Source organism: Pongo pygmaeus, chromosome 9 (assembly GCF_028885625.2).
Source record: "Pongo pygmaeus isolate AG05252 chromosome 9, NHGRI_mPonPyg2-v2.0_pri, whole genome shotgun sequence".
Taxonomy (NCBI): domain Eukaryota; kingdom Metazoa; phylum Chordata; class Mammalia; order Primates; family Hominidae; genus Pongo; species Pongo pygmaeus.
Window position 1 is genome coordinate 28835299 of NC_072382.2, and position 144179 is coordinate 28979477.

Here is a 144179-nt window from a genome sequence, read left to right on the forward strand (position 1 = left end):
AAAACAAAAACAAAAAAACTAAAAAACAAATGCAAAGCCAAGGCTGGCAAACATTTTGAGCTCAGAATTTCACTGCTAATGTAAGAGACACAAATATCTTGCTTTTCTAAGTTTGAGTATGAAGGTAATACCATTTACTATGTTAGTTCTTAAAAAACTAGAGAACAGCTTAAATTATTTTTAAGACAATCATGAGTGTACTTTAACAAACTTTTGACATGTTAAAATATTACCAAGATGTGGTAAGGTCCATCAACTTTGAAGCCCTTAATATGCATAATTTTGACATTTAATACACTATAGTAAGAACTTCACATTTTATTTTATTTTTACTTTATTTTATTTTATTTTTTTCTTTTTATTATTATTATTATCATTATTATTATTATTATTATTATTATACTTTAGGCTCTATGGTACATGTGCGCAACGTGCAGGTAAGTTACATATGTATACATGTGCCATGCTGGTGTGCTGCACCCACCAACTCGTCATCTAGCATTAGGTATATCTCCCAATGCTATCCCTCCCCCCTCCCCCCACCCCACAACAGTCCCCGAAGTGTGATGTTCCCCTTCCTGTGTCCATGTGTTCTCATTATTCAATTCCCACCTATGAGTGAGAATATGCGGTGTTTGGTTTTTTGTTCTTGCGATAGTTTACTGAGAATGATGATTTCCAATTTCATCCATGTCCCTACAAAGGACATGAACTCATCATTTTTTATGGCTGCATAGTATTCCATGGTGTATATGTGCCACATTTTCTTAATCCAGTCTATCATTGTTGGACATTTGGGTTGGTTCCCAGTCTTTGCTATTGTGAATAATGCTGCAATAAACATACGTGTGCATGTGTCTTTATAGCAGCATGATTTATAGTCCTTTGGGTATATACCCAGTAATGGGATGGCTGGGTCGAATGGAATTTCTAGTTCTAGATCCCTGAGGAATCGCCACACTGACTTCCACAAGGGTTGAACTAGTTTACAGTCCCACCAACAGTGTAAAAGTGTTCCTATTTCTCCACATCCTCTCCAGCACCTGTTGTTTCCTGACTTTTTAATGATTGCCATTCTAACTGGTGTGAGATGGTATCTCATTGTGGTTTTGACTTGCATTTCTCTGATGGCCAGTGATGGTGAGCATTTTTTCATGTGTTTTTTGGCTGCATAAATGTCTTCTTTTGAGAAGTGTCTGTTCATGTCCTTCACCCACTTTTTGATGGGGTTGTTTGTTTTTTTCTTGTAAATTTGTTGGAGTTCATTGTAGATTCTGGATATTAGCCCTTTGTCAGATGAGTAGGTTGCGAAAATTTTCTCCCATTTTGTAGGCTGCCTGTTCACTCTGATGGTAGTTTCCTTTGCTGTGCAGAAGCTCTTTAGTTTAATTAGATCCCATTTGTCAATTTTGGCTTTTGTTGCCATTGCTTTTGGTGTTTTAGACATGAAGTCCTTGCCCATGCCTATGTCCTGAATGGTATTGCCTAGGTTTTCTTCTAGGGTTTTTATGGTTTTAGGTCTAACATTTAAGTCTTTAATCCATCTTGAATTGATTTTTGTATAAGGTGTAAGGAAGGGATCCAGTTTCAGCTTTCTGCATATGGCTAGCCAGTTTTCCCAGCACCATTTATTAAATAGGGAATCCTTTCCCCATTTCTTGTTTTTGTTAGGTTTGTCAAAGATCAGATAGTTGTAGATATGTGGCATTATTTCTGACGGCTCTGTTCTGTTCCCTTGATCTATATCTCTGTTTTGGTACCAGTACCATGCTGTTGTGGTTACTGTAGCCTTGTAGTATAGTTTGAAGTCAGGTAGTGTGATGCCTCCAGCTTTGTTCTTCTGGCTTAGGATTGACTTGGCGATGCGGGCTCTTTTTTGGTTCCATATGAACTTTAAAGTAGTTTTTTCCAATTCTGTGAAGAAAGTCATTGGTAACTTGATGGGGATGGCATTGAATCTGTAAATTACCTTGGGAAGGATGGCCATTTTCATGATATTGATTCTTCCTACCCATGAGCATGGAATGTTCTTCCATTTGTTTGTATCCTCTTTTATTTCCTTGAGCAGTGGTTTGTAGTTCTCCTTGAAGAGGTCCTTCACATCCCTTGTAAGTTGGATTCCTAGGTATTTTATTCTCTTTGAAGCAATTGTGAATGGGAGTTCACTCATGATTTGGCTCTCTGTTTGTCTGTTATTGATGTATAAGAATGCTTATGATTTTTGTACATTGATTTTGTATCCTGAGACTTTGCTGAAGTTGCTTATCAGCTTAAGGAGATTTTGAGCTGAGACAATGGGGTTTTCTAGATATACTATCATGTCATCTGCAAACAGGGACAATTTGACTTCCTCTTTTCCTAATTGAATACCCTTGATTTCCTTCTCTTGCCTAATTGCCCTGGCCAGAACTTCCAACACTATGTTGAATAGAAGTGGTGAGAGAGGGCATCCCTGTCTTGTGCCAGTTTTCAAAGGGAATGCTTCCAGGTTTTTCCCATTCAGTATGATATTGGCTGTGGGTTTGTCATAAATAGCTCTTATTATTTTGAGATACGACCCATCAATACCTAATTTATTGAGAGTTTTTAGCATGAAGGGTTGTTGAATTTTGTCAAAGGCCTTTTCTGCATCTATTGAGATAATCATGTGGATTTTGTCTTTGGTTCTGTTTATATGCTGGATTACATTTATTGATTTGTGTATATTGAACCAGCCTTGCATCCCAGGGATGAAGCCCACTTGATCATGGTGGATAAGCTTTTTGATGTGCTGCTGGATTCTGTTTGCCAGTATTTTATTGAGGATTTTTGCATCAATGTTCATCAAGGATATTGGTCTAAAATTCTCTTTTTTTGTTGTGTCTCTGCCAGGCTTTGGTATCAGGATGATGCTGGCCTCATAAAATGAGTTAGGGAGGATTCCCTCTTTTTCTATTGATTGGAATAGTTTCAGAAGGAATGGTACCAGCTCCTCCTTTTACCTCTGGTAGAATTTGGCTGTGAACCCATCTGGTCCTGGACTTTTTTTGGTTGGTAAGCTATTGATTATTGCCACAATTTCAGCTCCTGTTATTGGTCTATTCAGAGATTCAACTTCTTCCTGGTTTAGTCTTGGGAGGGTGTATGTGTTGAGGAATTTATCCATTTCTTCTAGATTTTCTAGTTTATTTGCATAGAGGTGTTTGTAATATTCTCTGATGGTAGTTTGTATTTCTGTGGGATTGGTGGTGATATCCCCTTTATCATTTTTTATTGCATCTATTTGATTCTTCTCTCTTTTTTTCTTTATTAATCTTGCTAGCGGTCTATCAATTTTGTTGATCCTTTCAAAAAACCAGCTCCTGGATTCATTTATTTTTTGAAGGGTTTTTTGTGTCTCTATTTCCTTCAGTTCTGCTCTGATTTTAGTTATTTCTTGCCTTCTGCTAGCTTTTGAATGTGTTTGCTCTTCCTTTTCTAGTTCTTTTAATTGTGATGTTAGGGTGTCAATTTTGGATCTTTCCTGCTTTCTCTTGTGGGCATTTAGTGCTATAAATTTCCCTCTACACACTGCTTTGAATGCATCCCAGAGATTCTGGTATGTTGTGTCTTGGTTCTCGTTGGTTTCAAAGAACATCTTTATTTCTGCCTTCATTTCGTTATGTACCCAGTAGTCATTCAGGAGCAGGTTGTTCAGTTTCCACATAGTTGAGCAGTTTTGAGTGAGATTCTTAATCGTGAGTTCTAGCTTGATTGCACTGTGATCTGAGAGATAGTTTGTTATAATTTCTGTTCTTTTACATTTATTGAGGAGAGCTTTACTTCCAAGTATATGGTCAATTTTGGAATAGGTGTGGTGTGGTGCTGAAAAAAATGTATATTCTATTGATTTGGGGTGGAGAGTTCTGCAGATGTCTATTAGGTCCGCTTGGTGCAGAGCTGAGTTCAATTCCTGGGTATCCTTGTTGACTTTCTGTCTCGTTGATCTGTCTAATGTTGACAGCAGGGTGTTAAAGTCTCCCATTATTAATGTGTGGGAGTCTAAGTCTCTTTGTAGGTCACTCAGGACTTGCTTTATGAATCTGGGTGCTCCTGTATTGGGTGCATATATATTTAGGATAGTTACTCTTCTTGTTGAATTAATCCCTTTACCATTATGTAATGGCATTCTTTGTCTCTTTTGATCTTTGTTGGTTTAAAGTCTGTTTTATCAGAGACTGGGATTGCAACCTCTGCCTTTTTTTGTTTTCCATTTGCTTGGTAGATCTTCCTCCATCCTTTTATTTTGAGCCTATGTGTGTCTCTGCACGTGAGATGGGTTTCCTGAATACAGCACACTGATGGGTCTTGAGTCTTTATCCAATTTGCCCGTCTGTATCTTTTAATTGGAGCATTTAGTCCATTTACATTTAAAGTTAATATTGTTATGTGTGAATCTGATCCTGTCATTATGATGTTAGCTGGTTATTTTGCTCGTTAGTTGATGCAGTCTCTTCCTAGTCTCGATGGTCTTTACATTTCAGTATGATTTTGCAGTGGCTGGTACCGGTTGTGCCTTTCCATGTTTAGCGCTTCCTTCAGGAGCTCTTTTAGGGCAGGCCTGGTGGTGACAAAATCTCTCAGCATTTGCTTGTCTGTAAAGTATTTTATTTCTCCTTCACTTATGAAGCTTAGTTTGGCTGGATATGAAATTCTGGGTTGAAAATTCTTTTCTTTAAGAATGTTGAATATTGGCCCCCACTCTCTTCTGCCTTGTAGGGTTTCTGCCAAGAGATCTGCTGTTAGTGTGATGGGCTTCCCTTTGATGGTAACCCGACCTTTGTCTCTGGCTGCCCTTAACATTTTTTCCTTCATTTCAACTTTGGTGAATCTGACAATTATGTGTCTTGGAGTTGCTCTTCTCGAGGAGTATCTTTGTGGCGTTCTCTGTATTTCCTGAATCTGAATGTTGGCCTGCCTGCCTTGCTAGATTGGGGAAGTTCTCCTGGATAATATCCTGCAGAGTGTTTTCCAACTTGTTTCCATTCTCCCCGTCACTTTCAGGTACACCAGTCAGACGTAGATTTGGTCTTTTCACATAGTCCCACATTTCTTGGAGGCTTTGCTCGTTTCTTTTTATTCTTTTTTCTCTAAACTTCCCTTCTCGCTTCATTTCATTCATTTCATCTTCCAGGGCTGATACCCTTTCTTCCATTTGATCGCATCGGCTCCTGAGGCTTCTGCATTCTTCACGTAGTTCTCGAGCCTTGGTTTTCAGCTCCATCAGCTCCTTTAAGCACTTCTCTGTATTGGTTATTCTAGTTATACATTCTTCTAAATTTTTTTCAAAGTTTTCAACTTCTTTGCCTTTGGTTTGAATATCCTCCCGTAGCTCGGAGTAATTTGATCGTCTGAAGCCTTCTTCTCTCAGCTCGTCAAAGTCATTCTCCATCCAGCTTTGTTCCGTTGCTGGTGAGGAACTGCGTTCCTTTGGAGGAGGAGAGGTACTCTGCTTTTTAGAGTTTCCAGTTTTTCTGCTCTGTTTTTTCCCCATCTTTGTGGTTTTATCTACTTTTGGTCTTTGATGATGGTGATGTACAGATGGGTTTTTGGTGTGGATGTCCTTTCTGTTAGTTTTCCTTCTAACAGACAGGACCCTCAGCTGCAGGTCTGTTGGAGTACCTGGCCGGCCATGTGAGGTGTCAGTCTGCCCCCTGCTGGGGGGTGCCTCCCAGTTAGGCTGCTCGGGGGTCAGGGGTCAGGGACCCACTTGAGGAGGCAGTCAGCCCGTTCTCAGATCTCCAGTTGTATGCTGGGAGAACCACTGCTCTCCTCAAAGCTGTCAGACAGGGACATTTAAGTCTGCAGAGGTTACTGCTGTCTTTTTGTTTGTCTGTGCCCTGCCCCCAGAGGTGGAGCCTACAGAGGCAGGCAGGCCTCCTTGAGCTGTGGTGGGCTCCACCCAGTTCAAGCTTCCAGGCTGCTTTGTTTACCTAAGCGAGCCTGGGCAACGGCGGGCGCCCCTCCCCCAGCCTCGCTGCGGACTTGCTGTTTGATCTCAGACTGCTGGGCTAGCAATCAGCGAGACTCCGTGGGCGTAGGACCCTCTGAGCCAGGTGCGGGCTATACTCTCCTGGGGCACCGTTTCCTAAGCCCCTCGGAAAAGCACAGTATTCGGGTGGGAGTGGCACCCCTGGAAAGGGAACTCCCTGACCCCTTGCGCTTCCCGAGTGAGGCAATGCCTCGCCCCTGCTTCGGCTGGCGCACGGTGCACTCACCCACTGACCTGCGCCCACTGACTGGCACTCCCTAGTGAGATGAACATGGTACCTCAGATGGAAATGCAGAAATCACCCGTCTTCTGCGTCGCTCGCGCTGGGAGCTGTAGACTGGAGCTGTTCCTATTCGGCCATCTTGGCTCCTCCTGAGAACTTCACATTTTAAAAAACGCATTGAACACAAAGGTATTTGCAGGTTTGCAGCTTCTTGACATTATTCGTGTGCTTGTTGCATTGTTAGAAATATGACTTATTGGCAATGTTTAAATATAATAAGTTCAAAATATTTCGTCTCTAGAGGGTATCTATTGGTAATAATTACTAGGACCAGATATAGAATGGCTTCTAAGCTTACCACTCCTCCCACAAAATAAATTATTTGTTAAATAAGCAAACTTTTCTATGAAGAGAATAAGAAAATTTAACACTAAAACATAGGTTTCTGATTTTTTTGTGCTAAGCATCAGAGATATTTTGATCAAAATTAAGAAAAAATAGATTTCTTTCCTTATTAATCTAATTTTTTCCCTTTCCACCAAAATGGTTTGCTGAAGATAGGACTTTTTCCATATTAAGCCAAAAATTGAGCTTGTAGTCTTTTATTTCTTTCAGCCTTTAATAGGTGAACAAAGTAAAATTAAAATTGAGGTCTGCAGTCAAAATTTGCAGAATGACCTATATTACCCTTCATGAACTATTAAAATAAACAGATCAGTAGGCTAAATACAGGTAACCGTCTATCTCTGTTTAATTAAAATGAATGAATTATTTATGTATTTATTAAAATAAATCTCCATTCATCACATACCATATAACAACTCATTCCAGAAAATTATGAACAAAGCTGAATTTCTATAAAGTAATATACTACTTTAAAATGTGTAATGTAGTATACACTAAAGTAATATAGTTTAAATATTATGTATTTTAATACTTAGAGCTTGCAGAGTGAAATAATGTGAGATAGAAGCATATAAATCTTAACATATATATATGACCCAGGAAACATGGTTTATTAAAGACAGAATTAAATTTGGGACAGAAAACCTATATTCCAGCTGTGTGATCTTGAACACAGATACATTCAGGTATATTCTGGGACAAAGCACATTAAATCAGAGATTTTAAAGGTAGAAGCTAAAGGAGGCAAAGACCAGTCTTATGATCTGAAATTTAATATTGATGACCAGGAACTAGAGTAGCCCTTTGTTTGTAGATTTTTTTAATAGAGTGAGGAACAAATAAAAATATATGAAAGTGCCTGATTGCTTTTTCCCCTCCGCATTTTTCCACCTCCCTTCCTTTTTCCTCACCCCTCACATAAGTGTTGGCCTCATTTTGATGGACATCCAGTGCAATCTCTGGTGAAGGTGGTAATTTGACATGTCAGCCTCACCTGCTTTAACAAGCTGGTATCTTCACAGCTGCGATACCATGGAGCCCAGTTATTTTTGTCTTGATAAAAGACAATTGTCAAGCTTTAGCTACAACGAATTTAGGAACTTCTCAGAGCTTGCTATTTCTGAATGTTCAGGTGTTGGGTGTTATTTATTTATTTTCTCTTAATGGAACTCCTTTCTTGCCTTCTGGAAATTTATTCAGCACTCAAAAAAATATTTGCAGCTCTGCCTGAAAATAGCCACATGCAAAATTTTAAACATTCAAACTATTATCCCGACTTTGTTATTATCAAATGTTGATGTCATTATTTATGCTTAGATGGATTTATATTGTCTCTAATTCCTATGCATTTGGTAGATAATCCTAGAGATGAGATCACTATAAGGGCATGTTAAATTAATTAAATTATTTTATCCAAATATTAATAATCAAATATTTATGTGCTTATTTTCTTAGACACTATTTTAATTTGAGTATAGAGCCCTGAAAAAAAAAAAGATTTACATATTCTTACACTGAGGTGACTCAATTATGTCTTTTTCATTCATTCATTCACTCAACATATAATTATTTGTTTCTTACTGTCTGTGAGGTATCAGAAAAGAAGAGATAAAACACACAGTCACTGTATTAGGGCTCTCCAGAACAAAAGAACTAGTAGGATAGATGTATATATGAAAGGAGTTTATTAAGGAAATTGACTCACATGATCACAAGGTGAAGTCCCACGATAGGCCATCTGCAAGCTGAAGAGCAAGGAAGCCAGTAGTGGCTCACTGCAAGTTCAAAACCCTCAAACGTAGAGATGCTGAAAGTGCAGCCTTCAGTCTATGACCAAAGGCCCAAGAGCCCCTGGCAAACCACTGGTGTAAGTCCAAAAGTACAAAGACTCCTGGAATCTTGAGTCTGATGCTGAAGGGCAGGAAGCAACCAGCATGGGAGAAAAATGAAAGCTGAAGACTCACCAAGCCAGCTTATATCATCTTATTCTGACTGCTTTTTGTAGCCATGCTGGAAGCCCATTGGATGGTGCCCACCCACACTGAGTGGTCCTCTCCCAGTCCACTGACTCAAATGTTAATCTCCTCTGGCAACATCCTCACAGACACACCCAGAAACAAAACTTCAATCCAATTAAGTTGACACTTAATATTAACCATTAATTTACCATTAACCATTAACAGTCACTGACTTCAATAACTTTTCAGTTTATTTTAAAAACATATTACAGGAACCAGAAATTAAAATCAAGCACAGTAAATTATCTACTAGAATTAAGCACAAAATGCTAAAGGAAGTTAAAGGAGCATGACCTAGATCCTTGTCCTAGTAGATGTCATTACTGAGACCAGCTATCTGGATGATAGTAATTAGATTTTAAAAAAAGGATTAAAAAACTGAGTTGTGTAATTTAAATGGGTGCTTTGTATGTTATATGAATTATATCTCAATAGCACTGTTTAGAAATAAAGAAAAAGAAATTAGATCTGAAAGAAAGGTAATAGCATTAAGAATGAAGAGGAGAGGGGTGAGAAAGTTGACGGATGGGATATAAAGGACTTTTGGGCCAAGTGGATTACTTGGATGTGGGAGAGTGACAGTAAGGAAGAAGGAAAAGACCAGGAAAATATGCTGCTTATTGTTTATATAGATACTGAGTGATGGTAATTTCAATTATTGAAAAAGAATCTATAGGAATAATATTTATGTTTGGGAGTAACATGATAATATATGATTAGTTCTGTGATTTTCATGCCAAGTTTAAGCTGCTTATGTGATATGTATGGGTCACCAGTAGGTATTTTAATAGAAATATATAACTTAGGAGAGCCATTTAGGCTATAAATGTAGATTGGAGAGCCGCCAATGAGCAGGTAGATGGTAAAATCATAGGGTAAGTAGGCAGGCTTTTCCAGAAAGAATATTTTGATGAAGAAAAGTAAAGAGAATAAATCTCTGGAAACCATCATGACAGAGAGAGGAACTTGCAAACATTATTTTAAAGTTAATGGGCCCAAATTCAAAAGAATTTTGAGTTAAATGACATTACAGATTGTCTAGTATAGTAGTTTCAAATATGGGAGTAGATGGCATAGATCCCTTGATTCTCTTGAAACCATAAGAGAAATCAAGCATATAAAATAGGTAAAATAATAGTGACTCTCTTAAAAGCAGAGCATGCATGCTTTTGGCTATTTATTCTCACCTAAGAGTGGGAGTCACTGAGTTGCTCATTGCAATCTTCTTAAACCACATAGACTATAGTATGAAAATATCTGCTTTAATTACTACTTTTATTTTACTTAGAGAGAAACTATGTCTCAAATAGAGGTCAATCTGAAAAGCAGAATTACATTGAGTATTATACAGTTAGGGACTTAAATAAGTGAGACCTACCCAGCTGGGGGAAAATATAGGGAAGTGAAGATCCCCAAGTGAGAGTTGGAATATCAGAGAAAAGTCAACAACCACCAGCTCTCTTGAAGTTGTCAAGTAGGTGACAAGTCAGAGCTTTCAAGGAATTGAGGGAAATCAAACACAACTAGCTTGCAAAGTGAGACCAGGAAGGAGAGCTGGAGAAGTCTGTAGAAGCTGCTGCAATCAGAAAGGAGAGCTGAACGCACGGAGGGACAGTGAGGACATGCTAAAATTCACTGGCATCTCTGTCTTTCAGGACCACCTAGATAGTAAACTGCTATTCCACTTCCACCTTCTTGATTAATCCCATGCAAATTTCTCTTTTGGACACCTTCCATTCAGTAAAGTGATTCCTAGAAAATACAGCTCTAGCTTAAAGTTGACACAAGATAAAAATGCCTTACAGACACTGACAAAACTTTAAGCCAGTCTCTCACTGAATTACCAAGTAACCCAAATGCTGGTTATTTTAAACACAAAGATTTTTTCTTTTTTAATCCAAAACACCTTTAGCCATTTGACTTCTTTAAAAGCAGATTTGTTTTTAACGTCTGAAGTACCATTCTTGAATCTGAAGTTAATAATTCAAATTTTATTTATTTATTTAGAAAATAACCCTGTCTTACTCTCTTGCCCAGGCTGGAGTGCAGTTGTACAATCTCAGTTCACTGCAGCCTCAATCTCCAGGGCTCAAGTGATCCTTTCACCTCAGCCTCTCCAGTAGCTAGGACTACAGGCATGCACCGCCATGCCTGGCTAATTGTTTGTACTTTTTGTAGAAATGGGTTTTGCCATGTTGCCCAGGCTGGTCTCAAATTCCTGAGCTCAAGTGATGTGCCCACCTCAGCCTCCCAAAGTGCCAGGATTACAGGCATAAGCCACCAAGTCGAGGCTAGAATTTTATTAAATCATATCTTTGTTTTTTTAAATTACCTCTTTGTTCATCATTCTGTTATTATTTTACCTGCTTCTTTTTTATACTTTGTTTTTCATTCTATATTAATTCATTTTGTTCAAGTTATTTTTTTCTTCAATTTTAAGATGAGCTTTCATTAGGTGTTCCTATTTATAACACATGAACTCGACTGTCAGTATGAGGAGCTGGCACAGCTTTCTCTTGCAATTACACGAGGCTACTTCTCTAACAAATGTGACCCTTAGTGGGAATACTAGTTATTACTTTGAGTAAGTCGGGAGAGCTCCTATGAGAGCTTCTAAGGAACTCTCCACAAAAGGAAAAATAAGAGAAGCCTTTGTGTTAGAATAGATGGACAATAGTACCTCAGGCTTTATTCTGATATCCTCTCCTTTTCCAGCACCTTATCTGGGATCCATACCTAAATACATCTCTCCCTCCCGCTTTATAGAGACCAGTTCTAAGGCTTTGCTTAAAAACAAAATCCCTTCCTGTAACCTATTCTGGTCCCTAAGAAATAACTTTGTCCACTTTTATAATTACCATTTATAAAATAAGTTATCTTGGTAATTGTTCTCTGATTTTGTCAAGTTCTTTGCAGGCCACAGTTAACCCACATTTTCCCTATGAAAATCTATGCTCTTATTATACATGTTCTTTACTGGATTTCACATGCTTGCTTCCTTCCACGTAGTCTCAAGATTTGCAGGCCATAGGTGGCATCTGTGACATTTATCCAACACTGTAAGAATTCAACATGCTTCTTTAACAACATTATTTTTAAAAATTATTGTCAAACACCTGAAGTTAGTATACATTGATGTTTGTGTAACCATGTTTAAATTGAAGAGCACTGTTGGACATGATTGCAATATTGCCCTTATCACTGGGCAACTGGGGTCCCTGATCCAAGCCCTACACCATGGGGCAACTAACGCTTCAGGATACTTTACTGGTATTTTTCTAGGGCCCCTCTAGTCCCTGGGGCTAGCCAGACTGGAGCTTGTTAAGACAATTTTCCTGAAGCCAGGACAAGAATTTCATAGGCTTAAGTTGATTTTATATCCATCTGTAAGCTTTCCAACTCTTCACCCCAGCTACCACAAGTGGAATCAACCTAAGACACTAAGGAGCTCCAGGCACCTTGCAGTCTACCACGTTCTAGGGAAGCATCATGGTGAGCAGTTCACTCCCATTGCGTTGCCTGTTTCTTTTGTGAGGCAACTCAAAGTCCAGAGAGAAAAGAAAGAAAAAAAAAAGAAAAGAAAAGAAAGAAAGAAGGAAAGAAAGAAAGAGAGAGAGGGAAGGAGGGAGGGAAGAAGAAAGAAAGAGAACGAAACAGAGAGAGAAAGAGAGAAAGAAAGAAGGAAAGAAAGAAAAGTTCTCTCTCTCTCTCTGTTCCTCAATATATATCTTTTGTAAAACTGAAATCTTATTTGATTGCTTAAGGAAGTAACACTGCTAATAACCAATTTTGAAAAGTGTATTTCGTTATTTTCTGCAACCATGAAATTATGATTTTTATATGTAACTACAGCTATATCATTGAGCAGGCAAAGGCAGAAATTAGCAATTAGACATTCAAATAGAATCTCTTTGAAAGATAGATAGAAAATTTTTTACATAGTATACCAAACTATGAGATGACTTTAATAATGTGCAATCCTAGTTTTTAAAAAAAATGGTAAGAAATTATTTACCTGCGTTTTCAGTAATTTCTGGATCTATGTAAAGTGTCAAGGAAAATATCACCTCTAAATAAGGAAGATTTCCTCATATTTTAATGAAAGATCAACAATTTATTTTTGATGCAATTATAATTTCTTTAAAAGTAATGTTTATATAAAATTACTGTATAATGCAATGAAAATTTTAAAATAGAGAAATTCTTGCTGGGTTTTACACAGTACTAGATCCTCATGTAGATATTGTTGACAAGCCCCTTTTATAGAGTAAATTTGCTGTTTTGCTTGAGCCGAGGACAGCATTTGTAATGTCCATATGTATATAAATTTGGAAGGTACAAATTGACAAGATTCTTGATGACATGTCAAGAAATATTTGCAAATATTTCTGGTATCAGCACAATTCAGATTCAAATAAGAACTTGTCAGACATAAGACCATTTATATGTAAACTAGTAAATAGGATGGAAGGAAACGAAAGAAATGAGATGAGCTTTGTCACCCACTGCTAGATTTCAAAGTGCTAAATCAGTAAATGCCCTGTTCAAAATAATCACGTGTCATATAAGAAACAAATACAGAATATTTTAGCTATCTGTCCAGGCCCAAAGAGGCAAAGCTATCATGCAATTAAACATTTATAAATCATCCTTTAGACTATATTATCCAGAATGTTCTTTGTAATGAGGTCCATACTAGTGAGTTCATTATGTGTGATCCCAGTGCTCATTTGAGGTATAGGAGTATCATTTACTCCAATTTGATTAAATTCACTCCAACCAGTCCTTGGCACTAAAAGAAATCCTTTGGCTTTTCTTCTTTGTTTCTTCATTTAATTAATTGGAATGACACTTGACATTTAACAATAGATATCTTGAGGAAAGAAAAAGAATGTCTACATTTTTCTTTAATGAAAGACATTGAGTAGTTCCACTCAAACATATATAAATAAAATTTTAAATAAATACTTTGTACACATTTATACATAATAAATCTTTTAGTAGACATAATACCTTTATATTATCTTTTAACAAATGCTTTTATTTACTAGATGTTGCCCAAAATTAATTCATCAATTATTTATTAAATATATTCTATGTGTCAAAGCATTGTTATCTGTTTTGGGAGTATAGTAAACAACATAGTTGGAATGCTGATCTATGATCTTAAACTACACAGGAGAAAGAAAGGAAGAATCAATATCATGAAAATGGCCATACCGCACAAAGTAGTTTATAGAATCAATGCTATTCCCATCAAGCTACCATTGACTTTCTTCACAGAATTAGAAAACCATACTTTAAATTTCATATGGAACCAAGAAAGAGCCTGTATAGTCAACACAATCCTAAGTAAAAATAACAAAGCTAGAGGCATCACGCTACCTGACTTCAAACTATACTACAGTGACCAAAACAGGATGGTACTGGTAGCACAACAGATATATAGACCAATGGAACAGAACAGAAGCCTCAGAAATAACACTACACATCTACAACCATCTGCTCTTTGACAAACCTGACAAAAACAAACAATGGGGAAAGGATTCCCTATTTAATAAAAGATGTTGGAAAAACCGACTAGCCATATGCAGAAAATTGAAACTGGAACCTTTCCTTACACCTTATACAAAAAGTAGCTCAAGATGGATTAAAAACTTAAATGTAAGACCTAAAACCATAAAAACCCTAGAAGGAAACCTGGGCAATACCATTCAGGATATAGGCATGAGCAAAGGCTTCATGACTAAAACACCAAAAGCAATTGCAACAAAAGCCAAAATTGACAAATGGGATCTAATTAAACTATAGAGCTTCTACACAGCAAAAGAAACTATCGTCAGAGTGAACAGGCAACCTACAGGATGGGAGAAAATTTTTGCAATCTGTCCATCTGACAAAAGACTCCTATCTAGACTCTACAAGAAACTTAAACCAATTTACAAAAAAACACAACCCCATCAAAAAGTGGATGAAGGATATGAACAGCCAATTCTCAAAAGACAACATATATGTGGCCAACAAACATATGAAAAAAGCTCATAATCACTGGTCATTAGAGAAATGCAAATCAAAACCACAATGAGATACCATCTCATGCCAGTTAGCATGGTGACCATTAAAAAGTCAGGAAACACAGATGCTGGAGAGGATGTAGAGAAATAGGAATGCTTTTACATTGTTGGTAGGAATGTAAATTAGTTGAACCATTGTGGAAAACAATGTGGTGATTACTCAAGGATCTAGAACCAGAAATACCATTTGACCCAACAATGCCATTACTGGGATTTATTTCATTTCATATTCATTACCCAAAGGATTATAAATCATTCTGTTATAAAGACTCATGCGCATGTATATTTACTGCAGCACTACTCACAATAGCAAAGACTTGGAACCAACCCAAATGCCCATCAATGATAGACTGGATAAAGAAAATGTGGCACATACACACCATGGGATACTATGCAGCCGTAAAAAAAGAATGAGTTCATATCCTTTGCAGGGACATGGATGAAGCTGGAAACTGTAATTCTCAGCAAACTAACACAGGAACAGAAAACCAAACAGTGCATGTTCTCACTCATAAGTAGGAGTTGAGCAATGAGCATATGGGCACAGGGAGGCGAGCATTACACACTGGGGCCTGTCGGGGGGTTAGGAGTAAGGGGAGGGATAGCATTAGGAGAAATACCTAATGTAGATGATGGGTTGATGGGTGCAGCAAACCACCATGGCGTATGTATAACTATGCAGCAAACCTGCAAGTTCTGCATATGTGTTGCAGAACTTAAATTATAATAAAAAAAAGTAACGTGAAAATGTCAAAATTTAATGAATTTATTAAATGATTTCAGAAAGTGATATATGATATGAGAGAAATTAAACTGTGATAGGAAACAAAGTGACTGCAAAAAAGCACTTTTTTGCCGGGCACGGTGGCCCACGCCTGTAATCCCAGCACTTTGGGAGGTGGGGGAGGGTGGATCACGAGGTCAGAGATTGAGACCAGCCTGGCTAACATGGTGAAACCCCATCTCTACTACAAAAAAAAAAAAAAAAAAAATCAGCGGGGCGTGGTGGCGGGAGCCTGTAGTCCCAGCTACTTGGGAGGCTGAGGCACGAGAATGGCGTGAACCCAGGAGGCGGAGCTTGCAGTGAGCCCAGATCGCGCCACTGCACTCCAGCCTGGGCAACAGAGCGAGACTCCGTCTCAAACAAACAAACAAAAAAACTAAAAAAAGCACATTTTGAGATTGGATAATCATGTAAGTCTTCTTAGAGAAGTGCTATATAAGATGATAATTTGATGAAAAAGAACAGTCATTTAGGTGAAAATGTTACTGGGAAGTGTGGGCGTTCCTTGGTTTTTGTCTTCTTGAAGGAAATAATTCTGTTAATAGACCAATCAGTAAAGCAAAAAAAAAAAAGAAAATAATACAAGGTTTATTAAGGACATAAGAGTTTCCCAGAGAGGAGTAGGCTGCCACAGCTGGGAAGAGCTCCAAGTATTCTCTGTTGCAGTTTGTATTACATTGGACATTTTTTTTTAAGTTCCCACTTCTGTCTCAAGTGTCTGCCTTTGTTTTTGTCTAGTTTCCTGCTTCTGTCTTAAGCCTCTGCATTCGTTCCCACGTAGTTCCCATCCAGGTTTGTGGGATTCTCCCTACTGTCTGTTGATGCGCATGCCTGGGTCTGGTGATCAATACGAATCCTACCTCTTGGCAGCATTGTTTATTACTGCCACTCCAGAAAGATGGTATAGTGGTCAAATCTGTACTTATTGCACCTGTATATCTCTTAGAAATTTATCATTTGCCCTTTTCTCCTCTTACCAGCATGTAGCTAGCTAAGTTCTGACAGCTTAATCGTAGAATGAGTGATTGATGGGCATCTTAAGGGGCATTTCATGGTGTTACTTCCTGTGCAGGTATTTGCCCCCCTCCTCCACTCATATTTAACATGCATGTGTTGGATGTTCTCTGAGGCATGAGATATTCAAGAGCTTCTTCCCCCAGGAGCTTCCCCTCCTGCTAATGTCTAACTATCTGCCTACTCTAACATTCCCCCCTCAAGAGATTGAGACTTTTAAAATCATCAGGTTTAGGGGATCCTTGGGCTTCTGTAACTGGTTTCTGCTGTTATGGGATGAATAACTCAGGGTCTCATTCTCTTGCTCTCTGTTAGGAATGCAACCCCTTCACTACTTTCTGGAACCTTTGCCTCCTGGCATTTAGAGGCAAGGTGTGTGTGTATAGATGATGGGGTCTCCAGGGGTGATTGGTTCATACATGTATATTATAGAAGCTTGGCCTGAAATTGTTGTATCCCTGAGGAGACAAATTTAACAAGTAAGTTTAAAAAGCTGGGGTTAAAAAAAGAGGGGTAGAAGTATGGAGGTGGCTGGTCCCAGTAAGAGGAGAAACCATGTGAGTTGGGAAAACAGATTTTACAGAGTTCCAGATGGAATGTGCTGAGAGACTTTCTTTTCAAAGTTTATGAAGCTATTTAGCATGGTTGTAGATTTTCGTTATAGTTTCCTTTATTTGCCTACTGTTGTTGACATAAGTATACTAGAATTTATTAATTACAGGGTAGATTCTGCCTTGTTTTGTAAGGAGGTAATCTAAAGTTAGTCTGTTGTCTATGACTTCATTAGCAAGAGAAGTTAGTGAGGTGTTGAGATTAGAGATTGTGTCGCAGGTTGTTTGAGGACAGTAAGAAGTAAGTGAGATTTGGAATGGGTTAGACTTAAGGTGGTCCATAGGGCTCCTTTAGGCTAGTGTTAGGTTTAAAGTAAAACTGTCAACTGGGATGCATTGCAAAGACAAAGATTTGGTAGTGTGGTTATGTCAAATCCAACGGTTGGAAAGGTTATTTCTTGAGGCAATTATTTTGGAGAAATTGACAAGGAAATCATTGCCTCATTGGGCCCATATGGCAAAGGGATAAGTGAGAAAGGAGAGTGGAAAGATGTATTTTTTTGTTATAGCCTAATCCCTTTAGGCTTTATTGAAATAAGAATTATTATAAAATTAGGAAAGACTCAATTAGTTTATGGTGAATAGTTAGTGACAAAGCAAGCTGTTATTGGAATTCTTGGTGGTATATAAGTTAGGGTTAAAATAAGAAGAATAAGGAGTGCTCCCACAAATAAGATTCCCAATATTGGGACTACCCTACTTTGAGGTAAAAGGAGGGGGAGCATTACTTATCTTTTCATTTGAATAGGAACTTTTAGTCCTCCCGTGGCTCACAAGTGTAGTTGCATGTTGGTTTTATTCTTGTTTCCTCAGAATCTTCCCAGGATTCTATTTGGAAATGATGGATCCAACTAGAAATTCCAGAAACTTTAATGGCTGTTGAGGTGGAAGGCAAAGCAGTAAAAGGGCCTTTCCACAAGAGGAATTAGTAGATATCTAGGAGATAAATGTTTTCAGGTTTTAATAAGGACCTGAGTTTTTGGTAAGTACAAGGGTGGGTTGTTAGAAGGGTCTCCAGCCATCAATACTCCCTGTGTATATATTTGGTTAGTTCTAGGTATAAAATTCTCTATCTTGGCTTTGGATACTTAGAACCCCCTTTTGCTAGGAAGTTTAAGGTTTGTATTGCACATTTTGCAAGCTTTGTTGGGGCAGGGAGCAGAGGAGTGGATTATCTATATATTGTGGAAGTTATCTCCCCTCAAGAGATGGCTTGGTTAGATTTCTTGCTATGGCTTATCTAAATAAGTGTGAGCTGTCTTTAAAACGCTAATGTAGGACTGTCCAGGTTGATATCGTTGGTTAAAGGTTTAGTAGGCTTTTCTAGGAGAAATAAGGCCATTAGAGGAAAAGATAAATTTGGAGACTGGGTAAATATTAAATAGTCAAACATCTTGAAAAGTACATTCTTACTCAAAAGGGGTGTGGGGCATTTAGACACTGCCAGGGACTGGTGGGAGAATTGTAATTGGTCCCATATGTAATACAAAGGCATCTTTTGAGGGAGCAGGAGTGCTTTTCTCCCCTATCATTTAACAAGATTTGGAGAAAAGTTGCCTGGAGAAAGAGGTTAGCACAAAATAGTTAGCTTTTGAATGCAAAAGAAACTGTATAGTCCTACTTTCCACTTCCAAAGTTGCCCTCTTTTATTGACAATGTCTGATCTGGCAGCCAGCTGGAGCATGGGGCCCCTTCAGCTCAAAGCCATCATTGGATGGGGGCCCAACTGGGCACCTTCTGGCTCATGGGGCAGTCCCTCTTCCAGTGACTGAGCTTCTGGCAGAGGGAGAGGCAGGCCACATGGAGCTTTCCCCTTTTGGCTCATTTGGGCAGTGGTCTAGTCTTTGCCACCAATTGCAGTTACTTGAATGAATATCCTTAGGGCAACCTGGAGGTGGCTGGAGGACTTATAAAACAACCAATAGCTGGGCCTACCTCTTGTCCCTGCATTTCTCCTTTTCCTTAGCCCTGTCTTCCTCATCCTGATCTTGGTGACAAAAGACTAAGAAGTCTAATTTGAGGATTTCTGGCATAGGATCACTGGGTCCTAAGGCTGACTTTTATAATTTTCTCCCAATGCCTGGGGTGGTTTGGGTAAAGAGATGATCTTTACGACTAGTTGTCCCTCTGGGGATTCCAAGTTTAAGTTGATATGCTTAATAAGGGTTTCCTGTATTCTTTTGAGAAAGGCTATAGAATTTTCATTTGGACCCTAGTTTATGGTGGCTAACTATAGCTCGGATGGCAGGGTCTGCCTTCTAAGCTTTACCAAGTTTAAGGTCTTCCCTCAAGGCCATGAAGGTTTGTAAATAGGCGACCTCTGACTATATGCCCTGATGGCAGCCAAAAAGTTCCAGCTGAAGGATCATATTAAAATTTGTACTTCTGTTCTCTGGCCAGATTTCCTCTGGTTTTGTAAAGGAAAATTAGTTTTTTGCTTTAAAGTTTGAGGGTCAAATTTATCCCAGTTTTTTTAGAGGATGTGTCTGAGACGGGGGAAATCTTGGGGTATGGTTACCCAGCTAAAAGAAAAGACAGGAGAATTGTAAGATGAAGGAGGTGTCCACTGTCCATTTCTACAATGATGTATGAAAATGAGGCATCCCTCACCCAACTTGGGAAGGCAAGACAGCACTTGCCTTGCCCATAAGGAGCTCCAGATTTAGTTGATCCTTTTCATGGGCTTGATTCTTTTGGTCTCTTCTTTCTCTCTTTGCCTCAGAAATGTCTCCCCAGTCACCCTTTGGTTAGCGGCTGGAAGAGTATTTGGCACAGGGGTAATTTTGCTGCCTTTTATATTCTCAGTGACTCTGGCCCTTTAAGAAGCCCAATATTTGTACCCCCACCAAAGCTTGCGGATAAGGGACTTCTGCAAAGGGTTCTTTGAGTGCATAATGTCATTTAGATAAAAGATGTAGATGGTTAGAGGTGTGTGCAAAGGTTTGAAACCTTCCCCTGTTTTGAAGAGATTCCTTAGGGATTCTGCAGAAAAGATGCTTGAAAAGCCATGGTAATTCTCTAGAGCCCTGGCTAAGTGAACTGATCTGCTAGATTAATAGTTCATAGGAACCTGCTTCCATCCTGGGGTTGTTTGTGTCCAGAAGAGGAGAAGAGGGGAGAAATTCAATGAAAGGCAAGTATAACAGCAGACTTATTGGAAGATAATCATTTTGGGTTCAGAAATAAAAAGATCCCTAGTCTTTGTGCAGTCTGAGCTTAAGTCCGGCCACCTTCATAAACCTCCTGTCAGGGAGGGTGACAGTGACTTAGATCTACCCAGTGTGGACTTTGAAGTCTTCCCATCTCCGTTTGTCACCCATCAGCAGGAAGTGAGAAATCATCTGGAGGGAGTAGAGTCAGTCACTGAAGGGAATTGTTCTGGAGATTTGTAGGCTAATGATAGAGCAAGTGAAAACACTCACCTTAAAGTAGCAAGAACAGCATTGGGAGTAGGAGATTTTCCTCTAAACTGTAGTACAGCAGCACAGAAAGAAGCAGAAGTAGTAGACCAGGTAGTCTGGGACCACTGTGGCATTTACCACAAACAAAAGTTCATGGATGAGGCTATCTGAGTCACGGCTCCACAACATGTTACTGGAACACATGGGAGTCTTCCATTCTTGTCTTTTTGGAGGAAATATTTCAGCCAAGAGACCAATTAATAAAGCAAGAAAAAAGGTTTATTAAGGACATACGAGTACACTCCAAGAGAAGAGTGGGTTGACCCAGATGGAAACAGCCCTGAATATTCTGTATTGCAGTTTTTATTATGTCAGACATTTCCTGCCACTGTCTCAAGTCTCTGCCTCTATCTTTGTCTAGTTTCCTGCTTCTGTCTTAGGAATACACCTTTGTTTCCACCTGTTTCCCACTCAGGTTTGTAGGATTCTCCCTTACTGTGAGTTAATGTGCACCCATGGGGCCCAGTGATCAATACAAATTCTACCTAATGGCAGCATTGCTCATTACTGCCACTCCAGTGTATAGTGGTCAAATCTATACTTATTGTGCCTACATATCTCTCAGGAATTTCCCCTTTGGCCTTCTTCCCTTCTTATCAGCTTGCTGCATTTTGACAGTTTACTGCAGAGATAGTGATTACTGGGCCTCTTAATAGGCATTTTGAGGTGTTTCTTCCTGCATGGGTATTTTCCCTCTCCTCTGCTCATATTTAGCATGCATGTTTCAGGTGGTCTCTGAGGTGTGAGATTTTCCAGAGCTTCCTCCTCCAGGGGCTCCCTTTACTGCTCATGTCTAACTATCTGCCTAGACTAACAAAAAGTTAGTATCAGAGATCCCAGGAAGAAAAAAGCAAGTAAAACATCTCCAAAATGGAACTGGCTTGGAATGTTTAAAGAAGACCACTAGAATTGGTAAGTAATAAGCAAATGGGAGGGTGAAACAAGGTTTGACAAGGCAAGTATCTAGGGGCCAAATTATGTTAATTCTTATAAGTCAATATACAGAATTTGAATTTTAAGTGAGGTTCAGTAGCTGAGACTTCAACTTCTATGGTGAAATAAGGTCAAATTGAATTGATGCTCTTGAAGATAGGCTATGGGGGAAAGGGGTAACTACCTGACTAGTGCATTGTGAACAAATGCAAGAAGATTCTGGAAGGATGTTAAGACTTAGAATACTTTATGGTTACAGGGTGGGTTTTCCATTTTACAGCTTCTGACCTGAGGGCAAGACACATTCAGCACATATAAAGAAGCTAAAACTTCAGTTGAAACCTCACCATCTCCCTGGCCTTAGAAAATCAGAAGATAGAGTTTGAAGCAACCATAGTAATTGAAATCTAAGGAGGCACTCCATTCAGAAAGTAGAGAGTCAAGAAGAAAGGAAAGAAAGTAATCACAAATTTTGTGGAAAAACTAAGCCTAAATATCTGACTGACCCCTAAACTACACATGCACGATTCAGAGGCCAAACATCCCAATGAAGTATAAAATAACTGAGCTGAAATTTCAGCTGATATCCAAGAGACAGACAACAATTTAAGTCCAATAAAGCTTGAATATACAGAAACAAAAAACAATGTTCTTTAGAGGAATAAAAAAGAATCCAGACACTTGGAATAAAATATATAAAATACCTGGGATACAATTTAAAATTACTTGACAAATGAAAAACTAGGAAATATGATCTATTCTCAAGAAAAAAGGAACTAAATATAGAGTAACTATAATTTGACCCAAATGTTCAATTAAGCAGAAAAGAACATTAAACATCTATTATAATATACTCATAAAAATATGCTAATAATAAATTTATATATGTATATATACATATATAGATATGTATATAATACACATTATATGTAGATGTATATATAGATATGTATATAATCTCAGCAGAGAAATAAGATCTATTAAGACAGCAAACAAAAATTTAGAACTGTCAACTTCAATATTTGACATTTAAAATTTGCTATACTTAACTACCAAATGGAGATAGCAAAGAAAGTTTCAGTAAATTTGAAAATAAAAAGAAATAATCTATTCTGAAAAGGAGAGGGAAAGAAGAAAATCAACAGAATATTAGAGAAATTTGGGACAATATCAAGAGGTCCAATATCTTCTATATGGAAAGGAGAAAGATATTGAGCCGACAAAATATATAAATAAGAAAAAAATCAAAAACTTATCCAATTTTTTTTAAAACGATGTACATTTTCACACTCAAAATCATTAGTTAACTTCATGCGGAATAAATAAGAAAAGCACATGTGGAAACATCATGTTGAAACAGCTGAGAAGTCACGACAAATGGAAAATCCTGAAAGCTGTGAGGATGAAATGAGAAATCACGCAATGGAAGTGTATTGCACTAATTCAAATGATTGCAAACTTTCCAGTAGAAACTATGGGGTCCAAAAGATAACAGACCACTATCTTTAAAATATTGAAAGAAAAAATAATCAACAGCGGGGCGTGGTGGCTCATGCCTATAATCCCAGCACTCTAGGAAGCTGAGGAGGGTAGATCACCTGAGGTCAGCAGTTCGAGACCAGCCTGACCAACATGGAGAAACCCCGTCTCTACTGAAAATACAAAACTAGCCAGGCCTGGTGGCACATGCCTGTAACCCCAGCTACTCGGGAGACTGAGGCAGGAGAATCGCTTGAACCCGGGAGGCGGAGGTTGCGTTGAGCTGAGATCACACCATTGCATTCCAGCCTTGGCAACAAGAGCAAAACTCTGTCTTAAAAAAAAAAAAAAAAAAAAAAAAAATGGCCGGGCGCGGTGGCTCATGCCTGTAATCCCAGCACTTTGGGAGGCCGAGGCGGGCGGATCACGAGATCAGGAGATTGAGACCATCCTGGCTAACACACTGAAACCCCGTCTCTACTAAAAAAAAATGCAAAAGAAATTAGCCAGGCATGCTGGCGGGCGCCTGTAGTCCCACCTACTCAGGAGGCTGAGGCAGGAGAATGGCGTGAACCCGGGAGGCGGAGGTTGCAGTGAGCGGAGATTGTGCCACTACACTCCAGCCTGGGCAACAAAGCGAGACTCTGTCTCAAAAAATAAAGCAAGAAAAAGAAAAAAATAATCAACACAAAATTTTATATTTGTCAAAACATCCTTTAAGAATGAGTGTGAAACAAATATATTATTTTAGATAAAACAAAGCTGAGAGAATTTGTCACAGAAATTCTGCACTAAATGAAATGCTAAAGCAAATTTATTCAGCTTGAAGAAAAATTATACCAGTTGGAAATCAGATCTTTAGGAAAGAATTAAGAGCATTGAGAAATGGCTGTGAGGAAAGGTAAGGGAACTGAAGGGTTTTAAGCAGAATGACACAGCAGGATTAATATTTTTAAAAATATCTTATGTCAGAAGAATGGACTACATGGGGATAAGAACAATAGTGGAATGCTAGTCAGAAGTCAATTCAGAAATTTCAGAATAATCTTGGTGCTACAATTAATGCTGGTTTTTATGTCCATATCAACTTGGTCTCTGAGTTTGATAGTCCTTAAAATATTTATTTTTACCAGTGCACAGTTACCTGAGTAAATGGCAATATGTCGGTCTGGTGTAGAAATGTGTAGATGATAGTTTTATATGCTCACTGAGATATTATAGCATCCCGCCTTCAGTGGACCCACCTATTATTCTTTTATGAATTTCCAGGTCTAAAACCTATCTCTCTTCAAAAAATTGGGTATAGTAATATTTCTTTTTTTCTTTCTTGAGGTAAATGTCATCAAACTCCTGATTGTCCATCCTTGATTTTTTTTGATGGTATAAATTTAGTAGTATCCATGGTTGCTCACATCTTTGGCTCATAGGGTTTTCTATTAAGCTTCTACATATTGTCTATGAGTTGGGTTTCTAAGGCCCCCCTTCAGAAAGTTAATAAGAAAAATAAATATTCATTCATTCAATAAACATTTATCTAGAATCTATTATAAGGAAAGATGAGTCAGAGTAGGCTAGAATATTATAACAAAATAATACAAAATAGCAGCTTAAATGACAAAAGTACATTTCTCAGTTATGCTGGAAGATATCTTTACAGTGCTCTTCCTCTGACGTCAGGCTAATGGAGTATCCATCATCTGAAACATTGTAAGTCATCACGGTTAGGCAAAAGAGAGAACAAAAGGACCTTCCACTGGTAATTAAACATTGTACCCTGAGAAAAATTATGTGAATGAGCTCAGGGTAATCTAACAGATGATAAGAATCTATATGGAACAAAGGTAATTCAGTCCAATTTTCCCAGGCAAAACACCAGACACGTGAGGGAACCAAGCAAATAACAGCAAAGCCAACGTGAGGCTGAGCACAGAGATATAAATCAGAGATCAAAAGGACTAGCCATCTGAGTCCAGCCTAAAATGTTAATTTATATAATCATGAAATAAACAAATTGTATTAAGCCATTAATTTGGAGACAGTTGGTTTCATAGCAATAACAAAATGATACATGGTTAAACTCAGCTAGAAATGAGCCAGTATATGAATAACACATTGTGCCTAGAAGATGAAGAGCAAGAGAGCTTTGGCAAATTAGTAACTACCACAGAAAGGCAGTGCTTAGCATTTTGTGGTTATAACAAAGTTTAAAACAGAGTTTTTATGCTTCAGACGCTACACACTGTTAGGTGAGACACGATAATGAAAATGAAATATGACACTGCACAGAATATATTAGTGATACATGGAATCATCCAAATTGAACAGGAAGGTGGATGTACTTCTTAGAAAAACTTCCTTTAGCCATTCTTTCAGGTTGCTAGTAAAAAAATTCTCTTAGTTTTCTTTTATATAAGAATGTCTTGATTTCCCCTTGCATTTCTGATGGATATTTTTGCCAGATATGGAGTATGCAGTTGTCAGTATTTTTCTTTCAGCTCTTGAATAATATTTTGCCGCTTTCTTCTGGATTCCATGGTTTTACATGAGGAATTTACTGTCATGTTAATTGTATGTTTCTGTAGATAAATATTACTTTTCTCTGGCTGCTTTCTAGACTTTCTGTTTGTCTTTAGTTTTTAAAAGTTTATAAGATCATTTGGAATGGATTTTTTGGGACTTACTCTCTTTGTAGTTCACATAAGTTTTTAAATCTGTGGAGCCTCAGCTGTCACCTTGGTCTTGCTGAAGCCCGGAGTGGGGAAAATATGAGTGCTTACTAGACCCAGGTTGCTATGCCTTCTTCAATCTCATTGCTGCTGGATGGGTCAGGTGGAGGCATATCTCACTATGGCACACAGCTGATACTACCTTGGTCAGAGAATCAAAGCACTCCAGCTTCCATCAGGTAGGGAATGGAAGGTTAACTTCACTTCCTGCTCTGTAGTCCCATGAACCTGGAAACATGCACTATCCTGGAGGGAAATCAGACTGCAATCTGAATATACCAGGCGGGAGATGATAGAAGGTAAGATCCCCACTTAGCTTGTTGATATTACCTGGCAGGAGAATTGGAGCACAATGCCTGTGTCCATAAGATGGAAAGAGGGAGAGGATTTGGTAAAAGATCTACTTCTCTTATGGCCTAATAAAATTGTGTGAGTAAATATGGCTGTTTATTTAGGGTTTGGTTGGAGTAGAAAATATAGTGCCAAAGACATTTTGTTGTTTTTATGTTTTAGGTTGTTTTTTCCTGATCTTTTAGCTAGAGGGATTAGGATTTTCCTGAAGCTATTTGTGTGTGTGTGCATGTTTGTTGCTTGCTCCATGTTGTAGGTTTCTACAGCCTTGTAAGGATGAGTAGGAAGAGCAAACTCTGAAAAGAACCAATTCTTTGATGGGGGTAGATTTTCTAAAAGTGTCCTGTATGGAAAGGCATTCTAAACGCTAATGAAGGCTGCAAGGCTTGAAAACACAGAATCAGAGAATGGTAATAGTCTGTAAAAAGCTATAGCAAGTACTGCAAAAGCCCAGACATATCCCTTCATGCACTTCTACATAGTGAAGGATATTTACTGTGACACTAGAGTAATGGAACTACTGGAGATTTAATGCTGGCAGCAATCATCAGCTAATGATGTAGTGGGAACCCTAGCTTCCTCAACCATAGATGAGATAACTTTGATAAAAATTGTATGTTTTCTCCAATGGTTTTAGAGAGAGATCTCCAAAGGTGCTGAATTTCAGCTACCCACAGTGATAACTATTTTGAAAGTTCAAAATTTACTAGCTTCCTTTTCTTTAATGTGTTACTACCTCATTCTTCTATATATGTAATATGGTTTGGATATGTGTCCCCTCCAAATCTCATGTTGAATTGTGATTCCCAGTGTTGGAGGTGGAGCCTGGTAAGAGGTGATTGGATCCTGGGGTTGTACCCTTCATGAATGGTGTAACATCACCCCTTGGTGATGAGTGAGTTCTTAGTTCACTTGAGGTTTAATTGTATAAAAGATCGTGGGATTTCCTCCTTCTCTCTTGCTCCTGCTCTCTCCATGTGACACACCAGTTTCTCCTTCACCTTCTGCCATGACTGTAAGCCTCCTGAGTCCCTCACTAGAAGCAGATGCCAGTACCACACTTCCTGTATAGCCTGCAAGACCATGAGATGGCTAAACGTATTTTCTTTATATATTACCCAGTCTTAGGTATTTCTTTATGGCAAGGCAAAAACAGTGAACACAACATGTGTTGTGTGAACACCCAAATAATTTAATTGTGTTTGATTCTTTATTTCAAGATCCACTTTTGAGGGAAATCAAAACAAGATAAATATGAATCTCTAGCTCACTGGAATTAAAGAGGTGTTGTGAGGAATACCCTGATTTACAAGAGGCTATAATTTCACACTACCTTTTTTTCATCTTTATCTATGATAATGGGGCACTATTATGTCTTGAAGATGTGATTTCAAATTACCTCAGTAGATACAGACAAACATTTGACAAAATCCAAATCCTTTCATGACTAAAAACCACTTGACAAGCTAGGTCTAAAAAGAATGCACCTAAACATAATAAATGCAGGTCAGTAACAAGACACTGCCCATTGTTACCACCTCTGTTCCACATCATACTGAAAATTCTAGCCAGAGCAACTAAGCAAGCAAAATAAATAAAAGTAATTCAAATTCTAAAGGGAGAAGTAAAGTTATCTCTTATCTCTCATATAGATCACATTATTCCATATGTAAAAACCCTAAAGACTCCTCGCAAAAACTGTTAAAACTAATTAAACAAATTCAGTAAAGTTGCACAGTACAAAATCAACATATAAAAATTAGTTTCATTTCCATACATTAATAATATACCCTTCAAACAGCTATTTAATTTATAATTTCATCAAAAATAAAAATAAAATAAAATTATGAATCATCTTAACAAAGAAAGGGAAAACTTGTACATTGAAAATTATAAAACATTAATGAAAGAAATTAAATAAACACAGAAAAAATGAAAAACATCTTGGGGTTCATGGATTTGGAGATTTAATATATATTAAAATTTCCATATTACCCTAAGCGATCTATATATTCAATGCAATTCTCATCAAAATGCCAATTACATTTTATACATAAATAGAAAAAAAAACAAAAATTTGTATGAAACTACAAATTACCCTAATACTTAATGCAATCAGTAGCACAAAGAACAAAACTAAAGTCATCACACTTCCTCATTTTAAAATATATTACAAAGCTACAGGAATAAAAACAGTATGATACCAGCATAAAAACAGCTATACAGACCAATGGAACAGAATAAATAGCCAATAAACACATACACATACAGTCAACTGATCTTTGACAAGGTTGCCAGATATACACAATGAGAAAAGAATAGCTACTTCAACAAATGGTGTTGGGAAAACTGGATATTCACATGCAGAAAAAGAGAGAAAGAAATTGAATGCCTACCTTACACCTAACACAAAAATTAACTGAAAATAGACTAGAAATTTAAACATATGCCCTGAAAATCTAAAGCTTCTAAAGAAAACAAAGCAAGACCAAAGATAGAGGAAATCTTTTTGACACTGATTAGATTATGGGAGTGATTTCTTGGATAAGATGCCAAAAGCACAGGCCTCAACAGCAAAAATCGCCAAGTGGTACTATATCAAGTTAAAAAGCTTTTGTACCACAAAGAAAGTGGTCAACAAAATTAAAAGGCAACCTATGAAATCAGATAAAATATTTATAAACCATATACCTGATAAGCAGTTCTATCTAAAATGTATAAGAAACTCCTACAACTCAGTGTCAAAATTAATGATAATAATAATAATAACCCTATTTAAAAATGGAAAAAGGACTTGGACAGATATTTTTCCAAAAAAAGACATACAAATGGGCACCAGGTATTTGAAAAGATGCTCAACATTTCTAATTATCGGGAAATGCAAATAAAAACTCTCATGAGATATGACTTTACACCAGTTAGGATGGCTATTATCAAGAAAATGAAAAAATAGCAGTGTTGGCCATAATGTGGAGAAATTGGAACTCTTGTATCCTGTTGGTGGGGTGTAAAATGGTATTGCATCTATGGAAAACATTATGAAATATCCTTATAAATTAATAATAGAACTACCATATGATTCAGCATTCTCACTTTGATTACATATCCTAAAAGAATTGAAATCATCTCCTCCTGAAGATATTGGCACTCCACGTTTATTGTATCATTAGTCACAATAGCCAAGATATAAATCAACCTAAGTGTCCATCAATGAATTAATGGATAAAGAAAATATTACACACACATAAACACACACACACATGCACACATGCACACATGCACTTGTATATTATTCAGCTTACAAAAGAAGGAAATCCTGGCATTTGAGACAATATTGATGAAGTTGGAGGACAATATACTAAGTGAAAAAGAAGTCCAGTCATAGGCCAATACTCTACGGTTTTATTTATATGAGGTAGCTATGATAGTCAAATTCATAGAAGCAGAAAATACAATAGTTGCTGCCAGCCCATACAGAGGTAGGAGGTGGAATAATTGGAGATTTGCAAAATAAGTACAAAGTGTCAGTTATGCCAGATGAATACATTCATGAAAACACTGCATCTGTATTTAACGATATGGTATTGCACATTCAAAATTAGTTAACAGAGTAGATCTCATGTAAGTGTTCTTACCACAAAACAAACAAAGATAAACAAAACAAAGTCCTGAGGAAATTTTGAGAGTGGCGAATATGTCTATTACCTTATTGTGGCAATAGATTCATGGGTATTTGTATATGTTCAGACATCAAATCGTACACATATATAACTGTAATTCTTTGTGCATTAATTTACCTCAATAAGCTATTAAAAAAAACAAAATTTTACATCTCATACAGAAGATGTTGAGAGGAGGAGGAGAATGAGGAAGAGGATGAGGAATGGAAGGAGAGAAGGAAGAAAGAAGGATGGAAGGAAGGAAGGAAGGAAGGAAAGAAGGAAGGAAGGAAGGAAAGAAGGGAGGAGGGAAAATCAGGAACGCTGAAGTAGCGTTTTGATTAAAAGCAAAACAAAACACAGCTTAAATTTGGCAGTAACTGTGAATATATAAAGCAGGAAATCATCTGAGACATAATGTTGAAGTCAGCAGAAACACTTTCTCTTTTGTACAGTGACTTTTGGATTAGAAACGTCATGTAGCAATATTTTCCACTACCAACTTTATTTTGCATTTTGGAGGATTTGCTAATATGTGCTATAACTCCATGAGGCCAGAAAAACTCCACTTTCAGAACTGTTCACACTAACATTAAATGCAAGAATTTCCATTTCTTCTCTTGCCCCACACGAAGACATTATGACAATATAAAAATCTAAAATGTGAATAATTATCTGCTTTGATGCATTTCTTTACCCTTGAAACATCTGAAGGAAACTTGAGGAGCTAAAAAGCCAGATCTGGGAATCGTGGCTTAAAGAATAATGGTCTCTGGCTTGGCACAATGGCTTATGCTTATAATCCCAGCACTTTGGGAAGCTGAGGCAGGCTTGAACCCAGGAGTTCGAGACAAGCCTGGGCAACATGGCTAAACACTATCTCTAGAAAAGTACAAAAATTAGCTGAATGTGGTGGTGAGCTCTTGTAGTCCCAGCTACTAGGGAGGCTGAGGTGGGAGGATTGCTTGAGCTTGGGAGGTAGAGGCTGTATTGAGCTGTGAGCATGCCACTGCACTCCAGCCTGGGCAAGAGAGTGAGAACTTATCTCAAAACTAATAATAATACTCATAATAATACATAAGAATGTTCTCTTATAATCAGTTATTTCTGTTGTAAGACTTAGATGACATTGTCTGATATAAAGGTCACTTAGCACATTTTGTATATTTCTATGCAGATTTAACTTGAGCAACTCAGATTGACACTCTGTACGTTAAAACATCCCTAGGGTCTCTTTCTTCTCAAATACACAAGAGATAAATGGTTAAAATGACCTAAAATGTATGTAATAGTCCAGTGATATAAAAGCTACATTAATATATATTTGTTGTTTGAACCAGAATATAAATCTTATATGGCTCAAGTTAGTCCTTACATTTACTTTTTTATAGTGTGATGGATAAAACTGAAAGAATGGGTTGAAATAGGCTTTTCCATGCCAGGATCCTACGCTAATGAGCACATTACCTCATCATTATGAGCTTCAGCTTCTTCATTTTTAACATGAGAATAATAAACTTTCCCCACCTGTCTCAGAGAGTGTTACAAAGAGGAAATGAATAGTTTTTTCAGCATATTTTCTAGAATATAAAGATTTTCTACAGAGCTCATTCTTATTATCATCAATATTAAAAGTACTATTAAGATGACTTCCCCAAAGGTCAGTTAGCATATTTAAGCCATCCTTCAGACTCATTATTTTCTATCTGAAGTAGACTTAATGTTACTCACACACTTCAGAAAACAAGTTGTGAAAATCTTAGGTTGACTGCACTAACATACAAATCTAGAAAATGGAAATGGTATATTTATCAGCTATGATACCGTAACATGGAATTCACTGAAGCTACATGTACCTATGTAGGATATGTATAGCATTGTCATAGGTGTATTAACCCATATAATGGCCAATGAGAAAACTTTATGGTGGATTTTCAGGAAGTCTAGGGAAACACTTCTTGTGTCTCAAGTTTTTGAAGATTTATTAGAAGGAACAAATATTTTGGAATCAGGCTATCACAGGTTTAAAGCCATTCTCTGAGAGTTACAATCTCTGTGACCTTCAGTAATTTTCAAATTCGCTACATTTTATTATTATAATTCATAAAAGTGAGATGATAAAGACATGGCTGACTGGTTGGGATGTGTGAGAGATAAAATGCTAATGTTTTGGCAGCGTTTATGGCATATAGTAACCAACATGCTGTTGAACTAAGTGCCATAGCTACTTCCTAATGATAATTATTCAAACCTTTATAAATCTCTCAATAGTCATGTGGAACATTTCATTTTTATAAGCTGAATTACATATAATGTGTAAATAAATCAAACTTACCTAATGAATTTATACAGCAAGCAAATACTACCTTTTAAGTTTTACTATATAAATTCTAAGTTAAAATTTTACATCTGTGTAATATGCCCATTTTTCAAATAAGAAAATTGAAAAGTCAAAGGTTAAGATGTCTTCCCAGTGACCCCTCTGAATGTACCAATATTCTCTATGTGGGAACACACACACACACACACATATACACATGTAATATACATCATTGGTGTATTGGTTCTCTAGAGGGCTAGATCTAAAAGGATAGATGCCTATATAGAGGGGAGTTTATTAAGGAATACTGACTCACATGAGCAGAAGGTAAGGTCCCACAACAGACCATCTGTAAGCTGAGGAGCAAGGAAGCCAATCCAAGCCCAAAAGCTGAATAACTTGGAGTCTGATGTTCAAAGGCAGGAAGCATCCTGCACAAGAGAAAGATGTAGGCTGGCAGGCTAAGCTAGTCTAGTGTTTTCACTTTCTTCTGCCTGTGTTTATTCTGTCTGTGCTGGCAGCTGATTAGATTGTGCCCATTCAGGTTGAGGGTGGGTCTGCCTTTCTTAGACCACTGAATCTAATGTTAATCTCCTTTGGCAACACCCTCACTAACACATCCAGAAACAGTACTTTGCATACTGCAATCTAATCAAGTTGACACTCAATATTCACCATCACAATTGGTTAATGGTATTTTGGAGATATCTCCAAGAATTCTAATTAGCTGTTCCTAATCAGGTATCTCCTTTTCCTTATAGTAACCAGGCCTCTTAGTGGTACAAGAAGCAGATGATCAAAAACATTTAGGATTTAAAAAGACAACTTTGTTGTTTAAAATAAGTCTATGGCTTCAGCAGAAGGAGTTACCAATAGACAAGTCTGGATTCCTGTCATCCTCTTGGTGGGTAGTGAAATTTTAGGTCCGATGAAACCTGTGAAGTTACTAAGAATCTGGTAGAAAGAAAGTAAAATTATGAACTTGGATAATGGAAAACCTTCTTATGCAACTGTCTTTATATATTTGTGTGTTCCTTCCATATATATATATAATTTTTTATAAGTTATGAAGAGTTTAGTCTAACCACATACCTAAAAGAAAGTTATAAATAAACAGGCTCAACACCCAGCAAGGAGAAACTTTGTGTAATGTAACAAATTTTTATGTTTTTCACTGAAATATTCCTACTGGCACAGGACAATGAGTGCATACCCCTCGCCCCCCGCCGAGATCAAGTGCCTTAGCCTGAAGCAAACCAGATATAAGAACACTCTATGAAGTCGCCTTTTTCATATTAAAAATTCACATACTTTTTGCATTCTGCTCTATAATATATTTTTGCTTATTTTAATATAAAAGTAATGTGTTTTTCTCAAATCTTCAAATAAAATTGATGCTCCAAGAACATTTACAATGTTTTGATTCAGTATAGCAGAGTGGTTATGATTACAGATTCTGCAATGAGACTGCTGAGCTGAAATGTCATCACCATTCTGTACTAGCTCTGTGACTTGGGGCAAATTGCTTTCACCTGTCTGCCTTAGTGTTCTCACATGTAAAATTGGAGATTATGTTATCCATTATGATAAAAACTATCATCAGTAGTTGGTTTTTTAGGCTTCTGCCACACTTTTAGAGCCTCAAGAGTTGCATGTACCAAAATTTGAGAAAGATAGGTGATGTTAGGATTCTGCTGCTTGAAATGATAAGAATGCCTATTGGAGTGATGTATAATAGCATACACACACACGTACATACACACCCATACACACAATTTTATTTCGGTTGTACTCATATGTGGATTTCTGATGCAATCTGAGTAAAGAGGTTTAATAATAGGCAAGACTAATTTTATTTAAAGACCACTATCACAGTCAATAATACTGGGAAGTGTGAATCTTTCTGATGGCCCACCAGTATTTTCTGAATTTGCCTTTATTCCTACAATACTCATAATGAGGTCATTTTTACCTCGTAAAGTTTGGGTGATTATTTTCAACATTCAAGTCTTCAAAAATCTTAGTGTTTTTCTCCTGGAAAACATTGTCAGGCTGCAAATTTTCTGAACTTCTATGCTCTGCTTCCCTTTTAAATGTAAGTTACAATTACAAACAATATATTTGTGAAACATGAAACTGGATGCTTTTAACAGTAAACAGGTCATCTCTTGAATGCTTTGCTACTTAGAAATTTATTCTACTAGATGCCCTAAATCATATCTTTAAAGTTCAAAGTTCCACAAAACTCTAGGACAGGGCAAAATGCCATCAGCCTCTTTGCTAAAACAGCAAGAGTCACCTTCACTTCAGTTCCCAACAAGTTCTTCATCTCCATCTGAGGCCACTGCAGCCTGGACTTTATTGTCCATATCACTATGAGCATTTTAGTCAAAGCCATTCAACATGTCTCTAGGAAGAGCCAAACTTTCTCACATCTTCCTGTCTTCAGAGCCCTCCAAGTCTATAGGAAGTCCAGACTTTCCCACATTTTCCTATCTTCTTCTAGGCCCTCCAAACTGTTTCAGCCTCTGCCTGTTACCCCATTCCCAAGTCACTTCCACATTTTCATGTATCTTTACAGCAGCACCCCACCACCTGGTACCAATTTACTGTATCAGTCTGCATTCATACTGCTAATAAAGACATATCTGAGAGTGCGTAATTTAGAAAAGAAAGAGGTTTAATTGACTCACAATTCCACACAGCTGGGGAGGCCTCACAATCATGGTAGAAGCAGAATGAAGAGCAAAGTCATGTCTTACATGGCAGCAGGCAGGAACTTGGGTCACGGAAGTCTCCTTTATGAAACCATCAGATCTGGTGAGGTTTATTCACTATCCCAAGATCAGCATGGGAAAGACCTGCCCTCATGATTCAATTACTTCCCACTAAGTCCCTCCCACAACACATAGGAATTAAGGGAGCTACAATTCAAGATAAGATTTTGGTGGGGACACAGCCAAGCCATATCACCTATATAACAAACCTGCACATCCTGTACATGTGCCCTGAACTTAACATTTTTAAAAAAGGAAAAGAAAATGAAGGGGCTCTCACCAGAATGTTAAATATTATGGAGGAATAGTCCCAGGAATTCTCAAAGTCCAGTTTCACATTTTTTTATTTTATTATTATTATACTTTAAGTTTTAGGGTACATGTGCACAATGTGCAGGTTAGTTACATATGTATACATGTGCCATGCTGGTGTGCTGCACCCATTAACTCGTCTTTAGCTTTAGGTATATCTCCTAATGCTATCCCTCCCTCCTCCCCCCACCCCACAACAGTCCCCAGAGTGTGATGTTCCCCTTCTTGTGTCCATGTGTTCTCATTGTTCAATTCCCACCTATGAGTGAGAACATGCAGTGTTTGGTTTTCTGTCCTTGTGATAGTTTACTGAGAATGATGATTTCCAATTTCATCCATGTCCCTACAAAGGACATGAAATCATTTTCTATGGCTGCATAGTATTCCATGGTGTATATATGCCACATTTTCTTAATCCAGTCTATCATTGTTGGACATTTGGGTTGGTTCCAAGTCTTTGCTATTGTGAATAGCGCTGCAATAAACATATGTGTGCATGTGTCTTTACAGCAGCATGATGTATAGTCCTTTGGGTATATACTCAGTAATGGGATGGCTGGTTCAAATGGTATTTCTAGTTCTAGATCCCTGAGGAATCGCCACACTGACTTCCACAATGGTAGAACTGGTTTACAGTCCCACCAACAGGGTAAAAGTGTTCCTATTTCTCCACATCCTCTCCAGCACCCATTGTTTCCTGACTTTTTAATGATTGCCATTCTAACTGGTGTGAGATGGTACCTCATTGTGGTTTTGATTTGCATTACTCTGATGGCCAGTGATGGTGAGCGTTTTTTCATGTGTTTTTTGGCTGCATAAATGTCTTCTTTTGAGAAGTGTCTGTTTATGTCCTTTGCCCACTTTTTGATGGGGTTGTTTGTTTTTTTCTTGTAAATTTGTTTGAGCTCATTGTAGATTCTGGATATTAGCCCTTTGTCAGATGAGTAGGTTGCAAAAATTTTCTCCCATTTTGTAGGTTGCCTGTTCACTCGGATGGTAGTTTCTTTTGCTGTGCAGAAGCTCTTGAGTTTAATTAGATCCCATTTGTCAATTTTGGCTTTTGTTGCCATTGCTTTTGGTGTTTTCGACATGAAGTCCTTGCCCATGCCTATGTCCTGAATGGTAATGCCTAGGTTTTCTTCTAGGGTTTTTATGGTTTTAGGTCTTATGTTTAAGTCTTTAATCCATCTTGAATTAATTTTTGTATAAGGTGTAAGGAAGGGATCCAGTTTCAGCTTTCTACATATGGCTAGCCAGTTTTCCCAGCACCATTTATTAAATAGGGAATCCTTTACCCATTGCTTGATTTTCTCAGGTTTGTCAAAGATCAGATAGTTGTAGATGTGTGGCATTATTTCTGAGGGCTCTGTTCTGTTCCATTGATCTATATCTCTGTTTTGGTACTAGTACCATGCTGCTTTGGTTACTGTAGCCTTGTAGTATAGTTTGAAGTCAGGTAGTGTGATGCCTCCAGCTTTGTTCTTTTGGCTTAGGATTGACTTGGCGATGCGGGCTCTTTTTTGGTTCCATATGAACTTTAAAGTAGTTTTTTCCAATTCTGTGAAGAAAGTCATTGGTAGCTTGATGGGGATGACATTGAATCTATAAATTACCTTGGGCAGTTATGGCCATTTTCACGATATTGATTCTTCCTACCCATGAGCATGGAATGTTCTTCCATTTGTTTGTATCCTCTTTTATTTCATTGAGCAGTGGTTTGTAGTTCTCCTTAAAGAGGTCCTTCACATCCCTTGTAAGTTGGATTCCTAGGTATTTTATTCTCTTTGAAGCAATTGTGAATGGGAGTTCACTCATGATTTGGCTGTTTGTCTGTTATTGGTGTATAAGAATGCTTGTGTTTTTTGTACATTGATTTTGTATCCTGAGACATTGCTGAAGTTGCTTATTCAGCTTAAGGAGATTTGGGGCTGAGACAATGGGGTTTTCTAGATAAACAATCATGTCATCTGCAAACAGGGACAATTTGACTTCCTCTTTTCCTAATCGAATACCCTTGATTTCCTTCTCTTGCCTAATTGCCCTGGCCAGAACTTCCAACACTATGTTGAATAGAAGTGGTGAGAGAGGGCATCCCTGTCTTGTGGCAGTTTTCAAAGGGAATGCCTCCAGTTTTTGCCCATTCAGTATGATATTGGCTGTGGGTTTGTCATAGATAGCTGTTATTATTTTGAGATACGTCCCATTGATACCTAATTTATTGAGAGTTTTTAGCATGAGGAGTTCTTGAATTTTGTCAAAGGCCTTTTCTGCATCTATTGAGATAATCCTGTGGTTTTTGTCTTTGGTTCTGTTTATATGCTGGATTACATTTATTGATTTGTGTATATTGAACCAGCCTTGCATCCCAGGGATGAAGCCCACTTGATCATGGTGGATAAGCTTTTTGATGTGCTGCTGGATTTGGTTTGCCGGTATTTTATTGAGGATTTTTGCATCAATGTTCATCAAGGATATTGGTCTAAAATTCTCTTTTTTGGTTGTGTCTCTGCCCGACTTTGGTATCAGGATGATGCTGGCCTCATAAAATGAGTTAGGGAGGATTCCCTCTTTTTCTATTGATTGGAATAGTTTCAGAAGCAATGGTACCAGTTCCTCCTTGTACCTCTGGTAGAATTTGGCTGTGAATCCATCTGGTCCTGGACTCTTTTTGGTTGGTAAGCTATTGATTATTGCCACAATTTCAGAGCCTGTTATTGGTCTATTCAGAGATTCAACTTCTTCCTGGTTTAGTCTTGGGAGGGTGTATGTGTTGAGGAATTTATCCATTTCCTCTAGATTTTCTAGTTTATTTGCATAGAGGTGTTTGTAGTATTCTCTGATGGTAGTTTGTATTTCTGTGGGATCGGTGGTGATATCCCCTTTATCATTTTTTATTGCGTCTATTTGATTCTTCTCTCTTTTCTTCTTTATTTGTCTTGCTAGTGGTCTATCAATTTTGTTGATCCTTTCAAAAAACTAGCTCCTGGATTCATTAATTTTTGAAGGGTTTTTTGTGTCTCTATTTCCTTCAGTTCTGCTCTGATTTTAGTTGTTTCTTGCCTTCTGCTAGCTTTTGAATGTGTTTGCTCTTGCTTTTCTAGTTCTTTTAATTGTGATGTTAGGGTTTCAATTTTGGATCTTTCCTGCTTTCTCTTGTGGGCATTTAGTGCTATAAATTTCCCTCTACACACCGCTTTGAATGTGTCCCAGACATTCTGGTATGTTGTGTCTTGGTTCTCATTGGTTTCAAAGAACATCTTTATTTCTGCCTTCATTTCGTTATGTACCCAGTAGTCATTCAGGAGCAGGTTGTTCAGTTTCCATGTAGTTGAGCGGTTTTGAGTGAGTTTCTTAATCCCGAGTTCTAGTTTGATTGCACTGTGGTCTAAGAGACAGTTTGTTATAATTTCTGTTCTTTTACATTTGCTGAGGAGAGCTTTACTTCCAACTATGTGGTCAATTTTAGAATAGGTCTGGTGTGGTGCTGAAAAAAATGTATATTCTATTGATTTGGGGTGGAGAGTTCTGTAGATGTCTATTAGGTCTGCTTGGTGCAGAGCTGAGTGCAATTCCTGGGTATCCTTGTTGACTTTCTGTCTCATTGATCTGTCTAATGTTGACAGCGGGGTGTTAAAGTCTCCCATTATTATTGTGTGGGAGTCTAAGTCTCTTTGTAGGTCACTCAGGACTTGCTTTATGAATCTGGGTGCTCCTGTATTGGGTGCATATATATTCAGGATAGTTAGCTCTTCTTGTTGAATTGATCCCTTTACCATTATGTAATGGCCTTCTTTGTCTCTTTTGATCTTTGTTGGTTTAAAGTCTGTTTTATCAGACTAGGATTGCAATCCCTGCCTTTTTTGTTTTCCATCCAACAGACCTGCAGCTGAGGGTCCTGTCTGTTAGAGGGAAAACTAACAAACAGAAAGGACATCCACACCAAAAACCCATCTGTACATCACCATCATCAAAGACCAAAAGTAGATAAAACCACCAAGATGGGGAAAAAACAGAGCAGAAAAACTGGAAACTCTAAAAACCAGAGCACCTCTCCTCCTCCAAAGGAACGCAGTTCCTCACCAGCAACAGAACAAAGCTGGATGGATAATGACTTTGACGAGTTGAGAGAAGAAGCCTTCAGACGATCAAACTACTCCGAGCTGCAGGAGGAAATTCAAACCAAAGGCAAAGAAGTTAAAAACTTTGAAAAAAATTTAGACGAATGTATAACCAGAATAACCAATGCAGAGAAGTGCTTAAAGGAGCTGATGGAGCTGAAAGCCAAGGCTCGAGAACTATGTGAAGAATGCAGAAGCCTCAGGAGCCGATGCAATCACTGGAAGAAAGGGTATCAGTGATGGAAGATAAAATGAATGAAATGAAGCGAGAAGGGAAGTTTAGAGAAAAAAGAGTCAAAAGAAACAAACAAAGCCTCCAAGAAATATGGGACTATGTGGAAAGACCAAATCTACATCTGATTGGTGTACCTGAAAGTGACGAGGAGAATGGAACCAAGTTGGAAAACACTCTGCAGGATATTATCCAGGAGAACTTCCCCAATTTAGCAAGGCAGGCCAACATTCAGATTCAGGAAATACAGAGAACACCACAAAGATACTCCTCGAGAAGAGCAGCTCCAAGACACATAATTGTCAGATTCACCAAAGTTGAAATGAAGGAAAAAATGTTAAGGGCAGCCAGAGAGAAAGGTTGGGTTACCCACAAAGGGAAGCCCATCAGACTAACAGCAGATCTCTCAGCAGAAACTCTACAAGCCAGAAGAGAGTGGGGGCCAATATTCAACATTCTTAAAGAAAAGAATTTTCAACCCAGAATTTCATATCCAGCCAAACTAAGCTTCATAAGTGAAGGAGAAATAAAATACTTTACAGACAAGCAAATGCTGAGAGATTTTGTCACCAACAGGCCTGCCCTAAAAGAGCTCCTGAAGGAAGCGCTAAACAAGGAAGCGCTAAACATGGTAAGGAACAACTGGTACCAGCTGCTGCAAAATCATGCCAAAATGTAAAGACCATCAAGACTAGGAAGAAACTGCATCAACTAATGAGCAAAATAACCAGCTAACATCATAATGACAGGATCAAATTCACACATAACAATATTAACTTTAAATGTAAATGGACTAAATGCTCCAATTAAAAGACACAGACTGGCAAATTGGATAAAGACTCAAGACCCATCAGTGTGCTGTATTCAGGAAACCCATTTCATGTGCAGAGACACACATAGGCTCAGTTTCACATTTGTAGTAAGAGTTTGTAATTTATGTTAATCCAGCTTCATTCTATAGGCCTGTATATGTTCTATTTTCAGATATTTTCACATGGTAAATAGTATGTAACCTGCAAAAACCCATATAACTAATTGCCTGGGAAAATCCCTGAAAAAAGTCACTGATAAGTGGTTAGCATAGGAAAAAAACGAGTTCAAGTCTTCAGGATCTCTTTAGATTTTTTTGGCAATGTGTGCAGCATATATCATAATGCCCTTTAAACCATGTTGATAAAATTAAAGGACATGTGCCATTGTGTATGTTATAGAGCTCAGGAGAAAATAATGCAGTGCATTCAAAGTAATCTCCAAGGAGAGTGTGGTCATCCTTTTGTTACCTTTATTAGAATTGTCCTTCATAATCTTTTTAAATTGAATATTTAGTTTACCATTTTTCCATGTGGCATTCAAATTGTTTTTTTTTTTTCCTTTTTGTAACTGATCCAATAGTCAATACTAGATATAGCTTATTCAGTTTGAGGAAACTGGCTCTGGCTGAAGAGACATATACAGGGAAGACTAAGTCAATAAATGTTTTAATAGTATAATGTGCTCAATTTATCCCCTAGGGTCAATGAGTTTTTTCTCCAACCAGATTCTGAATCTACAACTTTTCAACAAAAACATAAAGAGATTTGTAAAAATGCCTAGGGATCTACATATTGTATCAAATAAGATGTTGCTTAGTAATTAATGCTAACTAAATATTGGTCCTGAAGTCAATCACTTTTTTAAAATATAAATCTCTTTAAGTACTCTGAAAGTAGCAGTGAAAATAAGCAGTTATACTCTGTTTACTTCAGAACTAAAGCAATAAAGTCACCTGCCAAGGTGCCCTTGCAATAGGTCTGAACAAGATCTATTTGATTATTTGAGGCTAATTGCCTTTGTACAATCAACACAGTCCAGGTAACAGTGGTTTATAGTAAGTGATTCAAAATCCAAATCATCATCATCATTATAATTACCATTTGGATACCTACCGTGTGGAAAGAATTTCATATGGATTATGAACATTTTTCCTTAAAATTTTTTATAACAATTCTTCTAAGTAGGAGGGTAATTTCAGTAGAAAATCTGACTCTTGGAATTGTTATAAAGGTTAAATGGGTTAATATACTTAAACTTTTTAGTGTAGTGATGACATATATTACCTGTTTTTACTATCAAAAATGATGAGTGAGTCTACTGGGGCTCAGAAAACTGCTATTTGGCTTAAATTCATTTAAGATCTTATGATGAACAGGGTATAAAAGAAAAATTAGAATATTGATAATGAATAAAAAAGCAACAAAATAGGATAAATCATAAACCATGCAGAAGAAGTGAAAACTTAAGAACTCAAACCACATATGTACTCTATGACTCTATATTCTTATAAACAGTGATATGAGTCTATGACTGATGCTATAGAATTTGATGACAAAGCAAAGACAGTTAGGTAAGTTAGAATGTAATAAGTTATCAGGGAACCCTAAATCTGTTACTTATATTACAAATATTTGAAACTCTGTGATTTGTATGGCCCCCTTTTCTGAAGGAAAAGGTGAAAGAAAACAGCTATATATATTTGATCTTCATATCACATGTTACAAATACAATATAGAAGTGGCTTTTGAGATTGCCAAACATACTATTTTGAACTTGGGTGGAGTTTAAAGATTACCTAGTATTTTCCACTATATGTTCCACTGAGGGATAGAGGGATGAAAGGAGGACTTTTCCATGACTAAAAATATTCCCATGATCATTACTTTGAAAAAATGCCAAATGAAGTATGGTTTAAAATTAATTTCATCATATTTTGTTTTATGCTTTAGTATTTCTCAGAGCTATTATAAAAATATGTAACCTGTACTACCTAACAAATAACATGCAATATTTATTTAATGAAATACAAGATACATAATTTTTTTTTTTTTTTTTGAGACAACATCTTGCACTGTTGCCCAGGCTGGAGTGCAGTGGTGCTATCTTGGCTCACTGCAAGCTCCGCCTCCCTAGTTCACTCCATTCTCCTGCCTCAGCCTCCAGAGTAGCTGGGACTACAGGCACCTGCCACCACGCCCAGCTAATTGTTTATACTTTTAGTAGAGACAGGGTTTCACCGTGTTAGCCAGGATGGTCTCGATTTCCTGACCTCGTGATCTGCCCGCCTCGGCCTCCCAAAGTGCTGGGATTACAGGCGTGAGCCACCGCGCCCGGCCAGGATGCATAAAATTTTAAAAATTCTTTGTGACACTTCAAAAGGGAAATTAATACAAAGACCTTTAAAAACTAATTTGGGCTGGAAATTATTTTTGTATCAGAATATTCTCCATGACTAATATGCACAAATCACATTGGGGAATGCTGGTTTGGTCAAACCATTTTATTTGAATACGAGGGGCTGATAGAGAGAAAGCAACCTGTTTTTAATTTTTCAGGAAGACTTCCACTTCCTGAAAAACATTAACAACAATGGAACCCACCTAAATGCCCATCAGTAAATGAATGAATAAAGAAAATATGTAAAATATACACAATGGGATACTATTCATCCCTAAGAAAGAACAAAACCCTGTCATTTGTAATAACATGGAAGACACTAACAGACATTATGTTAAATGAAATAAGCCTGATGTAGGAAGACAAACACCATGTGATCTCACATATATGTGCTATCTAAAAAAGTTGATCTCATAGAAGTAGTGAACAGAATAATGGCTAACAGAGGCTGAGCTGGTTAGTGGGGAGTGAAGGAGTAGGGGATGTTGGTTAAAGGATATATAATTACAATTAGAAAAAAGGAATATTTTAAATGGAATATTTTTAAATATCCAGAATGGGCAAATTTTATAGAGATAGAAAGTAGGAAAGCCGTTGCCAGGGGCTGGGGGTAGAAAGGAGAGCATAGATGGGGACAGGAAGAGAAATCAATCATGACTATGAATTGTTATGGAGTTTCTTTTTAGGGTGATGATGAAAATGTTCTATATTTATGGTTATTGTTACACAACTCTGTTAACATGCTAAAAAACACTTGGGTGTACATTTTAAATGAGTGAATTGTATGATATGTAAACTATATCTTACTAAAACTGTTTAAAAAGCAACAACCTCCCCCCAAAATCTTAACTTTTCACAGGTAAGATGCCCATGTTTAAAAAAAATACTTTTTCAAAGTCTATTCAGCACTAATATAGCTATTTGAAAAGTAAGACAAATCATTCACAACTTCCATTTCTTTGAAGGGTGTTAATTATCTAATGGTTGCTAAATACCTTGATAGTTATTTTCATATTGTATTATTGAATTTGACAGAATAAATTGAGTTAATAAACATTTAAGTTGAGTAGGTAGAGACACCTACTTTGGCATATCCTATTAGTTATTGTGATGAATTGTCCATACATTTTACTCATTTTTTAAAAATCTAGTACAATAACACTGAATTAACACACTGGATTATTACTAATTGTAATACACTTTTCAAATATTAAATTCTGATTTGTAACAGTTCTAAAATTAGCATATGAAATTCAAAGCAGCCAATGAAATGGAAAATCTTAAGAGCCTAAGAGAGTTTGAAATATGTCATAATGAAATCCTAGTTCCACTTCAATTTTCTCTGTTCCCTGGAAGTGCAAGTTACCAAATCTATTAACAAACTATAACATTGATTTTTCTACAATCCATTATATTCCTTGCATTTTTAAGTGTTTTCCCTGTTCATTGTTATAGAAAATGTTCTAAAAATGAACATTGAATTATTTATGTTGCATTTAGTTCTTCTTAATTCAACTGTTTAAAATTGTAATTGGTATCTCTGTTTGGTTGGCATGTATTTAAAATGCCGTCCCCAGATCTAATTTATGAAACATTCTGTTGGTTGAATCAAGTAAGGGAAGGAAAGGACTCAAATAAGGTTTTGAAAATATGTATAAACACACAGAATATATTGAAGTCTTTGCCTATTGAGTGTAGTTTGCAGGAAACACTGCCTCATTCTGTATACCATACATACCTATGTTCATCAGAATTCAATAACCCTAGAAGTTAAAATGATTAAAAATTAGATATAGACTGATATAATATGAAGATCATGGCCTTTGTGATTAAATATGTTTTGATTTATATCTTAAATCCATGGTTAATGAAATTTATATTTGAGAATGTTAATTAATAACTCTGAAACAAATTTCCCAATATGAATGAAAGTGTTGGCTTATTTACAATGTAACTAATAAATATAAAGGAGGCATTTAACTAATGTTAGTTCTTCTCTAGGAATTCTTTCCTTCATAGGAGGGCTCATATTTATTCTGTAAGATATACTAAAGTAACGTGACTGCAGGATGACAATTGCATACAGAGAACGAAGAACACAAGAACCAGGACAAGTAGCCTACATTTTGCATTCTAAATTTATCTTTAGTAATTACATGGATGTGACCATAATTCCATTCTTTTCCAAAATCAAGACCATTTAATGATAAGACTAATTCATTTCACATATGAAATATTAAGTTTTTACTGAAACCACAACCTCTTTATGAGTTTTACTCTTTATATTTTTATTTTACTAAGAATTATAGATAAACTCAAACATGAGTTAAACATCAATGATGAGCCATTCATTATATGTGATGCTTTCTTATACTATATAGTTTAGAGCCAGAGGAAGTAATATTTAAATTTCAACTTTAGGAAAGATGATAATTATATAGCCACAAGGGTAAGGGGAGTTACTTTCAGATAGAATTGACTTGAAAGTACAGAAAATAGTTTTTAAAAACTCCCATCACTCTAGTATTAGTTACTGAATATATTGGAAATGTCAACTTCAATACACATTTTACAGGTGACTCAGTGTGTGGTGGAAATACAATGCAATTTGGGTCAGGTCAAATTTCAGTTAAGTTGGAAGACAAGTACTATGTAAATTTCAGTCCTTATGTTTAGTTAGCACTAGAAGCCTAGGAAGAAAATACCAGCAGAGTAAAACAATTACAGCCTAAGTGCTGAAAAACTTGGTATTTATAGAAGGATAGAAGAAGAAAGTAAAAATGAGCAGCCAGAGAAATAAGTGTAAATCAAGAGAAAGTTATGATATCACAGGTATCAAAAACTGTATTGGGTTAAGATTAAGAGAGTGGCTAATTGTTGCAAGGATGGCAGAGAGCTCAGGTATCCCTGTAGTTGAAATGTCCATTGAATTTTTCAACACAGAAGTCACTGGCTTTAGGCTAGCAAGTTTGACAGAATGTTCAAGGCAGCATTTATATTGGAGTAGATTTAACAGTGTTAATAGTAACAGAAGACATACAGACTGCTTGGATAATCCCAATATTACTTCATTTTGAACATGGGCAAGGTCATCTCTTCTCAGGCTGCATATAAATAGCAAAAAATAAATGGTTGAAGAATATCATCAAGTTGATGAGGACCAATGACAAGCAGCCCTTCAGGCTTAAGATTTAAAGAGATGCTTGTAAAAGCAAATAGGTAACTAATTAAGTGACTACAATATGCATATGCTTTCAATATGGGCAAACATTAACATGGACTTAAATTCTAGTGTATTTCAAAAAAAAATCTATGATTCCATGTTAGACTTTTTAGTGTAACGTCTAGAAAATGTAGCATTCAAGAAATAAAATTGGTCATATTCAGATTATACAGTACATTTTAGAACATAACCCTTTTTAAATGTAGTTCAGGAAAGCCTGAGTTCTAGGAAGAAAAATTAAGATAGAATTTACAAGGAGAAATTAATAGGGAATAAAATGAAACATAAAAACTGTTTATAATATTTTATCAACATTAAACAAATGTATAGTTAGTATTGAACCAATAGTAGACAAATTCAGAATGAAACTTCATCAAATATTTGGAGATAATGAAGGAAAAAATTTTAATATTTCTGCTTATTAAGGCTGGAGAAACAATAAAAAAGATGAGAAAGGAGATGGTGTCTACAGAGAGCAGATAATGAAAATCCAACATTTTTATCGCTGAGTTTAGTAAAGTAAAATGCTTGTGCAAAAAAATAATAATTAAAGGAACATTTGAAGAAATCCTTGTCAGTCTTATTAAAAGTCTAGTCTGATGATTTAAGATTTCCCTTGATAGGCCAGGCGCGGTGGCTCACACCTGTAATCCCAGCACTTTGGAAGGCCGAGACAGGGAGATCATGAGGTCAGGAGATCGAGACTATCCTGGCTAACAGGGCGAAACCCCGTCTATACTAAAAATACAAAAAACTAGCCAGGTGTGGTGGCGGGCGCCTGTGGTCCCAGCTACTCAGGAGGCTGAGGCAGGAGAATGGCATGAACCCATGAGGCGGAGCTGGCAGTGAACTGAGATAGCGCCACTGCACTCCAGCCTGGGCGACAGAGCAAGACTCCATCTCAAAAAAAAAAAAAAAAGGTTTCCCTCGATATCAAGTCATATAAAAGAACAAATCTTTTATCAATGAATTACCCTTTGTTAAACTGTGCTTCACAACAAATAATTTCAAAAAGTCTCAGTGCATTACAACAACATATATCTTCCTAAAAGGTTATGTTTTTTGTAGATTAGCTGCTATAACTTTTCTGGGGTGTAGGATGGGTTCATATTAGCTCTCTGGCTCTTATTTCTGGCTAGAAACAGACATTTTCTTGGTGGTGAACACAAAAAATATGAGAGCAAGAAGCTGAACCAAATTTCTTAATAATAGTAAAATCTTTTTGCTCAGCTATGTCATATATAATATCCTTTCACATTTCACTGATGAAAATAACTCATATGGTCACATCCAACTAACAGTTGGTTATAGGATTATCCCCTCTTAGGGTTAATAAAAGAGAGTGAATGTTTGTGAGTCATACACTATACCACATTAGATATAATCTGGTAATGTGTTTGAGTTTTAAATGTATAAAGAAGTTACTTTACATATATGCTTTTCTATATATTCCATATTGTATATGCACATACATAGTTAATATTGAACTAATAGTAGACAAATTCAGAATAAAACTTCATCAAACATTTGGAGATGATGAAGTAACAAATTTTAACATTTCTGCTTTTTAGGGCTGGCAAAACAATAAAGAAGATGAGAGAAGACGGTGTCTATAGACAGCAGAAAATATATAAAAGAATGATATATAAAATAAGGAATATATATAAAAATATATATGGAAAGAGTAACTAACAGTGAATCTTCACAAAAAAGAGTAAATTCACTAAATAAATGAACATCTTGCCATCTTCAGAATTTACTTACAAAACAATGGTATCAGAATGAAATGGAACTGTATATACAGAGTTCCTGAAAAATAATAATTTTAAATTATTTTATTGTTTATGAGAATAAGCATAAGACGTAAAACAGTTTAGATGAATTATTTCTTAAAGAATCTTCACGATAAAAATGTTGAAGGCATATGTCAGAGTGTATTAAGAGGTAAATTAAAGTAACTTTTTTAGGCTGGCATAAAGTGATCATTATGAAGTTTTGAAAAATAGCATGATGTGGAATTTTAATTTAGCAGTGTTGTAAATGTAGTTGTAAAACAGGATGTTGGTGAAAATAATAATGTAATGGTAGAAATCTGGCTGCAAATTTCATGCTAAGTAAATCAAAACCAGTAATTAAAGTGGAGATTGTCTAGGGGAAGTAATATAATAGTATATTAAATTTTTAATAATGAATTGAACATAGAAAAGAGATAGAGTACCAGTAATTTGAGAATATGAGTTTATACATACTTACAAATCTCAATCTTTGACATAAGTAGACAACAGTAATATGCATTACTTTATAAGTAGGGAAATATTCAATTAAGAATACTTAATGAAATTAAAACTGAATGGTTTAAATTAATAGTTTTTTAAATTCACAATTTTGCCGATTAGCAATTTGAAATGAGAGCAGTTGCATAGTTGTTCTAGTCCAAATGGTGACTGGCTAATCTTGGTTGAGCTCACTTGTACATCTGAGGTGAGTTGGTTTGGTTGTAGGTTTATAATGCCCTCAACTAGGATTTCTGGGAAAAGAGATCCACATGGCCTTCCAACCTAACGTCCCCAGAGAGTCTCATTTTGTGAGTAATAAATCTTTTGATATGTTCTTGATGAATGTTACAGACTGAAAGTTTGTGTCCTTCCAAAATTATTATTTTGAAGGCCTAAAGCCCAGTGTGGCTGTATTTGGAGATGGAGCCTCTAAAGAAGTAATTAAGAAGAAATAAGGTCATAAAGACAAGCTCTGTTCTGATAGAATAAGTGTTTTTCTAAGAGACACCAGAGAGCTTGCTCACTCTCTCCCTCCACACATGAACAAGGAAAACATTTGAGCATAGGGGAGATGTTGACACCTAAAAGCCAAGAGATAGGTCCCCATTATGAAACCTACCTTGCCAATACTTTAATCTGTGACTTTCCAGCTCTAGAATTTTAAGAAATAAATTTCTGTGGTTTATACCTCCCAGTCTATGATGCTTTGTTATAGCAGCCTGAGTAGACTCATACACTGAGCAAGGGACATCATCAATCCTTACATCCAAACAAAATTTTGGGTACAGAATTGATTATATTTATTGTGGGATAGTGTAAACATTTGGCAAGGTGAGCAGGACACCCAAGTGATGGTCACCACCACCAAGGACCTTTCTTCTACTGTTTTTGTTTGCTAACAGACTCTGTGGCCAGTAGGGGAGAATGCACTTTGGGGTGCTAGTATGCTTTCTGAGCTGTGCTGCTGCCTACTTCAGAGCTTGTGATTTGGGCTGTGCTCATTTGCTGAGTCCTAACAAGTCTCTGTTATAGATTTAACTTAACTATCCTGGGTTGGAAGTTTCTAGAGTTGGCATTTAAGGGCTAGAGTATGACATTGGGGCCATCATGAATATGGCCCTAGTTGTGTGTCTTGGCCCAGTCCTCTCTGTGTCTTAGATAGAATCATGTGTCTTCATTCTAGCATAAGCCATGACTGATGCTTGGGTTAGGGGAGCAACTCTTAGCCTGTGACTGTGTTTTTTTGTTTTGTTTTGTTTTGTTTTTTTGTCTTAACAAGGCATTGGCTTCCATTCTCTACAGTGCTTAAGGGAGAGACTGAAAACCTATGCCACACACAGGCCGGTCATGTGGTCACTAGGAAACATAGTCACCATATGGCACTCTGAGGTCCACATTTCTAAAAGGAGATGGCTGTAAACACCTTTCAAAATGCTTTTGATGTTCCTAATACTCAGGCTTATAGAGGAAAATGCACATGGCACCCACGTGGCACAGCCAATAGGTTAATTAAACCTGAATTAAGTCTGGGATCCCTAAGTCCAATAAAGCAACCATTGCCATGGAGAAGACCTCTAACCATGATGAGTTTCCTCAGAGGAAAAAACTTACAAATATTATCAGGATAGAGAGGACTTACCCTTTGAGGTATGTCCAGTAACCACACAGTAAAAATGAAAAAGAAATAGATACATTTTTTTAAAACTGACTAAAATGGAAGAAAACTATCTTTGTAAAAAACATCAGTGATTTTTCCCAAACTGGAAGTGCAGAATATGCTAAAATAATTAACACAGCAAAAATGTAAAAGGGCATTGCATGGCTTTTGCACTTCAAAACATGGGTTCTGTATTTACTTTAACATCTGCTGAAATACACCAATTGGCAAAACTTCTGTGTCTTTATCAACACCAGAATATGAATTACAGTTACATTTGGAACAATCTGAGAATGTAATGTATCCCCTCTCCTCAGAGTTAACAAACATAAAATAGCAAACAGGAATGGCTGTCATTAACCATCAGAACTACTGCTTTGCCTAAATTTTCTATATTCATGGAGCTCATTGTCCCAATAATAAGGACATGGGTTCTGACAGAACAAATAATATATTCAATAATAATAACATTCTGACATAACAAGTATTATAATACATTAAATAAAATTAAACGTACACTTAAATGTACACTTCTATAAATGTGACACTTAAAAACATGTGTATAAAATGGAATTCCATGGCCTTCCCTTCTGGTTAAAATAATTAACATAAGCTGTGGTAAGGAAAATAATGGTCCTTCATAGATGTCATGGTCTAACCCTAGAACCTGTACATTATATTATATTATTATTATACTATATTACTAGGAGAATTCAAGTGGCAGATGAAATTAAGGCTGCTAATCAGCTGATGTTAAAATAGGGCTATCCTGGATTATCTGTGTGGGTCAACATAATCTCAAGGGTTCTTAAATGTAGAAGCTGGGACAAAAGGGAAGGTTAGGGTGATGTGTGAAGAACTTGACCCACAGCTGCTGGCTTTGAATACTGAGGAAGAGGGCCATGACTAAAGGAATGTGGGCAACCTCAAGATTCTAGAAAAACCAAAAGAAAAGATTATCCCGTAGAGTTTTCAGAAAGGATTTTGGCCCTCTCAAAACCTTGATTTTAGCCCAGTGAGGCCCCGTTTGGGAAATGGAACTCTACAGAACTATAAGATAATAAATGCATATTGTTTTATGTAACTAAGTTTGTTGTTATTACAGCTGCTGTAGAATACCAATACACGGCTGAAATTAAAACAGGACCTTCAAGAATTCTAACAAGACCTGCTTAGAAAAGGGGTGATTATCTCCATTGCTTCTCTGTTTAATAGCACCTTTTGGCCTGTTCTTACACATAGAGAGAATAAATGGAGTCTCATGGTGAATTGCTGGAACCTTATTGCCATTGTTTCAACCACTGGATTTTTCATGTTAAGTCTTATTGAAGCTAGTGACTCCATTGAATCATCAACTGGTAATTATTATGTTATTACAGATTTGTCTAAAATGTTTGTTTCCATGCATTTTTCAGTGCCTCTCAGGTACAGTCCTTTTTTCCCTAGGATACCCCTGAGGAATCTCAACAGCCCTGCTATCACACTCAATTTTTGCAAGCAGCATCTTAACCTCATCCAGCATTCTTGATGAAAACAGATATGGGCATTACATTCATGTTGTCCTCCCCAAGGAGATTCATTTGATAAACTCATTCAGTACATACTAATACTCACAAATGATCTCACAAAAATGGATGGGATATGGTTTTGCCCAATGTAGAAGTGCATATGACTTTCACTAAATTCTTGGCATCATTTGATTCTCAAGGGCCACTCCATCTTAGAAAATGTCAAGAAAGAGTTATTGACCTGCTTAGAAATCACATTTTAATTATAATCATAAATTCAATATCTTTGGATACATTTTGGATTCTGGAGGCATTGCCTTTCCCGTATGCAAATTTTAAATAATTCTATTATTCTATTACCTCCAGTCAGCCCACTTTAAATAGACAACCCCTCAAACAATGCGTTCTAGAATCTGTGCACATTACAATGTAGCAGGCACTCCATTGTAGTATAATAGGAACTTTCATTAGTGACCACCAGAGGCTGCTTCAACAAACTCTCAACAAACAAGTTTCAACAAACTCTCTTCATGCTTACTGAAGTCTCTAGATCACCTACAAGGGCTACAAATTGCTCAGGGTTCCTATACAATAAAACTACCCTCTTCAGTCCCACATTATACAACATAGAGTGAAAGCCAGCCACATATTGGGCACTTCTGGAGATGGAGACTTTTGCAGGCTCTTCATTATTCATGCCTGTATTTGGAAATATTAGGCCATAAGCTTGTATAACCATCATAACCTCCTGTTCAGATGGAAGTGTTACCCATAAGACAGAGCCCAACCTAGGCACTCTGGTGTATACCACCTGTATAAAGGGGTGACCTAATCTCTCCTCAGTTCTTTTCCAGATACAATGATGCCAAATGATGTCATCCATTTCCAAGACCCTTTGGCCACCTGTGGAGCCCTTTGAGATCACAAGTGAATAGCAAAGGTAGTTCATACACTTTACAGATGGTAGTGCCACCATCACACATGATGATGCTGAGTGGAAGGCTGCCAATTTTTACCCTTTAACTAGATTAGGATAACTGATAAAGGAAGGGACCCAAGGATTGGCCTAGTTCCCAAAACTTCAAAAAATCATTTTAGCATTGGATATTGTGCCCATTTTACAGTTTTGGGCCACTGAAAATGGCCCTGTGGTCTGTACAATGGCAACAATTGCTTATCCAGGTTTTTCCCCTGAGGGGTAAAGAACTCTAAGACTTTATTGCTTCACAGCTACCCAACATATACATCAATGTTACACATCTCTCTGTGTACACTAAAACCAAAATATAAGGCCTCATTAAGACAGTTTTTACACCTTCTGAGCTTCAAATGTTATGGTATTGTTTATATTTATTGGGTAAACAATGCAGTAAAAATTTAAAAAAAATAAATTCTCCTTAAATGCACACTCTGTTTTCCCAATGCCCTCACCAAGTTGGCAGGTTCCAGGAATTGTCCATCTTCAAAGAAATTCAAGGCATGATTACGAGAGAGCAGTTTCCTAGCAGCAATAACTTTAAATAAAAGCAGACAATCAAGATTGAGTGATTGTGTGGCCTGATTGCCTTTCGAATATTGTGCATTATGAGCCAGCAGGCATTTTACCAGCAAAGTAGTCATTCTAATTTCCTGCTTTCGTTTTGGAAATCTTACTTTACAGGATTAGACTCTTCTTTAGTGATTGAAATTGATAAAATGCCCTAGTGTTAATAGGTCTAGATTTAAAAACTTTACCAATTTTTAAGGAATTTTAGGTAACTGGTTTTATTGAGTATCATGATATCATTGTGGAATTGGCTTTTCTGTGTGACTTTCAAACGTAATTTATTAATATATGAATAAGGCAGTATACAATTTGGTTGTTTATTAACTTAGTTTTATCTTATATATGTGGATACCTACGTAGAAAAGAAAATTATAATTATCTTTTCTGCCCTGTGTATATAATAGAAATAAATATATTAAAGAATAGTGCTGATATATTATTAGGTCCATATTACATAATAGAAAATAAATAAAATAGAGGAAACTCTCTTTTCATTTCTTTAGCCCAAGTTAAATTAGCATCCATAGCTCAGCATTTATGATTGCCATCAAGGTGTGTATTTAATGGACTAGCCTAGTTTTTCTTTAATTTAACATTATACTATAAAATAGTTCTCATTTATTAGATTTCAGAATTGCCATGTAAATTGCTTTGTAATATATTATTTATAGAGCTCCTTACAAATATTTTCCTATAATAACATGGCTCATAGAAGTGACAGCTGTGACATACTACCAGCATCATAGGGATTCATTACGGCTGCAATTTTTCAGGGTTGCAGATGAGGTATAGAGATAAAAGGTGGTATAAAACTAGGAGAATATAGCCTCACGGTTTATTTTGATACACAGCTTTATAATGGGGAGTATTTTTAAAATCACTCCCCTACCAATGAGTGTGAGGATGTACTACAATTTTCTCTCATGGATATTGACTTCCAAATTTTTTTGTTTTAAATTCACCTGTTTAAATAGGCAAACCCTGCATAATTTATTATTTTTTTAATTTTATGTTTAATTTTTAAAACAAATACCCAGATATTCAAATGCTGGGTAAAAATAAAGCATTTTGCTTGTCTTGTTTTTCTATACATTTTTGAGTTAGATTGTTGTCCAGAAGTACTGTACCTATTACAATTACTTTGATCCAGTTTAATGCATGAATCAACATCAGATAGCTATCTGGAGGAACAGGTATTAGCAGTTATTATATTACTTTCCAACTCAGTTGGAAAAATTGGCACCCTGGGATAATTTATATTTCTGTGATCACTACTGCTTCTATGAGCAGAGCACATAATTTAGGCCTAAGCCAAGCAACACACTGTATCACTTATATTCATTGGTTGGTTAAGAGAGCAGTATAAATTAAATCTATCAGCATATATGCCAGTACTATGCACTGGGAATTCTAGACTAAAATTACTTACTGTTTGTTGTGAGTGACTTGGGTTAAATGTAGTCACTAGAGCTGCTATCTGTCATCTAGAGGTTCAAAAGAGAGAGACTTTCTAAAACTGAAGTCAACACACAGTGAGAAGACCTGAAAAATATTGAGCAAGATATCCTCTGTCCACATGGACCAAAACAAAGCAAAATAAATAAATTACAACTTAATGAGGGAACAATTTCTTTGGTGGTTTGTTTAAGTCAACTTGAATTGAGTTTGACTTAATGAGAAAGCAATTCCTTTGGTTGTTTGTTTAAGTCAACTTGAATTGAGTTTGGTAACTTTCCAGTAAACAAACTCTAACTAGCATTTACTGTGAAGAGCATTGTTAAGTGTCAAGTCAAAAAATCCAATAGCCTTACTTGGGAAGAGTCTGATGAATAGAAGAAAAGATCAACTATGTGTTTCACAGTAAGCATAAGGTCAAGATAACCCAACTTTTATAATGTCATTCTTTATGCCCTGATGGAGGAGTAAAAGGGCATGTGGAGAGAGCTTCACTTGGGTATATCATTCTGGGTCTGCTTTTTCATTTATCATTCTCCTCATGCCAAGACAATTTTTAGTGTTCAAAGAAAATGGAATAGTTCCTATGTCCCAATGTAAACATGATTTTTATGTAGCTATATAAATAGAAAAAAAAATAGGCCCACCATAGTTCCTTTTTTCTTTTTAGTTTCTTTACCATTTAATTTTTGAAGAACAATTCCTTCCAGAATCACTAAGATATATCTTTTAGAACAACAACAACAAAAATAGATGTTGTTGTCCCTAAGTAGACAGTTGCCATGAGAGATGGACCCAAAGACCCATATAAAATAACTGACTTTGAAAAAAACAAGGTTATTTCAGTTCAAGAGTGTCATTTATGATATATCCATCCAAGTATCTACATATCCATCCATCTATCCATCCATCCCTGTCTATCTGTTTATCTATTATATCTATCTTAATTATATATTTAAATATTTTTATTTAAATATCTTTACAATTATGACGTTTTTCAAACATTTTATAATAAGCTTTAGAAGTTAAAATCATCATCCTTTTTCTTTCACTCTTATTTTGTTCTTATTTCAAAGTCTGATACAATTTCTAAGTTAATTCCCAAAAGGGATCCTTCTGTCTACTGTAATTTATGTCTTTTATCTTCACTTTAAATGTAGCATCATTTTATTTAGCAGATCTTATGTTCCTGGCACTTCTGCTAACCATTCTCTATCTTGATTTAAAATTACCAGAATGTCAGAAAAATAAGCTGTCTTAAATTTGCACCATTTTTGTTACCTCTTTTCATTTATATTTTTGCCCTTTACCTAAAAACCCACAAAGAATCTGAGACAGAATCATAGCTATATTTTTATAACAAACTTTGGCTAATTTTGAGTTTTATTTAAAAATTTGTAGTGTTTTAAACTTTGGAATTGGGTAGAATTGAGAATTAAAAACTGGAATTGATAAGCTTGGGTACAAGTTTTTAAAGACAGAAGTCTAAATGGAGTAGTCTTGGCTAAATCTTTCTTTTCTTTTATCAATTTTATAATTATTTAATACCCTGATTTCTCTACAAATAGAGTTTTGGTGTTTTGGACCTGAAGCAGTTTTTATTTTTCTTTGGTTGAGGCTAGTTAAACTTAATCATCTATGCTTATATAGAATAACACACATTCCTTACCTTATCCCTGTTTTCTTATGTGAAATTTATTCATGTTATTACTGAAGTGCACAGAATAGAGAAAATTATCTTATTATTTTATTGTGCTAATTGTGACTTTGTCAATCAAAATATACAAAGATTATAATATAAAATATGAAGTAAAATGTGAGCCAGAAGGGGACACACTAAAATTGACTTTCCCTCACTCTTGATATTCTTATACATGTTTTAGTTGTTAGTCCTGTTAATAAGAGATGATAAGACTGATGGGGAGTGTGAAGGGGATTGGAAGCAGATATTGAGAGGAAAAAAGCATCTGCCCTTTGTAAATTTGCTAAAAGTTTCCTTATTTTATGTTGTTTGTCATGATACCTCCAAAATTTTCTAATTTTCAATGATGAAAACCTGTTTCTAATTCTGGAAATTAGCCCCAAGAGTGGCACAGTTACAGCCACAAAGAAATGAGCTAAGGGTATGTAGACAAGTAGGTTGAAAGCATGAGGGAATTTTAAGGAAAGATAAAGAATATCCCTAGTTGTAAGAACAAGAAAAATAAACAAGTCCACTTTCCCTAATCTAGATGGATCTTCTTTGAGAGAAAACATTCAAAGGGCAACAGCTTCCTGAAGGCAGCAGTTGTTTCTGTTTATATTTATACCTCTTACATTTAATGCAATACTTCCAAGTGGTAGCTACTCAAAAAAAAAAAAGATTAATAAAGTAAACTGTATATGACTGGGTCAACCTGAATATTTGTTCTTTAGATAAGCAAACTGAATTTCAGAGACGGAAGCAACTTGAGGTTTGTAGCAGATATGGGACTCCCATGTTGGCCTTCTGACTTTCTGTATGGCTTTCCTTCCATTCTGCTTGGAATGTGGCAGGCCCATTCATTTAAAAACTGGAAATTTTATTATATATTTCTGATGTTGATTATGTACTAAAATGTTCTTTCATTCATACTTTCTTTCTCAAAGGCTTTAGACCTATCTAGACTAATGCTTTTAAACTATTCTCTCCTCAATAATCACTTTCAAAATCATTAAAGGCAATGATACTGTCCAGGGCTGCTTGCAGTCTAAGGCTTTGATCACCAAACACTTGCCACTGTCATACTTCTGAAGCCATATCAGTTAAACATTCAATCTAATTAAATACATTTTCTCTCCTGTTATATAGAAATTCTATAGCTGCCATTGAATATAAATATAGAGACTCTTCTGTAAAATGTACATTCTCCTTGAATTTTGCACTTAATTGCATGATTGTATAAATCTTCCACCACCCTTCCATGTATGCTAAGATTAAGAATGTCATATATTTACATCAAAAATAAAAAACAGAACCAGAGATGTGAAGTGACTTAAATAAATAAAATAGAGGCTAATAGACGTAGAATTGCTCCTCCTTCCCCTCAAATTCATTCCAATTTTCCTTCAAAGTCTTAGTTACGATAAAACTTCTGTATATACCTATCGATTGCATAAATATAATTGAATCTGGAACATTTATTTACATACCATAAAAAGATACAGCTTATCAAATAATAGCTTATCAAAATAATAATGAAGGTATTTATTCTTCAAAGAATTGTCATCTTACGACTAGAAAATGTCTGCATTTTTCTTCAGTGTTATAATGTTCTAATTTATTTTTAATTAAAAATAATAAGTATTTTTATTTCACTTAGATTTCTTTGGGTTAACACAAAATAAATTTTGGTAAATGTAAATACATTTAGTTCACAAAATGTTATTGTGTGATGCTATTTTCTCAATAGACAAATCTTACAACTACTTTAAAGTTATTGTTGCCAATTTTCTACAGCATTAAATATTAAAAGAGCTTTAAATATATTTTCATATTTATTTAAATTAATAAACTTTGCACTTTACATCAGTTTTAGGTTCAAGCAAAATAGAACCGAAAGTGCAGAGTTCCCACATAACCCCCGTCCCCACATATACACAACCTATACCACTATTAACATCCCACGGTGTCTTTTCTATACTTTTGAGTTGGAAAACAATAGTATTCAAAAATTCAAGGAAACATATAGATTTTTATTCATAAACATGTGAAAGATAACTTCTACTCAAAATATTAGTTCACACGTTCAAAGCAACCCTTACTAAGAAATCAGCACACAGAATCAAGAAGCTTTATAAAATATACAAATCATTTGAAAGGAACAGTCAGGGGAAAGAGATGGATAATTATTAGAAGAAACAATTATGAGTAGTTAGGAACACAATCACAACACTGTTTGTCTTGTGCTGAGAACTGTTATAAATTTTCCAATTATACTACATTGCTAAATAGTTACATTGAGACTTGGCTTTGTATTTTTTAATACATAAGGGATATTTTAAACTGCAATTTTATGCTCATATTCATCATAAAGTTGTATTATATGTTTATATATAAAAAAAATCTTGTGCCTTCCTGACTCACCACCTTCAATAAGAGAAGAAATCATTGGCAGTGTCATCAATATTTAACAAAAATTATTCCATATTTCATATTTATTTTTTCTGTCTTCTCCCTACTTCTAAACAATCTGTGTCCTAATAGCCTTGTGGTCACAGAATATAGGCCCCAATATTTTATAGTATTTCTTTAGCAATAATGTAACAAATGTTAATATAGTTTTTGAAAATTAATGAATAGCACATGGAAGAATTGATATACAGTGACATACAGTCCTCCATAGAAAGTTTTGTCAAGTGTCTTTCTAAACAGTATCACTCACCTCTGAGATTTAATGCCAGTCTTGAATAAAGGGTTTTTTCACAGATGACTTCCAAATTCTCAATGTTTCATTGAGTTGTAAAGTACTTCAAATATGCAAACTAACTAATATTTAGAACTGGTAAAATACAGAGAATCAGAATTTGGATATGGTAGCTCTGTTGAAGTTTTAGTGGCTAATCAGTGATGCTGTATTTGACCTCTCAAGCTTATAATCCATTGAAAGTTTCTAAATTAGGGTTAATAGGTATATATATATATATATATATATATAATTATATTTGTCATTATTCTGATAAAGTTGATGCTGGTTAATATGACTTACTGTAAACATTAAGTAACTTTTACAATTTTAAATCCACCCTCCTACTAGTCAAAGGCAGATCAAAACTAAGAAAAAAGGAAAAATAAAATGGCAGGAAAGGGCCAAGAGGTAATCAGAAACTGTGTTCCGAGAAAGCAGGATCTCATTAGAAAAAAGGATAAAGCTCCAAATTACCACTTATTTCCTTCAAACACAAAAGTGTACTAGAATAATTCACCAGTATAATTGGAAGTGGTTATTGTCTGAAAAGAATATCCATGGTAGAGGAGGGTTTGCAATAAGTTTATGAAGAATGCTTGGATCTTACATGGCCTTCATAGCTATAGACAAGAAAGGAGTTCAGAAAGAAGGATAATATCTATTCCTTCTATCTCTGTGAATAATTCTTAATTTAAATGTTTTCAATAACATGGAACTCTCAACGAACAACAGACTCATAGATCTGTTTATTTAACATCTTCAATAGAACAGCTAATAGTCATATCAAATTAACTGTCAGAATCAAACCTTTTAATTTTTTATTGAAGTATAATTTACATAAAATAAAATGTACAGATTTTTAAGGGTACACTTTGATGAGTTTTAATAAATGTATATATATAACAAGCACATTGGTCAATATTTAGATTTTGTTAATTTCATATTGGGTGATTTTGATTTGGTTATATTGTAGATGTAAATGTCAGATATACACAATATTTCTTTCTTCTAGTATGTTGTTTTAAAATGTTATTGAGTAGAATTTTTTGAAGAAAATTAGCCACTTTTTTATTAGTAATTTTTGTGTCCTCTCTAAGAAATTTTTGCAAACTCAAGTATCCTCCAGTAGATATCGTTAAGGCTTTATAAATTTAGCCTTTTATTTTTAGTTATTTTTTCCTATAAAAAATAATATGTGTGGGGTATAAGCTAGAATAATTATTAAAAGACTATCAAAGTGTTCCTGCATTATTCATTGAAAATACTTTCTTTTCTTTTTTCAAGTGCCATGGCATTTTTGAAAAAGTTAATTCTCTATATTAATGGGCTTATTTGCAAGCATGCCATTCTATTGACTTAGTTCTCTTTTTTCTCCAAACTTTTTTTTTGTTTCAAGAATTTTTCCAGGTCTTTTGAAATTTTAAGTATATTTTATAAAAAAATATGAATTTATACAAAAATATGGGCATAATTTTGATTCAGATGGTGTTAAATATAAAGATAAATTTGGAGAAACGTCATATATTAAAATACTGAATTTTGAAACAAAGTCACAGCAAACATCATTCCCGAATTGGGAAAAGTTGAAAGCAGCCCCACTATGAACTAGAACAAGACAATGATGTTCACTGTCACCAGTACTATTCAACATAGTACTGAAAGTGCTAGCCAGAGCAATCAGGCAGAGAAATAAATAAAAGGCATCTAAATTGGAAAACAGAAAGTCATATTATTTATATTCACTAATTACATAATCTTATACTTAGAAAACCCTGAAGACTCTTCCAACAGGCTTCTGGACTTGATAAACAATTTCAATATAGTTTTAGGATAGAAAATTAATGAACAAATATCAGTTGTATGCCTATACACTGACAACACTCAAGCTGAGAACCAAATTGAAAACTCAATCCCATTTACAATAGACACACACACACATACATATACATACACACCCACCTAGGAATGCATTTAACCAAGGACATGAAAGACTTCTACAAGAAGAACTACAAAACATGGGTGAAATAAATTGTAGATGGCATAAACAAATGGAAAAATATCTCATGCTCATGGAATAGAAGAATCAATATCATTGGCATGACCATCCTGCTCAAAGAAATCTACAGATTCAATGCAATTTCTATCAAATTATCATCATTTTTTACAAAATTAGAAAAAGCAAGCCTATGAAACAAAAAAGAGCCCAAATAGACAAAGCAATCCTAAGCAGAAAGAACTGAGCTGGAAGTGTCGTATTACCTGACTTCAAACTATACTACAAGGCCACAGTAACCAAAACAGCATGGTACTGGTACAAAAACAGACACATAGATGAAATGGAACAGAACAGAAATCCTAGAAAAAACACTGCATATCTATAACCAACTGGTCTTAAACAAAGTTGACAAACATAAACAATGAGAAAAGGATACCCTATTAAATGGCACTGGGAAATTTGGCTATCCATATGCATAAGAATGAAAACGGACCTCTATCTCTTACCATACACAAATATTAACTCAAGATGGAGTAAAGACTTAAATGTAAGACCTGAAACTATAAAAATCCTAGAAGAAAGCCTAGGAAAAACTCTTCTGGATATTGGCCTAGGCAAAGAATTTATGACTATGACCTGAAAAGCAAATGCATCAAAAACAAAAATAGACAAATGGGAATTAAACAAAAGAGCTTCTGCACAGAAAATAAAATTAAATTAAAAAATCAGCAAACAAGCATCCTACCGAATGGGAGAATATATTTGCAGACTCTGCATCTGATAGAGGACTAATAGCGAGAATCTGTAGAGAACTGAAATCAACAAGAAAAAAACATAACATTGTACGTGTTCTTTTTGGAAGCTCCATCCATATTGTCATGGAATCGGCCATGACCTGGCTGATTGGAATCAATCAAGTCATGGAATCAACCTAAGTGTTCATCACTGGTGGAATGGATAAAGAAAATTTAATATATATACACCATGCAGTCAATTAAAAAAGAGTGAAATCATATCCTTTGAAGCAACATGGATGGAGCTTCCAAAAAACATATGAAAGCCACCAGCAAACATATGAAAAAATGCTCACCATCAATAATCATCAGAGAAATGCAAATTAAAATGCAAATTATGTGAAGATGTCTATTATCTTCTGGTATCAACGTGATACCATCTCATACCAGTCAGAATGGCTATTATTAAAAAGTTGAAAAATAACAGATGTTTGCAAGGCCATGGAGAAAAGAGAATGATTATACACTGTTAGTGGGAATACAAAATTTTCTAGCCACTGTGAGAAGCAATTTGGAAATTTCTTGAAGAAATAAAAATAGAACTAACATTTGACCCAGGAATACCACTACTGATTTACTTACCCAAAGGAAAATAAATTGTTATGTCACAAAGATACCCTCACTTGTATTTTTATTTCAGTGCTACTCACCATGGTAAAGTTATGGGATCAGCCTAACCTAAATGTCCATCACTGGTGGATTGGATAAAGAAAATGGGATATATACACCATGGATTACTATGCAGTCATTAAAAAAGAATGAAATCATGTCTGTTGAAGCAACATGGATGGAGCTGGAGGTTATTATCTTAAGTGAAATAACTCAGAACCAGAAAATCAAATACCACATATTCTCACTTATAAGTGGGAACCAAATAATGGGTACATATAGACATATAAATGGAAATAATAGACACTGGGGATTCCAAAAAGGGAGAATGAGAGGAAATGAGGGTCTAAAAATTACTTCTTGGGTACAATGCTCACTATTCGGGTGATGGGTTCACTGGAAGTCCAAATCTCACCATTATGCAATATATCCTTGTAACACCTGCATGTGTACCCCAGAATCTAGAATAAAACATAAATAAAAATAAGATATTGAGTTTGTGTGCATGAACATGGTTTCTCATTCTGCTTATTAAAATATCATTTAATCTTCCTATAATATAATCTACAGTTTTAGTGAAGATGAAAATGTCTATTATCATCTGTGTTGAACATATTTCTAAGTATAGCATCTTTAACAGTTTTGTTGAGGTACAATTGATATTTAAAAACTGTACATTTAATATACAGTAGTTCTTCTAATTATCTATGGGGTTATGTCCCAATAAACCCATCATAATTTAAAATACAGTGAGTCGAAAATGAATTTAATACACCTAACTTACTGAACATGGTATTTTATCATAGCCTACCTTACATATGTTCAAAACACATTAGCCTATAGCTGGGTTAAACTACAGTTGGGTGAACTTCTTAACAAATTCTGAAGTCCACAATTATGTATTGCTAACTATGTTGTACAGCACACTTCTAAAAGAATTTATTCATCTTGCATATACTCATTGAGTAAAATTTTGCTCTCCATTTTCTTCTGTTCCCGGACCCCAGCAACCACCACTCTATTCTCTGCTTCTACAAGTTTTACTATTTTAGATACCTCGTATAAGAAGAATCACGCAGTATTCATCCCACTGTTGCTGGCTTAATTCATTAAACATAATCTCAAGATTTATCCATGTTGTCACAGATGGTAGAATTTGTTACTTTTTAAACTGGAATAGTCCTCCATTGTATGTATTTGCCATGTTTTCTTTATCCATTTTTCTGTCTATGGACATATAGACCGTTTCCATATCTTGGCTATTTTTAACAATGTCGCAATGAACATAAGAGGGGAAACATCTCTTCAAGATCCTGATTTCAATTATTTAGTATATTTTGTAAATATACCCAGAAGTGGGATTGTGGGATCCATTAACAGTTGTAGTTTTGATTTTTTGAGGAATCTCCTTTGCCATTCTCTATAGTGGCATCACTATTTTTCATTCCCACCAACAGTGTACAAATATTCCAATTTCTCCACATCATTGCTGACACTTACTTTTGTGTATATATGTGTTTTTTTGTTTTGTTTCGTTTTTGTTTTTTTTTTCTGAGGCGGAGTCTCGCTCTGTCGCCCAGGCTGGAGTGCAGTGGCACGATCTCCGCTCACTGAAAGCTCCGCCTCCCAGGTTCACGCCATTCTCCAGCCACAGCCTCCCCAGTAGCTGGGACTACAGGCGCCCGCCACTGTTCCTGGCTAATTTTTTTGTATTTTTTTTTTCAGTAGATATGGGGTTTCACCATTTTAGCCAGGATGGTCCCGATCTCCTGACTTTGTGATCGGCCCGCCTCGGCCTCCCAAAGTGCTGGGATTACAGGCGTGAGCCACCGCGCCCGGCCGTGTGTGTGTTTTAATAATAGGTGCCATAATCGATGTGAGTTAATATCTCGTTGTAAGTTTTATTTGAATTTCCCTCATGATTATTGGTGTTGAGTATCTTTTCTTATGTCTAGTGGCCATTTATATGTCTTCTTTGAAGAAATGTCTATTGAGGTACTTTGCCCATTTTTGAAGCTTTTATTTTCTGTTGAGTTGTAATCGTTTCTTATACATATTGAATATTAACCACTTTTCAGATATGTGATTTGCAAATATTTTTCTCTGATTCTGTATGTTACTTGTTCATGGTGTTATCTCGTTTGCTATAAATAGGGTTTTTTTTGTTTTATATAGTCCCACTTATCTATTTTTGCTTTTGTTGCCTGTGCATTGGTGTCACATAAAAAAAAATTGCCAAGACCAATGTCAAGAAGGTTTTTCCATATGATTTTTTCTACTAGTTTTACAGTTTTAGGATTTACATTTAAATCTTTAATCCACTTTGACTGATTTTGTGCACGGTGTAATATAGATGTCCAATTTCCTTTTGTTGCCTGTGGATACCCAGTTTTCTCAATACTAGTTCATGAAGAGATCATAATTTCCCCATAGTGTATTGTTGACATTCTTGTTGAAGATCAGTTGACTGTATACGGGTAGGTTTATTTCGGGACTCTCCACTCTATTCAGTTTGTCTACTGTTTTTATGCTAGTATCATACTGCCTTAATTCCTATAGCTTTGTTACAGGTTAACTTCAAAAGTGTCATCCTTCTAGGTTTGTTTTTATATTTCTCAAGGTAATTTTGTTTATTTTGGACTTTTTTTTTTTTTGGTTCCACATGAATTACAGGATTGTTCTCATCTGTTTCTGTGAAAAATGCCACAGGAGTTTTGCAAGATAGCACTGATTTGTTGATTGCTTTGGTATTATGAACATTTTAAGAATATTATTTCTTGTAATGTGTAAACAAATAATATATTTCCATTTCTTTGTGTCTTTATTTCAAATGTGTTTTGTAGTTTTCAGTGTGCAGGTGTTTAATCTTCTTGGTTGAATTTATTCCTAAGCATTTTATCCTTTTTGATGTTATTGTAACTGGAATTTTTTTTTTATTTTCATTTTCAATAATTTGTTGTTAGTATATGAAAACACAGCTAGTTGTATATTTATTTCATATCTTCCAACTTTACTGAATTTTATACTAGTACTAAAATGTTTTTGATGTAGTCTTCAGGTTTTTCTACATATAAGATTATATCATCTGCACACAAAAATAGTTTCATTTCCTCCTTCTGAATAGACATCTTTTATTTATTTACTCTTCACCTAATTGCTCTGGTAGGATTTCCAGTACTACGCTGAATAGAAGTAGTGAGAGTGGACATCCTTGTCTCGTTCCTGAACTTAGAGGAATAGCTTTCAGCTTGTCACCGTTGAGTATGACGTTAACTTTGAGCTTATCATCTTTGACTTGTATTATGTTAAGGTACATTCTTTCTATACCTAATTTGTTGAGAGGTTTTATTGTGAACATGTTGAGTTTTGTGAAATGCCTTTTCCGGACCTATTGAGATGATCATATGGTTTTTATTTTACATTCCATTAATGTAGCTTATCACATTTTTTGATTTGCATATTTTGAACTCTGCATTCCAGGAAAAAATCTCACACGGTCATGGTGAATGAACCTTTTAATATGCTTTGAATTCAGTTTGCTAGTGTCTTTTAAGGATATTTATATCTGAGCTCATAATGGTTATTGGTTGGTAATTTTGTTGCTTGTGGTGTCTTTAGCACACTTTGGTATCAGGGTAAGCCACGGCACAAAAAATGAGTTTGGTAGTGTTGCCTATTCTTCAATTTTTTGGAATCTCTTGTGAAGGGTGGCCACTAATTATTCTTTAAATGTTTGGTAGAATTCACCAGTGAGACCGGTCAAGTCCTGGAATTTTTCGTTGTTGTTAGGATGCATTTGGTTAATGATGGAATTGTCTTACTCTTACTGGTCTGTTCAGGTATTCTATTTCTTCATGATTCAGTCCTGGTAAGTTGTACGTTTCTATGAATCTATTTCTATAGTTTACCCAATTTGTTGTCATATAAATGGTATTAGTAGACTAATGTTCATTTCTATGGCAAAAGTACTTTACTTATTCCATTATATTTATTATTTCTTTTTGTTTTTGAACTTGGTTTTATTTTGCTCCTCTTTCCTAGTTTTCTAAGGTAGAAGCCCAGATCATTGATTTTAAACCTGTCTTCTTTTTAATGTAAGTATTTTAATCTTATAGTTACCTTATGAGCATATTTTAGCTTCATATTACAAATCGTTATATTTGGTGTTCTTTTTTTAATTCAGAACAATTACACATTAATCTAGAGACATTATTTGTCCTATGGAAAATTTAGATGTGTTACTAATTTTGAAATAATTTGGACTATCTTGCTGATGTTCATTCTTCCTTATTGTTGCTTTGATCAGAGAACATATTCTGTATGACTGAAATTTATGGAGGCTTATTTCATAACTATAATGTATTTTGGCAACTGTTCAATATGCTCTTGAATAAAACAATGTACCCTCTTTCTGTTGTTGGAAGTGTTTTCCACATTTCAATTATGTCAAGTTGATTGATATTTTGATCTAAGTTTTTTATATTCTTACTGATTTTAATCAACTTTATTAAAATATAATCTATATACACTTACATCTACACATTTTAAATATAAAGATTTATTATTTTAACAAACATATAAAGCTACAATCAAGATATAGTACATTTCCAGAACCTCAAAAACTTCTCTCATGTTTCCTTCAGTGAATCCAAATCCACCTCACTCCCAGACCTCATGAAACCAACTGATCTAATTTCTGTTACTACAGGTTAGTGAGTTTTCTTTCCTACAATTTCACATACATGTGTAAACTTCCTGTAAGATTCATTTTGAGATTAGTCTGTACTGTATTTCTGTATTAGTAGACTGTTTCTTTTTACCATTGAGTATTCTATTATATAAATAATATAATGTGTTAATCCATTTATCTGTTGATAGATATTTGGATTGTTTTTAGTTTGGGGTTATTTTGCATAAAAACTGCTAAAAGCATTTGTAAATTAGTCTTTTTGTAAAAAAAGCTTTTATTTTTCTTGGGTAAATACATTGAAGTGAGATTGCTGGGTTCATGCTGGGTTCATATGACTTACAATTGTAGAAAATTTTATCTTGTTTTTAAAAGTGCTCTAATAATTAGTACTGTCTTAGAAAAAATAAATTCTATATGTGTGCTCTTCAATAAGTAGCCACTGTGCTCCTGTATTTAATTTTAATATTTAATTTAATTTTAATTTTAATTAACTAAAATAAATTTAAAATTGTGTCAAACTGGCAACATTTTAGTGTTCAGTACCCACATGAGTCTAATTGTAACTATACTGAACAGCAGAGATTATTGAAGAAAATTGTATTGGATAGTTATGGTCTATATAACTAGCTCTTATTGTGATATTTAGAGTGAGGAAAAACAACCCTATGTAGGTATTTATATATATATAATTATATATATAAATATTTTAGTTTAACAACATCTGAGTCAGAGTATTCAAATGTTTACTTTTTAACTATTATAATAATATTCAAATTATTTCAATCACCAAAGAAGAAATTGTTGAGTTATTGAAAACTATAAGATATATACAAAATGAAGGCTGGTAATCATGTTTAATTAATATCATGGGTTTGACCATTGGTGTCTGGACAGTTCACAACACACAAGAGCTTGACCCAGAGCATATTTCACTTATTATGCTCTGCCAGTTACACATTCCATACTCCTAACCTACAACACTAAAAAAAGAAAAGAAAATCATGTCATCTTCTCAGGCTGCTGCTTTCCTCCACTCTTACGAATTCTTTTCCAGGGGTCCCTTACTTTTGATCTCAAAGAGATCCCAGAGGAGTGAATGTGCATGAGAGAACGAAAAATGAATCTTTCCAATGTTTCCTTCGGGTTTTCAAGTTATCCAATAAGTTCATGTCATAATCATTTCTAAAGTGTCTGAAAATGTATTTGTATATTTAATTATTATATTTTAACTAAATTAATTTACATAGGCTCTGGGATCAGCTGGTAGGGTTCAAGCCCAGGATACTTCCTTGCAATGAGATTTAAAGCAAGTAACTTGAACTCTTGTTGACTTAGTTCCTTCATGTAATATAAATAGCTGAATATTGCCCTTCTCAAGGTAATAAAGATTAAGTGGTTTACGCATGTTAAGCACTTAAAAATGTGTCTACCACATAGTGATGATTCAATAAACATTCAACTGCCATAACTATTTTTATTAATACTTTAATTATTTTAGATAGCTCACTGTAGTGGTATGACTAATATAGGATTTAATATTCTAAGTATTACATAAAATGTTATGTTTATTATATAGTATATCAATTTAGAGTAATTAATATATATTCATATTTTTGATTATTAAAGATTTTAACTGTTGTCTGCTATGTCAAATACACTAGAAATTTTATTAATATACATTAAATCGTTGGATATAGCCTATAAACTTCTCAAATATTGGTATCATACTATACCTCTAGAGAGAAGGTAATTAATTCTGTAACTCAGAGACAACCACTGCCATTTATTAAGACTATCCTACTTCATAAATATTGTGAAGATTAGTAATGAGAATCAAAACTCTTGTGTTAGAATCCAAAGCCTCAGATTGTGCTTCTTGGGTCATTTCAATTGTTTGGATTTTACTCAACTGAAATAAGGCTCCTCTCCATATGCATCCCTTTCTTAAGTCTAAGGCCTCAAAACAAAGATACCCCCATGCTGGATAAAATTGCTTTCATTCTAAATCCCCGAAGTTACATGATCAGAGCCAAAGGTGTCACTGAGAAGAGTTTATCTAAATGGAATAAAAACTAACCTGCGCATTACCAAGTTAACATTATTGAATGCATTAGTGTTTACAATGGCTTATTTTTTTACCCATGAAGGGCAAACAGTGCCTTGATTAAATGTGTTCCTTTAATGACATCTTTAATCTACATAATAATTATTTGCTTCCTTAAGTTTCTTCTCATCAACTGAAAGTTTAACTTTGCAAATGGAATATTCTCAGAAGAGTGGTACTGTTAATAGGGCTGAATTCCTAACAGAAAGACACAAGAAGATCTTGTGCAAATTAACCAGGACTCAGGAGGAAGGCCATGCTCATGTAGGTACTTAATTGATTTTGTTAATGATGATGATACACTTCACGAGTACAAGCATCAATTAGGGAGAAAAGTAACTTGCCACGGTTTAGTAAGCAGAATGTTCAAGAAAGCAAGGGATTTCAGGGAAGATACCTTAATAGTGCAAACTACCCATTTTATGTTCCAGGAGAGATGTGAATTGGCATTTCCCTTTTGATCATTTACAAGTAACCTTGAAAATTCCAGGATTAAATGCCTAAAGAATCTCTAGATAATACTAGAAAACACCTGACTAAAAATCCACAGCTAGATGAATCTCAGGTTCAGGTAATGCTCCCTTGATCCTTCACAACCTGTTATATAAATGTGGAGCTGTCACTGCTCTCCAAAGTAATTGTACAAACCTACCATTTTCTCTGCAAAACGGTGTGTTTTTTTGTTTTGTTTTTTTACAAATGGCATATTAACCACAGGTTAGCTTTTGTAGGAGATTAAAATGTCTGTATTTACTAGAGTATCTTCTCTAATTCCATCAAAAATAATTATCAACATAAAAGGGCATTCGTTTTTAATAGAGCCTTAGAAACAAGGTGGTTGTCAGTAAAGTATACTGAATTCAGCACACAAAATGTTTTGGATTTAGTTAAGATTTATTTAGCACTGAATTGAGTATGGTAGATATCCTTCCAAGACTAAAGCACTCATTCCCCAGTTGATGAAAGTCAATTTGTTCATTCCTGAAGCCCTTTTCAGGAATTTTCCTTCAGTGGAGGAAACCACCTCAACTAAGATTGTGTGCAGTCCCTGGAGTCAGCCCATGTCTAATGACTGTTTTATGTAAGTTAAAGACCAGGCTTATTTTTGCCTCAGTTGGAGTATTGTGCTCCCTTTAGGACTGGTGAGGCATCTGTTCCAATTGTACCCCAGTTCAATTTATCTTTCTTCCCAATATTATTTCTTTTACTCCTCACAGATACTGTTTCCAAATCAATCCCCAATAAAAGTCCCAAATATAAATTCAAGAGTTTCAGAGTCTGTTTTCTATGGAAACTAATCAACTACTGCATTACTAGGAGATGTCCTAGGAAGCCGACTTAAACCTGGATTACTTACCTTCTAGTTGGCAATGAAGACTTCATCGACTGCAGTAGGTGAAGAACTAAAAGATCTTGATATGTGATTTAAGAGCATTTGCTAAAACTTTCCATGGTAATGAGCTAGGATTAATACCTGTGCTAAAGAATGCACTGGTAAGTGCACTATCTCATAGATAAGTTTGGAAGTAATAACAATGAAGTCTATTGAATTGCATAGCTGTTTCTAAGGGCCAGTGATGATGACAGGAGAAAAAAAAAAGTATGAGGGTGATTAATATAAAGCAGATTGAGAATGCCAGAGGACTTCTTAGTAGCATATAAAAAACCAGGGACAGAAAGAGACTGAGAATCTGGACCAAATCTTAATTAGAAGACTAGAGATCTCCAAGAAATGTTGAATTGTTAATTCTGGCAGTTCTGGTATACCGAGATGAGGACTCCGATTGAGAAACGGTGGATACCTAAGGTTTAGGATGAAGCGTATGGATTGATGCAGTTGAAAATGGTAAAATCTCAGTTTTGCTCAAACCTTCTGAGATTACAGAAGTTTCTCACTCCTCCCTATTAAAGCGAAGGTGTACCTCTTGCTTTAAGATGAAGCAAAGGCTTATCTCTCACAAAACAACACAGGTTTCATTCAGGATCTGGCTCTGACTCCTCTCTGGTCCAACAGATTTAAACTAGAGCTAAGTCATATTGTAACTCAGCAGACAAAGTACTGGGCCTGCTAAAGGAAGGAAGGACGTTGCATATGAAAACACTGCAGGAGCTAGCCAGGCAGGGCTTGGGTTGTCTGGTTATTCCATGAAATAGTACATTGACCCCCTTGGACAATAATCTCATGTTATTCAGACTGTATGAGCTCAGAAGGTGTGGGTAAACACAGCATAGTTTCTGTGTTTACCTCAGTGAAATTTTAGATTTCCAGTGGTGTGAGGCATGCTAAAATAGTCCATTAAAGTAACATACACATTATTGCATTTTGCGTCTCTCATCACTAAGAAGGAAGCACCACTTCTAGTAGGCCCTTCTGGGTTTCAGAAGTAGCATATTTCACAATGTTCATTGTGCTCTATCCATTTGCCAAGTTACCAAGATGTCTGTCAGCTTTAATAAGAACCAGATCAGGAAAGTGCTCTTCAGCAGATCTGGGCAGTTGTGCAATTAGCCTTAACAGGTTTAGGTAACTTACACAATTAAACCTTTGTGTCATCACATAAATGTCAAGATAGGTATTGTTATGTTTCTGTTACATGTGAGGAAATTGAGGTCCAGTGATAATGAGTAATGAGTTCATGCCATATTAATATATATTAGAACTAGGATGTAAACATGTGGCCTTTTTAATGGGAAATTTATGTAAGAGTCATGTTACTCTACATTGCTAAGAGTGTGAAGTGTGGTTTTACCAAGTTCATAGAGCCATAAAACTTCATTTGGAACTCAAAAATGTTGACTAATGAGGCTGAAATTATAGAATAAATTAGACCATAGGTCAACAAACTATGGCCCCGGGGACCAAATTCACCTCTCTACCAATTTTTGCAAATACATTTTCTTTGGAACACAGCCACGTCTATTTATTTATGTATTGTGTATGGCTGTGTTCATACTACAATGACAAGTTGAATAGTTGTGATCTATAATTAATGGCCCACAGAGCGTAAACATGTAATAACTAGCCCTTTACAGGAAAAGTTTACCAACCTCTGTTCTAGATGCAGTCATGGGATAATAATCACCGAGTAGAGGTTGAGTAGAGGGTACTTATAAGAAAATTGGGATATAAAAAATTATACCATGAAATAAAATTCCAAGTATTCTTAGCTCTGTTTTTTTTTTTTTCCACAGTTATTTTTGCACACCTAGCACAGTGCTTGGCATTTAGTATACCTTAAAAATACTTGTTAAAACAGCCGCGGACAGTGGCTCATGCTTGTAATCCCAGGACTTTGGGAGGCCAAGGCAAATGGATCACCTGAGGTCAGGAGTTCAAGACCCCCCTGCCCAACATGGTGAAACCCTGTCTCTACTAAATATACAACAAATTAGCCAGGTGTTGTGGCGGTCACTGTAATCCCAGCTACTCGGGAGGCTAAGGCAGGAGAATTGCTTGAACCCAAGAGAGGGAGGTTACAGTGAGCCGAGATTGAGTCATTACACTTCAGCCTGGGCTACAAGAGTGAGAATCTGTCTCAAAAAGAAAAAAAAAAAACAACAACAACTTGTTAACACAACGCTGAATAAAAATAATAGAGCCCTGTAAGGGCTTTGAATATAGTAATGCCATGATTAGATAATTATTTTTTAAAAATTATTCTCCAAATATTTTCCTACTTAAATTGCAAAGCAGTGATTTTAGAGATATGAAATGCTTGAAAAATCTTATAATAGTTCAGATAAGCAGTAATAAATTGGTTTGGAATTGGCACTAAATTAAAGGAAATTAGTAAAAAATAACATTTTGGAAAAAAAAAAAAAAAGGTCACTTTCAGTTGATTGAATGTGGAAGATATATTCCTGCACTTTTACCTCTAAAGGTTTATGATAAATATTTACTGTGTTTATTTAGATGGTATGACTTTATTTGAATTTTGTAGAAACTGGCTGTTAGTGAAGACTCCTGTTGTCTTTCTATCTACTTGGTGTTGCCATAAGAAGCTACAGAGTTCAGAAACCACTATTAACAAAGATGGAAAATTTTATTTTATTGGTGACACATATATTGAATCTGCTTCTAGATGGCTTGGTCAGAGACTTCATTGATTCACTTGCCTTTTTGTTTAGCACTCTCCAGATAATCTTCTTTCTGGTTTTTTGTTGTTGTTGTTCAAATTCAACTTCTATTATTTTTGTAAGATGATCCTCCTGAACCTAAACTTGATTGAATTCCTCTGTCTCTAAAACAAGACTTGCAGAGAATACATTTATAGTTCATTGTGTTTAAAGAGAAAGAAAAATAAGTCAAGTAGCACACAAAAATCTTAGTATTGAATGTGTGACTTGCTATTTTTTTCTTTCCAAATCCTTTCTCTCCAAGAAATATGCAAAAACTAAACAAAATAATAAAAACTTCTATTATTTTGATAATTAGGTAACCTTTTTTATTTTTCTTAATACATGCTTCTCTTTTGATGGATAGCACATAGATATTTGCCATGGCAAATACTTTTTATCATCATTTGAATATTATTTTCTCAGAGAATAGCAATGAGTTTAATTTTTTACTTTATAGAGAGAATTTTGAATCCCCAAGCTGTGTACACCACTTTAGTGACTTTATTCAAAGCTTACCAATTCATTTACTCAACAAGTATTTATTGAGTTGAGCTCTAGACACATGTGGCATGTAGCATATGATCCTATTTTAAGATTTAATTTCAAGAAGAAATGTTAAGGAATGGTTGGACAACTTTTAGGTTTGCTAGGCACATAAACTAAGAGGAAGGGCTTTGATGAATTGTGAAGCACCATAAGAAAAAAAAGACAGGTTGACAGAAGAACTATCTGAGACATAGTATATAGTTATAAAGATCTCAATAAGTTTGGAATTGTAGAACTTTGAGACAAGAACTGAAATAATAGAAACCCATGTCTTAAAATAAATTTTTAAATCAAGTTATTAGAAGTGGTCCAATGATAACAAAATGAGATTGTGGTTTAAGGCAGTAGATTTCTGAGACTGACATCCATGACCATTGTAGCATTATTCACAATAGCCAAAAAGTGGAAGCAACTCAAGTGTCTACAAATAGATGAATGGATAAACAAGATATGATATCCATATACAATGAGATTTTATCCAGTTTTAAAAACAAAAGAGATTCTGACACATGCTACAACATGAATGAACCTAAGCAACATTATACTAAGTAAAATCAGACAGTTATAAGAGGACAAATGCTGTATAATCCCACTTACATAAGGTATTCAATGTAGTCAGATTTATAGAGATAGAAAATGGAATAATGGTTGCTAGGGAGTTGGGAGAGGGGGATATGGAGATGTAGTGCTTAATGGGAACAATGTTTCAGTTTGGGAATATAAAAAAAATAAAAAAGTAATGGAGATGAATGGTGGTGATGGTTGCACAATTTTGTGAATGTATTTCATGATGCTGACCTGTACTCTTAAAGTTGTAAAGGTGGTAAAATTTATGTTATGTATATTTTACCACAACTTAAATATTACAGATAAAAGTCAATGAAAATGAGCACATTATATAACTTAAAGATTAGACTGTTAGTGTTTCATCTTTGTGACAGGTGGGAGAAAATAAAGAATATTAGTAGAACAAATAGTTATGAATTAAAAAGGCACTGTGACTAGGAGGTGTGTAAAATTCACCAAGAAGAAGATGTATCTAGATGCTGTGATTCTCACATGAGTTGCATAGAATGATAGTAATGGTCTAGAATTGGCAATATGGTTGAAAGGGTGCACCAGTTCTACCTCCTGGATCTATAATATGTGACATGTTAAAGAAAAAGAAGCTTGCCTTCAGGAGCGCTAGAGGGTATATGAGTTAGGAATGGTGTTCATCTAATAATATAAACATTCTAAGTTACAGTGACTATATTAGTTAGGGCTCTCTACAGGGACAGAACTAACAGGATAGATGTATATGTGAAAGGGAGTTTATCGAGTATTGACTCACATGATCACAAGGTGAAGTCCCACTATAAACTGTGGGCAAGCTGAGAACCAAGGAAGCCAGTTTGAGTCCCCAAACCTCAAAAGTCGGGAAGCTGACAATGCAACCTTCAGTCTGTGGCCAAAGACCTGAGAGCCCCTGGCAAACCACTGGTGTTAAGTATAAGAGTCCAAAAACTGAAGAACTTGGAGTCTGATGTTCAAGGGTATGAAGCATTCAGCACGGAAGAAAGATGAAGGCTGGAAGTCTCAGCGAGTCGGCTTCTTTCACCTTCTACCTGATTTTTCTAGCTAGCTGGAAGCTAACTGGATGGTGCCCACCCATAATGTGTGTGGGTCTTCCTGAGGGTAGGTCTTCCTGTTTTAGTCTACTGACTCAAATGTTAATCTCTTCTGGCAGCACCCAGAAACACCCAGATACACCCAGAAACAATACTTTTCATCCTTCAATACAATCAAGTTGACACTGAATATCAACCATCACAGTGACATAAACAAAATAACAGGACTGTTTTTCTTTTACCTAACATGAAGAGCAGTAGACATTTGAATGCATGAATGCCATCCCAGAATCAGACTCACTATTTTTCTCACAGACTTGGATTTCATCTTCATTGTACCCACATGTTAATAAAAAGGCACTCAAACTGTAGCCATGAAAATTATAGTCCTAAGATTAAACAGAATCATTCATCTACTTTCTATTAAAATATGTTGTGAAAAGCATAGTAAATTATAATAAATGGCCAACTAGTGTGTGGTTTTAATGCTTATTATCAATCACTCTTCTCTATGATATTGTTAACAAGTTAGCCTTGAGTTGTTGGTTAATGTATCTGCCGTTTCTGATTCTGATTTTTTTTCTCAATTTTTAGCACTCTTTAAATTTTTTATTTTCAACATCAACAAAATCATATATTATATTGATCACTTCTTTGCCAGAGCTAACAAATTAATTTCAGCAAATTTATAATTGCTATATTTTTGAATTTATTCCAATATAATATAGTAGTATAGAAAGTTAATGACTCCCAATCTCAGCTTTGCCTGAAAAACAACCCCCTCCTATCCTTCCCATTTCCTTACAAAATTTATTTAATTATTAGTTATTTCAGCTATCCCATTGTTAAGGTTTCCCTCCCTCCCTCTCACTGGATTTATCAGTTTTGATTGCATTAGTTTGCTTGGGCTGTCATAAAAAAATACCACAGAATGTCTAGCAAAATTAATAGAAATTTATTTTCTCATAGTTCTAGAGGCTGGAATTTCAGGATCAAGGTGCCAGCAGGATTGGCTTCCCCTGAAGCCTCGGCTTGGCTTGCAGGTAGCCACCTTCTCATGCCCCTTCACACAGTCTTTACTCCGTGTGTGCACATCCCAAATCCTTTTTGTCTCTTCCTTTTCTTTGTAAGGACACCAATCTTATCCAATTAGGGCTCCATTACTATGACTTCATTTAACCTTAATTACCTCTTTAAAGATCCATTCTCCAAATCCACTTATATCAAGTATTAGGAACTTTAACATATGAATTTTGGTGAAACAACGTTCAGTTGGTAACAGTGGTTAAAAGGCTTTATGGAATAAAAGGAATCACTGCTGGAGTCTGTCAGCCAAATTTTATTATGCATGTCATGTACACAAGGGTTATTATATCTGCCACTTCTGATTTTTATTTTGAAGACCAAGTTTTTCCTTTCTGACTCCGGGTCTTACTTAACAGTACTTTTTCTTTTTTTTTTCTGCCAAGAAAGTCATCATAAGAGAAGGGGAAGGTACAAATATTGGCAGCTCCAGCAAAAAGCACTGAATTAATTTCTGTTGCTCGTGGACTATTACAGTTTCTTAAAAGTAAGAAACTTACGGAAAAATATTATTTGCTGTTATTTTGGAATGTATATTTTAAGAATATCCAGAAATTTGAAAATAAAGAGTTTTATATCTTGCCTATATAGAGGTAGAAATAATTTGATAAAAAATATTTTTAATTAAGATAGATTATCTTAATACATAATATTGAATGACATTTTTAAAAGCTCATAGTATGAGCAATTTCAGAATTTGCTAAAGTAATCTAAAGTAAATAAAATGTCATTACATAATATCAAATTTGTTTGGAAATAAACTTCATCTCTTGCCATGCAATTAAATGGTAAATAACATAATTTATATGATGAATAAAACATCTTAAATAAAAGAGACTTACTCTTTTTTGTCAAAAATGTCATCCCATAAGTTTTAAAAGACTGGCGTGATAACATAATTTCTTGAAAGTATTATGTTGCTAGGAGGTGAAATGCTTAGCCTATATCTGAGAAAGGGGTTAAGAATATTTCTCTCCCACTGTACATTATAGTCTTCATGCCTATATTTCAGAAAACTTTTGTTTGTTTGAAGAAATGTCAAGTTAAGAAATACAGTAAAGAATCATATTTAGTGCAGTCAAAATCAAGAATAATGTGTGAAAGCCATCCAAGAAATTATTTCTATTGAAGAACTTGATCTTTGCTTTAAAATGACAAAAATATTATGCATTGGATATATATTGATAGAACAAACTCTTTGCCTTGCCTCTACCCGGAAACTTTTATTACTACTTATTTAGCAATCAAAGGTTATTTCCTTATTTGTATTATTATCTGAGACTGGACACACATCAAGGGCTAGTTCAAGAGATCATGAGAGACATGTCTGATTGAGTTTGCTACTTCAGGGGAAAGCCAAGACAAATGATAGAAAACAGGAGAAGATATCAATATCCTAGTTATGAGTAAGAATTTTTAAGTTCAAAGAAATTTTTTGAGGAAAATTCTACAAATGTAAACGCATTTTTATTTCTCCTCAAACTAAACATCGGTAATCAGAATTAATCTGAATTATAGAGTGCCTAGAATTTGCTTCAGAAACAGTAATTTATTAGCTATTATTGACAGTTGCATCACGATCAAATTTTTAATGTTTTACAACTTGGAATATTTTTCTTAACTGAGGCTTGAGTTCACTCTAGATTTGATTAGGATGCAAGTATGGAAGGGAATTTTTTGAACGGTTGTAATAGCAACATATACTGTTCTCCAGCAGATATATAATGACTTCTTTCCATGATTTTTTTCAGTCAGCAAATGTATCTAAAAGTCACAATGAAGAAACTATGGAAAATGAAATATAGTTGGTACAACAGCCATTTAAGAAACGATAGCATTCTTTCATACTGGTAGACCTCTAAGGAGCTATAAATGTCACCTCTAGCAGAGACACTATTTATTACAATATAAAACCAGAGCAAAGAGTCCTGAAAAGAAGTTTTAGTTTTTAAATTGATGCATACTAGAATCTCTTTGCTATGCACATACAGTCCTCTCATTACCTCTCTCACATTGCCTCTCCAGAATCACAGTAGCAGCTTCATAGAAACTCTATTACATTTCCAAAGTATTGTCAAGATCTTTGAACTGGAACTGATTTATCTGAAAGGCATTTTGACATTTATACACCCTTGTCAGTTAAAGAGACACTCAAACTTTTATTGTTTCAAAGTCACATTTGCCTTTTTTTCTCAAACATTTCAATTATTGAAATATTTTACTTGCAGGAAGAATTCCCGCTGACAGTAAAACAAAACCATTATGTAATTATAAAGAAAAGATTATCCTTAATACTCTTCACCCAATGCAAATAGGATAAAAACTACCAAAAAAATCCAACTTATATTGTCTTTATGCATTTTTGGTTTTGTTTTGCTTTGTTTTGTTTTGTTTTAGAGACAGGGTCTGAGTCTTTTGCCCAGGCCAGAGTGCAGTGGCATTACGGCAGCTCTCTGTAGCCTTGAACTCCTGAGATCAAGGGTTCCTTCCATCTCAACCTCCCAAGTAGTTAGGACTACAGGCACATGCCAACATGCACAACTAATTTTTTTATGTTTCAGTTTGTAGAGATGGGATCTATGTTGCCCAGATGGTCTTGATCTCTTGGCCTCAAGCAACCCTACCTCCTAGGTCTCCCACAGAGCTGGGATTACAGGTGTGAGTCACTGAACCTGGCCCATTTACAGCTTTTGTAACTGCATAATCTAGTCTTTATTGTTACATGTAAAAATATAAATAGATATATCAAATTCAAAAAATAGAATAATAAATCAAAATAGATCATTGATAAATGGAAAAAAAATAATATTCCCTTTGATTTTTTGGGTGTTTGGGTTAAAATATATTTTCCAGAAACCAGTGAAATTATATTGTTGATTAAAAGTAAATATTTGCAGAAATTTTCTTATTACTGTTTATTTTTATCATTGTGTTTTAGACTACGGATTTTTTCAAAATTTTTGTCAGGGACTTAGGTCCCATTTTATTTATTTGATGTGATTTTAAAACTATTCAAAATAATTTATTAAACTTAATTAAACATGAAAGAGCTAGGTTATTTGCACCTATAATTCCAAATTTCCTAACAACTAGATTGAACAAAATGAGGAGATATCATCTTAGATTTTGTATCCAAAATGAGTGGACAGGAAGAAGATAGTCTGTTGCTGGAAAACAGAACACAATTGTATATTTCTTAGTTTACTAAGAATGAGTTCTGTGGAAGAGAGTAATAAAAAATAATTTGGGGATGAGTGGAAGGTTGGAATTAATAAATGAATTAAAATTTTAACTTGTTCACAAGAAAGATGTTAATTTCTATAGAATCCTAACTTTAAGAAGGCAAATGACTTTAGGATTTTAAATAAACAAGTTAATCCTATAATTTTAATAGGCATATTTGTTGTATTAAATGGTATACTTTGAATTACTGATAAATCAAGCCAAAGTAAAATGTGCTTCCTTAATGTTGAATAAATAACACACTACAATTTAATATGTTTTAATGAAGCCATTCTTAAGTTGTTTTTAAGTCATCAGCAAAGAATTTCCGTCAATTTTAGTAAGAAATGCCAATTGCTAAGAATTATTAACAATTATTAAATATTTAGTATGAATTGATGCTATTTAATCTTAGGCAATTTTTGATTGTATGCTAATCTGTTAATTATGATAAAATTTTATTTTTTCTTAATAAAATTGATAGTCAAATTTGAGAAAAATGTATTTTTAAATCACGTATTTTAAATTATAAGCTTCATATCATCTGCAGAGATGATTTAAATTATTCCTTTTCTATTTTCATGCCATTTCTATTTGTTTGTTTATTTACTAATTTTCACCTACTTATTCTAGCTAGGATTTCCAGTACTATATTAAATAGAAACGATGAGAGTAGGTTTTTGTCTTGTTCCTAATCTTAGAGAAAAGTAAATTTTTCAACATTAAATACAAGGCTAACTGTGGGCTTGTCATATATGGCCTTTACTGTGTTGAAGTGTGTTTCTTCAATACCCAATTTATTGATAGTTTTTTATCATAAAAGGATGTCAATTTTTGCCAAATGTTTTTTCTCAATCTATTGAGAAGAATGTGTGTTTTTTTTCCTTTATTTTGTTAATGTGGTATATTATGTTTATTGATTTGCACATGCTGAACCATCCTTGCATTCCAGGGATAAATCTCACATAATCCTAGTGAATAATAATTTTAATGTGCTGTGGATTTCAGTTTGCTAATATTGTATGGAAAATTTTGTATTATTGAAATTTGTCACTTTCTTGTAGTGTCCTAGTCCAGCTTTAATATCAGGATAATGCTGGGCACGTGAAAATAGTTTTTAAGTGTACCCTCCTTTTCAATATTTTGAAAAAATTTTGGAAAAATGTGGATTAGTTCTTCTTTGAATGTTTGGTAGAATTCAGGAATGAAGCTATCCAGTCCTGACATTTTCTTTGTTGCAAAGTTTTTTATTACTGATTCAATCTCCTTACTTATTATTTATCTATTCAGATTTTCTAGTTTCTTCATGATTCAGCTTTGGTAATTTGTTGTTCAGGAATTTATTCATTTCTTCCAGGTTATCTAATTTTAGGGGGTATAATTTTTTATAATCTCTTATGATCCTTTGTATTTCTCTGGTATCATTTGTAATGGCTCCTCTTTCATTTCTGATTTTATTTCAATCTTCTCTCTTTTTTCTTTGTTAGGTTTGATAAATGTTTGTATATTTTTAACATAAAGGAAAAACCTTAAATTTCATTGATCTTTTCTATTGTTTTTCTCATCTCTATTTCTCCTTTGATCTTTGTTATTTTCTACTTTCTGCTAAGTATTAGCTTTCTTTTCTTTTTTTTTTTTTTTTTTAGTTTCTTGAGATACAACATTGTTACTTGCTTCAGATCTTTCTTCTTTTTCCATATAGGTACATACTGCTATAAACTCTCTTAGCTGCGCTCGTGCTATATTCCATCAGTTTTGATGGTTGTATTTTTATTTTTATTTCAGAGTTTTTTCTTAAAAAATTACTTTCAATTTCTTTTTTGACTTATTGGTTTTTCAGGAACATACTTCATACTTGCCTTGTATTTGTGAATTTTCCAAAGTTCCTCCAGTTATTGATTTTTGCTTTTTTACTACTGTATACAGAAAACATAAATGACATGATTCTAATCTTCAAAAATCAATTTTTATGAAGATTTCAATCTTCATAAGTTTGTTAAGACTCATTTTGTGGCCTATCATGAGATCCGTACTGTAACATGTTCTGTGTGCACTTGAGAACATGCATTCTGCTGCTGTTGGGTGGAATGCTGTGTTTGTGTCTGTTAGAGTCACTTTGTCTACAGCATTGTTCAGTCCATTATTTCCTTATTGATATTCTTTCCAAATGTTTTATCCATTGTTAAAAGTAGGATATTAAAGTTTCCTACTATTATTGCATTGCTATCTGTCCCTTCATATACATTGATTTATTTTACATACTTAGGTCCTACAATATTAAGTGCATACACACACACACACACACACATGCTATATATGTATATATAATACTATACTATATAATATATATACCATGTACTATACTATATAATATATATAACAATATGTAGCATATGTGTGTGTATATACATATACTCTATACAATACTATATACTATAGATAGCTTGTGTATATATAAGTACTTGATAAATTGATCCTCTTATTATTATAAAATAATCTTTGACTCTTTTTCCAGTTTTTTATTTAAAGTATATATGTATTTTTTTCCAATAGAAGTATAGATAGCCTGGTTCCCTTTTGGTTAATGTTTGCATGGAATATATTTATTCATGCTTTCAATTTCAGTCTATGTATATTCTTAGTGTAAATTCTTACATCTGGCTTTTTATTATCCCTTTAGCCTCTGTATGTCTTTTGATTTTAGTATTTAATACTTTTGCATACAAATAATTATTAATAGGTAAGAACTTATTATTGTCATTTTGTTAATTATTTTCTGAGTATTTTATAGTTCCCTTGTTTCTTTCTTCATCTCTTGCTGTCTTCCTTAATGATTTGATTAGTTTCTATAGTTATAAGTTTTGATTCCTTTTTCCTTATCTTTTGTGTAACTAATATAGTGTTTTGACATGTGATTAGCATGAGGCTTACATCACATATTTGTAATAGCCTATTTTAATCTGATAACACTTAAGCTCAATGACATACAAAATCTCTACCCTTCTGCTGTTCTTGAGGACACAATTTATAGATTTTTTTAATGTACTGTATCCCTTAAAACTCAGTTTAATGATAATTATTTTTAACAGTTTTGTATTTTAACACTTATCCTAAAAATGTTATTTGCACAGCACCATTACAGTACTAGTATTCTGAATTTCACTAAGTACTTACTTTTACCAGTAAGTTTGTATATTTCCATGTGTTTTAATATTACTTATTATATTTTTGCCAGCTTAAAGACTTCCCTATACAATTTCTGATAAGACAAGTTTAGTGGTAATAAACTGCTTGAGCTCTTGTTTGTCTGAGAAAGTCTTTATCTCTCTTTCATTTCTGAAGGACAGATTCACTTGGCAAGTATTCTTGGTTGGCAGTTTTGTCTTTTTTTTTAACACTGTAAATATATCATCTCACTCTGTCCTGGTCTGTGAAGTTTCTTCTGAAAAATCTGCTGATAGTGGATTGTCTCTGTTTGCAAATGACATGACTTTATTTAGAGAAAATCCCAAAGACTCCCTAAAAACCTGTTAGAACTAGTAAATAAACTCTGTACAGTTGCAGAATAGAAAATCAACATGCAGAGATTGGTAGAATTTCTATACATAAACAATGAACTGTCAAGAAATAAGAAAATAATCCCATAAAGCATATGAAATACTTAGAAGTAAATTCAACCAAGGTGAAAAATGTGTACACTAAAACCCTTAAAACATTGATGAATCAAACTGAAGAAGAAACAAACAAATTGAAATATTTCTTATTGTATTAGGGTTCTCTAGAGGGACAGAACTTATAGGATATATGTATACATGAGAGGGAATTTATTAAGGCGTATTGACTCACATGATAACAAGGTAAAGTCCTACAATAGGCTGTCTGCAAGCTGAGGAGCAAGGAAGCCAGTCCAAGTCCCAAAACCTCAAAGGTAGGGAAACTGACAGTGCAGCCTTCAGTCTGTGGCTGAACGTCTTGAGAGCCCCTGGCAAACCACTGGTTAAGCCCAAGAGTCCAAAAGCTGAACTTGGAGTGTGACGTTCAAGGGCAGGAAGCACCCAGTGTGGGAGGAAGATAAAGGCCAGAAGACTCAGCAAGTCTGCTCATTCCACCTTCTGCCTGCTTTTTCTAGCCACAATGGCATCCAAGGGAACAGGGCCCACACAGATTATGAGTGTATCTGCCTCTCCCAGTTCACTGACTCAAATGTTAATCTCCTTTGGCAACATCCTCACAAACACATCCAGAAACAATGCTTTGCATCCTTCATTCCAATCAAGTTGAAACTCAATATTAACTATCACACTTATGTTAATAGATTGCAACAATATGTATTATTAAAATATTCAGGCAACTAAAAGTAATCTACAGATTAGATCCCATCAAAATTCCAATATTTGTCACAGAAATAGAAAAAGCAATTCTAAAATGTTTATGAAATGATAAAAACACTCTGAACACCAAGGCAATATTGATTAAAAATAACAAAGCTGAAAGCATCACACTACCTGATTTCAAAGTGTATTACAAAGCTATAATAATCAATACATAAATGTATTGGCATAAAAACATCCACAAATGGAACAGAGTAGAGGGTACAGAAATAAATACATATATCTAAAGTCAACTGATCTGTGACAAAGGTGCCAAAAACATATTCTGGGGAAAGAAAAGCCTTTTAGATAAATGGTGTTGGGAAAATGGAATGTACACATACAGAAAAATGAAATTGGACTTTTATCTCTCACCATATAAAAAGCAACTCAAAATGGATAAAATACTTAATTGTAAGAATGGAAACTATAAAACTACTCAAAGAAAACCTAGTGTAAAATATTCTTGATAATTGCCTTATCAAATTTTTTGTGGCTCCAAAAGCACAAGCATAATAGCAAAATTAGCCAAATAGAATTATATAAAACTACAAAGCTCTGCACCACAAAGAAAACAATCTGCACCACAATGAAAAGACAATATATGGAATCATAGAAAATACTTACAGACTACACATCTAATAAAGAGTTAATATCTACGAAATATAAGGAACTGAAACAATTCAATAGCAAGAAAACAACTAACTCTATTTAAAAACATCCCATAGAACTGAAAAGACATTCTCAAAAGTTGAGAGAAAAAATAGCGAACCAGTATGTAAAAAAATGCTCAACATCACTAATCATCAGAGAAATGGAAGTTAAAACCAGAATATGATGTAATCTCACACCTGTTTAGATGGCTTTTATGAAAAAGACAGAAGACAAGAGTTTGCTAGGATGTGAAGAAAAGGGAACACTTGTACACTGTGGGTATAAAGACAAATCAGCACAACCATTATGAAAAACAATATGGAAGCTTTTTAAGTAATTTAAAATAGAACTACCATATAATCCAGCAATTTCAATTTTGGATCTACGGATGGGTTCCCACTTAAAATGATTTAATTTATGATTTTTGTTAACTTTATGTTTGGCTTATCAGGGTATTAAATTTATTTTTAAATTGTGATATTTTCAATTTACTATGGATGTGTTAAGATATAATTTTGTCATAAGTCATAGAGCATATGTACATCCAAAGCAAATGAAATCAGTATGTGAAGGAGATTTCTGCACCTCTATGTTCATTGCAGCATTATTTGCAATACCCAAGATACAGAAACAATTTAAGGGTTCACTAAAAGAGGAATGGATAAAGAAAATATGGTATATCTACCTAATGGAATACTGTTGTGCCTTAACAAGAAAGGACAGTCTATCACTTGTGACAACATGACTGAATCTGGAGGTTGTTATACTAAGTGAAATAAGCCAGGTACAGAATAGACAGAGAGACTAATACTCACTTATATGTTGATGTGATTAGGATCTGTGTCCTGACACAAATCTCACGTTCAATTGTAATCCCCAATGTTGAAGGTGAGACCTGGTGGAAGGTGATTGAATCATAGGGGTGGTTTCTCATGAATGGTTTAGCATCATTCCCTTGATGATTTTCTCCTGATAATGAGTGAGTTCTCATGAGATTTGGTTGTTTAAAACTGTGTAGCACCTCCCTCTATGCTGTTGCTTTTGCCATGTGATATGCTGTCTCCCCCTTTGCCTTCTATCATGATTGTAAGCTTCCTGAGATTTCATCAAAAGACAAGCAGATACCTAGTGCCATGCATCCTGTATAGCCTGTAGAACTGTGAGCCAATTAAACCTATTTTCTTTATAAAGTACCCCTTCTCAGGTACTTCTTTGTAGCAATGCAAGAATGGCCTAATGCAGAAAATTGGTACTAAGAATGAGGCATTGCTGTAAAGATACCTGAAAATGTGGAAGCAACTTTGGAATTGAATAACAGGCAGAGGTTGGAAGAGTTTGGAGGGCTCAGAAGAAGGCAGGAAGATGAGGGAAACTTCAAAACTTCCTAGAGACTGGTTGAATGGTTGTGACCGAAATGCTGACAGTGTTATGGACAGTGAAGGCCAGAATGTTGACGTCTCAGACGGAACTGAGAAACTTATTGGGAACTAGAACAAAGGGCACTTTTGTGATGCTATAGCAAATAACTTGGCACAGTTTGTCTCTGCCTTAGGGCTCCGTGGAATTTTTAATTTGAGAGTAATGATTTAGGGTACTTGGCAGAAAGAATTTCTAAGCAGTAAAAGGTTCAAGATGTAACCTGGCTGCTTCTAACAGCCTATGTTCATAAGCATGAGCAAACAATTGATCTATAGTTGGAACTTATATTTAAAAAGGAAGCAGAATATAAATGTTTGAAAAATTTGCAGCCTGTTGATGTGGTAGAAAAGAAAATCCCATTTTCAGAAGAATTCAAGTAAGATGCTGAGTAATCACTTGCTAGAGAAATTTACATAAGTAAAAAGGAACCAAATGTTAATCACCAAGACAATGGGGAAAAGGTCTCAAAGTCATTTCAGAGATCTTAGCAACAGCTCCTCCTATCACAGGCCTGGAGGGCTAGGGAGACTGAATGGTTTTATAGGCTGAATGATTTCTGCCCTGCACAGCCTAATGATATTGCTCTCTGTATACCAGATACTGCAGCTCCAGCTGTGGCTCTAAGGGGCCCAGGTACAGCTTGGAACACTGCTTCAAAAGGTGCAAGCCATAAGCCTAGGTGGTTTTACATGGTGTTAAGCCTGCAGGTGCACAGAGTAAAAGAGTTGAGGCTTGGAATCCTCTGCCTAGATTCCAGAGGATGTATGGAAAAGCCTGGTTGCTCAGGTAAAGCCTGCTGCAGAGGCAGAATCCTCATGGAGAACATCTACTAGGGAAGAGTGAAGGGAAAATGTGAAGTTAGAGCCCCTACTCAGAGTCTCCACTGGGGCACTGCCTAGCGGAGCTGTGAGAAGGGTGCCATCATTCTTCAGATACCGGAATAGTAGATCCATCAACAGCTTGCACGCTGCACCTGGAAAAGCTGCACACACTCGATGCTAGCCCATAAAAATAGCTCCAGGGGCTAACCATTGCAAAGCCACAAGGGCAGAGCTACCCAAGGCCTTGGGAGTCTACCTTTCACACTAGTGTACCTTGGATATAGAACATGGAGTCAGTCAAAGGAAATTATTTGGGGGCTTTAAGATTTAATGACCACCTTGCTGGGATTCAGACTTGCAAGGAACCTGTAGACCCCCTTTTTTGTCATTTTGGAATGAGACTATTTTCCCAATGCCCATAACCCCGTTGTATCTTGGAGGTAACTGATTTTTTATTTTACAGGCTCCTACGTGAAAGAGACTAGCTTTACCTCAGATAAGACTTTGGACTTTGAACTTTTGAGTTAATGCTGGAATGAGTTATGACTTTGGGGATGGTTGGGAAGTCATAATTTTATTTTGCAATGTGAAAAGAACCTGAGATCTGGGAGGGAGGGACCAGGGACAGAATGATATGGTTTGGCTCTGTGTCCCTGCCCAAATCTCATGTTGAATTGTAATCCCTAGTATTGGAGGTGGAGCCTAGTGGGAGATTATCATGGGGGTGGTTTCTCTTGAATGGTTTAACACCATCCCCTTGATGCTGTCCTTGCAATAATGAAAATAAATTCCCAGAGGTCTGGTTGTTTAAAAGCATATATGATATGGTTTGGATCTATGTCCCCACCCGAATCTCATATCTAATTGTAATCCCCAATGTTGGAGGTGGGGCCTGGTGGGAGGTGATTGGATCATGAGGGCAGCTTTCTCCTAAATGGTTTAGCACCTTCCCTCTTGGTACTGTCCTCATGATAATGAATGAGTTCTTGTGATACCTGGTTGTTTAAAAGTGTGTAGCACCTCCCAGACTACTCTCTCCCTCCTGCTATACCAATGTGAAGTGGTGGCTCCCCCTTCTCCTTTTGCCATAATTGTAAGCTTCCTGAGACCTCATCAGAAGCCAAGTGGATGCCTGGCACCATGCTCCCTGTACAGCCTGGAGAACTGTGAGCCAATTAAACTTCTTTTTTCTTTTTTTTAATAACTTTCCCAGCCTCACCAGGCGCAGTGGCTCATGCCTGTAATCCCACCAGTTTGGGAGGCCAAGGCAGACAGATCACCTGAAGTCAGGAGTTCAAGGCTAGCCTAACCAACGTGGAGAAACCCCGTCTTTACTAAAAGTACAAAATTAGCCAGGCGTGGTGGTGCATGCCTGTAATCCCAGCTACTCGGGAGGCTGAGGCAAGAGAATCACTTGAACCTAGGAGGCGGAGGTTGCAGTGAGCTAAGATTGTGCCATTGCACTGCAGCTTGGGCAACGAGAGCAAAACTCCATCTCAAAAAAAAAAAAAAATTACCCAGCCTCAGGTATTTCTTTATAAGTGCAAGTATGGCCTAATACATATGTGGAATAGAAAAATGTCTAACTCATGGAAGCAGAGAGTAGAATTGTGATTTCAGGGACTAAGCATTGGGGTAAATGGAAATATGTTCACCAATAAGAACAAACTTTTAGGTAAGGAGCATAATTTCTAAAAACCTATCATACAGCATGGTGAATATAGTTAATAATAATAAACCATATACTTGAATTTAGCCAAAAGAGTAGATTTCAAGTGTATTCCTCACAAAATAATAAGTATGTGAAGTAATGTATATGCTAAATCATTTGATTTAGCTATTTCATAATGTGTGTGTATATATATATATAAACATCATGTTATATATCATAAATATACACAGTTGTTACTGTGTATATTTAATTAATGTTTTAATTAAGAAGAAAAATATAAGTTCATGAAACCTAAAATTTGAAATCAGGTAAAAATATTTACTTTCACACTGAATTATGAAAGCTTCTTTAAAACATTATTGCATGTTAAAAATAATCTGAATATGATGTAGGTGGGCATATCTAAAATCATAGACATTGATATTACAAGAAAGAACTATCTAATAGGCAAAGCTTTCACAAGATTGTTACATGATTTGAGATATCTCTCTTCTGAAAATATTTGGCAGAAACCCTTGCTTTGTATGCAATAGCATTCCCCAAATTTTTCTCTCTCACCACCTCACAAAATAAAAGCAAGTAAAATCAAAGCTTGCTTCTAGTACCTAGAGTGTCTATTGTACACTTATGGCCAATGAGATGTGAGGGAAAATCTATAAAATGTGGGGAGGGGGTGTAAAAAATAAAGAATATGTAAAGAGAATTCATCTCTCTTGCTCTTTCTTTCACTTTCTCATTCTCTATCTCTATATCCCTCTACTTACTCTCTTCCCCTTTTCCCTGAATTTCCCACTACTTTCTGCCATTGCATACAGTGAAGTATGTGTGATGTCTAGACATCCAGTGGCCACTAGAGCAAATATAAAATCAAAGTTGAAATGTTCAGAGAGAGACTGAACAAGCAATCTTCTATTTTAAATTTTTTGTAGGATTAGATAAGGAATACTTCATATTGACATACTATGTTTCCTCAGATATCAGACACTTTGTTAATTGCAGCCATATCCAGTCCTAATATGTACATAATTAAACAAATATTGGATATCAATCTGACTTTTTTTTAATGAAAAAAATAATCCCACTGCAGTGTCTTTTATGATAGATGTTGCATCCAAAGCTTCCCCTAGATTGGGAATTCACCATATATCTATATATCTATATCAATTATTATATACAAATATGTATATATCAACTACTATATATATACATACACCAAAAAACACATATACACACTGTATTTCCTATAAGGTGAAATTCTGTGAAAGTAGGCAATGAAAAATTATTCAAATTAATTATTTTCAAATAGTGCCAGATTGTCATATTAAATAACTATTTCATATAATTGAAAAATTCCTGAGAAAAATACAATTTTAAAAACTATAATAAATTAAAAAAACTTTTCACATTGACCTTGTAACATTGTTAAAATACAAACAGTTACATAGATTATAAAAGTAGAACACAGTAGAAAGTTCTAAGGTATTGACTGCAGATATTAGTCAAATGAATGCTCATCTCAATTTGCCTACATTTTCTCAAATTCTTAGCTTTACAAAACTTTCAAAGAAATGTTTTCACTTCTAGCACTATACCCCCAATTAATTGTGTAATTCCAGAAAATAACCTGATAATTATATGTTTTGTGAAGCTTGGTATTTTTTAATCCTTTAGCTAGCTGACTAACAGAAGTTTATACAATGAGAAGTATAGACCATTAAAAAAAGTTTTTCTGTTTATCCCAGTTAAAATTTTATCGTTGGCTGAGTGCGGTGGCTTATGCCTGTAATCCCAGCACTTTGAGAGGCCGAGGTGGGTGGATCACGAGGTCATGAGTTCGGGACCAGCCTGACCATCATGGTGAAACCCTGTCTCTACTCAAAATACAAAAATTAGCTGGGCATGGTGTCCGCGCCTGTAATCCCAGCTACTCAGGTGGCTGAGGCAGGAAAATAGCTTGAACCCAGGAGGCAGATGTTGCAGTGAGCTGAGATCTAGAGATTGCACCACTGCACTCCAGCCTGGGCAACAGAGTGGTACTCTGTCTCAAAAAATAACAATAATAATAATTTTTGACTGATGTTTACATTGATTAATAGATGACACGTTAGCTGACATACTTAAATTTTGTGTAGGTAACTTTAGTAAAATTATTTAAGAGAGTTAATAGTATTTTACCATACACATGCCCACTAGTACATGCACAGAGCATTTCATGCATGAGTCATTGATATCTCTAAAATAATATTTACCTCCTAAAGTTGTAAAAAGTAGCATTTTTCAAAGCATAAAAAGAGACAGATATATCACATGGAGATTTTATTGTTTGGTTCATTCTCACTGACACAGATCATGCAAAGAGGGATAATGTATTATCAGGTGATTATGGAAAAGTCCAAGTGGAAAAAAGTGTCTGGCTATATGTATGCAGACCCTACTTTCAATAGCCAGATGCTCATTTTGTAATGCAATTAGATTTGAGCAAAAATATAAGAAGCTCACACATTCTCCTTTCAGAATTTCATATTTTTATATTAGAAAATAGAACAATTTGTGCTACAATATCCCCTAGGTTTTAGGAAACCAGAGACTCACTTAACATATTATGTCTATACCTGTCCAATTTATTTTATAGCTCCCAATTGTCTTAGGGGAACACCCAGTCAAAATATAAACAGAATTGTGAAGCAATCTCATTTCTTTGTACCTTGTAGGCCTAGAATATGTCACCTTAGTTATACAGTAAGTATAGCAAACCAATATTCAAAATTAGGAAATATGTTGACTTTATAGCTGCAACACAAATTCTATGTACAGATTTCAGTGAATCAATAATTAGCACAAGTGCAATAAATGAGGAAGGCCCAGTGGAGAGCCTGAAATAAAAAAGGATACATTATAACTTATTTGAACTGACATCACAAGATAGATAAAGCAAAATCGCATCATTCAGAGTAGAAATGGACTATGAATCATATGGAAGGATTCCATTTTCAGCTTTCTCACAAACTAGCTATGTGAAAGTAAACAGGTAAGTTGACCTCTTCAGGCCTCATTTTCCTCTGATCTAATGAGATTGAGTAAGAGGCTACAAACTCTAAGACTCTGAAGCCATAACATGAATTCCAATGACAAGCTATGAGAGGCAGTTTGTGGAAAGAATTAAAAGTGCACTAAAAAAGTTCAGGAGAAGAATCTGGTGGACATTAAGGAAAGCGATGACCATAGCTCCAGGACAAAAGGATCCTTGATATTTTCCAAAGGTTGTCTTTGAAGCAGAGTAGAGAAATCAGGCTAACTAATAGTATCAGAGTTGGAAATGAGGAAGGAGCAAGGCATTCCGGGAAACAAGAGTGAAAAAAGTTAGAAGAGCAAGATACATATTTAGTGGTTAATAAACAGAACATTTTAAGAGAAAGAACTTTATCAGGGAAAGCAGGGGGGATAAAGATGGATACATAGACTGGAGAAAATAGTATGTGGGAGGCCTTCAATGTCATGGTAAATCAGCATTTTTAGAAATATCATTCACACTTTCTTGTTTCCAATTCATAGCTGAAAAAGTAATGTACCTTTTACTTTATTTTTTAAGGGCAAGATATTTCTTAAAAATACTGTGTGCCTCTAAATGTTGTTTAAAATAATAAGACTCCTCATTATAACAGGACAGTATGTGAGAAAAATATTGGTTTTATTCTGACCATATCCACAATTAATCTGGATGCAGGGATTATTAGTATTATTCCTTAAATGACACTCAGGAAAAAGAGTCCAATAATTAAAACTTGTATCTCCTAGTAACCATATTTAACAGTACCCATTTTTTTTCTAAACAAAATCTGTGTAAGTTTCCTTTTTCAAGAAATGCCTTTAAAATGTCAGTGGCTTTATTAAAGTCAGAGACTATGATATGATAAATTTCATAGATCATAAATTAATTTTCCCTCATTGACTCTTATGTTCAATTTATGTAGATAACAAGTACACTAGAAATAGATGGCTATTTTTCAGTTTTCCAATGTTGAAAACCTCAGTTTGGAATCTGGGAAAAAATGAACAAAAACTTTCATATTTTCACCTCCTGCTACTTATAAAAAAATCAGAAAAATTTAACATTAACTGATAATTTAGATAATGTGTGAGGCAGGCTAGGATTCTGCTCAGTCTGCTATGAATTTTTAGGCCTGCAGTGATAACAATATTTTGTCATAAAAAGAAGCAGAAGAGATTAGGAAACACAGAGACAGCTGATAAAATGGATCACATGGATACAGCTTACATGTAATATTAACTTTTCTGTTCAAATTGCACCCTATGCTTTTTGATTAGAGCTTTTAATACTAGTGATATAATGGGAAAGAGTGCTGAAATTAAAGATACACACACATGCATAAAACAAATAACTAGTATAATAATTATAAAATGATATTTTATACCCCTTATCATTAAAATATATATGTATTTTGGTATGGTAATGGCAATTTTGTATAAATATGGACTCAAAATAACTAAATTATTTATTTATGTATTTATTTTGAGACAGAGTCTCACTCTGTCACCCAGGCTGGAGGGCAGTGGCATGATCTCAGCTCACTGCAACCTCTGCTGCCCAGGTTCAAGCGATTCTCCTGCCTCAGTCTCCCAAGTAGCTGAGATTACAGGTACCCGCCACCACGCCCGGCTAATTTTTTGTATTTTAAGTAGATACGGGGTTTCCTCATGTTGGTCAGGCTGGTCTGGAACTCCTGACCTCTAGAGATCCACCCGCCTCAGCCTCCTAAAGTGGTGGGATTACAGGTGTGAGCCACTGCGCCCAGCCTTGAAATAATTAAATACTTTAAAAAAGTATTTCTTCAAGCTCTACTTGGGTCCCTAAAAAAAAAAAAATGACAATTTTGTCGTAACTTTGAGGTCTTATGACTAGAACTCATCTTATGGGGACAGGACACTACAAAGACAGTAAAAATGGATGAGAGTGTAGAGAAAGGATCTCAGCTGGCATATGGACATTCCATTACTTGATTATCAAAACGGACATAAGAAATTGGATGATGTTGGTCGGGCATGGTGGCTCACACCTGTAATCCCAGCACATTGGGAGGCAGAGGTGGGTGGATCACGAGGTCAGGAGTTCGAGACCAGCCTGGCCAAAGTGGTGAAACCCTATCTCTACTAAAAAAAAAACAAAAAACAAAAATTAGCTGGGCATGGTTGCACATGCCTGTAATCCCAGCTACTCAGGAGGCTTAGGCAGGAGAATCACTTGAACCCAGGAGGTGGAGGTTGCGGTGAGCCGAGATCACACTATTGCCCTCCAGCCTGGTGACAGAGTGAGACTCTGTCAAAAATAAATAAATAAATAAATAAATAAATAAATAGGACAAAGTCTGTACTAGGGAGGTTTAATATGACAGATGAGACAGAGGAGTGAAAATTTGGATTGTGGAGGAATATGGAAAATTAGCCAACTACCTGCCTATTCACTTTGTACTCTAAGTAAGCTAAGGGGTTTTGGTGGAACTGCAGGTGACATTTCAGGAGAAGGCTTAGCATGATATGAAGATTTCAGCCCTCACACTCACCCTCTTTACCCCACTAAAATGAAATTTGGGTAGAATTTCCACCTCCAGAGTAGACAGTGAAATACAACAAGGAAACTAGGCTAAAGTTCAGTTTTATACAACACTTCAATTCAGCAAGGGTATAGTAGAGTTACAGTGAGATTCTATGGACGTGTAAGGGCAGGAACCTTAATCCTGGCATTCTGAACACTGGGAAATTTACAAGCCCTACTCAAGGACAACTGACAAGCTCACACATTTTTCAGCCTGTTACCTGAAATGGCACAGGAAATTGGTATGGTTTAGTGTATCTTTGAAAGACAATAATGAACCCATCTTTAAAGGGCTGAGCTAAAATGCCTGTTCCACATTCAAATTTTAGGAAGTAAAACAGGTTTATTCCACCAATTTTGAATTGAATGTAATTTCACAGATATTCAGTTATTTTTATTTCTTTTCTGGGCTCACCCATACACCACACAAATACACAATAATGTTTATGATTTCTGTTGGTATTCACTCTCCTTTGATGACCTCCTAACTTCACCTCCTGTTTGCTTCCCTGCAGAGGGCAGGAGCATGATAACAAAGAAATAAAACAGACTTCAGTGTTAGATAGATTTTGGGTTTGACTTTCAGCTTGGTATTCACAAGATGTGAAACATTATAGAAAGTTAAGAACTAGGCAGTGTTTATTGAGAACTGCTGCCTTGCATTGTCCCAGGTAGTTTATAGAAACTAAATTTACCCTAACAACATTAAAAGGTAGGTGCTATTGTTTCTGAAAAAAACTTGGTCACAGGAAAACATTAAGTAATTTGAACAAAGTTAAGCAGCTAGAAAATGGCAGAGTCAAAATAAAACCCAGGCCTTTTAAATCTACAGCACCCTTTTTATCACTGACCTTTATTCATTAAGCAATCTGTGTCTCAGATTCTTATATACACAATGAAGACAATGATGATTACCTCCTCAAATATTATATGGAATAAATAATATAATGTGCATAAAAATTACTGGCATGTGTATATGTGCCACATTTTCTTAATCCAGTCTATCATTGTTGGACATTTGGGTTGGTTCCAAGTCTTTGCTATTGTGAATAGTGCCGCAATAAACATAAGAAAATGTGACACATATGCACCATGGAATACTATACATCCATAAAAAAGGATGAGTTCATGTACTTTGTAGGGACATGGATGAAGCTGGAAACCATCATTCTCAGCAAACTATTGCAAGGACAAAAAACCAAACACTGCATGTTCTCACTCATAGGTGGGAATTGAACAATGAGAACACATGGACACAGGAAGGGGAACATCACACAATGGGGCCTGTTGTGGAGTTGGGGGAGGGGGGAGGGACAGCATTAGGAGATATACCTAATGTTAAAAGACCAGTTAATGGGTGCAGCACACCAACATGGCACATGTGTATATATGTAACAAACCTGCATGTTGTGCACATGTACCCTAAAACTTAACGTATAATTTAAAAAAAAGAAAAAAAAATTACTGGCATGTGAAAGACACTCAAAATATTAATTCATTCTCAATTCTATCAATCATAAAATATCTAGAAATAAATAAAAAATATATTAAGTAATCTGCTATTCAAAGGTATCCAAGAGTACCTTTAAGAGAAGTTCCTTTTTTTTGAAAAAGAAGAAGAAAGATATGCTAGGATAGTATTTATAAGTTTGTATTCTTATATATTTCATTTTCTTAGTTTGGTTAAAATTGGCATTCAAATCCTGAGGTTGCTGTTCTTTTACTATTTCCTAAGCCTTGCAACATGGAATATTATTTTAACTGTCCATAGTATTTGTATCTTGTTGCAAATATATACTTTAAAACTTTTTTATGTGCCCTAGTTTCTGCTATAAGGAAATGTTATCTGTTCTGATTTGGCAAAGACTATTGAAATAATTATATTACTTATGCTACAATTGTAAAATTGCTCATTTGGGGCCTTTCTTAAAATTTGTTATTATTATTGATTGAGGATACTCCATTGTGAATTCAAAATGCACTTGAAATCTCATTTTATGAAGATATGTAATTTTCTTACCTTTTTGCTTCTAGCTATCTGACAGCTTGTGTTGCTTCTGATAATGGCAGGTTTGGGTGCATACCTTGTATTTATTTTTCAACCTGTTACTTTAATAGCTTTGCATTTTGTTCCTAGTTGCAATGCTTTCCTATGTGCACTCTTTGTATTGAAACTGAATATTTTTGACATGGAAATTCCTTTTGTTTATTTTTGACCACATGTCTAACCTCTCTGCGTATCAGAAACTGCATCTTTTTGTTTTATCAGGTATACTCATCTCTTCAAAGTTAGACTTGATCAGGAATGGTAATTAACATAATTTTTCCACTTCTTTAGTCCAATTTTGAGTCATTCATGAAATGTCATATCTGAGATTCTTGCAAATTCAATGTTTGGGTGCAAACATGTAGGGAATGGATGAAACAATCATGAAAGATTTTCCAGTTTACGATTCAGCTTTCTATGCCATTATTTCTAATTTTACAAAGTCTCAAACATTTAGGCAAAGAATTAAGATATTGTTGTCTCCATGAAACTTTCTAAAATAACGGTATTTGCCTCATATTATTGTAAATAAAACATTTAAGACCCTCTGTTGTATCGTCATTTTGTGAAACTGCATTCTCTCTCCGGAAAGTATTTATATAGAAAGGCAGAACATTCTCTAATAGCTTCAGACCATTTGTTTAGCTCTCTCTGAAAAGTGACAGTCTCTTTTGTGCTTAGTACAAGTCCCCATCCACATTATTCCAACAGGTGCATTAGTGCTGGAAGACTGTCAGGTGGATAATGAGAATTCAGTGACTTGAGAAGGCATGTCATATTTCCGAAAATGATGGAAAGTCATTTTCCTCCCCTTTCCCAGAGTGGATGTCTTATTTTCCTGCACACTTCTGGCATCACATTAGTCACACGTTGCTTGATCTGGTCAAATTCATCAAATGAACGATTTTCATCAATTATGTGACAGTTTATATTGTCCAAACTTGTCATGAGCCCCACTGATTTTTCAGCATGTTTCCACAATGCATCCAATGCCCTTAATCCACAACCGCAACTCAGCGAGAGGTGCAGGAGTCATGATGGAAACATTGATACCTAGAAAAGCTTTCTCCCACTTTGTTCCATCAGATGAACTCCTGTTCATTCTTTCAGATTTTAACACCGGGGGGTCAGCCCATTTAGGAAGCTTTACTCGATTTCTCTATCCATGTCCACCCACACTCTCAGGCTGAGGATAGCTCTTTTTTAAAAAAAAAAAATTTACCCCTTGAAAGCATTCTATTTACTCACCTATCATAGCATTTCACACAGTTTGACAACTTGTCTATTTTCCAAAGTAAATTGCAAACTCAATGAGAACTTTGGTTCTATATGTAAAAAGAAAATCATCAGATGTCTGAAGGCATGACATATTTCAAGCTATATTTTATTGCAATGAGGGCTTCTTTGAATCCATTCTGTTGGTTTCTGGGGTGCCTGCTTGCAGTGGTAAACCAGCAAGTTGTTTAATACATTAACTAAGGAAGGTGCTCATCTTTTACTTACTATTTTTATTTAGTGTTTCTCTTTATCTTTTAGGATAACTTACCTAACTTCCAACTTTTCTACTGAGTACTTCATTTCTGTCTTGAATGAGGTGTTTTGTATCCTCTGATGATTCCTTTTATTCTAAAATTATGTTCCCATTTTTTCTGTGTCATACCTTTTCTTATCTCTTTGGCTGAATGTTGAGATTGAAGGAGGAGGATTGTCAGCTGTATGAGGAATGGCATCAATGAAATAAATAGGAAGCAATCTATTAAATGTTATGATCAACAATATGAAACTGTTTAGAGATGTAGTGAAGAGTTTAGAGACAATTTGCTGATGAGATCTAAAAAAAATGTGAGAATAACAAAAGTAAAATATTAAATAAGTGGAGATTTAAGCAAATGACATACTCAGAATGTATTATGCAGCTCACTTGTAAATGCTTGCTTTAATAAATATAACACAATATTTAATACATTCTATAATTTTAAAAATTACTGAATTTTGTACCAAAATATTAATGTGTAATATTAGCATATGGGAATGATTGAGAGTATAGATATAAATATTAAAGTATTAATAGAACTAAATTATAAAAAATTAGTAAATAAAGTAAAAAAATATAATTTTTTAAAGTCAATAAATATATTTTAAGTATCATATTTGAAATAAAATTATCAATATCAGAAAATAATACTTAAAACTTTTTTTAATTATTGAGAGAGGATGTCTTCATAAATCAGAGAACTGGAAAGGAAGGAGAGGTGCTTGAAGTTTTGTCAAAAGACTTGCAGTGCTATATGAATATTAATAGAACAATTTGTATTATTTTATAGCAATTGACTTTTTTTTAATGTTCCAGGATACATGTGCAGGATGTGCACGATTGTTACATAAGTAAATATGTGCCATGATGGTTTGCTGCATCTATCAACCCATCATCTAGGTATTAAGACCGGCATGCATTAACTCTTCCCCAATGTTCTTCCCCACCCCGCCCTCCCCGACAGGCCCCAGTGTGTGTTGTTCCTCTCCCTGTGTCCAGGTGTTCTCATCCTTCAGCTCCTACTTCTAAGTGAAAGCATGTGGTGTCTGCTTTTCTGTTCCTGCATTAGTTTGCTGAGAATAATGGCTTCCAGCTTCACCCATGTCCCTGCAAGGGACATGATCTCATTCCTTTTTATGGCTGCATAGTATTCCATACTGTATATGTACCACATTTTCTTTATACAGCTTACCATTGACGGGCATTTGGGTTGATTCCATGTCTTTGCTATTGTGAATAGTGCTGCAGTGAACATATGTGTGCATGTAGCTTTGTAACAGAATGATTTATATTCCTTTGGGTATATACCCAGTAATGAGATTGCTGAAAAATTGACTTTTAATTAAAAGTAGGCATCTATTGTCTCTTTCAGACAGTATTATTGTCTAAGATTTTACATTTTAGTTCAAAATATTAATTTTATAGTAAACTAAGTTATTTTGGAGGTATACAGGTTTTTAAGGTTTATAAGTCTAATTTTTGGAATCTAATATGTGCATATAATCTATTATGTTCTAGTAAATAGAAAACTAGAAGATAAGTAAGAAATAAAACTTTTCTCCATGTCCCCTCTTATCTAGTAGGATTGCATATATGCATGTGTGTATGTTGAGTGTATTTTGTGTTAGTGGAATAGGATGAGCATTTAAATGTCTAACCAAATAAAAATTAGAAAGAAATGAACAAACTATATCATAAATACACAGCGATTAAAAAATACCTTTAGTGCCTATGAAGGCAGTTTTTTGTTTCTTCCTTTGTGCTCAATGCAACTGAAATTTTTTGATTACTTTTTTCTAATTACATGTCACATGCCTCCCTTGTTATCCTTACAACCACTAATGCCTCCTCAGGTGAGGCAGATACAAGCCATTGAAGCAGCTTCTATCCTTCAAGGAATGTATATTTACAAAGAAATTAGTAATATCATGTCATTCAATTTCCCTGTCATTTGTTTATGGCTGAGTTAAAATGTGTACTTCTTGCAGCTTAAGGAAGTGTTTTGGATTCACTGCCTTTTTTGTTGTTGTTTGTTTGTTTGAGACGGAGTCTCCCTATCTCCCAGGCTGGAGTGCAGTGGCGCGATCTCGGCTCACTGTAAGCTCCGCCTCCCGGGTTGACGCCGTTCTCCTGCCTCAGCCTGCCGAGTAGCTATAGCTGGGACTACAGGCGCCCGCCGCCACGCCCGGCTAATTTTTTGTATTTTTAGTGGACACGGGGTTTCACCGTGTTAGCCAGGATGGTCTCTATCTCCTGACCTCGTGATCCGCCCGCCTCCGCCTCCCAAAGTGCTGGGATTACAGGCGTGAGCCATGGCGCCTGGCCTGACATTTCTAATAGTGCGTGTATTAAGATGAAGAAGGAGGAGGATTGGAGAACTGAGTAAAGAGTAAAGGAAGAGGAGGACGAAGAAAGAAAAAGAAACCAAGGGACCATTTTAAATAAAAGATAAATCAAGAGAAAACTGTCTTACCAGATTGCATTCCCCAAAGTGAGGTTAGTGTTTTATTTGAAAGTCATTTGCTGTGTATTTATAAATTTATTGTGATTCTGGATGCTTGAAGTCCTTCCACAATATCTTTCTTGTCTTCTTTTGGCCACTTCTCATTCCCCTTCTAACTCCCCTCCCTTGCTCTCTCATTCTCCTCCTCTGCATGTCCTCCTTACCATTATTTTTCCCGCTTTCTCTTTGTTTTTCTATCCCCTCCTCTCTTCCTTCCTTTGGAACCCCATGAACATTTCCACCAGTCAATGATGCTTCCAGACATTATAACAGCAAGAGCACCAGGAATTATTCAGTTTATGTTGAGGCAGCCTGCTAAATTGCAACTCTGTGAGAGAGCTTCTTCCCAGAGAGCTAGTGCAAGACATTATATCCAAATGCTACACACCTGCCATGCTCCTTAGACTAAATGAAGATAATCCTTCAAATGACAGCCTGTTGATAAGTATTCCCAGGTCCAAAATGCAACCCGGATTCTAATTAACCTGATTAAACCTGTTTTGCATGACTCATTTTTTTCTTCCTTTGATCAAGTTGTCATTATCTATTTGGAAATTCATCTTTTTTCATGTTATTTACTAGCCAGGATTTGTCACAAATAGACAGAAGCAACACAAGGCATCTACTTTTATGTTTCTATAATCTTCCTTGGTGCCATTACTCTTTTTATATGTCAAAAGCAATGACATCCTCAACAAGCTTGAGATCTAAGAGTATAATTATGACTTACCAGTGTCTAAAATCATTTGTGCAGAATGTGTGGAGATGCATGGTGTTCAGACAGCCAGGATTAAAGAGAGCACACTCTGACTAATAAACATATTTTGCATATTTTTTTCATACGTGTGAGCAAAAAAAAGTTGATCTCATGGAGGTAGATAATAGAATTATAGTTACCAGTGCCTGGGAAGGTTGGAGAGGGGATAAAGAGAGGTTAGTTAATGGGTACAAACATACATTTACAAAGAAAGTATAAGTCATAGCTTTCGATAGCAGAGTACACTGATTGTAGTTAACAATATATTGTATATTTCATAATAGTTAGAAGAAAAGATTTGAAATGTTCCCTTACAAAGAAATGATAGGTATTTGAGACAATACATATCAAAATACTCTGGTTTGATCATTACACATTGTATGCAGCTGTCAGAATAACATATGTACCCCATAAATATGTATGATTATTATGTATCAATTAAAAAATTAAAAAAATAAAAATGCAAGTTGTCAAATTGTATAATTCACTCTTGTAAAATAAATAAAAAGTGAAAATTAAAAGCCAAAACAATAATTCACTCTTAATCTTGGCCATTGTGCAGAGTATGCTCATAGAAAAGATGACCTACACAGAAGTGCAAACACAAAGCCTTGGCCATTTGTGCTGCTTTAAATATTAGTTGCGGAAACTTAGCTGCCATGTTTTTACTGATGTTCAACACGCAAGTCATTTATTATTGCCTTAAGTATTTCAACAATGAAGAGTAGAAAAACTAATACAAGGTTTAGACTTTTGCTTTCATAGTAGCTTCAACCTTGGTGATCAAAACATGCTTTTATTGTGTTTTTTTTTTTTTTTTTGCCTGTGATTTCTTTTTGACAGGGGATCAGATACACAGAACTCAGTTATCCTTCGGTAATAATGCAGTATCATAATTAAATTTTGCATATATCTTTATTTTTATGTTTAGATTTTCAAATGCTTATGTATTTAAATATATATTTATTCACATAATTATTTTAAATATTATAATGAATAGTGTTGAAATTATTATTCCTCAAACTAACCCATTATAAATAACTTGCATCTAGACATGTATATCTCCATTTTCTTACCTGCCTGCCTCCACCAAGTGGTAACATGAGTTCCTCATTTATTTATCATTCTCTTACTGGTTCATGTATTTTTACCACACACATATATTTCTTGGATCTGCTTTAAAAATATTTATGTACTCTTATGTGATTTGCTTGCTTGATGGCCTATCATATGGTCTATCTTGGAGAAAATTCCATGCACTGTTGAATAGAATGTGTATTCTGCAGTTGTTGAATGAGATGTTCTGTATATATCTGTTAAGTCCATTTGTTCAAAGGCATAGTTTAAATTCATTGTCTTTTCGACTTTCTGTCTTGATGAGCTGTCTAGTGCTGTCAGTGGAGTATTGATGTCCCCCACTATTATTGTGTTGCTGTCTATCTCATTTCTTAGGTCTATTAGTAATTGTTTTATAAATTTGGGAGCACCAGTGTTAGGTGCATATATGTTTAGGATTGTGATATTTTCCTGTTGGACAAGGCCTTTTATATATAAAGAGGAACATTAAATAAATAAATTTATTTTTTTATTTAAAGAGGGACATTATTTATATGTCCCTGTTTGTCTCTTTTAACGGCTGTTGCTTTAAAGTTTGTTTTGTCTGACATAAGAAGGCTACTCCTGCTTGCTTTTGGTGACCATTTGCATTTAGGCAGTTTACATTCAATATTAGTAGTGAGATGTGAGGTATGATTCCATTCATTGTGCTATTTGTTGCCTGTATACCTTGGTTTTTCTTTAATGCACTTTTGATTAATTGAAGTTTTAAAGTTTGTTTTTAAAACTATGCCAACATTTTCTTCTTGTGTTTAGCTTTTTTTTTCCTGCCTTGATTAAGAAATCCTATTTACAAAAACATAAAAATATATTTTTTAAAAAAATTAGCCATTCCTCATATACGGTATTGGTTTTTAATAGGGTCACAGATGCAATTCATGGGGAAAGGAAAGTCTTTTCAATGAATATCATTGACACAATGCAATATTATAAAAAATGAACCCCTATTTTCCTATCTTACATTTTAAGAGAGTTATTTTGGGATTAATTATGGACATAAACATAAAAGCTAAAGCTATGTGGCTTCTAGCAGCAAACAGTATAATAGCACTACAATTTTAGGATAAGCAAAAATTTCTTAAAGAAACCACAAAAAGCATTAACCAAAGGAAAAAATGTTAAAACAATAATGATAAAATTATCATGATTAAATATTATAATTATAATAATTAGAAAAGATGAGGACACATAAACAATGGTGACTTTAATTTTGTTAATGTAGTTTTCCAAGTAGCAAACTGAACAGCTAGGCAATTGGCAGTACTCCAACATTCAGTAAAAATATAGTAAAATTCATCAAGGGGAGTGTTGGCCAGTGCCGTGAGGACAACTTAGAGTTCTGCCCAATGAGCAGAGCAACAATGTCCATTTTCAGTTCTGCATAGCTGGTGCTGGGTTTGAACAGATGTAACAGCCTAGTGGATACCATTGCATTTCAGTTTAGATAAACCATCAGTAAAACAGGACTAGGCATTTAGGAAAATCTGGCCAGCTATGCTCTCAAATATGCCATTTTCAGTATACAAGTGCATTTCGATGGGCCCTTCCCATTTTGATAGTCAATAAGTCTGAGTTGAGTCACCCCAAAATGGGAATATCAGGCCAGAGGCACGGGCCCTCTTGGGACAGACATTCCTTCTAACAAGAGCACAGTAACTATCTAATAACTGTTTTCTGGGGATGTACCTTGTTGCCATGTCATGGAGGGGATGAGTCAAAAGCTCACGGTGGAGACAAGGCAGGATAGAAGCTGACATCCATTGCCCAAGGCTCCACATCAGTCATGAAAACATATTACTCGAAGTAGTAATTGGGGTTGGGGGGATCCAAAAGTAAAAAGCATGCTGCAGTTCATTAAGCAGTTTACAATGTAACCTGTGATTTGGTCTCCAATCAAAGGATACTAATTTGCAGTTTAGCCAATATGAGAGACCAAATATTATAGAATGTCCAAGTGAGTCACAAACTGTCTCCAAAACCTAAAAATGTAACAGAGTGCTGGGTCTCCTTTTGGTAGTGTTGTGGGAACAAGATAGAGCAATTTTCTTTGAATGCCAGAGGAACTAACAGTTTTGAAGCCATTCCACATAGTCCCAAGAAAATTTACCTGGTGAGTAGACTCCTGAAAGTTGTCAGGGTTTATTAACCACTCCTACTGATGGAGGAAATATACCACCACAGTCGGGACCTTTGAGAATGAGACTGCCAACTTGTCAACCAACAGGACATCATTTATACTGTGTAGTTGAAAATTTTGGGCATCATAACTGAAGACATTTATGCCAAATCCTGACCCAGCCACAGGTGGCAAATGGCGTGAGTTTAGATACCTCTGTGAGAATATTTCAAATGTATATTAGAGGTTTTGTCATATGAATGCAAATTGGTCTTGGTTCTTAGATGCCTTTGGGATAGAAAAGAAAGAGCTGACAACATCTAAAACAGCATACAAAATGCTACCAGTTTGTGCAACAAATTCAGTTATATATCTTCACAGTCTCAATATTTGCAACAACTAGGACTATGGGTGCAAAAACTGAATTCAATTAGTTTTGTACTGTGAAACTCCAGCTCCCTTTATCTTCACAACTGACCATATATGGTTGTATTGAGATATTGCATTTCATACTCTCTGTGATGTGGTTAAGTCCCTAAGCAAGGCTATGATTTCCCATTCTCTTCTTAAGATACTATGTTGTTTCTATTGGACCTCCTCCATGAGGACAGTGAGACAGGTTGAGGAGTGACTTATGTGTTTTATCAGCAGTTCTCTACATGCCATGGTCACTGAGTAAGCAAATCGCTCTTTTACCCATAAGCATTTGTATTAGTCTGTTTTCATGCTGCTATAAAGGACTGCCCAAGACTGGGTAATTTATAAAGAAAAGAGGTTTAATTGATTCACAGTTCTGCATGGCTGGGGAGGCCTCAGGAAAACAGGTAAAAGCCCCTTATAAAACCATCAGATCTCCTGAGACTTTTTCACTACCACGAGAACAGTATGCGGGAAACCACCCCCATGATTCAATTATCTCTACCTTGCCAAGCCCTTGACACATGGGGATTATTGCAGTTCAAGGGAGATTTGGGTGGGGACACAGCCGAACCACATCAGCATTCATAGTACAATCACGTAAAACATCCACAGAAATAGTATGTGAGAAGTGGAATCACAGATAACATAAAACTGGCCCATTTGCTAGTTGGTCACCGTATTGGCTTTATAAACCTAGCAATCTAGGGCAGTATAAGCTTGCATACTAGATTTATTGTTTTCTCAAAATGCTTTTTTTTTCTTTTCTCTCAGGGAAACAATTCTCTTTGAGTGGATCAAAGCTTCCTTATGGCACCCAGGACCCACTGCAAAAACAAAAATAAAAATAAAGCACAATAACAGAAAAACAAAAACATAACACTGAAACCTTTTAGTTTCTTGTCCAAATGCGTCTCAGGTTGGCATGATAGATTGCAAAAGAGGCTGAGTTCTTACTATTCTTTCTTATCAAGCATCATATACTTCCATCTCTTCATCTTCAAGCAACCTGACAAAAAATTAACAATTGGGGCCCAATTTATGTTCATAGCAATTGTGAAAAATGCTGTCACAATGTAGCTGTGTGTTTTTGTAAATATGGTCTAAAATGTGGTGGGGGATGTAGAAGTATCTGCCAATCTAATCAAATCTTTGTACTAATTATAATAATGAGATAAACCCAAGGATGATTACCAGATCAGTGAGGAAATCTCCTTGCCCAAAGTAGAGTTAGCACAGTCAGGGCATCATTTAGACAATTGTCTTCAGACCTCCTTTCTGGTACTCAGCTGCAAGCACCTCACTAGTGTCTCCTTGTAAGCACATTTTTAACCATATGATTTGATCAACATGTTACTGGTATTCTGGTGCACTTCTCTGAAATCATGTAAAAGAATCTAGGCCTTCATCTTTCCTTTTCTAGCATTCTGTGTGTCTGTCAACATCTATCCTTGTTACAAAACTACCAAAAACTGTGAAGCGTTTGATATTTTACCCGACTTGCAAAGTAACAATCAAGCCTGCCATAGTTTTACAGATTCCAGAAAGAAAGCAAAAGATTCCTGGGTCAGAGACAAAGGACAAGTGATTATTCACAGCAAGATCAGCAGCCATGCAGAGGCCAGCAGTTTTGCAGAACCGCTGAGCCACACTTTCCACAGGGTGGTGAAAATATGGTCAGCTGATCCTTGTACAGGCAGTGGAATACGTTAGAGGAGAAGAACCTTGAGGTTAGGGAAACTGAATTTTAAATAATGAATAGTTGGTTTGCCCTGGAAGGAAACATTTTCTTTATTATATGGACAGGAAGCAAATCTGCCCTTTGCTCCTGAGGTACACTATCTCTAATTCCCAAGGTTTTTCAATATACATTAAAGTGATAGTCCAGAACAAAAGCAGTCACTACCTCTGCTCCCAAACATCCCAAAATGTGAGAGGCCTGTGGCAAATATTCTCCCAACAAATTGATAAAACTTTTTGAGCATATCTTAAAAAGTTAAACATATACCTTTCCTGTAACCCAGTGATTCTCCTCCTAGGTATTTATCCAAAAGAAATAAAAATAGATATTTACAAAATGTTTGTACCAAAATGGTTACAGCAGCTTTATTTATTGTTAACCAAAACGACTCAACAGGAGAATGGATAAAAAAGTTTACAGTAGAACAAAGTTATACAATAGAGTACTCAGCAATAGATGAAACTTAAAAATATTCTTTGGAAGGAAAGAAGAAAGAATGAATATGTACGACTGCATTTATATGTAGTTCTGGAACAGACAAAACTAATCTCTGGTAATAAAAAGGCTGTGTTTGCTGGGTGGTTTAATCTGAGGAAAGGGATTAAGGAACTTTCTGCAGTGATGTATCTGTTAAAACTTATCTAACAATTCACTTAAGATCCATGAATTTTACTATGTGTGAATTATGCCAAATTAGTTCTTGAAATTCAAAATAATCTTTCAAAGTAATTTTTGCATGCAAAATGTTGGCTAAAATTTATTAAAAATGATATTTAGGCTTGTGTTAGACACTGTGGCAATGCTTTACAAATATCAACTAATTTAACTCTTACAATAATATTACTATTATTATCCCCTTTTAAACATGAGGAAGCTGGAGCACAAAGTGGGCAAATACTTACTCAAGATATCACAGCTAGTAGGTGGCACAACAGTGATTTGAAACCATTGATTCTAATTATTATTATTCTATGTGGATTTATAATGTCATACAGTTATGGTTAGTGTAACTGTGACACATTTGAAGGAATTGATAAACACTTATTAACATGAAATAAGTCAATATTTATTACTATGAGTTTCTTTTTGGAAAGTTTTTTTTTTTGCCTTAAGTATCTTCCCATATCATCAAGATAAATTGTTTATATCCTCCAGACCTCTCTTGTCCAATAACCAGTAACCACTAGTCTCACATGGTTAGGCTATTTAAATTTAAATTTAAAATGAATTAAATTAAAATTCAGTCATTCATTTACACTAGACATTTTCAAAAGCTTAATAGCCATATGTGGCTACTGGCATCCTACTGAACAGTACAGATATAGAACAGTTTCATAATGGCAGAGAGTGCTATTGATAGCAGTAGGTTAGAATCATCAGATTTAAAGTGTGTACTCAGGCCAACAACTTAGGCATTACCTAGGTTTCTGCTAGGTTGTGGATCCCAGAACTACTGAATGAAAATCTGTGTCTTAAAAAGATTCCCAAGTTATTAAAATGCATATTAATCAATACTTATAATTTGATATCAAAATTCATAGTGATTGAAGGTGATTCATGAATGTGATGTTAATCTGATTTTGTAATTCTACTACGGATTAGATGCTAAGTTTCTTATTTTTCTTAGTTTATAATACATTAAACAATCTGATATGTATCATGATAACTTGTACGTGTAGCAAAACTACATTTTACAGTTTTATCACAATTTTATGACATGTCCATGAAGAATTTACTATTCAAATCTGTGTTGTAGTTTTATACATGAGAGTAACTATCAGAAATTTGGTTTTATGTGACTGCTAATCCCTGACTCCTTTGAGGATTCAGAATAAAGGGATCTGGAAAAGAGCTTCATTTTATATTTGAGACAGCACAAAGAAATCAGGTGCAGAAATAACATAGGGGTTAAAATTTGATCTCAGATCTTAGAATGCAAGTTCATAATCATTTTATATGTACTCTAAGGATAGCCACCTCTATACTTTCATTTACATTGAAAGAAGCTATCATTTTTCATGCAATTAATGATACCAAAGCAACAAGCACAAATTCCAAGCATTTTTGTTTTGTTTATGATGATACTGAATTTAGTCGTTTTTGTCTGTATTAAACCATTTTATTTTCTAGTATTTTAGAAAGAAGCTTCATCTTTAAAAATCTAAAAAGTTTTTGCTGTAGCTTGTAAAAAGAATTATATAGATAGAACTGATATTTTACTGTATAGGAAAAACTTTATACCAGTTTTCCAACAAAATGGTCTTGAATTTAGTATAATATAATTCACATTTACTGAAGTATTCTATACTTATATGTTGCATGATATAAGCAATGACTGGTTGATATAAAGTCATTAAAACATAAAATATTTAATAGTTTATCAATACTTCACAAATTGTTACGTTTTGTTTGCATTGCCCTAAAATCCTTAGATCGTAATAATATACATTTAAATTACCAGAAATAATAAATATTCTACCAAATCTTTCTTCCATGTTGTACTTCAGACATTTTTCAGATGGGGTTTATTAAATTTTCACACACAAATTACCATGTATGATCAACTGTTTTTCTCATATATAATATTGCATTAATCTGGGCTAGAGCTAGTTGTTGAAGACAATTTTAATTTGAAGGTTTTTTTTGTGCAAAAGGTAGGTAGAGTGTCAGTAGGGAGCTGAGTTATTAATAATCTACTGTGTGATTGGTACCTGTCCTATGTATTAACTCACTAAATATTCTCAAAAACCATGTGAAGTTGTTGTAATTATCACCAATTTTAAGATAAGGTGTGGATATTCAAAGTAGCAAAGCTGATGAATAGAATTTTATAACAATTTTTTACTGTGAAATCATCCTCTATTTTCTGTATTTTCCTGAATTTTGTACTTTGCATTTTCAACCACCATTTTACCACGTGCCTAGAGAAGGAAAAACATCTCAGAAACTGCATCTTTCAAAAGTAGAGCCAGGGCTAATATGAACATATTCAAATCCACAGCTGCATGTAACTATAGGTTTGCTTAAAATGCTGAGACTATTTCAGATTTTCATTAAATTATCATCATCGTCTTACAGAATAGATGAAGGACTATTGCTTTTAAGGAACTGATCATTTACTAGGTATATTTCATTTGCGTTATATAAGTTTCTCTTAATATTCTTAAGTGATCTAAGTAATATGCCTTGAAAACCTATTTAATGTTAGACATTGTACTGAGTAATTTACACATTTTTTCTCAAAATTATCACACCAAGTGTATTAGTCTGTTTTCATGCTGCTGATAAAGACATGCCTGAGATTGAGTAATTTATAAAGAAAATGAGGTTTAATGGACTCACAGTTCCACGTGGCTGGGGAGGCCTCACAATCATGGCAGAAGGCTAAAGGCATGTCTTACATTGTGGCAGGCAAGAAAGAATGAGAGCCAAGCAAAAGGGGAAACCCCTTATAAAATCATCAGATCTCATGAGACCTATTCACTACTACCAGAACAGTATGGGGGAAATGGCCCCCATGATTCAACTATCTCCCAACAGGTCCCTCCCACAATATGTGGGAATTATGGGAGCTACAATTCAAAATGAGATTGGGGTGGTGACACAGCCAAACCATATCATCAAGTTATATGAAATTTATTTCATAATCTCATTCTGAAAATGTTTTGCATATGCTTCAAAGAGTTTAAGTAACCTCCTCAAGTTTATAAAACTAGTAAGTCAAAGGCCAGTATGCAGTTGTATCCCACTTTACTGTCAACAAAGAAAAGTCAGACTTTACCAAAGTCACAGAAAGCATGTGACTTCAATGTGAGTACCAGTTGTGTTTTAGTTGATTACCCAAGTGACCTTGATTTTTGCCCTACTTTTATAAACTGGAGTCTGTTTATTTCTGAATTTGCTTCCAATTAGGCTTCTCATGAATATCAGTGAAGTGGTTGACAATGGGGAGAAAACCTGAGGAATGTCATTACTGTTCTGCTAGTTTCACCATCTATTAACTTTTGTGAAGGAAAGATCCATATAAATAAGGGTATTTGACATAATTGTCATGCTAATATCCTATCCCCACTCATCCTTCTGATTGCTTAAATGATATATATTTGGATCTGATATTTTATTTACTGAGGCTGATTGCTTAGTCTATTAACAGATAAATATTGACAGATGTCTGAGGGAGATAATGAGAAAAGGCATTTCTGAAGTTTCTTGCAATTTCATCTTAACTCATAAAGCCATTTTGTTATTCAGGCTTAACTACTCTACAGAGATAGAAGGGAAAACAAGATGTCTTTTTTATCCATATAATTGCTTTCTTTATTTATATATAATTACTTTCTTTAAAAATTACTGCTAGAAGAAAAAAGGAGATTCTAAATTCTTAACAAAACCTTTGCAACATTTCCAACAATTCGAAGTGAAAATTCCTCAAATGTTTAATTCAGGACAATTTTGTAGTAACTTTGAAGGTAATTCACTTTCATTATAGAATAATTATGAAATAAATACAAATGAACAAAATAACTACAGTTCTACAACTATTACTCAAGGTCACATGTATAACCTTGAACCACAGCAGTGCCTCCCCTCTACCAGTGCTTCCCATTCTACTCATGTCATGCAGTCTCCATACTGTGACAAACAGGATATATATTTTTTTGTTTATATTTTCATCTTGAGAGATGAGTACTCTGCCTTGAGTGAGCTCAAATGCATATTATTTCATATATATTTGTATGGTCATATGTATGACCTTGAGTAATAGTTGTAGAACCATAGTTATTTTGTCTATATATGTTATTGTATTTATTTTTATCTATATATATTTTATTGTATTTACCCTTAGCTATTTTATTGTATTTACTGTTAGCATTATTTTCTAAATGTAGATTTTTTTTTCTAACAAATAAAAATGGTGATGATTCAATATATATAATTTGCATCCTCTTTCTGTTTTATGTAAATTTTACATTGAATATAAATTTTTAAATTTTAATGCTTTAACAATTTTTTTCTTAAATAGCCATAGCTCCATGTACAGATTTCATTATAATCTTGAAATAATATACATTTGTATCAGTGAAAAAAATTATCACTTACAAATGAATGTTTATTCTCAAAGCCTAGGTTCTCAGACTATCTACATGTACATTCCAAATAATGGTATACCTACATGTAGATGAGAAAAAAATACTGCTAATTTCCTCAAAGGCATTTGAGAGGCAACAGACACTGATTCTCTTGAATTTCTGAAGTTGGGTAATACTGGGTTTATTGTGTGCTGATGCTGAGGACACAGACTGAAACAACTTCATCAAGCACCTGGAATTGGTTAGTAATAGGCCGTGTAATTTTTTCCTGAATAGTGCTGCCAGCACAGTCCAAAACTGCTTACTTGCAATGTTCATTTTCACTTAAGGGCAGTCCAGAGTGGCACACCAAAGTATTTCTGATGCCAGAACTTCACCATCAGAGACAGCAATGCTCTTCCCTGGTCTGGACAAGATCCCCAAGGTGAGTTCTATGATCTGCGTGTGAAATTGGGTATGTCTACAAGCCTCTTTCAAATGAATGGGCCTCAAAGCATTGTAGATGTAATATGTTTATGGATTCAGTCCCCACTCAACAGATCAATTGAGCTCCTTCTATGGTCAAGGCAGATTGCTCATCTCTCAAGATGCAGGTATAAATAAGAAAAATATATCCTGTTTGTCACAGTATGGAGACTACATGAAATGAGTAGAATGGAAGGCACTGGTAGAGGGGAGGCACTCCTGTGGTTTAATCTATATTGCAGGTAGGAATGGTAGATTTTTTCTCTTCATCTTCCTTAGATAGAAACTCCCACTAGGATCACCTGTGTAATTTATTTTAGAAAAGTAAATTACTCTAATTTCACTAAAAGTAGCCACTGCATTAGGGTCATCTAGAGACAAAGAAGGTATTTTCCCTTATAAGCATGGTGTTAGGTCCATGACTATGCCAAATGTCATGCTCAGGGTCGTTCAAGCCCATGCTGAGGTTCGAGCAGAGCAGGTGTGTGGCAGATAGCTGAAAGAACACTCATGGGGACTGTAAGCAGGTGAAATGTGGTTTTATTCAGCAGCTGTCTCATCAGCAGCTTTCTCACACTGTCTTCCTTTATCTTGGCTATCTGCTCAGGCTCTGAGGCTCCTCTCAGCAATCGGCTCTGCAGCTTCTGCCACCCCATGCCTGCAGCTGCACTCCCTGGCCTGCAAGGCCAGCTACAGGGTCAGCAGCTTAACTCTTTCCCTCTGGGTGCAAGCCAGTTTCTGGCTACCCCCTGACCACCTCCAAGGCAATCAGCTATCCCTTACAGGAGTCAGTAGCATTATTCTCTCTTTGGGCACCAGGGGCGCCTGAGACCTGTTGAGCCCTGTGAACAGCATCAGCAGGGCAGTTATACCTTTGTAAACAATAGTGGCTCCAAGGCAAGTATGAGCTTACACAAACAGGTTATATAACAAGTGGAGGTGTGTGCCTGTACCCTAAACTTGCTGAGTCACTCTTGACTAGATGTCTGACTCAGCCTATTCCTTGACCAAAGCACATCCATGTACCTTACAGATGGTTGAGTTTGCTGGGAAAAAAAAAAATCCTTTTAAGACTGTGGGAAGAAATGCTGCCACTGCCACCTGGGATGATACCTGGAGAAAAAAAAGGTTTCTATGGTTTTGGATCTATAAAGGGGGCTTCCAGGAGATGATGATGTTGAAGTATTTACAAAAATATCTTGAAAACAGAGCCACTGAAGCAAGAAAGTATGAAAGCAATTTTCTAAAACTGTGAACAGAAAAACATCTATAATTATAGGCATTTAAACTTGGAGCCCATTGGCGAATGTAAACACATTCTTTATATCAAAAATGTTATAATGATAATGAAGAACATTTAATAAGAAAAGTAAGAAAAAATAATCCATATATTGTGAAATCAATTATTTTTATTTTTCTGTATTTATTTTCTATATGTACTTTTGGTTGAAGCATTGGTGGTCAATTTTTATTTGTTTGTTTGTTTTGAACTTGCACAGAAGAGTTTTCTAGATGTTTATATGACCTATCAGTATCATCTGACATAATTGATCATTCTCTTGGCCTTGATATTCTTTCTCTGGCATGCGAGTCACCAGTCTTTTTCTTTTTTCTCCTGTTCACAGCTTATGGTCAGTATCCTTTGTTGGTTCCCAAATTTCTCCCTAACACTTCAAGCTGTAGAAACCCACAGCTTAGTGTCTGCTATCTTGTCCATATTATCTTCACTTTTCTGTTGAGCTAATTGACTATTCTATAATAAAATACCATTAGTGTCTTGAAAACCTCTTCAGTATTTTTCTCAGCTCCTCTTAAACGCCAAAGTCATATACTAAATTGCATACTTGATTTTGCACTTAGGTATCTAACACACATTTCAAACATAACTCATTTAAAATTTAACTCTTACATTTCCTCTTCAAATCTTGCTCTACCCTCAACCTTCTGTTTATCCAATGGGAACTCAATCTTTTATTTGCTTCCATCAAAAAGCTTGAGCTTATTCTTGTTATCTCTCTTTCTCTTCCATACCATGTCAAATGTATAAAAAACACATGGTGGCTCATCTTTCAAAAGAAAGTGTTATTTTGATGTTTTATCACTAACTTCTTAGCTAGTTTTCCAGCTTCCACCTTGACCACCTCCCACCACACACACACACACACAGACACACACACAGACACACACACACACAGACACACACACACAGACACACACACACACACACCATTTTACTTTTTCTATGGGGATTTTCCCATATAAATATACTATGGAATTATTTTTATTATTTATTGTCTCTCTATATATGTAAGTTCTAGTATGACTATTGTTTTGTTTTGTTTTATTTGATAATGTATGCCTAGGCCCTAGAAATTGCCTGGCATTTAGGTGTTCAAAAATAATTATTTAACAAGTGAATATGGCATGTGATGGTTTTATGAGGTAAGGCCCAGAATCAAAGTATAGATCACTTTTTGATATTTTACTTTCCAAATATCATAAGGCATCCATTAATATACAAGACATTTTGTTTGTTTTTGCCTCAGGAAAAAGAAAAAAGTATTTTGTGAGAGGTAGTGATAAATAAGGATTGTATGGCTTTTGTACTAATTTATGCTGAGATAAAGGGATTTGACATTTACTACTGCCATAAAAAGAATTTCTCCCTTTTTTATTTTTAATTTCTGTAGGTACATAGTAGGTGCATATATTTATAGGGTATATGAGATGTTTTGATGCAGGTATAGGATGCATAATAATCACATCACGGTAAAGGGGTATCCATCACCTCAAGCATTTATCCTTTGTGTTCCAAAGATATAATTATACTTTTAGTTATATTAAAATTTTCAATAAATTATATTTGACTGACTGTAGTCATCTTGTTGTATTATTAACTACTAGACTTTATTCATTTCATCTGTTTTTGTACCCATTAACCATCCCCACTGCCCCCAGCTCAACTACCCTTCCCTGCCTCTGATAATTATCATTCTACTCTCTATCGCCTTGAGTTCAACTGTTTCAATGTTTGCCCCTACAAATAAGTGAGAACATGCAAAGTTTGTCTTTCTGCGCCTGGCTTATTGTACTTAACATAATGACCTACAGTTTCATCCATGTTGTTGCAAATGATAAGATCTCAGTCTTTTTATGGTTGAATAGTACCGTATTGTGTATATGTACCACATTGTCTTTATCCATTCATCTGTTGAAGAACACTTAAGTTGCTTCCAAAGCTTGGCTGTTGTGAATAGTTCTGCAATAAACATGAGAGTGCAGGTATCTCTTTCATATGCTGATTTCCTTCATTTGGGGTATATACCTAGCAGTGGAATTGCTGGATCATATGGTAGTTCTATTTTTTGTTTGTTTTTTGAGGAACCTCCAAACTGTTCTCTATAATGGTCATGTTAATTTCCATTTCAACCAACACTGTACAAGGTTTCCCTTTTTTCCATATCCTTACCAGCATTCATTATTGCCTGTCTTTTGGATAAAAGCCACTTGATCTAGAGTATGATAATATCTCATCGTAGTTTTTACTTGCATTTCTCTGATGATGAATGATTGTGAGCACCTGTTTATATGTGTTTGCCATTTGTATGTCTTGAGAAATGTCCATTCAGATCTTTTGCCCACTTTTTATTCAGATTATTAGATTTTTTTTTCTATAGAGTTGTTTGAGCTGTTTATATATTCTGATTGTTAATCTCATGTCAGATGAATAGTTTGCAAATATTTTTTCCCATTCTGTGGGTTGTCTCTTCACTTTATTGATTGCTTCCTTTGCTGTGAAGAAGCTTTTTAACTTGATGTGATTCCGTTTGTCTAAAGTAGCTTTGGTTACTTGTGATTGTGGGGTATTACTCAATAAATCTTTTCTCAGACTAATGTCCTGGAGAGTTTCTCCAATGTTTTCTTTTAGTCCTTTGACTAAAACATTAAAGTTGAGGTCTTAGATTTAAGTCTTTAATCCATTTTGATTTGGTTTTGCATACTGTGAGAGATAGGGGAATAGTTTCTTTATTCATGTAGATATCTGGTTGTCCCTGCATCATTTATTGAAGAGACTTTTCTTTATCCAGGGTATGTTTTTAGTACCTTTGTTACAAATGAGTTCACTGTATATATATGAATTTATTTCTGAGTTGTGTTCTCAGTTGTGTTCCATTGCTCTATGTGTCTGTTTTTAATGCCAGTATCATCCTGTTTTGATTACTATAGTTCTCTAGCATAATTTGAAGTCAGGTAGCATGATTTCTCAGTTTTGTTATTTGCTAAGGATAGCTTTTGCTACTCTGGGCCTCATTTGGTTCTATATAAATTTTTGGATTATTTTTTCTATTTCTGTGAAGAATGTCATGGTATTTTGACAGGGATTATAGTCAGTCTGTTGATTGCTTTGCATAATAAGGACATTTTAACCATATTAATTCTTCCAATCTACTAACATAGAATATCTTTCCATATTTTTGTGTCCTCTTCAATTTTTTGCTTTAACATTTTACAGTTTTACTGTAGAGATTTTTTTACTTATTTGGTTAAGGTTATTCTCAGGCATTTAATTTTATTGGTTGCTGTTATAAATGGGATTACTTTTTTGAATTCTTTTTCAGATTGTTTGCTTTTGGCATATAGAAGTCCTACCCATTTTTGTATGTTAATTTTGTATCCTGCAACTTTACTGAATTTTTATCTGTTCTAATAATTTGGTGGAATCTTCAGGTTTTTCCAAATTTAAGATTATATCATCAGCAAACAAGGATAATTTGACTTATTCCTTTCCAATTTGAATGTGCTTTAATTTCTTTCTCTTATCTGACTGTTCTAGCTAGGACTTTCAGTATAATGTTGAATACCAATGGTAAAAGTGGGCTCCTTTCCATGTTCCAGATCTTAGAGGAAAGGCTTTCAGTTTGTCCCCATTTGCTATCATACTAGCTGTGGGGAAGTTGTATATGGCTCTTACTGTGTTGATGTAGGTTCCTTGTATACCTAGTGTTTTGAGGTTTTTTTTTTTTAATCATGAAGGAATGTCGAATTTTATCAAATGTTTTTTAGCATCTATTGAAATGATCATATGGTTTTTGTCTTTCACTCTGTTGATATGATGTATCACATTGACTGATTTGCCTATGTTGAACAATTCTTGCATGCCTGGCATAAATCTCACTTGATCATGATTAATGATCTTTTTAATGTGTTGTTGAATTCAGTTTGCTTCTGTTTGGTTGAGAATGTTTTCATCAATGTTCATCATGGATAATGGCCTCTAGTTTTGTTGTTGTTGTTGTTTTGATGTTTCCTTGTCTGGTTATGTTATCAGGGTAATGCTAGCTTTACAGAATGAGTTTGGAGGTATTCCCTTCTCTATTTTTTTATACTTTGAGTATGAGGTATTATTTCTTATCTAAATATTTTGTAAAATTCAACAGTGAAGCCATTCGGTGCTTGGCTTTTCTTTGCTAGAAAACTTTTATTGTGGCTTTGATCTCATTACTTGTTATTAGGCTAGTCAGGTGTTGGATATCTTCATGGTTCAATTCTTGTCAGGTTGTATGCATCCAGGAATTTTTCATTTATTCAAGGTTTTCCAATTTTTGTCATTTAGTTGCTCATAGTAGCCTCTAATGATTGTTTGAATTTCTGTGTTATTGGTTGTAATGTCTCCTTCTTCACCTCTGATTTTACTTATTTGGACCTTCTCTTTTTATTTTTCTTTAGATATTTATAATTTTTTTCTTCTATTAATTTGGGGTTTGGTTTGCTGTTGCTTTTCTAGTTATTTAAGATGCATCATTAGGTTGTTTGTTTAAAGTTTTTATACTTTTTTGATTTAGGCAATTATTGCTATTTATAAATGTCCCTCTTAGTACTGTGTTCACTTTATCTCATAGGCTTTGTTATGTTATTTCCATTTTCATTTGTTTTAAGAAATTTGAAAATTTACTTCTTAACTTTTTCATTGACCTACTGGCCATTAAGAAAGAGAATATTGTTTAATTTTCTATGTGGTTGATACTTTCCAAAATTCTTCTTGCTATTGATTCCTAGTTTTATTCCATAGTTATCAGAGAAGATACTTGATATAATTTCATTTTTAAAAATTTTTTTAAAGAAATTATATGGCCTAATGTATGGTTTACCTTTGAGAATGTTTCATGTACTGAGGAAAAAAATGTGTATTCTGCTTCCATTGAATAAATTGTTTTGTAAATATCAATCAGGTCCATTTGGTCTATATTGCAGATTAAATCTGGTGTTTCATTATTTATTTTCTGTCTTGATGATTTTTCCAGTGCTGAAAGTGGGGTGACAAAATTCCCAGGTATTATTACACTGAGGTCTGTCTCTCTCTTTAGCTCCCCAAATATTGGTTGTATATATCTGGGTGCTCCAATGTGGGGTGCATATATTTTCAATTATTATTTTTCTTGCAGAATTGACCCCCTTGGCATTCAATACATAATCACAATTTTTGCCTTTTTATAGTTTTTTTTCTTGCTTGAAAACTATTTTTCTGATATAAGTATACCCATTCTTGCTCTTTTTTGGTTTTCATTTGCATAGAATATCTTTATTTATCCCTTTAATTTCAGTCTGTGTTACATCTATGAATGAAACCTGTTTCTTATAGGCAACAGATTATTGGGTCTTATTTATTTTATCCATTCAGCCACTCTGTCTCTTTTGATAAGAGAGTTTAGTCCATTTATATTCAATGTTGTATTAATAAGTAAGGACTTACTCCTGCCACTTTGTTATGTTTTCTGGTGGTTTGGTGGTTTTCTCTTCATTCTTTCATTCCTTTCTGTCTTTGTTATAGTAAAGGTGATTTTTTCTAGTGGTATGTTTTAACGTTTTAAAACTATTCCATGTATCTGTTTTTGATTTGAGGTTGAGGCTTGCAAATAATATCTTATAAACTGTTATTTTAAACCAATGACAACTTAAAACTGATTGCATAAACAAAGAGAAAACTAATAAAAACTCTAATCTTTAATTTCATCCCCTGCTTTTTAACTTTTTGTTGTTTCTATTTATATCTTATTTTACTGTTTATGTCTTAAAAAGTTGTTACAGTTGTTATTTTTGGTAGGTTCCTCTATTAGACTTTCTACTCAAAATATGAGCAGTTTACATGCCACAATTACAGTGTTTTGATATTCTGTTTTTCTGTGTACTTACTATTACCAGTGAGTTTTGCACCTTCAGATGATTCATTATTGTTCATTAACATTATTTTCTTTCAGATTGAAGAACTCCCTTTAACATTTCTTGTAGGACAGGTCTGATATTGAAATATCTCAGCTTTCATTTGTCTAGGAGTCTTCTTTTCTCTTTTATATTAAAATAATTTTGCAGATATACTATTGTATATTGTATACTATTTTATATTATACTATTGTATAAGGATGTTTTTCCCTCAACACTTTAAATATTTCATGCCACTCTCCCCTGGCCTATAAGGTTTCAAATGAGAAGTCTGCTGCCGGACATATTAGTACTCCTTTATGTTATTTTTTTCTTTTCTCTGGCTTCGTTTAGGATCATTTCTTTATCCTTGAACTTTGGGAGTTGCTTATTAAATGGCTTGAGGTCATCTTATTTGGATTGAGTCTACTTGGTGTTCTATAGCCTTCTTGTACTTGGATATTGATATCTTTCTCAATATTTGGGAAGTTCTCTCTTAATATAACTAACTTTGAATAAACCTTCCACCCTAATCTCTTTATCTCCTCTTTAAGGCCAATTACTCTTAGATTTGCCCTTTTGAGCCTATTTTCCAGATCTTGTAGGCATGTTTTTTCTTTCTTATTCTTTTTTTTAATCCCTTGACTATGTATTTTCAAATAGCCTGTCTTCATGCTCACTAATTTTCTTCTCCTTGATCAATTCTGCTGTTAAGAGACTCTGATGCATTGTTTAGTATTTCAATTGCATTTTTTAACTCCAAAATTTCTGCTTGGTTATTTTTAATTATTTCAATTTCTTTGTTAAATTTATCTGATAGGATTTTGAATTCCTTTTCTGTTATCTTGAATTTCATTGAGCTTTCTCAACACAGCTATTTAGAATTCTCTGTCTGGAAGGTCACATACCTCTTTCTCCAGGAATGGTCCCTTGTACCTTATTTAGTTCATGATATGGTCATGTTTTCCTAAACAGTTTTGATGCTTGTGGATGTTTATTGGTGTCTGAGCATTGAAGATTAAGGTATTTATTTTAGCCTTTACACTTTGGGCTTGTTTGTGCCCATTCTTCAGAGGAAGGCTTTCCAAGTACACAAAGGGACTTGGGTTTTGTGATCTGAGTTTTTCATTGCTGCAGTTGTATCTGCATTATGAGGCACCCCAAGCTCAGTAACGTTGTGGCTTTTGCAGACTTGTAGAGGTACCACCTTGGTGGTCTTGGGTAAGATCTGGGAGAATTCCCTGGATTTCCAGGCAGCAACTCTTGTTCTTTTTCCTTACCTTCCCCCAAACAAACAGAATTTATCTCTCTGTGCTGAATTGCTTGGAGCTGGGTGAGGGGTAACACAGGCACCCCTGTGGTCACCACCAGTGGGACTGTTCTCAGCCAGACCTGAAGCCAGCACAGCACTGGGTCTCATCAAAGGCCCACCATGACCACTGTCTGGCTACTGCCTATGTTTACTCAAGGCCTGAGGGCTCTACAGTCAACAGGTGGTGATTGAAGCCAGACTTGTGTCCTTCCTTTAAAGGAAGTGAATCCCCGTGGCAATGGGCAGGTCCATAGATGCCATCTGGGAACCAAAACCTAAAGTCAGGTCCTTAGAAATCTACCTAGTACTCCACTGTACTGTGGCTGAGCTGGCAACCAAGCTGTAAAAGTTCTTTCCACTCTTCCCTCCCCTTTCCTCAAGCAGAGGAGTTTCTAAGCATGGCTACCACCACCCTGGGTGCATGGCAAGTATTACCTGGTTACTGCTGATGTTCACGCACAGTCTAAGAGTACCTCAGCCTGCATGTGGTAAATGCTGCCAGTCCTGAGTCTCTCCTTACAGGCAGTGGATTCACCTCTGACCCAGGGCAGGTCTAGAAATAGCATCCAGACATCCAGACCCAAGTCCCGGACTGGGGACTCCAGGATCCCATTTGGTTTTCTTCCCCACTATAGCTGAACTGGTACTGAAGCTGAAAACAAAGTCCCTTTTACTCTTAGATCTACTTTCCTCAAACAGGAGGAGTCTCTCCCTGTAGCCACTATAGCTAGCATGTGCGGGGTTACACCTGAAGCCAGCATAGCACTGATTCTCACCCCATGCTGTGGCAAGTACTACCTGGCTACCACTGCTGATTATTCAGGTCCAAGAGCTCTTTAGTCAGCAGGTAGTAAATCCTTCCAGGACTGAGTCCTTCCCTTCAAGGAAGAGCACTTTCTTTGGCCCAATATATCTCTAGAAATGTCATCTGGGAACTGGGGCCTAGAATGGGGACCGCAGGACTCTGCCTGGTACCCTATTTTTCTGTGACTGAGCTGATACTCAAGTTGTAAGACACAGTTTTCTCTACTCTTCCTTCTCCTCTGCTCAAGAAGAGAGAAGGAGTCTCTACTGGAGCTGCTAGCTGTGCTGCATGGAGTTTGAAGAGGGATGGCACAAGCACTTCCTTGGCTGCCCCAGCTGGTGTCTCACTAGGTTGTCTGAATCCTAAGTTTACTGGCTTCGAGCCCAGTACAGCACCAGGACTTGCCCTGGACTTGCAATCCTTGTGGCCTAGACAGCCTTTCAAATTCATTTAGAATCCCAGAGCACTTTAGCCCATAGTGCTGGGTTTACTGAAACTCAGGTTGTGACTACTGAGATACATGACTCACCTCTGGCTAGGGCTGGTCTAAATGCTCCCTCCAGGAGTATAGGCTGAGTTCTGCCCTGTGTTGCTTTCCACTGTGACATGGCAGCACTGAGTTCCAATGCAAGATTTCATAATCACTGTGCTGTCTCTCCCTCATACATACAGATTTTATCTCCATGCCATGTGACCACTGCTGGGGTGTGGGAGAGAGAGGGATAGTATAGGTGATTAAAAACTGTCTTTCCTACTCTCTTCAGTGCCTACTCTCCTCAGTCCTCACCTGATTTTTCCTTCTCATAAAGGTATGTTTTTGTGGACTTTTGTTCAATTTGGTGTTACTGTGGGAAGGGATGATCACTGGAGGCTTCTATTTAGTTATCTTGCTCTGCCTCATTGTCCAGGGATGAAAGAATTTCTTTTTTTTAGAACCGGTATTCTCAAGCTTTCTGTGTATCGTCCCTAGCCCTCCTCATGGCCCACTAGAACTGTACCTTTTATATTTGTATTTAACAGTTTGAAAATGGATTATGTTAATAGCAGTTTGCTTTAGTGAAACATAAGGACTGCTGTCCAGTCCCCTTTATGAGGAGTACCTTTACTTACATTATAGGAATGTACCTAACCATGCCTCTTTGCCGTAGATCCCTTTTTTTTTTTTTTTTTAAGATGGAGTCTTGCTCTGTTGCCCAGGCTGGAGTGCAGTGGCACAGTCTTGGCTCACTGCAACCTCCACCTCCTGAGTTCAAGCGATTCTCCTGCCTCAGCCTCCGGAGTAGCTGGGATTACAGGCGTGTGCCACCACACCTGGCTAATTTTTTTACGTTTAGTAGAGATGGGGTTTCACCATGTTGGTCAGGCTGGTCTCGAACTCCTGACCTCGTGATCTGCCCACCTTGGCCCCCCAAAGTTCTGGGATTACAGGCGTGAGCCACCGCAGCTCCCATTTTTCTGTGAATGTTAAGTTTGATCTTTCTCTTTCTCCATAATTAAAAATGGGATAATAAAAAAGTATGTTCCCAACCTCAGAGTGTTTCAAGGTACCTAAATATTACTTAAAAGAGTCAAAGAGGAAAAATAAATTCAGAACTGTAAGGCCACCTGGAATGGTATTTAGTTGACCCCTCTGTGCCTCATGGGAACATGTTTCTGCAAAGTTGCTTGATCCATTGCTATGTTCAGGTTCCTGGATAATGTCTTCACGTTTTTGCTCTCACTTGATATGTCTATAATAAGCCCCAGTTTACCAACTGATGAATGACTTCATAGGAAAGAGAGAACAAGTGCCAACTTAACAGAGCTGCCAACAGAGAAAAGAAGCACTTTTCTTTTTAAGCCTAATTTGAGTTCTGTATAAAAAATTAGAATGTGGATCTTTTCTCCCTTCTTTCAGCTCAAGAAAGAAATAACTCCAAGTACCAACAATTCTCCTTAATTTTTTTCTTTCTTTACATAGAATGAGTAAAAATTACCTAATTTGAACATCAATTACAGTTGCTTCAGTGATTCCCAGGGAAGCTATATTCTGTTTTCTCTATACTACTACAGACTGTTTCAAGGCAGTATAAAGACTAATCAAGTGAAGACCTTTAGCAAAAAATACTTTGACTGCTGAGGTTTATAAAGGAAGTTTTAAGCTGCTTAAAAGTGTATATATAAAATGAACTTTGACAGACTACTTAGAATTGTTTGACTAAATGAAAAGTACTATTCTATGCCATAGAGAAAAAAAAAGTCACTTATTTTTCCAATTCATCATTTTACACAGGAGAAAACTGATTTACAGATAGCCCAACATATGTGGAGTAATGAATATTGGAGTTCCATGGATACATGCTGATAGCATATGTATACCCCTTTCCTGATATCTTAGGAAACAGTATAGTACATTAATGGAAATTTAATATCAGACTGGAAAACAGTGTATATTACTATTTTCCTGTCTTTTCATTGTGGGGCATTGTGTAAGTCACTGAAGACCTCTGAGTCTCATCAATAAAATTAAAGCATCAATATCTACTGCTTAAGAAATAACTCTAATAATTATAACAGCAATAATAATTATTAAATGATAATAGATTCCAAGCATTCTTCTAAGCATTTTGCATGGATAAATGAGCCACAAACTCTATGAGTAAAGTGATATTTGTATACTCATTTTACAGAGTAGGAAACTGATGGATAGGAACAGGAGTAGAACATTGTGGTTTGGGGTGAATTCCTTCATCTACACCAAAGGCTCTAATATAAAACCTACTTATAGGTTTTATAAAGCATAAAACCTATTTGTTATTAGATGTTTTATATTATATAGTTCTTTTCATGATTCCTTGGACTTGTAGGGCTTATTCTGTAAATAAAATGTGTCTCAGACACCTCCTGATGTTTGATTTTACAGACACAAATACACACACACACACACACACACACACACACACGTTTTGCTTTCTATTTCAAATTATAGTTGTTTCTTGTTTGGTAGAAGTAATATTCTTGTTTCTTGTATGGTAGAAGTACTATTGGCTGCCATCATTGCATACGTCCTCTATGAAGATAAGTATATGGTACTTACAATGGGATTGCTAATGTAGAGTTGTACCAATTCTCTTGCTTAAGATAATCGGACTACACATGTTCACAGTGAACACAGGACTGTGCTGGATGTTATGACCTGGGAACTGAGAACTTTTTTTGTAAGTTTCTTCTTCCCTGATAATCATCTACATCTATAATTGGTCATAGATGGTTGGTAGACTGATGGTAGAGAAAAGTAAAAAATAAATTCTTTATCTAGATATTCTTGTCCATTAATTTGGATAAGATATTGAAACAGTATATGGGAAGAAGACTATTTTTATTCTTACTCTCCTTATAAAATAGGGGCTCATTTATGCTTCAGGCTTGAAACTTCTTATTATCTAGGACCATTAAAAGTAGATGAGAGTGATAAAAACAAGAAAGAACTGATGAAATTCTGTTTAACTTCCAAGTGACATGTGTGTACAAGCTGTGAATAAAGCTATATTTCATATTTGATTTTAAAATTGCTGTTGTTAGTCTATATTTCAATTATGCATAATTTTCCTTAAATAATACATTTAGCTTATAACTCCCAGAAGCTAACAGCTGTTGGAGACAGTATTTTAATTAACAACCTTTGTCTCAATGAATTTTGTACAGAAAAATAAGGGGGAATGTAGAGACAAATTTACCCACTTCTCCTTAATAAAGAGGAAATTGTAATATATTTGGACAATGCTAGATCCTAGTAAGAACGAGGGTTATTAAACCAAAATAATCTTAGCTATTAAATAAAAAAAATTCAGGAAACCAGAAGTGAAAAAGCTACATTTTACCAATTTATACTCAAAGTAAATTACAAGGATATGACTTGTTTAATGTGATTTATATCTAAAAAAGAGAAAATATCAAAACTGAAAGTGAACCTAAGATATTAAACCAAAGAAATGTATAGAAGGGAGGGAATTAGAAAGTCTTCCTTGTTTTTTGTAGGTGTGTTCTTCTTGGTTCTAAATAAATGCCAAAGTAAGAGAGGAAATAAAATGTAAAGGAATGAACCTAAATTTTTATATTTCACCATTTTGTTAGCTTGGGTAGGATTCTGAATCTCAGTTTAATAATCTATAAATAGGCTAATAGTACCCACGTTACCAATGTGTGAAGCAGAATATAGTGTCACACATATACTATAGTCTGACCAAAATAAAACTTAAACACTTTGCTGTTGCTGCAGTTGTAACTTTTGTTATAATAATAATCATGTTCTTGAACTGAATCTTCTTTTCACATTTCCTTTGTTACCAGGCCAATGACACTATACTTTTCACTTTACTGTTCAGGGATCAAGAAGTTTTGTAGCTTCTTTTGGGGTAAAAATGGGAAATAAAATATAATTGTATCAAATAATCTTTATGATATTTAGGTTAATCTCATAAACATATATGCACATGTACCCATCCATGCACATGCAAACACATGTATATCTCATAAACTTGACAGTCAAAATAATAGAAAGAAAATAATGCCATGGGGAATATCTTTTTTTTGTTGAAATGGAGTCTGGCTCTGTCGCACAGGCTGGAGTGCAATGGCATGATCTTGGCTCACTGCAACCTCCAACTCCCTAGTTCAAGCGATTCTCCTGCCTCAACCTCCCCAGCAGCTAGGATTACAGGCATGCGCCACCACGCCCAGCTAATTTTTGTATTTTTAGTAGAGACGGGGTTTCACTATGTTGCTCAGGATGGTCTCGATCTCCTGACCTCCACGCCTGCCTCAGCCTCCCAAAGTGCTGGGATTACAGGAGTGAGCCACCATGCCCAGCTGGGAATATCTTTTGTTCATGCATCTATGTAAATACCAGAAGAAAAATAGTAGAAAAAGAAAATAGACAATGATATTACACTCCTTCTAAATCCCCTCTCTCATATTACATTCATTAAAAGGCATAAAAATGTAAGAATGGTAGAAGACAGAGAAAGAAAACTTGGTTAATTCAAAACCACATAAAATCTCTAAAAGGCAGGAATCAGAATTGTATTTCAGAAGAAGTTACAGACCAGGAAAGTAAAAGCACAAAAGTGCTTAATAGCTCAAGGTGTAGATTCAAAAAGCAAATAGGAACATATATTAGTGTCCAGTGGCTGCTATAACAACTTGCTACAACCTTCATTGTTTAAGGCAACAGATATTTATGATTTCACTGTTCTGGGGCGCAGAAGTCTGAAATCAGCATTGCTGGGCCCAAATCACGGTGTTGTCAGGCCACACTCCTTCTGAGGCTCTAGGAAAATGAAAAAATTGTTTTTTGCCTCTTCTAGCTTCTGGTGACTGCCAACATCCTTGGCTTGTGATCAAGACCTGCATTTTCAAATCTCTTTCTGCTCCACCCTCACATCACTTTTCTCCTCTGAGTATGTCTTCTTTATTTCTGTCGAAAGCAAATCTTCCCCTGCCTCTCACTTACACGTGATTGCACTTGGAGCCCACCAGATCATTCAGAATAATAGTGCTCTATCAAGATTCTTAATTTAGTCGCATCTACAAAGACCTTTTGTCCTTGTAAGTAACATTTGCAGGTTCCGGGAGGTAGGACACGTTGTCTTTGGGTGGCCATTATTCAGCTGTCTATACAACCTAAGTTTACCGAGCTTGCTATTACTATGTGAGGTAGAGTAGAATTATTAACAAGGGACCACAATGGAGGAACACTGTCCAGAATGAAAAACTGCTAGGAGTTTCCAAATCAGATGGATGCTTCAGTGCTAAGTTTTACAACATCAAAGATAAGAAAAAGTATTCAAACCATTCAGAAGTAGAAAAGAGACCTATACCCACACTAAAACAGCATTTCTTAAAATAAATAAGCATTAAATTGACTTGATATTTTTTAAATTTACCTCACCAAATTAAAGAAGAAAATAAAGCAATTTCTGCAAAATCCTGAGAGAATTAAACATGGATTATTTTTATAAGTATCAATTAAAATATTTAAATCCATAAATAACTAAATACATGACTTTAAAAGCCTTAAACAATATTTTATCTCTTATAACAGGAGCTTCAGAAGAAAGGTTTCTATGGTGACTAAAACATGTTAGAGTCCCTTGGTCATTTTCTCTGGAAGAGAGGTTATAATTGCACAGATTGCACTTATACTGTCCTATTTATTACCTTGGGTGGAGAAGGGCCCAGAAGGTCCTGAAGCACCTTAGTAAAAAGTAAAAATATGACTATCAGATTAGCTGCCAGCATCGCATACCTCCTCTATGAATACAAATATATGATAATGGCACATGGGGAGACAAGTAGACCAATAGATGAGAATAGTTAGGAGAGAGACACAGAAATTTATGATTACCTAATGTAGGGCAAAAGTTTTATTATGGTACAGTTGAAAGGATGGTTTATTTAATAAAAAGTACTGTGTTTGCTGGCCATCTACGTATCTATGCATGCACACATGTACATGTATAGTTACATATACATATGTGATATATAAGAGCTATATCTATAGTTACATGTATAATATTAATACTTATGCTAAAAACAATTACAGATGTATAGCAGATCTAAATAATAAGGTAAAGTAAAACAATAAAACTTACAGAAGAAAATTGTCTTCATGATAATGTAGTCAAAGCCTTCTTGATTAGGACCAAAGAAACCTTGATAAATTAAACTTATTTATAGTTAAGAATAAACACCATTAAAATAGCGTAAAGGGAAACCACACAGTGGGAGCTGATATCTGTATTATACATAAGCAACAAAGGACTGATATTTAGAATATAATGAAGGTCAAAATTTAGAATATTTAGAATATTGTAGGACTTTTAGAATACAAAGAATTCCTACAAATAGAAAAAGACATACAACCTATTTTCAAAGGACAAAATTATTTAAAAGACACTTCACAACAGAGTTTATCAAGATAGCCAATAAACATATGAAAAGGTTTTCAATATTATTTGTTATCAATAAAGGCAAATAAATGCCATAATGCAATAACACCTCACATCCAGAAGAATGGCTACATTTAAGAAGACTGACTACCCTAGGGGTAGGGTTGAAAAAAAATTACATTCTGGGTACGAAGTCCAATATTTGGGTGATGGATACACTAGAAGCCCAATCCCCATCATTATGTATATAATACCCAACAAACAAGCACATGTACCTCTCAAATCTAAGATGAAAATATATATTTAAAAAAATACCAACTATCCCAAGTCTGATAAACATGTGGTGCAATGAGAACTTCCTTTTGTTAAAAATAGGAACGTAAAATGATACACTTGCCTTAGAAATCTGTTTACTAATGTCTACTAAAGCTGAAAAAATGCATATACCATCCTGAACAATTTTATTCCCAGCTATATTCCCAATAAAATGCGTACATAAAATATCTATAAAAATGCTTATAGTACTGTGAAAGCTTCAAAATGGCAACATAACCAAATATCCATCAAGATCAGAATGGATAAAGTAATTGTAATATGTTCACATAATAAAATGTTATTCACCATTGAGAATGAAAAATTACAGGTACTTCTGAAACAATACCACTGAATTAGAAAAGCCAAACACAAAATAGTCCATTTGTCATTTTATTTGTATAAACTTTAAAAACTAACATATGGTATTATATTACATATCAAGAAAATGATTGCCCAAGGTATCGCTGTAACTCAAAGGAAGCATGAGGCAGGTTATAGGATGCTGAAAATATTCTTTTTCTTTATCTGTATAGCGGTTCTATACGAAAATGTATAGCATTGTATTTTTATGATATGTTCATTTTCCATATGGCTTCAACAAGAGAATTATGTAAAATCACAAACTATGTGTGAGAAACTAATAAAATTGGTTTTTTCAGTTGTGTAAGGCCCAATAAAATTATTAACTGAACAATCTTCTCTGAAACCATTACTAGAATATTCACTGATACAGAAGGAAACATAGCAGAAGAAGAAAGTAAGAAATTCAAATGTAGAGCAATGAAATCAATTAGCAAAACATACTGAAAAATACACTGGAAAGAAAAATTTCCATCCATTCTGGAAACTATTTTAATAGCAAAGGCTTTATGTCTGTATTGCAACAGGACAGGATAGCGTCAGTCATTACACTGATTGATTGTGTGATACATGACTTAATCAGCCAAACAAACAGTTCATGTGTTTTATGAGTTGATGGAATCCTAAAAGTGTGTTAAAGTATATAATCAATGTCAGTTTAATTTAGGAAGAGTAATTATTCAAGGTAACTAGTACTTTGGCATTTTGATTCTCTGGCCATTGTTGTGAGGGGAATTCCTCACCCCAACACCATTATCCACATGTATCACTGCCAATTATAGCTGGATATGTGGTATATTCACAATATTATGTATAGTAACATTAATTTGTAATACTCTCTGGTAGGGTTTAATCTGCACATCTGGAAGACAGTTTTATATTAGCACTTTATTGCCAGAAAGCAGAATTCTGGTCATAAAACTACCAGGCTATACCTTACTGATCTCTAAGGTTTGGTTGCCTTTGCTGGATCTATGATGGGCCTAAAAGACACCCCAGTTTATGACTATGATACCCTCAAGAGGTTTATTGCAGCCTGGGTTGCATTTATATTGGTTTTAATGCACTCATCTTGAACTACGAAGACAGCTACTTTGATTATTGCCCATTGTCTTTCTTGAGCTACAAGCAAATATTCAAGAGTTGTTTGATTGTGCACGTTTTCTATAATCAGGCCTTAAATTCCTGTCTGTTTCCCTGAAGGTATCCGTAACAAAATTTGCCAACTATTTAATAGTCACTGAAGTGCCTGGAACAGCTTTCCCTATTAATTTAATCTAATCCTGGTATTAGAATTCTAAAGGCCCCATTAAACACAAATTGCTATTTTTGAGGCCTGATAAGTCTTTCTTTGTGCTACAATAAGTTTTATTAGTAATTCTGAGCAGGACGGACAAAGTCCTAAGAAAATCCTCAGTTGTCATTTTCTTAGCTAGTTTTTTTTTAATTGCCATCAATAAAATCATTGTTATTCTGTATTTATAATGCTAACATTTTAAGCTTGTAAAAAATATTTAATATGTAACATTGACACTTGGGAATGTATATGTATGTGTGAAAGAGAAAGAAAGAAAAAAAGAAAAAGAAAGAGGAAGGAAGGAAGGAAAAGAAAGAAAGGGAAAAAAAGAAAGAAAGAGCTATAAGGCCATATTTTTTTGAACTATACTGAAGGGGAAACAAAGTTTTACAAAGTTGCTGTGAGTCAGAATAAATACTCTGCAATGATCAGAAATGTGAATCTTGGATATTAGGATACTGGCAAATATTTCACCTTATAATCTTTTATACCATTAAAATTTCTATCTGAGGTACAGCATCCATCAGTTCTAAGCAAAAGGATAAACATGTTCTAGCTTTGGAAATGTACATTTAAATTATATTTTGGGAGGAGAAAAAGCATGTAATTTAACGACAAAATAATTCGCATTTGTTATATCAAATCATTATATATCATTAAGTTCAATAAAAGTTTCCCATGTGCTATAAAGAGTAAAATATGCAACCAAAGGGAATTCCCTATTTGTCTCAGGGGACATATTTATACCACTCAGGCTCTCAATAATACATGTTTATGCTTATCTGTCATTACTATCACTTGTGTAAAAAATACATAATAGAAACCCTTGAGCATTTCATTGTCAGCTATCTTTTTTTTTTTGGTTTTCCACATTTTTCTGGTATCTAGGGGCAGCTTAGCTGTTTTTTTAGCTTAGTGTTTTTCATTAGGTTGCAGAAAAGCTGTTGACAGGGACAGTAGTCTTTAAAGACATGACGGGGGGCCTGAAGTTCTTTTTCCAAGTTGATGCACGTGGTTTTGGCAGGAGGTTTCAATTCCTCCCACATGAGTCTCTCACAGAGCAAGTGATTCCATAGCAAGACCGAGAGAGAGAAGGAAAGTGAGCATGTGCTTATAATGAAAACTTCACATTAAAATTGCGCTAATCTTGTAAATGATGGCCTAACTTCAGGCTTATGTTGTCAGCGCAATGCAGAAGGGGAATACAGAAGGTATGAATACCAGGAAGGAGAGACCATTGGGGGCCATCCTAGAGACTGACTACTACAACATCATTCCCAGTAACTCACTTATAAGGAAAGGAAATTACAGACTAGCAGGGCCAAGGTCAGGACACACACACACACACACACATTTGTTTTTGAATTATTTTTCTTCTTTTCATAGCCAGCAGAGGTAATATACATTCTTGTAATATACATTCTTAATAATCCGTTCTCTTTTGATTTATTTATAGGTGATTTGCCCTAGAATATTAAGCACAGTCCCAGCAACCTAATGAATTCTCCAAATTTAATAAAGATTCCAGGTACCCACGTAATGGCAATTTTCAAACAAACTTATCAAAGAAAACATCTACAATAGAAGAAAAATTAAAATAGAAAGCTCATGCAGAGATCAAACCTCTAATTATATGTAGGGCAGACAATTTTGGGTTTCTTGCTGCTAAATAGGTTAAAGAAAGAACTTGGACGGAAAAATTTTGAAATATTATCTAACGTGGCCTCCAGCCAAATATCTCAGGCTGTGAATTCATCAGACTGATGCAAACTAAGCAAGACTTAAATAACCAAATGGGTCCCTCAAAGGACTGCCTTTTGGCAATGGCAATTTTGCATGTTTTGCTTCTCTTTAGTTCATGTACAGCAACCGTCAGAAAAGTAGAGCTACAGTGGACTTGGCCTGTTCAAATAAAATAAAAATTCTAGATTTATTTATAATAGTGCTTCATAATAACACCTGATTTGTTGCCTTTAAAATGAGCAAGAGTGAATTATTAAATATTGAGGTTTTCCTATAATATCTTTCTATTCATTTCCTGATCTCCATACATATTCTTTGATGAAGTATTCAATAAATTGTGATTGTATTAAATAGCTGGCTTTACTATTTTTTAAGAAATTTAGAAATTCAAGTTTAATTAATATCTTGAAATTCTTCAATAATGATATAAATGGCAAAGGTTTTATTTCTGATGTGTCAGTCCTGACAGGGTAAATGTGATAATGATTTTCAATATTCTGTAAAATTGCATATCAGATACTGTCTTTAAAATATGCTTTACTGTTATTCATTTTATAAGGTAATGATATTTGATTCTGTTTCTTTTAATTTTCTGTTTGATTTTCTTTATTTCCCATTTTCTCACTGACTATGAAATAGAATTAGGTACAAAAATGTCCAGAATAGTACAATGAAGTGAAACAAAATAGAAGATTAAAGAAAGGGAAACAACTTTTCCTTTTGTACTGCTTGCATTTATTTTTATTTAATTCTTGCACAAAATAATAAGGTGTGAATTTTATTATATATTTTACATGATGAAACTGGGACTCAAAGCAGGGTTAAGGTAGTGAAATAACTTGCTCATTTTCACAAAACAAGGAATGAAGAACCTTGGAGTCAAGATCAAGTCATTCTGACATCAAAGCCCTTGCTTGTTTCAAAATAACATACTCTCCTTTTCTGAAATAAACTTTGGTAGATTTTTGTTTGTTTGGAAAAACAAACAGGCAAAAATCTCATAAAATTTCCTCTGCCGAATTTTGGGAACATGAATTCTAAATAATTTCCAACACAGATATAATACTTTCCCTAAGCGATGAGAGTGGCACACTATGCCTAGACTCCTCAATGTGGTTTTTGCTGAACACCTGCCTTCCATCTGGGAATCTGGATTTTGAAACCTGTGAGGTGGAGGGTGCCTACTTGACAAGCCCCCAATAAGTTCCCCAGGCACTGAGTCTCTAAATAGAGCTTCTGTGGTAGACAACACTTCACACATATTGTCACAATTGGAATTTGGATGAATGAAGCACGTCCTACACGACGCCACAGGAGAGAACCCTTGGAAGCTTGCAATTGGTTTCTTCTGGAGTTTGCTCCCTGTGGCTTTCTTCTTCGCTGATTGTGTTTTTCAACCTTTTACAAATCCTATTCAAGAGGACCTCTGTATGCCAAGTCCTGTGAACCTTCCTAATAAATCATCAAACATGGGGATGGTCCTGGGCACTCTCAACACGATGTCAAAAAACAATAATAATAAAGGAAAGGATAAAAATCAACAATAAAACATTCCCAAGAAGAAACTGATGGGACTATGTCAAAATAAAGGATTGTGATTAGTATAATTTACACATAAAGAAATTTAAAATGTTGAAGAATGACACTACAGAAAATTTTATGGGTCTTATAAGAGTCTCCTTATCCCTACTATTTGTCTAGACATGTGGCCATATGAGTAGTTTTCCAGTCCTCTCTTACCTCTTCATATTCCTGACCATGAAAATGGATTTCAGTATGCTCAACTATCCCAAATCTCTCAGCACTCTTCCCTACAATTTACAAAGAGAGAGATAATCTAAGATCTGAACGTGAGACTTTAGACATATGAGCTTATAGTTATTGCTGAAATTCAGAGGTTGTAGCCATCCTTCAGAGAAAAATAGGGAGAAGAGACTGGGAAAATTCTGAAAATGTTCAAGTGCTGAGTTTATCTGCAGGATGACAGATAGGATAAGTAAGATAAGGAAAAGGTTAGTGGAGTGGATTGAAAAAAATGTGGAGCAATTATGGTACAATTTCAGGTTTCACCAATTTACAAGAATTAATAAGCCAAACATACAATGAGAGAATGCAGTATGAGTGGGTTGGTTGAAACAGGAATTCAGTTTTAAAGGCTAACTTTTGGCAGAGGAGAGAACACTAGGTAGCTTAGGAGTGGAAATTTGATGGAGTGGGATGTATGGAGAACATTTCTTTTTGTAATTTCTTATTTTTAAATATATAGGAGTAGATAAAGGGTATTTGCATTAAAAATATGTCAAAATAGCATCTAGCTTGTAGGCTAGAAAATAGTAATTTCTCCTCTGGCAATGAAGCCAAAATTGACAAGAAATGGCATTTCACAGATACCAAGTGCATCCTAGTGACAGGCTAGGCATATTAAGTGAACAAAAATGGGGCTTTTATAGTAAAGATATAGTGCATTAGACACAGACAATTTCATTCAAATGACTTCAATCCTTTGTCTATGCTTAAAACAGTTGCAGAATAAATAAAATTTTAAACTTCAAATCTTAAATATTTCACACAGTACATCTCTAGAAAAACCTAGTAACAGTGAAATCATACTGGAGGTAGAAACACTTTTTTTTTTCCTATTCATAGAGTATTATGTTTCTTCTCTCAAAAAAGTAAATCAAAATAGTGATACTCTTTCAGCAGGGAATGAATAAGAAGGTAGAATCTCTCTCTCTCTCTCTCTCTCTCTCTGTCTCTCTCTCTCTCTTTCAATGGATAATGTAAATGTCTGTGAGAGTGTGTGTATTTCCTTCAAAATATCTTAAACGGTAATATGTGGGGATAATAGCATATTCCATTCTAGTCCATTGTTATCTTAATAAGTTTCTTGATATAAATAATTACATGCATTGAAACAAAAGACCTAGCATCCTCTATAAGATGTAAAAAGAAGAAGCAAGGAAAATAAAAATCTAGTTAATTTTTGGAGTGAATGTGAAATAAAGAGCAACTTTATTGTGGTGATTATAATCAGTAGTAAAACAGCACTGATTAAACTACTTAATATGATTTCTCAAGGGACAGAAAATTGGAAAAGTAATAAAGGCAAAATGTGAGAAACCCTACTACCCTTGTCAGGTAATTTTAATGATCAATTGGAAATTATGTTAGTGAATAAAACAATGATATTTCTGGAAGAAGGATTGAAACATTCGAAAGAGAGAAATATTCTACAAATTTCTGGCTCAGCCTCTGACAAAGCTCTGTTTACATACTTCTTATATACTACTATGTCGTTGACAACAAAAATATCTTTACAGAATTGCATCCTTGATTCATTATAACAGATTCAGCAAAATGTAAACAAGCAACGCAGGAAAACCCAAAAGATATTATAAATATATAAAACTTCCCACTATAAAAGAAAATGTTGAACTCATTAGGTGGATGAGTTGTTAACTTTAATTGTAGTCATAAATTACTAAAGAGATGGTTTGTGACAACAACAACAAAACAACAATCCAAAACATTAAACAGAAAACGAGAGATTGAAGGTTTGTAAGAATTCATAAGGAATATATCTTGTAAAATTCATTTTATATCCTTCATTGAGAGATCAAAGGAATTGCATAGCGAGTGCATTGTGACTTCAAAGCATTGTTAAGTCTTATTCAGATATTGTTAATAAGGTGATAAAAATGAGGTAGGAGGTTATGTTCAAGTATTATTAGAAAATTAAAAACTGATTCATAAAAATAATTAGGAATAGCAGTTACAATTAATAGAATCCTTCATATTTACCAAATACATTTTTCCATATATTGAAGTTTAGTGGAATAACATTCTTCTCTAATTTCTTACACATAATAAGTGACAGAAAATGCACCAAATAAAGAATTCTGTTAATTCAAGATTTCCTTAGCCTCTATCATACTCAATATAACTTAAAAGAATATAGAAGACATATGCATGAAGCTGAAGCTGTATAAAACATGACATGTACTGGATAATAAGAAATATATGAATAATAATGATATTTTAAAGATTTAGGCTTTCAGTAAGATTAACCTTAATAGGTATGAATATGAGAATGTGCAGTTAGTTTTCAATTCTTTAAAATAAATTAATTTATTCCAGGTATGCAAATCTGGCTCAATATTTGAAAATTATGTAATTCACCATAGCAAAGGCCTAAAAAGAAAAAAAAAATCACATGATCATATTGATTAATGCAGAAAAGAATTGACAATTTTAATTCAAGGTAAGACAACTAGGAACAAAGATAAATTCCTCAAGGTTATTAAAAAAACAGCTTACATAACACTTAATGGTAGCAGACTGGATATTTGGCCCTCCTTCAATTCTAAAAATATCTTCTCTCACCACTCTTATTCAACATTGTACTGGAAGATCTATTTTGTCCAAAAGAGAAGAAAAGAAAAGGTATACACATTGGTAACATGAGAAAAAAAGTATTTCTTTACAGATGACATTATTGTCTATGTAGAAGCAATTTAATTGTCCAACAATACAATTTGCAACAACAAATATTGAAATTTTGTGGTATAAATCTTACAAAATATGTGTGGAGTTTGTATGCAGAAAACTATAAGACATGGATGTATATCATTAAAGATCTAAATTAGAAAAGAGATATTTGAGGTCATGTATTGGAAGACTCAATATTGTCAAAATGCCCATGCTTCCAAAATTGATCTACAATTTTAATAAAATCTAATTCAAAATATCAACAAGATATTTTGTTGATATTTATAAGCTCATTTCAAACTTTATTTGAAAAGGAAAGAACCTGAAATAACACAATAACAAAGAAGTACAATGTTTGAGTACACACGCTACCAATTTGAAGATGTGGTATAAAGGCATATAAATCTAGGCAGTGTTATATTGTCAAAACAAAGACATAAGTATTAATAAAACCAAATAGAGAGCACAGAAATAGACCTGCAGAAATACAGTCAGCTTATTATTCACAGTCACTAAGATAGTACAACAGAAAAAATATTTTCAGCAAATGGTGCTAGAATTTGATACCAATATGCAAAAAAAAAGAACCTAGACAGATTTTAGACCTTTTACAAATTCAACTCAACATGGATCATAGACCTAAATATAATATGCAAAACTATGAAACATCTAGAAGAAAACAAAGGGGAAAATCCAGGTGACCTTGGGTTTGATCATGATTTTAAAATACAACACCAAAAGTATGATCCATTATATTAAAAAAATAGATAAGTTGGATGTTATTTAAAGTAAAAATGTCTGGTCTGTGAAAGATACTATAAAAAAATAAAATAAGACATGAACAGGGATAAAATAATTGTAAAACACTTTTATGATAATGAGCTTGCATTAAAAAATTCAAATAACTGTAAGACCCAACAAAGAAAGCAAACAACCAAATTAAAAAATTGGAAAGAGATCTGAACAGACACTGCAACAAATAAGATACACAAATTTCAATCATAATATGAAAATATGTTCAATATCATGTCATAGGGCGATGCAAATTAAAACAATGATGAGATACCTCTAAACACCTATTAGAATGGCCAAACACACAGACATAACACGAAACAAAAATCAACACAGACACACAAAACAACCTGGCAATTCTAATTGCTTGGGAGAAAACAGAACAACCGAACCTCTTTTTTTTTTTTTTTTTTTTTTTTGTTGAGATGGAGTCTCTGTCGCCCAGGCTGGAGTGCAGTGGTGCGATCTCAGCTCACTGCAAGCTCCGCCTCCCAGGTTCCCCCATTATTCTGCCTCAGCCTCCCCAGTAGCTGGGACTACAGGCGCCCACCACCATGCCTGGCTAATTTTTTTGTATTTAGTAGAGACAGGGTTTCACCATGTTAGCCAGGATGGTCTCAATCTCCTGACCTCGTGATCCGCCTGCCTCGACCTTCCAAAGTGCTGGGATTACAGGCATGAGCCACCACGCCCGGCCAACAACTGAACCTCTTATTCACTTTTGGTGGGAATGCAAAATGGTACAGCCACCATGAATACAGTTTGGAAGTTTTGTACAAAATTAAACATACGTTTACCATATAATCCAGCACTTGCACTCCTAGGTACACAAGTGAGTAGAAAAACTTAGATCTGCACAAAAATATATATGCACAGGTTTATAAGAATTTTATTCATAATTATCAAAGACTGTAAACAACTGAGATATTCCTCAATGTGTGAATGGATTAAAATATGTGGTGCATCCATACAATCAAATAGTATCCAGTGATAAAAAGTAATAACTGTTGAAGTCACTCAAAAGCATGAATAAACCTTAAATGCATATTGCTAAATGAAAGAACTCAATCTGAAAGGCTACATGCTGTATAACGCTCTATATAAAATTCTGGGAAAGACAAACCTAAAGACAGTAAACAAATGAGTTGTTAATGGAGCAAGGGATGGGCTTTAATAGGTAAAGCACAGAGCAGAGAGGTGGAACTATGCTATATGGTAATTCATGGTAGATACATGACATTCACTTGTCAAAACCCATAGACCTTTACATCTTACAGCGTAGAATGACCTCAATGAATGTGCATGTGTGTATATATAAATTTATGTGCAAAATACACACACACACTTCTATATATCATCAGGTATTTTTCAGGAAAAAAATGTGAACTGTGGCAAAAGAAGCCATATATATTACAAATGTGCAAAACAATGTACCTTGTACTATCCCATACCCTGCCTCTCACCACCATCTCATTTTTCCTTATTGGTGCTAGGTGAGCGTGAAGTCTCAAGTTCCTACTGAACATTGCTGATAGCAGAGGAAGGAAGAGAAGAATGCTCATCACACCACTCTATTTTTATTCACTGATGTCAGGTGGAAGTGGAGCCAGTACTCCCCACTGGCCCTGCTAACAGGGGAAGGGAAAATAGGGGGTCCAATTAGTCCTGTTTCAGTCTCATTGCCACCAATTTGATGTGGGTCTTTATTTCTCCCACTGGGCCTTGATAACACTAGGGATGAGGGGAATGTGAAGTGATTTTTGTCCTGTCTTGCTCCTCTTTTTTCAGCCTTGTTGATGACAGAGAGGTTTGGAAGGGAAACTTCCACTGTCTCATTGAACCTCATTGACATGGAGTGGATGGTGACTAGTTCCAGCTCTCATTACCTCATTAAGTCTTACTGCTAGTGTGTGGGAGTGGGTCTCAGTTTGCCAATGGACCAGACTGACACTACCTGCTAAAGGAATCAGAGCACTGCCTGCTTCACCCAGGTGGCGCAGCTCCCTGCTCAAAGTGCTAATACTGCTCAAGTGGGGGGAGAGGAGGACTGTTTGCTTCCTCCCACCAGGGGATGAATGATTAGCTCCCTTTTAACCTTGCAAACACCATCCAGCAGAGGAATTGATTGCACTACTTGCTTCCATGGGAAGTGAAGGGTGTGGGGTGGAAGATCAATTTGTTGTTAGGCCTAGTGAGACCGTGGAGTGGGTTATGAAATTTGTTTTTAACCAGGATTTGGCTAAAGATATAAATGAGTATTGTCAAAAATGTGTGTTCTGTTGTTAGGTCAGGTTTTTCACAAAGGGAATGAGTTTTTCTTGTAGTTTCATTGTTATTGCTGCTGTTGTTTATTTCCCAATGCCTGTTACCACTTCTGTGTTGGTGTCTTCTGCAGTGCCCTCTCAAGGATGTATGGGAAGAAATAAACCAAACAGGAAACTCACTGTAATTTTGTTTCTTGCAGTGAGTACGTAGGTAATAATTAGGTACTTAGGCAGACTTCCGACATTTAATGTTTATTTACTGTGTTATGTCCAGGGCTTTTTTAATTGTAAAGAGAAAAACCTGGGAGAAATGGTGTTATTATATCTTGGTAGACTGAAGTTTCTTCACTTTTAAAAGATAGTTTTGCTGAATGTCAAACTCCAGGTTAACAGTCTTTTTCTTTCAATGCTTTGACTATGCCATTTCACTGACTTTAAGTCTTCTTGATTTCTAATGAAATGTCAGCTATTAAGCTTTTTGAGGATACCTTTATGTAATAAATCATATTTCTCTTGTACTTTTCATGATGTTTTATTGTCTTTTTATTTTAGTAGTTTGATTGTATCTAGTATCATCTCTTTGGGTTTATTCCATGTAGAGTTTATTGAGCAACTTGGAACTGCACATTAATTTTTAAAATCAAATGTGGAATGTTTTAGGCCATTATATCTTCAAATAATAATTTTGCACTGGCTCTCTCTCTCTCTTCCTTCCAGAACTTCAGTCCTATAGATGTTGGTACACTTGATGATGTCCCTCAGGTCTCTAAGGACCTGTTCAATTTTCCTCATTGTTTTTCTTCCTTTGTTTTTCATACTGAGAGGTGTCAGCGTGCTGGCAGCCCTCGCTTGTGGTGCCTCATCTGCCGGCTCCGTCTGCTTGCCGGGAGGTGTGGAGGGAGAGGCGCCGGCAGGAACTGGAGCTGCGTGCGGCACTCGCAGGCGCACACAGGCCAGCGCGAGTTCCGGGTGGGTGTGGGCTCAGCGGGCCCTGCACTGGGAGTGGCTAGCCGTCGCAGCAGGCCCAGGGCAGTGAAGGGCTTAGCACCCAGGCCGGCAGCTGCAGAGGGTGCAGCTGGGTCCCTCAGCACTGCCAGCCCGCCCCGCACCGAGCTTGAATTCTCGCCAGGCCTCAGCCACCTCCCCGCTGGGCAGGGCTTGGGACCTGCAGCCCGCCATGCCCGAGCCTCCCTGACCACCTGGCACCCACCCCCCCATGTGCCCCCCCCCCCCCCATGGGCTCCCACGCTGCCCAGCCTTCCCGACTACGGCACCGCCCATGCTCTGAGGTGACCAGTCCCATCGATCACCCAAGGGCTGAGGAGTGCAGGCACGCAGCACATGAGGGATCCACTAGGGAAGCCAGCTGGGCTCCTGAGTCTGGTGGGGACTTGGGAAACTTTTTTGTCTAGCCAGAGGATTGTATATGCACCAATTAGCACTCTGTGTCTAGCTCAGGGATTGTAAAGGCACCAATCAGCACCCTGTCAAAACGGACCAATCAGCTCTCTGTAAAACGGACCAATCAGCTCTCTGTAAAATGGGCCAATCAGCAGGATGTGGGTAGGGTCAGATAAGGGACTAAAAGCAGGCTGCCTGAGCTAGCGGAGGAAACCCACCTGGGTCCCTCTTCCACTCTGTGGAAGCTTTGTTCTTTTGCTCTTTGCAATAAATCTTGCTGCTGCTCACTCTTTGGGTCTGCACTGCCTTTATGAGCTGTAACACTCACCACAAAGGTTTGCAGCTTCACTCCTGAAGCCAGCGAGACCACGAACCCACCAGAAGGAAGAAACTCCAGACACATCTGAACATCTGAAGGAACAAACTCCGGACACACCATCTTTAAGAACTGTAGTACCGCGAAGGACCATGGCTTCATTCTTGAAGTCAGCAAGACCAAGAACCCACCAATTCCGGACACAATTGGATAATCTCAATTGACCTGTATTTAAGTTCACTGATTTCTTTTGCCAGTACAACTCTTGCTATTAAGACCCTTTAGTAATTTTTTCATTTCAGGTATTGTTCAACTCCAAAATTTATATTTTTGTTATATTTTATAATGCCTATGCCTTTATTGATACTATTTATTAGTTAGGCATTGTTCCTATACTTTTATTCAATTTTTAGACATGGTTTACTTAGGGATTTGAAAATATGTAAAATAGCTGATTTAAAGTCTTCTTGTCTAGTGTCAAATATCTAGGCCACCTGAGGGACAGTTTTCTATTGACTACTTTTTTGCTATATTGACCAATTTTTCCTGTTTCTTTACTTGGCTTGTAATTTTTGGTTGAAAATAAAACAATTTAGATAATATAATGTGGAAACTCTGGAAAGCAGGATTCTCTGCTCTCTCTCTGAAGGACTTGGTTTGTTATCCTTTTTGTTTGTCTTTGTTTCATAACCTTCCTGAACTTTGCATTTCTTGTAGTGTGCAGCTACTGACAACTCCATGTTGTTGTGTTAACAGTAGCTAATGATCAATGAGGGATGTCCTTGAATATCTTGAATTGATAATTATTTAATTATTTGCTGAGACCTCCATGTGTGTTGGGACATGTTCACCAATCAGGCAGTATGCATCTCTGCCTTACCCTACACTTCTTTTCAGGACCTCAGGCTAAGCCCGAGTTGGAAGACTGGGCCCTCTAAGATCTTTCCTGGGCATGTGAACCACCTTCAATGTCTTCAGGAGTATTATAGAAATTTTTTAATCCTCATATAGACATCTTATTTGCCAAATATTTTACTTAAGTTTTTTTTTTTCAGAATCTAGTTTGCTCCAAGTGGTTTTACAGCTTCAGGAAGCTGTAATATTAGACAACTTCCACTGATTATTCTCAACAAACTTCCTGGAGATAGGGCTTTCCCGATATTGGAGGGAACTTTACATCAAGTCAAATAATGGCAATGTTCTATAAATGAGGATGTTCTAAGCAGTTATAAGAAAGATGAAATCATGTCATGCTCTGTGGATAAAAGTCTTTGAAGAACTCCAAACCAATCTCCCCTGTCAATTGCTGCAAGTCTGGTTTCCCAGCCACTATGGTTGTGAGGTTGCTTCTTTTCAAGGTTTGTATGGAGATGGGGAGAGGAAGATGTGACTAAGTCAAATTAAAAGGCCATGAAGTTATCTGTACTTAATGGCTATGCAATCTTTCTTTAGTAAACACCTCTCAGAATTTACCAAGCCTTTGTATAACTTCTAGAGTTTAGTAAAAGTTGATTTTGATAATTTTGACAGTGTCCTTGTTACTTTAATGGAAAAATAGGTTTAAAAAAGCTCTCACTTTGCCATCCAGGAAGTTCTTTATGTCATTTAGTGTAATTGCCAAAAACAAATAAAAAGTAGAAACAATTTTAATTTTAAAGATATTCAAATTCACTGAAGCATTTCATATGTAAGCTCAAATATGTACGTAGTGATTACAAATTCATAATATCTCATGGGTAGTTCTCACTATGTTTCTCTGGTTCAAATTTTAAAAGCGAATTTCTAATTGGTCACACAGAATGAGTAAATTGAATAATTCGTTATATTTCTTGTCTTTACAACCATTAACATTACTTACTTTGCACTGTAACCTATTGTTATGCATACTGTTTATGTATACACATGTATACTGTATGTATATACATATAAACTGAAGTATATAAGGCTACAGAGGTTAGAGTCACAAACTGTCTCTAGCCAGCTAATTCACTCGTAAAGTGAATTCATATACATAAGTCCAGATATTGGGTTAGTTGTTGTCGGTATAAGTGGAACTTACCTATATTAACTTCTATTTAGAATAAAATGTTTACTAGAGGATAGTAATAAGATATGCTAATTTGAAGCACATCTCTCTATATAATTTTAACTGTAACAAAAGCAAATGATTAAAATGTAGTACCAGGAAAGATATTTTTGGAGAAGTATTTTATCAATGACTTTTTAAAGATATATTGGTACTTAGAGATAATAAAAAGCAGTCTAACTGTAATGGCTTTTATTACTGTTCTGATATTTTCTGCAGAAAATTTACTCTTCATTGTTTACAGTTGGAGCAATTTGTCCCCCTCTCTCCATCTATAATACGCAATGTTTCAAAGCTCAGTGAGTTTTTTCAAGCTTGTCTGTTATCAAGATAGTGTTAATTTCATCATACCACTCTTCTTTTACTTACTGGTCTTAGATACATCCAAAACAATACATTTTAACATGTGCTATGCTGATGCTTCCAGGTGCTACAAAACTAGTGATAGCCTGGATTTATCACTTTTCTCATTAAGATGATATATTGAGCCATAGTAACACATAATTCATACATGATTTTTGTTTTTTATCTTTAATGAATGTTTTGAGAATTTGCTTTGATTTTGAAAATGAAATAAGATTTATTTCATCTGTCCCTCTAGACATGATAGAAAGGTAAATGCAACGTAGTTTTTGCTTTTTCTTCCTATGAAAAATCTTCCACTTCTCAGGTTGACACTGATTCTATGCTTACAAAGTCAAGACAAATAATGAGCATATTCTGATGCTACAGATTTAATGTTTTCTCCCTCCAATATCGTATTTGTTTTTAAATTCAAGCCATTAAGGGGCTTTTCCAAACACAAGATAAAGGTATCTACATTTGCTATCTGAATGGTCTTTAGACATTTTGTCCAGTAGCTACCTAAGTAATACCATGCATATTGCTCTTGTTGCTTAATAGTACCTCTGGTCGCATCTTTTCTCATTGGAGTCCCTGATCTTCAGCACTGTTACCCT

The 144179-nt window shown here is 35.3% G+C and overlaps 1 long non-coding RNA gene across 1 annotated transcript; it reads left to right on the forward strand.

The window, feature by feature from the left end:
• The first annotated feature begins 5956 nt into the window (after positions 1-5956).
• Positions 5957-111798, forward strand: LOC134740335 (uncharacterized). Its single transcript, XR_010127728.1, has 4 exons — positions 5957-6422; positions 66250-66302; positions 66852-66916; positions 111780-111798. It is a non-coding gene; the product is annotated as an uncharacterized LOC134740335 (long non-coding RNA).
• The last annotated feature ends 32381 nt before the right edge of the window (positions 111799-144179 follow it).